The following is a 144,179-nucleotide window of genomic DNA, read 5'->3' as shown; positions in this document are numbered from 1 at the left end:
GTAATCAGTGTTGGGATATTTGTCTGACGATGAAGAATTTTCTAAAAAGTGAAAAGACAAATACCTGTGAGCTATCTTTAACAAAGCAATCAGTAATTTCTATCCCACTTAAGATGTACCCTATCATTTCCATAGAAGAAGCAGAACTTACCAGGGCAATCTCCGGATCCACAATTCTCATCACTACCTGTGCTTGCAGCAAAGCATAAGCCAACTGTGGGTTTTGAAGCAACATATTTCGTGCTTCCTGGGGACTATTCTGGACACAGAGCTGAGAAGACAAGTGAATAATATAATAATCAGGCTCAATACTTAGAACTTGATAATGATTTAGAGCCATTCCCACACAAGAAATGTTACAATCAAAAGATATACTAAGGGGTTGAGTGTGGTAATGCATGCTTTTAATCCTAGCTATTTGGGAGATAGAGAAGACTGCGATATGAGGCCATTCTGAGGGAAAAAGATGAGCAAACTCCACATCAAAAACAAGATGGGCTGGGTACAATGGCTTACACCTGTAACCCTAGCTACTCAGAAGGATGAGATCTGAGGATTGTGGTTCAAACCAACCCAGGCACTAAAGATGGTAAGACTCTTATTTCCAACTAACCACTAGAAACCATAAGTGTCACTGCAGGTCAAGGGGTAGGGACAGCATCTAGGCCTAGAGTCTAAGCCCCACAACTGGGGGGGGGGGGAACAAGATGGGCACCATGGTGCATATCTGTAACTCAGCTACTTGAGAGAGAGAAGTAGGGAGATTGTAGTCTGAGACTGGACTAGAAAAGGGGAAGACTATCTGAAAATGAAACTAAAAGCAAATGGACCTTGGGGACATGGCTCAAATAGCAAAGTGCTTACGTAGGAAGCATGAGGCTCTGAGTTCAATCCCCAGTATTGCCTAAACCAACCCAAAACAAAAAATGAACAAAAAACCCAGGATATTTAAATTATCACTGGTTTTTTTTGAGGGAGGGCAGTCCTAGGGCTTGAATTTAGGGCCTAGGCACTGTCCTTGGGCTTTCTCAAGGCTTGAGCTTTACTACTTGAGCCACTGCACCACCTCCAGCCTTTTCTATGTATGTGGTACTGAGGGATTGAACCTGGGTCTTCGTGCATGCTAGAAAAGCACTCTTCCACTAGGCCACACTCCTGACTCACATCACTGAATTTTATGAGGCACAAAAACTCTTGGCCATGGCAGACCATAGGTGGAAGAGATATTTAAAATACCATAATACTGCCACTTAGGAAAAAAAACACAGTTTAATACCTATATCTATGATGGTTACAAAAACCTAGCCAGAAACTAACCCCTCTAGACATCATCCTGACAATTAAAAAAAAACTAGCCAGAATGTTTGGGCAGGAGTCTGTATACAAAAACATAAAGCTATGCATACAAAAGGTAAAATGTAATGTGTAGTTATAGAACATCGAATATGCAATAAGTGGAATCTACAAACATAATTTCTATTAGAGTTCAGAGTACTTGCATTAGCACATGAATTAATTCCTTGAAATTCTGACATGAATTGTTTTATTCATAACCTAATGACTCCTCCCACCTTCATCTGTTTCATCAGCTCAAACATCTGTTCTGGTGGAAGACTGGCAACTGCTTTACTAATGGACTCAGGGGCATCCTCAGGATTGATGGTCTCTCCATATGGTGACTCAATGACAGGGGCACCAGTGCCAAGGCCTGATCAGGAAGAAAGTACAAGAAAGTCAGCAAGGCAAAATAAAAAGCTTAATCTTTTTTTTTTTGCCAGTTGTGGGCTTGAGCTCAGGGCCTGAGCACTGTCCTTGGACTTTCTCAAGGCTAGAGCTCTACCACTTGCGCCTCAGCACCACTTCCGGTTTTTTTCTATGTATGTGGTACCGAGTAATCGAACCTAGGTCTTCGTGCATGCTAGGCAAGCACTCTACCACTAGGCCAAACTCCCAACCAAAGCTAAGTCTTTTAAAGTATTTTATCTCTGAGGTGACTAGAAGAACCTACAGAAAACTTTAAATATGTTACAACTGAGATCTTAAGTGATCTGAGAGTCTCTTGTTTCTATGAAGGTAACGCTTGTCACATAGATGGACAGTCATTGTAGAAAAAAATATTTAAATAGGCTTAGGCATTAATTTCAAGAGGACATTCACAGCTCTATTGTCTCAAAAAAGTTATTAAAAACACCTCTTAAAGGGAAAGAGGAAAAAAATGGAGAGGCAAAGGGTGAACAAATGCAACAGTGTTACTACATACTATGTTGAAAATGAACTATACAACTTGTAGGGTGGGGCTAGGAGGGAAAAACTGGGAGAGAAAAGGGGTGATATTGTCCAAAAAGGAATGTGCTCTTCCTAATAGCAAAAAGAAAACAAAAACAAAAACCTTATGTAGCCAAGTGCTGTTAATTCATTTCTATAATCTTAGCTACTCACAGAAGTTAAGATCTGAGAATTATGGTTCAAAAGTCAGCCCAAATCACTACTACACTGTTGGTGGGAATGCAAACTCGTTCAACCACTATGGAAAGCAGTATGGCAGTGCCTCAAAAGACTAAACATAGAGCTCCCCTATGACCCAGCAATTCCACTACTTGGCATTTACCCAATCATCCAGAAACAAAGACATACTAAATCCACCAGCACAACAATGTTCATTGCAGCACTATGTACCATAGCAAAGATATGGAACCAACCCAGAGGCCCCTCAGTTGATGAGTGGATCCACAAGATGTGGTATTTGTACACAATGGAATTCTATGCTGCTGTCAAAAAACAACATCGACTCATTTGTTAGGAAATGGAAAGACTTAGAAAAATCATATTAAGTGAAGTAAGCCAGACTCAGAGGAACTTAGGCTCAATGGTTTCCCTCATTCGTCATAATCAGTAGAAACCTTGGGCTCTTCTAGCAGAGATCTGCAATAGAGCAAAACCTTGATACATAAGGCCATATAGTATGAAGCTAATTGAAAGGACCTCCAGGATATTGAAACAAAAGCCATATAATGAATGATTGTTGTCCTTAATGTACTATGTTATCTCTCATCTCCTTTGCTGTCCCTTGGTTATCTCATATTGTTACAATATCTCACTTTGTTATCTGATATATTGGATATACTTGTATTTGGTTATTTGAAATTGGATAGGGAAGGGGGGAAAACCAAGATAGGGGGGTGGGGGGGAGGGTAATGGGGACCAAGACATGTGAAAGGGTATCAATGTATGTGAATTAATGCACCTTCTATCTGGCAAATATCATGTAACCCTTTTATTAATTACAATAAAAATATTAAAAAGAAAACAAAAAACCCCAAAAGTCAGCCCAAGCAGGAAAGTCTGTGATCTCCAATTAAACAAATAAAAAACATGGAAATAGAGCTGTGACTCAAGTGGTAGAGTGCTATCCTTGAGCAAAAACTAGAGCACCTAGGCTCTGAGTTCAAGCCCCAGAACAAGCAGAAAATAGAAACAAAAACAAAAAGCAACAAAAAAGTACCCTTATGTAGTACCTAGCTAGTCAGGAGCTGAGATCTGAGAATTGAGGTTCAAAGCCAGAGTAGGCAGGAAATTCTGAGACTTTTATCTATAATTGCCCAACTAAACGCTCCAGCAATGGAACTATTGCTTTAAGGAGTTGAAAAAGCCCAGGGACAGCACCCACACCTTAAGTTCATGTCCTAGGCCTAAAACAGAAATAAAACCTCACTCTTACCAGTTATAGATCTGACATACTCACACAAGTGAGTAATGACAGTACTACTAAGAACTTGGTGGACTTCAATTCATATTCAAGTACAAAACAACTCATTAGTAATATGTGAATTTTTTTCTTTTTGCTAATCCTGGGGCTTGAACTCAGTACTTGGACACTATCCTTGAGTACTTTTGCTCAGGGCTAGGACTTTGCCATTTGAGTCATAGTACCATTTCTGGCTTTTTGTGTGTATGTGGCATCAAGGAATTGAACCCAGGGCTTCCTGCATGCTAGGCAAACATTCTTCCACTAGGATAAGTTCCTGGCTAACGTGAATTTTTAATGTTAGTTTCATTTTGCTTCTCAAATATATACATATCCCTAACACAGGCAAGTAAGAAGATGTAGGGTTAACTATGTGAGCCTATTTGGTTTCGTGCACGTGTGTGTGTGTGTGTGTGTGTGTGTGTGTGTGTGTATATGAACCAGTCCTCGCTTTGAACTGAAATCTTTAAATTTCAGCCTCAAGGTTATAGGCATGACCCACTGGTGCCAAGACATCTGAGCCTATTTTAAAACACAGTTTGAACTCTCATTGTAACATTTTTTCTGAGCTATAATGCATAAAACCTTGATTTATACTCACTCTTCAGTTCTTCTTTGTTCTTCTCACTGGCAGCATTGTCCACTCGAAGTGCTCTCCCACTAAATTCACGTCCATTGAGGTTCCGCATGGCACTAAGTGCTGTCTCTTGATCTTGGTATTCACAAAAGCCATAACCTTTTGGTTTCCCGGTCTCTCTATCATATACCAATCTGGAGAGCAAAATCTAGTATGAGGCACAAATGGTAAACATACCAGGCTTCATATAATACTGTGATTTAATATGTTGTACCGTTAAGATTAAAATCCTTTTAACTATGACTGACTCACTGTAGTTTAAAAACATTGTTAACTGAAAAAAAATCAGGTAAAAATGGATGTGATATGAGGTGTGAATTATTACAACTTCTAACACAGATGTGTACAAAGTTATCAGAAAAATAAAATCTGCTATTATGAAGGGCCAAACTCGTAATTTTTAAGAATGTCCCACCATGAAGTAAATGATCTCACCTGAAACTAACAACAGGTCCAACCTCAGAAAAGATGTCCTTCAGTTGTTCCTCTGTAGCTTCGTAAGGAATGTTTCCAACTAAGGAAGACATAACATATTAAAGCTTTGTTTGTAATGAAGATCTCTAGTGAGAAAGTACAGAAGATTACCTACTATATTATGAAAATATATCTGGCTCAAAACAGTGTTTTCTAAAAACCATTCCTTTATGTTTCGTTAGACCCCTTAACAAGGAAAATGAACCAGCAAATATTTTTTAAAATGCAAATACTGTGAAACAATTGTTTGATGGATCAAATACTAGACTTGTTGCAGTACATTGAGTTTGGTAAAAAATATTATATTTTTAACTTGGATTACAATAATATTTAAGTACTGATGTTTACTTGGAGGGAGTCTGTAAATTTGATCAGTGGCTACCGAAATTGCAATTAAAAATCAGGTTATGTCCATACTTTCATAAATACACACACTTGCAAAATAAATATGGGGGGTGTTTGGAAATTATTCTCCACTGTTTTATTATATCTCTGTTAAAACGTGTTTTAGAATCATCATACTTTAAAAAAATGTACTCTTAATCATTTCGATTCTCTTTACATTATGCAGTAAAAATGACTCAGAATCATTTCAATTCTCTTTCAATCTTGTAATCTCCTCCATTCATTTAGTTACAATCCACTATAAGGATGTCAGGTGGCTACTACCACTGTGGATGAACAAACACGTTAAAAAGCCAAGAATATATGTTCTTAAGAAGGAAGTATACACAGGTATTTACAAAACGGCATCTGCATTTGGTTGGGGGCAGGGAGAGACTGAATAATCATTACTGTGGCCAAGCGGCTTTCTAAAAAAAAAAAAAAAAAATTCCAAACAACAACGACGACAGCAACACCAAAACTCCTGACGATACAGAGGGGCTAACTCCCGCAATGACACTGTGGAAAATCTGTATGATTTCTGAGGAAAAGGATCATCTCCTTTTTTCGGCCCACAAAACTACGGGATCTGCCTCCCCACAGGACAGGCAGGGATGGCCGGCATAATCGACTCATCATGGCTTTCGTGGCAAGATCAGGGGCTGAGGGAGAAAGTGCAGAGGGGCGTTCCTTGCCGCTCTTGGCCTCTTTTGGTCCCTCAGAGGGACAGAAATTTCACCGAATTTCTCTCACCAAAAACAGAACGAAGAGAACGATCCACCGCAGGGTCTCTCACAGTCAAACCCGCCATCGCTCCCTTCAATCAAGTTCCGGTGTGCCTAAGCACACTTCGCTATAGCATGCGCACGCCGATCAGACCACGCTGTAACCCGGAAGCTCGTGGGTAAAGTGCACGCAGGACCCCTTCCCCCACTCCACACGCTGACGTCATTTTGTAGGCGCCAGCGGCGCTCACTTTATTCGTAAGAGGACTGGACCTTCTGGGCGGGACGGTGACCGGAGAATAGCTTAGTCGGCTCACGATCTGGGCGAGACTATGATACTGTGAAGGTCTCTAGCCTACGTGATTACTTAATATTCTTTTTCTTTTAGGACGTCGCAAGTGCTTGTGAGTCATACTGGTTTACCTTGGTAACGGGGTAGTCATTTGCTAACAACCTTGGCATTTTCATTATGGCTCCGCCCTATTAGAGGAGAGAAATGTTTGAACCCGCCCCACTAGTGTTCATCTTATTTTGCTAAATGTGTGGGTATACCGATATTGAAATTGAGTGGACGCAGACTTGAGGATGACCATCGCTCCCTATTCGAACACGCAAAGTAGACTCAATTGATCATTGTATAGTCTGAGAGTTTTAGGGCATTGCCTTGGGCAACCGAGGGCTCCGAAACCTAGAAAACATCACTGAAAGACAATGCCTCTCTTGTATTCCCGTTGTGTTCAAAAAGAGGAAAGATGTGATGGAAATACATTTAATACAAGCACAGGTTTATTAGGAAAATTAAAAAAAAAGAAAAACCGCAATGGGGAAGCCTCCCTTGACACCTCTTGATTTATTCCTCGCTTACAGTCTGAGATATAGTGGATCCGAAAGAATGCTAGTGAGCTAGGTTTGAATGTAACTTTGTAACAAATGATGGGAAACTATATCACTCCCGGAGGTAGGGAGGGAGCCGAATCCGGAGATCTGCTCAAGGTCCTAACTGGGAGTACATTTTGGCCTAGTTCCTACCCGCTGAATTTATCTGGTCTGCCAGAGTGGGTAAGGTGGGAGTGTTAGTGAATCTAGGCACTGTTCTAGGACTCAAGATAAGGACATTTAAACCTCACAGTTCCCAGCTACAGGGTCAGGCTTACCGAACGAATTGTCACCGTGCTGGAGTTGTAAAAAATCCAGAGTGGGCCACTGACAATATTATTAGGGAAGAGGTAAAAAAAGAATTAAAGTCCAACCTGGAATGTCACACCTGTAATCCAGTTATGAAAGAAACAGAAATTACAAGGATTGATATGTGATGCCATCCCAGACAAAAAGAGAGGTCCCCATGTCAGTTATATGATTCTACTATGGTAGTTCACACTTGTGATCCCAGTTATATGGAAAGCCATAGGATAAGCAAAAAAGACAAGACTTTGCGTGAAAAATAAAGCAGAAAGCACTGGTAGTGTTGCTCAAATGGTACAATGGGAGCACAAAGCCGAGTTCAACCCATCATGTCACTCAAAAAGCTGAGTCCAGCAGGGCTCTGGTAACTCATGCCTGTAACACTAGCTTCTCAGGAGGCTTAGATCAGAAGATTGCAGTTCAAAGTCAGCAAATGAAAGTCTGTGAGACTATTATCTCCAGTGAACCACCAGAAAAACTGAAGTGACACTGTGGCTCAAATAGTACAACACTGGCCTTGTGCTGAAGAGCTCAAGCACAGCACCCAGGCCCAGAGTTCAAGCCCCATGACCGATCCCCCCCCCCAAAAAAAAGGCTGAGTGCTATTGAGGAACATAATGCTGAGGAGAGGAAATCAGATGGTAAAATACGAATAGAATTTAAAGAATAGACTTAAAACAATTAATTGCATACTGTATACTGTATTAAGAGATTATATGTAAGTCCATGCTTGAAATGGGAGAAATAGAAAGGAAAATGCTAGTTTATATAATGGAATATGTCATTTTAAAAAATATTTCTGTTAAAGAGAAACTGTTTCTTAAGAATACTTCTTCACCTCTTTGAGAGTCTTAATATCCATATAACCTAGATAACATCTTGTATGATAGAGCCATCACAAATGAGACTTACACAGGTGTAAGAGGCACAGTTTCAGAGTTTTCGTGTGACTTATTTCAGAGTAGTGTATCTTTGCTAAATGTGTGTAAAGCCAAGTACATTCCTTACATAGTGTTCTTCAAACTTAGATGAACCAAAGATTCACCTGCCAAAGATAAGAGTGGAGATTCCTGGAGCTCTACCCCAAGTCTCTGGGAGAAGATTCTGAGCAAATCTGTCTGTCTGTCTCTGTCCGTCTGTTTATTGCCAGTCCTGGGGCTTCAACTCAGGGACTGATTACTCTCCTTGGGCTTTCTCAAAGCCAGCACTCTGCCACTTTAGCCACTGCAACACTTCTGGCTTTTTCTATGTATGTGGTGCCAGAAAATCAAACCTAGGTATTCGTGCATTCTAAGCAAGCACTCTACCACTTGGCCAAACTCATGGCCCTGGACAAATTTGTTTTTAAACAATTACCCTTGGTGATTTTTAGGGTCAAACAATTTAGGTAGCAATATAGTTACTGAGGTAGCTTTATGGCAACATTTAGGACAGTAGTATACACTCTCACTCTCTCTCTCTCTCTCTCTCTCTCTCTCTCTCTCTCTCTCTCTCTCTCTCTCTCTCTCTCTCTCTCTCTCTCTCTCTCTCTTGATTATGGCGTTTAAATTCTCCAGACTATCACTCTACCACTTTGAGCCACAACCCCACTTCTGGTTTTCTGGTGGCTAAAGATAAGACTCTCGCATAATTTCATGCCTGGCTCTCTTTGAATGGTGATCCTCAGATTTCAGCCCCCTGAGTAGGTAGGATTACAGATGTGAGTCCTTTCTCAAAGTTTTTTTTTTTTTTTTTTTGCAAGTCCTGGGCTTGAGCTCGGGGCCTGAGCACTGTCCTTGGACTTTTCTCAAGGCTAGAGCTCTACCACTTGAGCCTCAGGACCACTTCCTGCTTTTTTCTATGTATGTGGTACCAAGGAATCGAACCCGGGTCTTCGTGCATGCTAGGCAAACACTTTAACCACTAGGCAAAACTCCCAGCCCCTTTCTCAAAGTTTTTAATCCAGATCTTTCTCTTGTGAGAGAGAATGTTTGGAAATATACAGGAGTGTTTTGGTTGTTGCAATGATTAGGGGAACACTATTTGTGGGTGGAGAGAGTAGAGCCAGATATGACAAGTAGATTGTCATACCTAGGGAAATTCTACTCAATGAAACCCTCACCAAATCAAATACCAATAATGTCTTTTTCTTTGAGAAACACTGTTAATATTAACCACATCTGGAGCTGAATGCCATGTTGTATGGCCAACTTTACCTGAATAACTTATACTTAAGCCTTCCCATTGCTGTATAGTTGATCTCAATAAAAGCTATGTGTATTTTCTATCTATTGTGCTAGTTTTCAATTGCTTTGAAACATATGTCCACAAACTTAGTCACTTGCAGCAGTGTTCATTTATGATCTCACAGTTCTGTAGTTCAGAAGTTTGGGTGAGCATGACTAGATTCTCTGCTTATTTTTTCTTTTCTTTTTCTCTTTAAGGTGTTTTTATTTAAATTTGTTATTAATAATCAATTAGTACAATACAAGAACAGAAAATTCAAACAAGGCCATAGCAATTCAACAGAGAATAAAATCCATCCCCCCCTTTTTTTAAGTTACTATCACCATGAGTATAACTAGGTTTTTTTTTTCCATCTAAGAAACAAACAGCAGGATTCTGCTTACTTTTCCACAAGGGTGAAATTAGAGTGTTGGGCTTTTATCTGTGTTCTGGGGGTAGGGAGAATCAGCATCTAAAGCTTATTTTGTTGTTGGCAGAATTTGGTTCTTAGAAGGCATACAGTTGGGGTTCTTGTTTCTTTGCTGACTGTTATCTTGAGGGCTATTAAGTTTAGCTCCTAAAGATGTCTCTCCCATATGATAGAGCCAGCATTGACACATTGAGGCCTTATGCTTTGAATTTCTGATTTCCTCTTCTGTGACTAACTGGGGAGTAATCTGTCTGCATTAAAAGGCCTCTTGAAGGCTTCTTACATGTAATCTAGGTCTATATAGATAAATTTCCCTATGAAGGTCAATTATGTTATGTAAACCAACCAAATCATGAGAATAAAGTTCTTCATAATCATATGAGGTCCTGAAAATTGCACAATAAAATACAAAAGGGAGTCGGGGATTAGCCATGTTAGACTTCTGTCTGTCATAGTCATTTTATTAATACATATGTTTAAAAATGTTTGTATTGGGCCGGGAGTTTGGCCTCGTGGTTAAAGTGCTTGCCTAGCATGCATGAAGACCCAGGTTCGATTCCTCGGTACCACATACATAGAAAAAGCAGGAAGTGGTGCTGAGGCTCAAGTGGTAGAGCTCTAGCCTTGAGAAAGTCCAAGGACAGTGCTCAGGCCCTGAGCTCAAGCCCAGGACTGGCAAAAAAAAAATGTTTGTATTTACATTGTTAGATCCCACAAGAAGCATCTGAAGCAGGATGCCAATTTAGATTGCTCTGATTCCAGAGATTGTTAAACTTCCATTTCTACTATTGAAAAAATATGAATGGCTCAGCATATTTTATTATAATTTTAAGAAGCATATAGAACATATAATATTTTAATTGTGAGTTAGTGGCTCATAGTAATGAGACATCAAGAAAAGGTTGAAGCATTTCTTTGCTACTGAAATGGTGTAAATAAGTTATTTTAATTTTTAGTATTGCCAATATTACTTGTAATGCCAATATTGTTTTATTGATTGAAGCTAAAAGTTTTTCAGCTAGCTACTACCATAAAGTTCTATAGCCATACTTGTTAAACTTGGTTTGAATTGGCACTTGTTCTGAATCTTTTTTGCTCACACTTGTAAGATGCTGGCTGTTTTCCATTAAAAAATGGGCCAAAGACTTAAAGAGAGGCTTCTCTGAAGAAGAAACAAAAATGGCGTATAGACACATGAAGAAATGCTCAACATCTCTGGTCATAAAAGAAATGCAAATCAAAACAACTCTAAGATTCCACCTCATTCCAGTTAGAATGGCCAGGATCAGGAAAACGAATAATAACAGATGCTGGAGGGGATGTGGCCAGGAGGGATCACTACTACACTGTTGGTGGGAGTGCAAACTCGTTCAACCACTATGGAAAGCAGTGTGGCAGTGCCTCAAAAGGCTAAACATAGAACTCCCCTATGACCCAGCAATTCCACTACTTGGCATTTACCTAACCATCCAGAAACAAGGGCATACTAAATCCACTAGCACAACAATGTTCATTGCAGCACTATTCACCATAGCAAAGATATGGAACCAACCTAGATGTCCCTCAGTTGATGAGTGGATCAACAAGTTGTGGTATTTTTACACAATGGAATTCTGTGCTGCTGTCAGAAAGAATGACATTGCCCCATTTGATAGGTATTGGAAAGACTTAGAAAAAGTCATATTAAGTGAAGTAAGCCAGACTCAAAGGAATTTAGGCTCAATGGTCTCCCTCATTCGTCATATTCAGTAGAAACCTTGGGCTCTACTAGCAGAGATCTGCAATAGAGCAAAATCTTGATACATAAGGCCATATAGTAGGACGCTAAATGAAAGGATCTCTAGGATATTGAAACATAAGCCATATAATGAATGATTGTTGTCCTTAATGTACTATGTTGTCTCTCATCTCCTTTGCTGTCCCTTGGTTATCTCATATTGTTATAGTATCTCACTTTGTTATCTGATATATTGCATTTATTTGTATTTGGTTATTTGAAATTTTATAGGGAAGAGGGAAAACCAAGACCGGTGGGGGGTTGGGGGGGAGGGTAATGGGTACCAAGACACGTGAAAGGGTATCAATGTATGTGAATTAATGCACCTTCTATTTGGCAAATATCATGTAACCCTTTTATTAATTACAATAAAAATTTTAAAAAAAGATGCTGGCTGTTTATGACTAGGTATTTTTCAGAAGGTAACTATTTATTTTACCAGACATAGTCTGTATTGTTCTACTGTTCTATAATTTCATGCATGCAACTTGGCCTGCAGTTATTGTAGTTGCCAAACTTGTTTTGCCCCACTTACACCTGTAGCCCCCTCCCCCACCCAGGAGGCAGCTCCTACTGTAACATCTTTTCCATTCCTGTTCGCGATTCGAGTGGTGTTATTTTACACCAATTCTCAAACTCCATAACACTACCACTGAGCATCTGTAGAATAATGTACTACATTACATCGGTTCTGTCACGTCATCAACCCCCCAAAAATTTGAAAAAATATCACTAAAGAATGGATAGCATAATTAGAATTAGTTTTTCTTTCCCCTCCCTTCCTTCCTCCCTTCCTTCCTCTCTCCCTCCCTTCCTCGCTCCCTCCCTCCCTTCCTTCCTTCCTTCCTTTCTCCTTCCCTCCCTCTCTTTTTGTGTGTATGCTGATCCTGGGGTATGAACTCTGAGCTACTTTTACTCTTTTTATCCACAGCTCAATTTCTGGCTTTCTGGTAGTTATTTGGAACTAAAAGTCTCACAGACTTTCCTGCTGAGACTGGTTCTGAACCATATTCCTCAGAACTCAGTCTTCTGAGTACTAGTAGTAAATATGTGAGCCACTGGTGCCCAGCTGTTTTTTTTTTTTACTTGTTTTGGCCAGTCCTGGACTTGGGCTCCGAGCCTGAGCACTATACTTGGGTTTTCTCAAGGTTAGAGCTCTACCACTTGAACCACAGCACCGTTTCTGGCTTTTTCTATGTATGTGGTACCGAGGAATCAAACCCCGATCTTTGTGCATGCTAGGCAAGCACTCTACCACTAGGCCAAACTCCCGGCCCTATTTTTCATTTTTTAAAACACTAATCATAACCATTGAAAATTTCAGGTGAAGAGCTAAACACCTTAGTCTGGAAAGCATTGATCTTTAGGATAATCTTCCAATATAATCAGGGCACAGGTTCAAACCATGTGTCATGTGTCAAGGAGACATTTGATTTCTTGGCTGTGTCTTAGAAGTCATCCAGATAAAAGGCCCATTCAGACCCAGTCCTGTCTCCACGGGGTTGCAGGCAACACCCGTGTGGGGGGAACGCATTCTTCAGCTTCCCTCCCAGACCTTCATGCCCCATATGCAAAGCTTTCCTGAGGCTACGTTATCTGCATTTCTCTGATGCAGAGTCTTCATTGTGTTCAAAGAATAGCCTCTCTAACCACTAGGCTTTTAATCCCTTGTTCGAGAGAATTCTCCACCCGGCAAGTCACCAGGATGGCTACAAGAATTTACTTAGGGGTAACTACCTTACTTCAGTAGTTTTTATAGTTTGGGTTCTGATACTTAAGTTTCCAATTGTTTTTCATAATTGGTGATATGGGTAAAGTTTTATTCTTCTGCTGATACCCAATTTTTTCAGAACTGATTATTGAAAGGATTTTCCCTTTCTTCAATGTGGGGACTTTGTTAAGGATTAGTTGCCAGTAAATGCATAGATTTGTTTTTAGGCTATTCTGATCATTGGTCTGCATTCCCCCCCTCCCCCCCCCTCCTTCTCCCCTCCCCCTTCTCCTCCCTCTCCCTTCCTCCTCCTCCTCCTCCTCCTCCTCCTCCTCCTCCTCCTCCTCCTCCTCCTCCTCTCTCCTCCTCCTTCTTCTTCTATCATGGGGCTTGAACTCTGGGCCTGGGTGCTGTCCCTGAGCTCTTCAGCTCAAAGCTACCACCCTACCCCTGGGTCTGGTCATTGCCCCTGAGCTCTTCAGTTCAAGGCCACCACCCTATCCCTTGAGCCACAGCACCACTTCTGGCTTTCTAGTTGTTAATTGGAGATAAGAATCTCATGTGCTTTAATGCCCAGGCTGGCTCTGAACCTCAATCCTCAGATCTCAGCCTCCTGAGTAGCTAGGATTACAGGTGTGAGCCACTGCGCCCTGCTTGCTCTGCATTTCTGATATTGTGTTGTGATTACTACAGCTCTGTAGTACATTTTTAAATCAATGTACAATCTCATATTTTTATTTTTTGCTCAAATGCACTTTGACAATTCTTTATCTAGTTTTCTGAAGAATGCACCAGTATTTTGATAGGGATTGCATTTCACCTGTAGGCAATTTGGGACAGAATGAACATTTAACATTATTGATTCTTTAGTCCATGAATACAGGATGTTTTCCCACTTTTGTCCCCTACAATTTCCTTCATCAATGTTTTATATTTTCTGTTGCACAAATCTTTGGTTAAATTTATTCCTAGGAATTTCATTTTTCATGTAATTATTTAAATGTCCTGTATGCTTTCTTCATATTTTTTTTGGCCAGTCCTGGTCTTGAGCTCAGGGTCTGAGCACTGTCCTTGGACTTTCTCAAGGCTAGAGCTCTACCACTTGAGCCACAGCACCACTTACAGCTTTTTCCTATATATGTGGTACCAGGAATCCCTGGGTCTTCGTGTATGCTAGGCAAGCACTGTTACCACTAGGCCAAACTCCCAGCCTCTGGATTTGTTTTCTATTTCTCCAAAAATGTCATTGGGATTTAATAGTTGTTAGAAAAATGTGTTTGGTACTATTATCATCTTAAAAGTTTTAAGTTCTCCTGGGCCAGGAGTTTGGCTAGTGGTAAAGTGCTTGCCTAGCATGCACAAAGACCTGGGTTCAATTCCTTGATACCACATACATAGAAAAAAGCCAGAAGTGGTGCTGTGGCTCAAGTGGTAGAGCTCTAGCCTTGAGAAAGCCCAAGGACAGTCCTCAGGCCCAGAATATAAGCCCCAGACTTGGCAAAAAACAAAAAAATTATGTACTGTCCTTGGGCTTTTTCCTCAAAGCTAGCACTCTGCCACTCGAGCCACAGTACCACTTCTGGCTTTTTCTCTGTATGTGGTACTGAAAAATCAAACCTGGGTCTTTGTGCATGTTAGGCAAGCACTCTACACTAGGTCCAGCCCCTTTCAGATATATATATATATATATATATATATATATATATATATATTCTCTCTCTCTCTCTCTCTCTCTCTCTCTCTCTCTCCCTCCCTCCCTCCCTCTCTCTCTCTCTCTCTCTCTCTCTCTCTCTCTCTCTCTCTCTCTCTCTTCTCTCTCTCTCTCTCTCTCTCTCTCTCTCTCTCTCTCTCTCTCTCTCTCTCTCTCTCTCTCTCTCTCTCTCTCTCTCTCTCCTGGGAATTGAACTTAGCCTTGTATTTGTGAGGCAGATGTTATGCCACCAGACAATTTTCTTTTCAGATTGTTTATTGTTGGTATAGAAACAAAACTCAAAACTCAGTTTATGTACTTTCAGTCCTTAATTCATTTATTACTGGTAATGGTTTTACTGAGTAGATGTTTTGTGTGTGGAGTATATAAGGTCACACGTATCTATATATGGAGATTATGCTGCCTTTTATTTTCCAATTCAAATGTCTTATGCATATCTTTCTTCCTTAATTGGGTGGAAAAAAAAAACTTCCCTTGTGGTATTGAATACTGTTTATCTAAAAATGTCCAAATTTCTTCCTTATTTCTGAAGTACAGTTATCCCAGGGATAGAATTTTTGATATTGTTAAATTCCTTTAGATGTATTATCTTACACCTCTGGTCTCCAAGATTTCTGCTGAAAAATCCATGGATAATCTTGTTGAGAATCCCTTATATGGGTGTTGTTACTTTATTTTACTTTGCTGCTTTTGTTGCAAGGTGAGAATTCATAGAATATACAGAAGTTACTCTTTTCCAGTTTGAATCCTGGAGTGTTTATTAAAAGGCCAGTGACCAGATGTTGGACTGGCGTCTCAAGGACCAGCAGTCAGAAAACACTCAGTACAGTCAGGAAACAGGCCAGAGGTGACAGAAACAAGAGCTACAATATCAGTAAACCAATTCAACTGAATTGAGCTGAATTAGGCTGCTATGCTGCTGGGAGAACAGTCAGGACACGAACATGGAAACACATGGCAGTGACATCCTGGTGCCTAAACTGGTTCAGAAGGGGGCAGGGTCATGGGAGGCTCCCAGTCCTCGGTAGTGTACTGACAGGCCTAGTAACCTACCAGCCAAGTGCTTATCCCTGTCCCCAAGTATGCAGGCACAACTCATCACCTGATTGGGGGGCTTCACCTTCCCCCACCAGGAGGACAAGAGTCAGACCCCAAATCTCCATTTGTAAGGCTTTTTTTTGTTACAAGCAGAGCCCTTCCAGCTCTACCTTGCATTTAATGAATAGCCTCTTTTTACCACTAGGCTTTCCCAGCACGGAGTGGAGAATCCCCTCCCCTCTGGCAGAAAGGCCAGAATGGCTGAGAAGCCCCCAGGCCTCCAGCACCTGGGCAGATCCTGGCATGGCTGTGACTCAGTTTCCTTACTTAGCCTAAGCTACCTTATTTCACTTTTTATCAGATGTCTTTGGGATTCCATAGTCTTGCTATATATCTCTTCAGGTTTATCTTACTTGGGGGGGGGGGGTCATCAAGTTTCTTTTACTATAAATCCATGTCTTTTCTCAAATTTCAGAAGTTTTTCAGCTATTATTTATTTAAATAATCCATCTGTCCTCTTTTTTTTTGTCTTTGTACCTTCTGGGTCTTTCCTCATGTGTCTATCAGTCAGCTTTATCTACTTTTCTTAATTTATTTTTATTTCACAGGCACAATAATTTCAAAGTACAAGTCTCAAACTTCAATAATCTATTTTCTTCCTATTTGACCAATGATCTATTTTATTCCTGTTAAACCTTGCAGTGAAATTTTAATATATTTATTGTATTTTTAGCTCCAGAATGTATTAGATTTATTTTTATAATTGGATTTTGTTAATATTCTATTGTATTAATTTCCTGATTTTCCTTCAGTTCCGTGGAGTTTCCTTTTTGAGCATACTAAAAACATTTGAATCTTTGCCTAGCACTTCTGATGTCTGTTTCTTCAATGACAGTTCTTTTTGTCCCTTTGAATGGGGCATAGTTTCCCACTTCTTGGCATGACTAGTAATGTTATGAACAGATTTCGGGGTCCCCAAAGACCACCAAGGAGCCGAATCCGATGTAAGCTCGAGCCTGGTCTCTCGCGCACACGGCTGCAACCAGTGACGTTGAGAGCCCGGAGACTAGGGTTACTGCATTTTTTTTTCTTTTGCCAGTCGTGGGCTTTAGCTGAGCACTGTCCTTGGACTTTCTCAAGGTTAGAACTCTACCACTTGAGCCTCAGCACCATTTCTGGCTTTTTTCTATGTATGTGGTACCGAGAAATCGAACCCGAGTCTTCATGCATGCTAGGCAAGCACGCTACCACTATGCCAAACTCCCAGCCCCGTGTTACTGCATTTTTATACACTTATTTGAGGTAGGCAGGGACTTCGGTGATTGTTACATACTGTGGGAAATTCATAAAACAACTCTTAACACTTAAGTGGAGAAGAACTTCAAAAGGGGCTGATATGCCTGACAAACATCTTACTGATTTGTTAGCGCCACCTGGGGTGTCCCAGGAAGCTATATGCTTAACTGCAGGGGTCTGCCCTAAGCAAACACCATCTGTGACGCTCTCCTGTCTTAGATAAACACACCTTTTGTCTATCTTCCGGACACTCTGCTTGTTTAGAGTTAGTTCAGAGTGACCTTCTGCCGGGGCTTCATTAAAAATAACTTTTTACTGAAGTTCATCAAACTTCAAAATTAATTTTAGGCCTCACAGTAATTTTTTTATTTTTTTTGATATTTTCTAATGTAATTAATAAAAGGGTTACATGATATTTGCCAGATAGAAGGTGCATTAATTCACATACATTGATACCCTTTCACATGTCTTGGTACCCATTACCCTCCCCCACCCCCCTCACAGTAATTTTTAAAATGTTGGAAGTTTCCAAAAATAGATTCTCTTCAACCTTTATAGATTGGAATGAACTGCCTGTGCAAGATGGTAAACTAGGAAATGCTGGCTCTCCTTTCTCCCCATGGAATGAACTCTAGGTTAATGAAACAAGAGATATATCTCTGTGATTGCTGTTCTTAATGTACTATGTGAAGTTATTTCTTTTCTTTTCTCTCTTTTTTCCCCTTATGGTTAATCTTGTGTGGTTACTGAATCTGACTTTGTTACCTGGTATATTGTATATCTGTTTGTTTATTTAAACTAGAGAATGGAAGGGGGGTGAGAAACAAGATGACTGGGAGGGGCGCGGAGGGGGAGAGAAAGTTGGACAAAAGCATGAGAAGGGGTTTCAAGGTTCCAGAAGTAATGTACCTGACAATTAGTAAATTAGACTTGTTAAATAATTTTATAGGAATTCTAGATAACAGCTACCAAGAAAATACCTAATGAAGAAAAAGTTACATTCCCACTTGTCAGATAATATGGGGACTGCCCAAACCATGCAGACCTCCCTGTGAAGGTCTGCCTATTGTCCGAGGTGATCTATATAATCTGTAGGGATTGAGAGGACTTTGCTACCTTATATGGTCATGGCCTGATCACTTCAGGTGACCTACAGGGCCTGTAAGGTTTAAGGGGATCTTGCTGCCTTACATGACCATAGCTCAGCCTCAGGGGAAGGGGGTTGGTAGCTAGTTATCTACTGCCTCTATTTTATGGACCTAATGTTGCCTAGGGGAGGAACATGCTGAGCTAAGAGAGAGGGGACCACCAGGCCTGAACCATCACCATCAAAGCTAATAGCATATTTTATTCCCTCCTAGCCCACCTAGGGGAAAGAGGGACCTAGCTCTAAAACTCCCACCCTGGAAACTTAGATCAGAGTAGGCATTATCCGCAACATTCTAACCTGTCCTGAGGCTGCCTTAGACATTGACTTCTGCTTTCCCTATATCTGTACTTGAATGGGAAAAAAAATGTAGTAGCTCAGATTCAGCCTAAGAAAAATCAAGCACTGCTCATGAACACTACATCACAAACTTAGTAAGGGAAGAGACTGGAGGTACATTTAAAGTCCCTGTAGAAAGCAAGCCTGAGACTAAAAAATTAAAATATTTCAAAGTAGTTAAATAGTCAAGGTGACTGAAGAAAAACACGTATACAAACTAGCAAAATGTGTACTCAGAAAAAGCTTAAGTACACCTTATTTAAGGCTGCTCACTTTGAGACCATATTTTAAAGTAGGGTGTCATATTTCTGTAAAGACCAGTTGTTTTATTTTTCCATTTCTAGTTCACGCTGGTAATGCCTTTGTTAATGCCTGTGGGGATTGGCCTGCTATGACTAATCTGAACAAAATTTATAGATTGAGAAGCATAGTGGTAACAAACATGCGTTGAGACTACAGGGAAGGTGAGTGCAAGGAAAATATATCTTTTGGCCACTCAGAAGTGACCTTCCCTATTTACTATGAGACTTTCAGAACAACAAAACTAAAACAATGTTAACTATTGCTTGCCTTCAATATCTTGCTATACAAAGTACTATTCTTATATTGAAGGTTTTTATTTAGACAATGTGACTGATATAAGGTGAAAAGTAAATTGTATGTGGATAGGTGAAAGGGGATTAAATAAACAATGTCTGGACTCATTATAAGAAAGAGAATAAACTTGTTGAAGTAAAACTGGATATTTAGATTTCTTTTCTTTTCTTTTCTTTTTTTTTTGCCAGTCCTGAGCCTTAAACTCAGGGCCTGAGCACTGTCCTTGAGCTTTCTCAAGGCTAGTGCTCTACCACTTGAGCCTCAGCACCACTTCCAGCTTTTTTCTGTTTATTGTACTGAGGAATTGAACCTGGGTCTTTGTGCATGCTAGGCAAGCACTCTACCACTAGGCCAAACTCCCGGCCCCTAGATTTCTTAATACTGTTTGAAGATGTGGCCACAGGGCAATAAAAACTGGAAAAACTCCTCCAGTCACCTCACAATCTCCTTCCATCCATAACATGTTCACCAGTAATGTCTTGGATCATTACTAGGCTGCAGCTTGGAGTGACTCCCAACTTGAGCATCTTCACACTCAACCAGAGCTTGGTATCCAGATTCTAGGTTACTTAATTGCACTTGTGCAGCCTAAGGCACTTTGCCCAGATTACCATGGGCAAGTCAACATGGCACAGCAACTGGAGTTCCATGGCATCTATCAGGGGATGAATGGTTCCATGAATGGTCATTGGCTGAAGTTGAACAGTCAGGGTATCATTGTCAAGAATAGCACTGTAGCTAGGCACTTGTCGCTCATGCGTGTAATCCTAGTTATTTAGGAGCCTGAGATCTGAGGACCACATTTCAGAGCTACCCTGGGCAGAAAAGACCATGAGATCGTTATCTCCAATAAGCCTCTTAAAAATTGGAAGTAGAGCTGTGGTTTAGAGTGGTAGAGCTCTAGCCTTGAGCAAAAATGTTCAAGGACAATGCCCAGGTCCTGAGTTCAAGCCCCAGGACTGACAACAACAAAAAAGAATAACAATACCATAGTCTATACATTTTGCTCTATGGCATATTTCCAAGTATACAGTGGGGTTTGAATGCTGTCTCACAACAAAAATTGTGCTTCGACATACCTTCCACCCAGAAGGGAGAAAACACCCTTATTTGGATATGTCCTTTTTGGAGGACATGTTGAGTGGGTGTTATTTTCAGAGTAGGAACTATTATAAGTAAAGGTGACTCTTATATTACACAGAAAAAGAAGAGTAGCAAGACTGCTAGACAATAATTAGGTTAGGGAATTAAGGAAAGGATCTGGCTCTATGCAGCTCTGGCCATATAAACTGTGCAAAAGAATGGCCATTACCGATGAGTGCAGTGGTTTACACCTTAATTCCTACCCACTCAGGATGCAGAAACTAGGGGGTCATAGATTCAGGCCAGCTTGGGGGAGTGATCAACATAATTTTTTTCTTTCTCACTCTAAACTAGATAATGGTGCTAGACCTTATTCTTTTTTTTTTCTTTTCTTTTTATCGTATTGTTTTTTTATTTTATTTTTTGTGGGTCATGGGGTTTGAACTCTGCCTGGGTGCTGTCCCTGATCTCTTCAGCTCAAGGCTACCGCCCTACCCTTAAGCCAAGCCCCACTTCCCATTTTCTAGAGGTTAATTGGAGAGAAGATTCTCAGGTCCTTTTGTGCCCGAACTGGCTTTGAACCTTGATCCTCAGATCTCAGCCTCCTAAGTAGCTAGAATTACAGGCATGAGCCACCGTGCCTGGCTTTTATTGTATTTTATTGTCAGGGTGATGTTAGAAGAGTTACAGTTACTTTTATCAGGTAGTAGGTTCATTACTTCTTGAACATTGATACCCCTTCCCATGTTTTTTTCTCTCACTTTAACTCTCCTGACCTCCTCCCAATCTTGTTTTCCCCATCTCCTTTCCTATTTCAAATAAACAACAAAAAATATACAATTTACCAGGTACCAAAGTCAGAGATACAGTGACAACATAAGATAAAACATAAAGGGAAAAAATAGAAAAGAAAAATCTTCACATAGTACATTAAGAACAACAATCACAAAGATAAATTTCTTGTTTAAGTTCAAGTCCCACACCAAAACAACAATAAAAAAAATGACTGCACCAACTAAGTGCTGATGGCTCATGGCTATAATCCTAGCTACTTATTTAAGGATCATGGTTCAAAACCAGCTGGGCAGGAAAAGTCTGCAAGACTCTATTAACCACCAAAAAGTTGAAAGTAGAGCTATGGTTCATATGGTAGAGCATTAGTCTTGAGAACAACAGCACAGGGACAGCACTCAGGCCCTGAGTTCAAGCCTAAGGACTGGAAAAGCAACAACAACAACAACAGTGTGAACAAGAAAACAAACAGTGCAACAGAGAAATCTTGCTTTTAGGCATATAATCAAGAAAATGGAAAACATATATACATGCCTAATCTTGTATATCAATGCTCGTAGTAGTACTCACAACAGACTAAAAGTGAAAATAACCTAAATGTCCATCAATTGATGTAAAAAAATGATACAAAGGTATTCTGTGGTTAAAATTAGTGATGTGAGGATAAATTATATCACATGGATGAAACTCAATAATATGTTTTATAAAATAGTCATAAGAAGTTATTCAGTCTGTTTCCATGTATATGAAATATCTATAAGAGGCAATACACAAAGATAAGGAGTAGATTTATTAGTTTGAATTATCTAGTCCTCCTAGGAGTGGAAAAGGGGGTATAGTTGGTAAGAGAAAAACTGTCAGTTGGTATAGATTTTTTTTTGGTTAGGGTGATGAATGTATTCTAAAATTAGTTTAGAGCTGATTGTGCAATTTGGATAATATGCTGACTCATTATTATATTTTGGGGGGGTTATGGGGCTTGACCTCTGGGCCTGGGAGGTGCCCCTGAGCTCTTCAGTTCAAGGCTACCAGCCTACCCCTCAAGCCTCAGCCCCACTTCCCGTTTTCTAGTGGAGATAAGAGTCTCATGTTCTTTAGTACCTGGGCTGGCTTTGAAATGTGATGCTCAGATTTCAGCCTCCTTCATTCTGTTCATATATTACAAGGTTCAATTTTTATCAGATATGAATTATCTCTCTTATATCTCAATAAACTATATTCATTAATGAGAAGTATAGGACAAGATGGCTCCATGGATGAATTAAAAATAATTTAAGGGGCTTGGAGTTTGGCCTAGTGGTAGAGTGCATGCAGAGCATGCACAAAGATCGGTGTATCATATACATAGAAAGAGCCGGAAGTAGTGCTGTGGCTTAGTTGTAGAATTTGAGCTTTGAGAAAGTCCAAGGAGAGTGCCCAGTTTCTGAGTTCAAGCCCCATGACTGGCAACAAAAATAACTTAAATAGTTATCAATTTTTACACTCCTCCTAAACATAGAAGAGCGTGGGCCAATACCATCTTTATGTTTATGAGACCATCATTACACTTATACCAAAAAGGAGCCAAGTATATCAAGAAAATAAACTTACAGACTAACATTATTTCCAAATATAAATTTAAAAATCCTTAGTAAGCTAATAGTTCCATTATTTTCAAAGCTTTCTGGGACTTTTTATAAAACCGTTTTATTGAAATTACATTGGAATATCGAATTGCCAAGTTTTCTTCATTATGAGATGATATCAACTATTTTCCTTAGAGTGAAAATATAATGGGTTATAATAATTGGTTTTAAACAATGGAACCAAATTTACATATTTAGAAAAACCTGATTCTTTCATGGTTTAATATACACCTGGGTTCAATTTGTAATATATTTGTTTGCCAGTCCAGGAGCTTGAACTCAGGGCCTGAACACTTTCCTTAGCTTTCTCAAAGACAGGGTTCTACCAGTTGGGCCACAGCACCACTTCCAGCTTTTTCTTTTCTTTTTTTTTTGCCAGTCCTGGGCTTGAGCTCAGGGCCTGAACACTGTCCTTGGACTTTCTCAAGGCTAGAGCTCTACCACTTGAGCCTCAGCACCATTTCCGGCTTTTTTCTATGTATGTGGTACCAAGGAATTGAACCCGGGTCTTCATGCATGCTAGGCAAGCACGCTACCACTAGGCCAAACTCCTGGCCCACTTCCAGCTTTTTCTATGTATGTAATATGTAATATTATTATGTAATTAATATGTAATTTGTAATATGATGTTGAATATTGTTGTATCCAGTTACATGAGACTAATATATCTTTCTTTTTGTCTATGAAACATAACCATAAAGGTAGTGTTATTTGGCCATAAAATAGTGAACTGATGACACTTAAAATATTATGATAATGAACAAAGACAGTGAAAAGACAATGTACATATCTATTGATATGCAATGTCTTAAATAGAGATGTATATAGAAATGGAAGATATATTCGAGATTATTTTGGGATTTGGAGGATGGTGGTAACAAGGGGTGATATCTAAATGTTACAGGATTTTTTTTGGGGGGTGATGAGGATGTTTCTTAAATTGACTTTAGTGTTAGTTGTGTGTGTGAGTGCGTATGCGTGTACATGTATTTCATTGAATTGTAAACTTTAGTAGGAATTATACGGTAATTGAGTCATTATTCTATAAATCTTAAAAAAGAATAACTTGAATTTTCTGGTGGGACATTGGCAAGATGGCAGAATACAAACCCCCAGACTCCCCCATCATCACCCATGGTGACACTGATTTATTACATAGGTCCATAGTCTTGTAAGAAATCCAGAAATTGGCTAAGGGAGACCCAATTCCTGGAACAACAGGAACAATTAGGATCAAACTCCTAATTCTCTATTTCTTGGTAAGGAAGAAAAATGGGCAATGAAACATAATCCAAATTCTTTTTTTAGGGGAGGTGCTGCCTTGAGACTCTCTTGCCTAAAGCTAGTGCTGTTGAGAATGGGGTATCAAATTAGAGGATACTTAAAACAGAATAATGTACAAAAGAATATGCAGTACCACAGATAAAGCCTAGGCGGAGCTCCAGTACCGCATACCAGACTATCAAAGCTGTTGCAGTACTACAGATGGACACTAGGCGGATATTATGATAGGAGACCAGCAAATCTCTTCAATTAGGAGATTACATGAATACTAGGAAAAATGGATCACTACAGAAAGCCTGAAAGAATCTTCAGTCAGAGGAAACAGAAACGTTTAGCCTGCATGAAGAAACTGTAAAGAGTAACAAAGGTAGTTGATTTTTGAATGCTGAAGTCCCAGCAAAAGATAACAAAGCATATAAAGATAATATGATCTGTGAAAAGAACAGGTAAGATATCTGGAAACTTACCCCTCAAAAAGTAACATACAGTGGGCTGGGAGTCTGGCCTAGTGGTAGAGTGCTTGCTTAGCATACACAAAGGTCTGAGTCCGATTTCTCAGTATCACATACACAGGAAAGGCTAGAAGTGGTGCTGTGGCTCAAGTGGTAGAGTTCTAGCCTTGATAAAAGTCCAAGGACAGTGCTCAGGCCCTGAGTTCAAGTCCCAGCACTGGTAAAAAAAAAGTAACATACAGTTAGGCACTAGTGGGTCTCAGCTACTCAGAAGGCTGAGATATGAGGGTTCTGGTTCCTGCCAGCCTGTGATGGAAAGACCATGAGACTCTTATTTCCAGCCGAAAACTGGAAGTGGAGCTGTGGCTCAAAGTAGCAGAGAACAAAGAAAGAAGGACACATAGGAGTTACTAGATAGGGAAATCAAAATGAGAATTCAAAACGACTATCGTAGAGTAAGCAAAATGAACTCCAGGATATGGAAACAAGAGGTTTATTTTTGTGATTGTTTTTCTTAATGTACGATGTGAAGCTATTTCTTTTTTCTTCTTTTCCCCTTAAGGTTTATCTCATGTTGTTACTGTATCTGACTTTGGTATCTGGTATATTGCATATATGTTTATTTGTGTATTTGAAAATTGGAAGGTAAGGGAAAAACAAGATGAGTAGGAGGAAATAGGAGGAGGGAAAGTTGGAGAAAAGGATGGGGAAAGGTAACAATGTTCAAGAATGTACCCATTACTGATGAATGTAACTGCAACCCCTCTGTACTTAACCCCATCAATAAAAAAATGACTATCATAGCAATTTTTTTTTGCCAGTCCTGGGGATTGATCTCAGGGCCTGAGCACTATCCTTGGGTTTTCTCAAGGCTACAGCTTTACCACTTGAGCCAGAGCACCACTTCTGGCATTTTTTCTATGTATGTAGTACCGAGGAATCGAACCCAGGTCTCCATTTGGCCTATTGGTAGGGTGCCTGCCTAGCATGCACAAAGACCTGGGTTCAGTTCCTTGGTACCACACACATAGAAAAAAAGCCAGAAGTTGTATTGTAGCTCAAGTGGTAGAGTTCTAGCCTTGAGAAAACCCAAGAACAAAGCTCAGGCCCTGAGCCCAAGCCCAGGACTGGCAAAAAAATATCAGGGGAGTTATACACACAAAAAATGTGAATAAGAGAGATGAAAACTAGGAAGTAGAACAAAAAGGTTTTGTCCTTTGAGTAGAAGGGTATGAGAAATGTTGGTTTCCTAATTTTTGCAATGTTAACCTTGAATTTTAGCACCATTGTTGAAAACAGTAGTTTCAGATGTGTGGGTTTACTTTTACACTGTATTGTTTTTCATTGGTCTAGTTGTCTCTCTTCATTCAGATGATACTCTGTTTTCATTACTTCTGCTTCATACTATGTTCTGAAATCAGATAACACAATACCTCTTACTTCTTTCTTTTTTTATTTTTATTTTTTACTTAGAATTGAATTTGGCTATCTGGGTTTATGGTGGTTATATATAATTTTGTTTTTTAGAATTACTTTTTTCAGTTCTGTGAAGAATACCATTGGTGCATAGGAATTGCCTTTGGTCTACAATTTGCTTTGAGTAGTATGGACAATGATTCTTATAATCTATGGATATCGTTACAGTTTTTTATGACCTCTTTAATTTCTTTCTAGTTTATAATGTTTATTGTTGTGATCTCTCATTTCTTTGGTTAAATTTCTTCATAGGAATGTTATTAATTTTTTATTTGTATTTCAGATTTGTGTTAGCAGATAGCATTACTACTAATTCTTTCTTTCGTTGGTCGTGGGACTTGAATTCTGTCCCCAAGCTCTTCAGCTCAAGGCTACAGCCCTCCCCCTTGAGCCACAGTGCCACTTCCGGTTTTGTAGTTGTGAATTGGAGATAAGAGTCTCACAGACTTTAGTGCCTGTGATGGCCTTGCACCCTTATTCTCAGATTTCAGCCTCCTGAGTAGCTAAGATTACAGGCATGAGCCACTGCGTCCGGCTTGCTACTAATTTTTTACATTGATTGTGTATCATATAGCTTTGCGATTCTAATTTCTTAGTTCTTTATAATTTCTTGGTGGAACTTTTAGAGTTTTCAAATAAAGGATGATATCAAACTATTAAAGTGACAGTTTGAATCGCCTTTCAGTTTGAGTAGACTTTATTTTTCTTGCCTAGTGGTTCTGGTTGGGATTTCCAGCAGTATGTTGAATAAAAATGGGGAAACTGAGAAAGAAGGTATCCTTAGCTATTTTTTCTTTCTTTCTTTCTTTCTTTCTTTCTTTCTTTCTTTCTTTCTTTCTTTCTTTCTTTCTTTCTTTTTTGTGGGTCATGGGGATGAACTCTGGATGCAGTCCCTGGGCTCTTTAGCTCAAGGCTAGGTTTCTACCACTTGATCCACAGCACTGCTTCCATTTTTCTGGTGTTTAATTGGAGGTAAGAGTCTCATGAACTTTCATGCACAGGCTGGCTTTGAACTGTGATCCTCAGATCTTAGCCTCCTGAGTAGTTAGGATCTACATGTGAGCCAACTGTTTCTAGAACTTGGAAAAACTTTCATCTCTCCCATTCAAAATAATGTTCATTATCAGCCTATTATTAATGTCTCTTGTTATCTTGAGGTAAATTACTTTTTTTTTTGCCAGTCCTGGGCTTAAGCTCAGGGCCTGAGCACTGTCCTTGGATTTTTCTCAAGGCTAGAACTCTACCACTTGAGCCTCAGCACCACTTCCGGCTTTTTCTAAGTATGTGGTACCGAGGAATCGAACCTGGGTCTTCATGCATGCTAGGCAAGCACTCTACCACTAGGCCAAACTCCCAGCCCCTAGTTCAATTTTTAAAAGTTTGCTGAGATTTCTCCAAGCATGGTGATTCAGACCTGTAATTTTAGCTATCTGGGAGGCTGAGATTGAAAGTATTGTGGTTCAAGGGGGGCTTTAGCAAAAAGTTTACAAGATCTTCCATCTTATGAATAAAACCAAATACAAGCAAAACAAAACAAAACAAAAAAAGTGGGCACAGTGGTGCATATAGTAAATATGAATAGAAAGGATGGTGGTCTTAGCTAAACTGGGGTAAAAAAATGAGACCCTATGTTTGAAAAACAATGAACACACAATGGGCTAGAGACGTGGCTAGAAATCATGGCCTAGGAAACACAAGGCCCTTAGTTCAAACCCTAGTATTGTCTACAAAAATTATTGGAATATCTTTTGTAATATATAATATGACCTATCCTGGAAAACTGTGTAGTACTGGTGATAAAAATATGTTTTCAGCATTTATTGGATGTAAGTGTTAAATTCTCCAACTCTTAGGTGAGACTTCATGCTTTCTATTAGGTATGTTAGTACTTGCTTTTAATATTTGGGTCCTTTGATAATGGGTGCATTTGTATTTAGAGTTTTGGTTTCCACATTTATCATTACTTAAAAACCTTTTATGTATCTATTTACTGTTTTTAAGTTAAAGTCTGTTTTCTCTACTATTAGCATGGCAACTCTAGCTTTCTTTCGATTTTCATTTACATGGACTATCTTTCTGTTTTTTTTTTTTTTTTTTGCCAGTCCCGGGCTTGAGCTCACGGCCTGAGCACTGTTCTTGGTCTTTCTCAAGGCTAGAGCTCTACCACTTGAGCCTCAGCACCACTTCCGGCTTTTTTCTATGTATGTGGTACCAAGGAATCGAACCCGGGTCTTCGTGCGTGCTAGGCAAACACTTTAACCACTAGGCCAAACTCCCGGCCCACATGGACTATCTTTCATTCATTCATTTTTTTGTCTGTCTGTGTCCTTAGAAATAAAGCAACAAAAATTTACTCAACATTTTAAAGTTTTTTTGTCAGTCATGGGGACTGAACTCAGGGCCTGAGCCCTGTACTTGGGCTCTACCACTGGAGTCACAGAACCTCTTCTGGCTTTTCTATGTTATGTGGTACCGAGTGCATGCTAGGCAAGCACCCTGTCACTAGGCCAAACTCCTGGCCCCAACATTTTAAGTTTTGAGATTAAAATATTTTGATCTATTTATATTCATGGTAATTGTTGATAAGTAAGGTCTTCAGAAAATACATAATTTATTTTCTACTTTTGTTGTAGATTCCTTTTTTCTTTCTTCCTGTCATATGGTCTTTTTTTAGTGTAGCATGGTTTAGTTGCTTATTATTTGGCTTGCCTGTTATAGATAATTATTTGAAGCTTAAAAATAACTTTAATCATAACAAAGTAAGAAGTGACAGAGTCCGGTGACTCGGTCTGTAATCCTAGCTACTCAGAGGGCTGAGATCTGAGGATTACAGTTCAAAGCCAGTCTGGGCGTTAAAGTCAGTGAGATTCTTATCTGCAATTAACCACCAGAAATCCAGAAGTGGCACTGTGGCTCAAAGTGGTAGAGCACTAGACTTGGGCTGAAGAGCTCAGGGACAGCGTCCAGCCTAGAGTTCAAGCCACACAACCAACAAAAAAAGAAAACAAGTAATGTACCCATTACCGGATGAATGTAACTGTAACCCCTCTATATAGCACCACAACAATAAAATATAATTTTAATGAAAAGAGGCTGGGAGCATGGCCTAGTAGTAGAGAGCTTGGCCAGGACTGACAAGAAAAACAAAGTGACAACCACATAATCTGATCATGCCTATAAGGACAAACGAAAAGCAAGAAAAAATATACTTGCAAGAAAACTCTCCAGTTGGGCGCTGGTGGTTCACACCTGTTACCCAAGCGACTCAGGAAGATGAGATCTGAGGATTGTGGTTCAAAGCCAGCCCAGGCACTAAAATCCATGAGACTCTTCTCTCCAATTAATCACCAAAAAGCCAGAAGTGGCACTGTGGCTCAATTGGTAGAGGAGTAGCCTTGAGCTAAAGTACACAAGGACAGCACCTAGACTCAGAGTTCAAGCCCCATGACTGACAAAATAAAGAAAGGAAGAAAGGAAGGAAGGAGGAAGGAAGCTCTCCAGTTGCAGTCAAGTCCTCTCCACATTTTGAGGTTTTTTTTGTTTGTTTTGTTTTGTTTTGTTTTTGCCAGTTTGAATCTTGGAGTCTTTATTAAAAGACTGTATAGCAGACTCACGTCTCAAAGGCTAGCATCCAGAAAACACACTCAATACAGTCAGGAAACAAGCTAGAGATGACAGAAACAACAGCTACAATACCAATATTCCAGTTCATTTCCAATGGATTACTGAATTGGGATGTCTGAGTAATGAGAAAAAAGCCACAAGACAGGACACAGGACCTGAACGTGGTGACATGTGGCAATGGTGTTCACATTTTGAATTTTTGATACTTCCTTAACCTTTTAATGTTGTCTACCACTTAAATGCTTGTCATAATTTGTTACTTTTAGTTTCTCATTTAGTCTTCATTCTAAAGATTTGAATAGTTTATGAACTATGATTACAGAATTAGAGTGTTCTGAATTTGTTTGCATACTTACTCTAAATAGTTATGCTTTATAGTTCTGTATGTTCTTTTGCTCATTAGTTTCTTTCAGTTTGAAGAACTTCCTTTACCATTTCTTGTAGAACAGGTCTGGTGTAGACATATACTCTTAGCTTTTGTTTGTCTAGCAAAGTCTATCCCTCTTCCATTTCAAAGGATGACATTGCTGGGTACAGTATTGTCAGCTGACTATTTTATTTCCTTTAGTACTGTGAAAATCTCATGCTACTCTCCTATAAAGTTTCTTTTGAAATTTGGCTGTCAGGAAAATTGGGACATCCCTATGTGTCATTTTTAAATTTATCGGCTTGAGATGCTTCCCCTAGCCTGTGAGAAATTTACTGTCTGAGTAGTCATGATGGGTGAATTACATTTGATTGGTGGCCCTGTAACTGGATATTTATGGTTTTCTCCAGGTTTGAAAATTTTCTGTTATTTCTTTGTATAATCTTTCTATTCTTTTGGCATTATTTAGTCCTTCTTGCTACTTAATAACTAGAATATTTCTTCCTTTAATTCCCTACCCTTTGAGCCACAGAGTCTCTTCTGGTTTTCTAGTGGTTAATTGGAGAGAAGAGTCTCACGGACTTTAGTGCTTGGGCTGGCCTTGAACTGTGATCCTCAGATCTCAGCCTCTAGTGTATCTAGGATCACAGGCATGAGCCACCACACCCAGCTGCTCCTTTAACATTTTCCCTTTTTTTGCCAGTCCTGGGGTTTTAACTCGGGGCATGGGCACTGTCCTTGGACATTCCTAAAGCCTAGTGCTCTACCACTTGAGCCACAGCACAACTTCTGACTTTTCCTGTATCTGTGGTACTGAGAAATTGAACCCAGGTCTTTGTACATGCTAGGCAAACACTACCACTAGGCTATGCTCCCGGCACTGCCAAAGTTCTTTTTAAAATTTCTTTTTTTTTCTTTTGCCAATCCTGGAGTTTGAACTCAGGGCCTGGACACTGTCCTTGAGCAATTTTGCTCAAGACTAGTGGTCTGCCATTTGAGCCACAGCACCCCTTCCAGCTTTTTCTTTTCTGTGTATGTGGTAGTAAGGAATTAAGCCCAGGACTTCATGCATGCTAGGCAAGTACTCTACCACTAGGCCACGCTCTTGGCCCTTATATTTCTATTCTACTTTATGTTGTTTTTATCTTTTGTCCATCATGGGGCTTGAACTTGTCCTGGGCCTTGTCCCTGAGCTCTTCAGCTCAAGGCTACTGCCCTACCCCTTGATACACAGTGCCACTTCCAGTTTTCTGGTGGTTAATTAGAGATAAAGAGTCTGCAAACCTCAGATCTCAGCCTCCTATGTAGCTAGGATTACAGGTGTGAGCCACCATGCCCAGGTTAATAAATTGATTTTTAAAACTGTTTTCATTGCCAGGTACTGGTGCTCACACCTGTAATCCTAGCTACTCAGGAGACTGAGATCTGAGCATCAGGGTTCAAAGCCAGCCTGGGCATGAAAGTCCTTGAGACTCTTCAATTTGCCACCAGAATGCTAGAAGTAGTGCTGTGGCTCAAAGTAGTAGAGCCTTGAGCTGAAGAGCTCAGGGACAGTGCCCAGGCTCATAGTTCAAGCACCACGACTGACAAAAAACCTGTTTTCATTGTTTTAAGTTTTTGTTTTAGTGTATTAACATGTATCAGTGTTTTCTTCAAGTTTTCTCAAAATACCTCTGTTAAATTTTGAGCATCCTCTCATGCTGATTATTGCCTGGTCAGTTTCTGGAATCATACTTTGAGTACAAAAACCATAATTTCTTGAAAACTCACGGTACTTGTATACGAGTGACATCATGAACCTGGAAGGATGAGGTATGCATTCCAGACTTCCTAATTTGGTTTGTTTGTGCTTGTCTTTATTTTTCCTTTCCTTTTTTTTTGCCAGTCCCGGGGCTTGAACTTAGGGCCTGGGCATTTTCCTTGGGCTTTCTCAAGGCTAGCACTCTACCACTTGAGCCACAACACCAGTTCCATCTTTTTCTGTGTATGTGGTATTCAGGAATTGAACCCAGGGCTTCATGCATGCTAAGCAAGCTCTCTACTACTAGGCCATGCTCCCAGCGTCTTTTCTTTAAAATTGTATTTTATTGTTGTGGTGCTGTATAGAGGGGTTACAGTTACATTTATCAGATAGTGGGTTCATTACTTGCTTTCTTTTTTTGTTGGTTGTGGAGCTTGAACTCTGTGCCTGGGCATTGTCTCTGAGCTCTTCAGCCCAAGCCTATTGCTCTACCACTTTGAGCCACTGTGTCACTTCTGGTTTTCTGGTAGTTAATTGCAGATAAGAATCTCACTGACTTTAGTGCCCAGACTGGCTTTGAACTGTGATCCTCAGATCTCAGCCTTCTGAGTAGTTAGGATTACAGGCATGAGCCACCAGTGCCCGGCTGTATATTATTTCTTGAATATTGATACCCCTTTCCATATTTTTCTCTCTCTTTTCCTTCCCTCTAATCATCTTGATTTTCCCCTTTTCTTCCCATTTCAAATAAACAAAAAAGTATATATAATATTCCAGGTAACAATGTCAGATACAGTAACAACATGAGATAAGCCATAAGGGGAAAAAGAGAAAAGAAATAACTTCATATAATACATTAAGAAAAACAATCACAAGATAAACCTCTTTTTTCCATATCCTGGAGTTCATTTTGCTTAGCCTCATCCTCTATTGCCATATGTACATAGCTTTTGAGCTATTGTGATACCTGGTAGGAGAATCCTAGAATTAAAAATCCAAGTATGTTTTTTAAATGAGGGAAACCATTGAGCCTATGTTTCTTTGGGTCTGGCTTACTTCACTTAATATGATTTTTCCAAGTCTTTCTAATTCCTTACAAATGAGGGGATGTCATTCTTTCTGATGGCATTGTGCTCATCTTTCATGAAATTCTAAGGATACCTCTTATTATCTCTGACCTTGTAGTTACTTCCATTTTTGGTACTAAAATGAGGATTTGCCAATTCATGGTTGGGATGTTGTTACCGTTTTAGTACTAGAGGGCAATTCAGGCTGCTTTAGTTTCAAATTCTGTGGTACTGTTCAAAAAGAAATAGAATATGTAGAGATAATAATCAACCCCACAAGCCTCTCCTTAAAGGCAAGATAAGCCTGTATGCCTCATCCACAGTTACTGGCCTATGGTGAGACAGTTGATTCTACCTGCCTCTGGGCAGAGCCAACATAGACAGACCATCTCTGGGTCATCTCTGATGACCACACCTGTGGCTAGCAAAGCCAGTAACAACTTCAGCCCAGAGTTCACCAAAACCAGCTGACACTGAGTTAGGTCCAAGGCCCAAAATTTTATAGGCTGACTACTATTGAGGTAGAAATATGGCCCAAAGACTACTATAATTATAGGTAATGCTAGCTGGAATAAATTCCAGTAGACTGGAGCCACATGTCTTCCCTGGAACTGTACTCCAGTGAGATAGCAAAGTTAATATGACATCTTGAACTGTCTTTCTACTTTGCAGCACTTAGGTCACATGAGGAGTCTACATTAAAAGGGCCCCTTAGTCACAGTATTAAATATCAGCTCATCATAAAGCTATATCCATGTACTTTACATTCAAAGTGCTATCAACTGCTTTATTTTAGGGTATTCCAATTGGCATTTATAGGTGGAGATAGGCAATCCCCTTTCTTGTAGTAAACAGCCCTTAGAGTGGCTTTCATCCAGTCTAACCTAGCTTTTTCATCAGGAATGTGTTTCTGTTCCTGTAAAACATACTGATACTTGTGATGGTTACACAGTAATCTATGGGTCCTATATCTGCCTAAACATGCTTTCTACTAAATAGCTTAAACTTAAAGATACATTATAAAATCAGTTACTTGCAGACTATATCTCAGTAAAGGCTCCTCAGGGAGCTGATGAAAGTGATAAGAGCTCTTTATAGCATGTAATGTAGTTTTAATAGTCCCTGGTTTACCCTTCTTCTGGATTATCTTCTTGGTGACCAAACATTCTAGAGATATTTTCTGTTAACCTATCCTAATTTTTCTTTCATGAATAGCATTTAGGCTAATGGACTAAGCTTAAAGTTCAAAATCTCAGCCTAACCTACATTTAAGGTGTGATTCAAGATCCTTTTTTTCATTTTCTTCCTTTATTTTTTGTGACACACTCACTCACTCACTCTTTGTAGTCCAGGCTATTCTTCAACTCTCTCTAGGGAGAGAGTACTTGAATATGTGATTCTCCTTATTGATGGGGTTATGGGTATACAGCAGCACTCTGTCACTTTTATTTCAAAAATTATAAGTCACAGTAATTTGTTCAGCATGCTTCTTATTATTTTGTATTTTCTTGCTTAGCCAATGAGCCAGCTTTTTAGTAGTTGAGTCTGCCAGTTTCTCAGAATTCCATTGGTGACTTGTAGTTTTTGTATGTCAATACAGAACAGCAGCAGTTTTGTACTATGAGTGAGTAAGTAGCCAAACAAGGCTCAGTGGTTTCTCATCCTGTACCTTTTCCTTCCCAAGCTACATATTTCCATGAGCCAGAACCATTCTAGTCAGTCCTACTTCACTGTCACCAAAGAAGCTGAAAAAACCAAACTCAGTCTCAGTTAGTTCTATATGTACTAAATAACATGATTCTGACACCAGCTATGAAAGGGATGGGGGTGTTCAATATCCACTAAAAAAGCAATGTAGCAGCTACAGATAGTATTTGGGTGTCCTCTAATCCAATTTAGTTCTGATACCATCTACCATAGATTCCCATAGTTTGTGGTTTCTGTGGCAGTACTCCCTTTAAATGCCAGTTTCAAATCTCAGGTCATTTTGACTATGCTTTTGAGTGATCAGCTATAAATCAGAGTTCCCTCAAACCTGTCCTTGTGCTCTGCTCAGTGTTAGAGTGCTTGCCTAGCATATGCAAGACATGAGAGAAGGGAGGTGGAGCTGCTGTGTCCCTCTGTGTACAACTTACCAGGAATCTCCACACATTTCCCTATTCATTATGTGCTTAATGACATAGAATATGGTAGTAGATTCATGGGAATATACATTTCTCCAAACTCATTTAATGGTATACATTGAATATATATACATTCTTGGATGTCATCCTTCCTCAATAAAGTGAAGTTTTTTAAACATAAAAGGAATCAGTTAAGCTAGGCGCTGGTGGCTTATGGCTGTAATCCTTGCTACTCAGGTGGCTGAGATCTGAGGATCTCAGAAATGGTAGGAACTCGGGTAATGGGAGGAGAAGGTGGGGTCAGGGTGTTTCTTTCCCTCTCTCATGGTGGGGCAGTAGCTTCCTTGCTGTACAATGGAAGCTCCCTCTAGGTAACTACTCACCCACAGCTCTCACACTCTCTGGATACTGAAGGTTCTTATTTCTTCTCTTGACTACATGGTAGTGTGGATGGTAATGGTTTACCACTCAAGTCTCACTTCTTTATGTAACCATGACCGTTCTTGCAAAGAATGTGTTCACAAACTTGTTTCTGTTGAACCATTTGGAGTGGAATATTTTCTTGCCAAGCACCTTCCAGTTAAGTTTGTTCATATCTTCATCCTTTGCTGTATCTCCATGGGTTTTAAAGAACAGCAATGTTGTAAGTGGAAACTTCCTCACTTGAGTATTTTGCTGTGTCTTTCTGGACCATTCTATAGAATACTTAGGAGATAAAGAAAAACATGACTCATTTAGGAAGGTTATCTTGTTTGAAAAGTACTTCAAGAATGTGTATAAATAATACATGGCTATGACAGAACATTTAGGAAATGACAAAGAAGAAAATTAGAAATCTTTAGTAATCCCACCCAATAGCAATATATACTATTTTTTGCCATTCCTGGGGCTTGAGCATTTTCCTTGTGCTTTCTCAAGGCTAGAGCACTATTACTTGAGCCACAGCACCACTTCTGGCTTTTTCTGTGTATATGGTACCAAGGAATTGAACCCGGGTCTTCGTGCATGCTAGACAAGCACTCTACCACTAGGCCAAACTCCCAGCCCAGCAATATATACTATTTAACATTTTGATGAATATTCTTTTGTAATTGCACCTGTCTATGTTGTACAGTTCTTTACAAACTCAAATTCCTGAGGCAGTGCCAGCTTCAAATCTTGGGCCTTGGGAGTGTCCATTAACTGCCTTTATCTGTGAGAGTAGACAAAGCAGGAGCAAGTGAAGAAATGAAATATAGGAGAAGAGGAAGTAGATCTTGGTTTGTCACATAGTCCAGCCCCTTTCTGAACTGTCATAACTGATGCCCTGGTTGGGCCCCACCTACACAGAATCCTGCTGTGCTGGGTTGGGCTTGTGTGCTCTCTGGGAGGGGCTGCCTTTTCCAGTTCTCACATACAGAGGAATTTATGCCAGAAGAATGGGTAAATAATCTATAGCTGCACAGCTGGCTGCCCAGCACAAAGCTCCTTTGGAATACATGAAAACCTCTAGAGCCTAAGGCAGCCCAGAGAGAGAAGTTAAGTGCCAATTAATTCTCTAGGAGCCCTGAAAAGGTTAATCTCAAATTGACTTCAGAACACAAATGTGTTTCCACAGGGAAGAATCTAATCTTATCATGGGTAATAACTTCAGTCTTTGGAACTGGAGCTTATTTGGTAGATGCCAAGGTTATTTTGTTTTCCTTCAGAATCCTAAAAGGAAAAAAAATCCCTCACATTTGATGCCAGTATATCTCAAAAGAAGTGGCATTATTATGCATATGTAGGACATCTTGTCCCCCGTACTTGCCTTTTCTTCTCCTTCCAATGTTATGCTGATCCAAATAATCAGTCATTTTGTCATCCACTTAATACATTAGGTTGGTATGACAGACCCCAGAGAGAGGGAAGCTGGAGGGTTGTCTGGGACTAGCTGATTTGGTGCATGTGTACTGTTCCAAGGGTAAGGGCTGGGCACATCCCATCTGAATACTTGCCTCACATTTCAGAGGAACTAAACCATAGACTTCATATCAGTTTCGTCTCCTGGACAGTTAATAATGAAATCTATAATCTAGCTTTCTTGCTTGTCCTTTCTTTCCTTATGATCCTTTATGTCCCTAGTTTCACTTTAGAAAGATCCTATTCAGGTCGGGGTGTTTGGCCTAGTAGTAGAATGCTTGCCTAGCATGCACAAAGACCTGAATTTGATTCCTTGGTACCACATACACAGACAGAAGCTGGAAGTGGTGCTGTGGCTCAAGTAGTAGAATGCTAGTCTTGAGAAAGCCCAAAGATAGTGCTCGGGCCCTGAGTTCAAGACCCAGGACTGGCAAAAAAAATCTAAAATGATCATATTTATGAGTCTTTTTTTTAAAACCCCAATGAAAGAGATATCAATGTCAACTTGTATCATAAGCTAATCATGAGTCTTTTGAACTCTACACTCTTAAGAGATTCATTTGTACTTTAATTCTGCTAGTCAAATACGTTCATCTCAGGAATCTTGTTACACCTTTTTCAGAACAAGCTGAGGTGTGATAGATATCAGAACATTCTCTTTGCAAAAGACTCTCAATAAATTTGTTTGTTCAAAATGAGTGCTAGGACTCAACAAATTTGCTGAAGCTTCCTAATAGCCAACTGGACATCTAATTGCAGTTTATTTTTTGTCAAGCTTCAGTTTCAGCTATCTTTGGCCACTCAGTAAGAACTGCCTCAGGACGGTCGGGTAGGATTGCAGGAAGAATCATAAATAGTATTTGAGGAGAAGGAAGCTGGGTTAAATACACATGAAAAGATCTGCAGATAGTCCCTCCTCATAAATCTAAAATGAGAGATTTTGAGCCACATTATTAAAAAAAGGAATGGTAACAGTGAGGTTGGTGGAGAATATAACCATAAGATCTTTCAAGATGAAGCTTGTGATATTAAAGTAGTTAGAAGCAGAGTGGAAGAAATACTAACAATGCAAGTTATATTTTGAAATGGCCAGACTATATTTTATAGCATTAGCAAAATAATTGTTTACATTAGGGTAACTATTGATGATTAAGTAATTGAGGCACTATGAATCATGCATACTCTATTGCAGTGACGACATTTCTATGAAGCATTATATTCAGTATTAGAACAGTCTTTGATGGTGTTCTTAATCACAGTAGAAAATGTGAACTGATCATGTTTTCCTCTGATTTGGGTCCATGGTATTAGTCACTCTTTGTAAAGGAAAGGTTAATAGTGTTATAAGAGGCTACAGAAGAAGGACCCTGGGAGTTTGGCCTAGTGATAGAGTGCATGCTTAGTATGCACAAGGACCTGGGTTTGATTCCTCAGTGCCATATACATAGAAAAAGCCAGAAGTGGTGCTTTGGCTCAAGTGGTAGGGCTCTAGCCTTGAGAAAACCCAAAACCCAAGGACAATGCTCAGGCCTTGAGCTCAAACACAGGACTGGCAAAAAAGAAAAAAAAAGGATTCTGGTGATTGTTTTATGGATAATTCAGATTATGTCCCACTGAAGAATAGAGGTGAGAGAGTATTGAGCAGAATTGTAAGCAATTTTGGAAAGAGAGAAAAAGTACTGAGTTTTAGGAAGCATGGGACTATGGAGGATGGATGGGGTGGAGCTGAGCCTGAAGAGCAACTGTGAAGCTGCATATTAGACAGTGTTTGTCAGGTGCTGGTGGCTCACACCTATAATCCTAGCTACTCAGGAGGCGAGATTTGAAGATTGGGGTTCAAAGCCAACTCATGTAGTTAAGTATGTGGAAACTCTTATCTCATATTATCCACCAACAAGCAAGGCGTGGAACTGTGGCTTAAGTGGTAGAATGCTAATCTTCTGCAAAAATACTCAGGCCCAAGCCCTTAGTTACAGCCTCAGAACAAGAACAAAAGAAACAAAAAGAGAAAATAAAAGAAAAAAAAGGAAGGAAGGTCTATATATAGGAACTACCACATATATTATACTTCATGATTAGAGTACACAAACCATATCATTTTGTGTATGAAAGACCAAGAATACCTTCATCAATAAGATGATTATATAGATGATTTCATGTCTTTTGATTCCCAGACCAGGCACTATCTAATTGGATTAGAATATCCCCAAATGGAAATACGTCAAAGGAAGATGGGACCTATTAATGTGCAAACAATCAAACAAAGGGTCAGTTAGATACAGAGTGGATAATAACCTGCCCTTTACATATTTTATTATTCATGTAATTTTTTGCTATACTGGGAATTACACTCAGGGCTTCACATATGTTAGACATTCTACCACTTATCCAGCCACTGAAAATGCTTAAAGTATTGGAAGTTACTTTCTGTTTTAAGACATACATTTTGATATGCTTTGAATACTATATCATCCTAGCAGGTTATAATAGACACTGAATTAAAGACCTTATTTTGTCCCTTAGTATTAATCGATTCCTAACATTTTCAAGCCACTTTTTCCTCATCTATATAGTGAAAATGATATGTCCAGTTTGTGTTAATAAGTTAATTCATGTGAAGCACTTTATAAAATGCTTGACATTCCCTTTCCTTTTCCAACAGTATAGCACTTTGTGCAGTGTGCTTAGCTTGAGAGAAAAGCAGTGGCTCTAAAGAGTTTTCTAAACTTAAAATATTTGGATTGCCTTAAAAATGACCTATCTCTTCGTGAAGTTTTTCCAAATATAGGATTTAGCATACATTCAAATGTGCTTTGCTCATCCAGAAAGACCAGGCAAAAGCCTAGTCCACAGGAACTTTATCTTCATGATTCTTTTTTTCCTCCTTTTCATTATCTTAGACTCCAGAAGTCAGGACTGAATTTCACAGGCAGCTCAGTCATTTAACATAAGAAAAAGAAGTCTCAAAAGTACATAGAGGATTCAGCGTTTGCTTTCCCTAAGCAAGTTTTTTTTTTTCCAGTCTTGGCGCACGAACTCAGGGCTTGGGCACTGTTTGTGAGCTTCTTTTGCTCAAGGCTAGCACTCTACCACTTGAGCCAGAGAGCCACTTCCAGCTTTTTCTGTGTATGTGGTATCGAGGAATCGAACCCAGGGCTTTGTGCATGCTAGGCAAGCAATCTACCACTAGGCTATACTCCCAGTCTCAAGAAAGAGTTGTTCAACATAATTGCTATGAATGTTTTGGGCTGGGCAAGTTTTTGTTTGCTTTTGCTGTGAGGGGCTATTCATTACTGCACCCTCTAGTATCACCCTTGCCTCTACCCAGTATATTCTTGGCCTCTCCCCACTATATTGTAGTAGTGTTTTGCCTTGAGTGTGAAAATCAAACATATTTCTAGACATTGCCAAATATCCCCTGGGTAAGGGGACAGTGTTGTCCCAGACTGAGAACCAATGAGAACTATTTTGTTAACAGACACTTTGTAGGGGTAGACAAAATTGAATCTTTTGGAATGATTAGAAATCCAAAGGGCAAGGTGAGTGGTGAGGAAAAGAGTAGAAGTAGAAAGACAATTATAGGCCTAATGGATACAGAGATTAATAAGATGTAAGTCTTGCTTGGAAGTTCATACCTCAGTTGAGAAGAAAAGGTAATGAAAATAATAATGGAATGATTGAGATGTCAAAAATGAAGGGTACTCTCAGATACTAGGAGCCCAGAAGAGTTCCACCAAGATTTTCCACAGGAAATCACATCTGACCTGAAGAATGAAGAATAATTAGCATAGAAAAGATAGAGTATGAAAGATCTGTGAGAAAATTTGGTGTTTAAAGGGAAATTGGATTGGCTGGAGTCCAAATAGCTAAGATTGGAAAATGGTAGAAGAAAGTCAGATGATAGGAAGTACATCCCCAAAACTCCTCTAAGTAATGTCACACTCAACTTTGAGAGCTACCGGGAGCCATAGAGTTTTTTTTTTGTGTGTGTGATATAGTTTGCATTTAGTAAAGGTTATTTTTGCAGCAGTGTGGAGAGATCAAAGTATTGTGACCAATGAGAACATTACTTTCGTAGTGTAGGTAAGAGATGATGAGAGCAAAAGGATCTGAAGGCTAGTAGGCATATAGACAGTTTTTGGCTTATTCTAAGATGATAGTGCTATTTCCTGGGATGGAAAACAGAAGAGGTTTGGAAGCAAGATGAAGGTTAAGTGAGGAAAATAATTGCTGATGATTGAAAAATGGAGACATTTTTAGACTTGCATCCTCTACTTAGCTGGGGACCAAACCTTCACCATATGAGTTTTATGGAGTGATACTTTACATTATACATGTGATCTAGAAAACCATGATAAAATTTAGAGAAAGGATAGATGATTGAGAGCCAAAGGAGAAATGGTAAGTTTAGAAATGGATGAAACCAGGCCAGGAGTTTGGCCTACTGGCAGAGTGCTTGCCTAGCATGCATGAAGACCCGGGTTCCATTCCTTGGTACTCATACACAGAAAAAGCCAGAAGTGGTACTATGGCTCAAACGATAGAGCAGTAGCCTTGAGGAAAGCCCAAGGAGAGTGCTCATGCCCTGAGTTTGTGTCCCAGGATTGCAAAAAAAAAAGGGGGGGGGGTGAAACCATCCAAAGAGAACATGTGTTACGAAAACAAAGACAGCCAAAGATATTCCCATAGCTTACTTTTTCACTGCTGTCACTTTCTCCACAGGCTTTCTTTAATTAACTGCAATGGTTTGGATATGATTTTACTATGTCTTTCAAGGATTCATAGGTTGGAATCTTGGTCTTCAGTGTGATGATGTTAAAAGATAAAAGAACCTTTAAGAATGGGGTGTAGTGGGAAAACATTAGGTTCTAGGGGCATTTCTCCTGGAAGGGATTGTAGCAGTTCTCTTTGGATTTTGACTTAGATCTTCTGTGACAATTTCTATAAAAAGAAAAGGCCTGGCCCCTCCCCTCATTCTGGTTTCCTGTCTTACTATATATTCTTTCTCTCTGCGTATGCTCTTACCACTGTAATGCTATCTACCACAAGGCCTTCACCAGAGCTGAGTAAATTGTATCATGCACCATGAGTCTGTTGCATTGTGAAGTAAATGATACTTTTTCTTTATAAAGTACCCAGACTCTGAACCTGGTGCTGGAGATTCATGCCTGTAATCCTAGCTACTCAGGAGGCTGAGATCTGAGGATTGCAGTTCAAAGCCAGCCCAGAAACAAAAAGCACCTGAGACTCTTATCTCCAATTAATCACCAGAAAACCGGAATTGGCACTGTGGCTCAAGGGGTAGAGCAGTAGCTTTGAGCTGAAGAGCTCAGGGACAATGCCCAGGCCAAGACCAGAATTCAAGCCCCACAACAAACAACAACAGCAATAACAACAACAAAATCCAACAACAAAAGTATCCACACTCTGATACTTTATGTCAGTGGAAAAAGAGACCTACACATTAGGATATATACCACATTATACTTACCTACACATTAGCATATATACCACATAATGCTTATCAATCTGTTCTTTTACCATGAGTTTTTTTTGGGGGCGGGGGAAATATCCCTATGCCTATCATTTTATGTAACTTCAGTTTTTAATACTTTTAGTACTAAACTTTTGGTAACTGCAAGATATTTACAATAGTTTAATTCACAAGCATTAAAAGATTCCAGCAGTCAAAGTCAAATTTTGATCTTATTTGCAATCAAAATTTCTTCTCTAGCCACCAGCCTCTGATGCAGCTTGCCTAGAGATTCCAGAAAATAAAGTGATTTGACTTGTTGTTTCATTGCTTGGTCTTTACCTCCTCCTTTAGTTGTTTTACTGCTGTGATTCTAAAAAACATTGAAGGTAGGGTCAGGGGAGCCTTAAATGAGTGATGTATGTGTTAACTAGCTTTTTTAGTGTTGGTCCTGGAGCTGAACTCAAGGTCCAGGTGATGTCCCTGAGCTTTTTTTCCCTTCAAGCCACTTGATCCACAGCTGCACTTCCAGCTTTTTGGCAGATCAGTAGGATGTAAGAATCTCATGAAATTTTTTGCTCAGGATGGTTTTGAACCTTGATCCTCAGATCTCAACATACTGAGTAGATAGGATTACAGACATAAGCCATTAGATTTTCACTACTATGACATAAGACAATGCCCAGGCCCTGAGTTCAAGAAAAAAATTAGAGTTGCCAGATACACTGAGAAGAAAACATGGTTCACTGAAAGTCTTCTATCTCTCTCTTTGCTTGCCATTATGAATACCTTCAATTAGTCTTCTGCTTCAGACTTCTTTAAATAAAAATAAAAGTTTCTTTTTTCTCCAAATATCAGAGGCTACATTCAAGATTTTCTGTGAATATCTTTTTTTTGGGTGAGATTTTGGGCTTGAACTCTGGGCTTGGGTTCTGTCCCTGTGCTTCTTATGCTCAAGGCCAGTGTTCTACCACTTGAGCCACAATGCCACTTTTGGCTTTTTCTGAGTAGTTTATTGGTTATGAGTCTCATGAACTTTCTACTCCCTGATTGATTTTGAACTGTGACACTCAGATCTCAGCCTCCTGAGTAGCTGGGATTACAGTTATGATCCACCTGTGCCTGGCTTCCTGCGACTACTTCTTGCTTCAGTAGTAACTCTGATGGACCAGAATATTTCTATAACGCAGCAACTTTCCATTCTTGGAATAAGATGCCTGTGTCCTCCCTTTGAAAAGTTTAATTGAGAACTTCATTCCTTGGCTTAAACAGGAGAATCAGAGTTGCTTTCTACTCCCATGAATTACCTTCAAAAATCCTCTTTGTCCTTTCAATTAATCTCTAGAATTATCTTAGGCTGGAGGTGAGTGGTGGGGATTAATAATTGAAATACTAGTTTGGCTACTTCTTAGCAAGTCTTATGGGAATCTCTCTAGCATCTCTCTTGAGAATGTAGAATTGCTCTTAGAGTTCATGTCCTCAGACTTAAGGTTTCAGCCAAAGCTTGGGGGAAAACCAGTAAAAGTTCCTTTGACCATCCTTTTATATACGTAGGTAGCAATACCCATACAAATGTATATAAAATATATAGAAACATGACACCTTTATTATATGTTAACTTATTTCTGAAGAGTACTATAGAGAGCTAGTTAAGAATATAAACTCTAGGGGCTGGGAGTTCAGCTTAGTGGTAGAATGCTTTCCTAGCATGCACAAAGACCCAGGTAAAATTCCTTGGTACCACATATATAGAAAAAGCTGGAAGTGATGCTATGGCTCAAGTTGGACAGTGCTAGCCTTGAGAAAGTCCAAGGACAGTTCTCAGGCCTTGAGTTCAAGCCTAGGACTGGCAAAAAAAGAATATACACTCTAGAACACGGACTAGTTAAGAATATGGGGCCGGGAGTTTGGCCTAGTGGTAGGGTAGAGTGCTTGCCTAGCATGCACAAAGGCCCGGGTTTGATTCCTCAGTACCACATACATAGAAAAAAGCCACAAGTTGTGCTGAGGCTCAAGTGGTAGCGCTCTAGCCTTGAGAAAGTTCAAGGACAGTGCTCAAGCCCTGAGCTCAAGCCCACGACTGGCAAAAAAAAAAAGAATATGAAGTTTTTGGTGCCAGGAGTTTGACCTAGTGGTAAGAGTGCTTTCCTAGCATGCAAAAAGACCTGGGTGCCACATACATAGAAACGGCTGGAAGTGGTGCTGTGGCTCAAGTGGTAGAGCGATGGCCTTGAGGAAAGCCCAAGGACTGTGTTCACGCCTTGAGTTCAAGCCCCAGGCCTGGCAAAAAAAACAAACAAAAAAAACAAGACCATGAGGTTTATTGTTTGACTTCAAATCTAGAATTAAACATTTGGCTTTTTTCCAGTCCTGGGCTTGAGCTCAGTGTCTGAACACTGTCCTTGGGCTTTCTCAAGGCTAGCGCTATACCACTTGAGCCACACACTACTTCTGGCTTTTTCTACATATGTGGTACTGAGGAATAGAACTCTTAGCCTCTTGAATAAGTAGGATTAAAGTGAGGCACTGGCCCTTGGAATATGAATTAGTATATTAGAAAACTATTTAGGATAAAATAACTAGTAAATGTGTATGCTATTACTACTATTGTTTTTTCCTTTAGAAAGTAAATTCCATGTACATAGGAGTTTTTATGTTTACTGCTGCATTTGTAGTTCTGAAAAAAATCATACAATAGTAGTAGTAGTAGTAGTAAACGTCAGTGTCCTAGACTTCTGAGTAAACTAATATGACATTAAAGCCATCAGTATTAATGTAACCAAAAAAGTGGAACTTGGGAAGACTGAATGATAGGCAGCTTAGTGCTGATACCTTGCTTCTTTAATCCTAGTCATTCAGCAGTCAAAGATTCAGAGGATTGTAGTCTAAGGCCATCCCAGGCAGAAAAAATTAAGACTCTAATTCCAAAGTAAGCAGCTGAAAGGAGGGCTGGAAGCATTGATCAAGTGGAGAGTACCAGCTTTGCAAGTATGAAGTTCAAACTCTAGAACCAACCCCATCCCCCATCAAAAGAAAGAAGCAATGAATAGTAAGCAGGGAGACAGGTAAAGTGGGAGGCTTTGATGTATCAGAAACACCATGGAGAAACATTAGAGGAAGAAACTAATAAGATAAAAAGTGTAGTGAGAGCCAGGATCTTGGTCTAGTGGTAGAGTGCATGCCTAGCATGCATGAAGCCCTGGGTTTGATTCCTTGGTACTACCTACAAAGAAAAAGCCAGAAGTGGTGCTGTGGCTCAAGTGGTAGAGCACTTGAGAAAGCCCAAGGAAAGTGCCCAGGCACTGAGTTCAAGCCCTAGGACTGGCAAGAAAAGATGAGGGCATAGAGAAAAGGGTCAAAAGAAAATAAACTAAAAGATTAACAATTACATTTTGTCTCAAGGAATTTCATCTTTTGCTTTTGCTACCCTGCTAAGTAAAGTTTATCTTTCCCCAGACGTGTTTTTAGTAAAATAAATGGCTAGTCAGTATAAATCTTTCAAAATATGATTTAAGAGTTTTTAGCTTTGCATCGCCAACCTCCAAAGAGCAAACTCATCTTATACTTATTTATTGTTGGCCAGAACCACAGAGAGCTCATTCTTAATACAATTCAGTATGTTTTTCCATTACCCCAATTCTCTTCTTGAATTAAACAACAGTACCTTCTGTTTATGCCTATATCCACGACACTTGGAAGAATGCTTTTCTGTCTTCCTTGCATCCTTCTTCCAAACTAAACACCCAGGTGCTCGTGGCTCACATCTTTAATCCAGCGACTCAGGAGGTTGGGATCTGAGGATCACAGTTTAAACTCAACCCAGGCAGGCACTTAAGTCTGTGAGACTCTGATCGCTAATTAAGCATCAAAAAGCTGAAATGCAGCTGTGGCTCTAGTAGTAGAGGACTAGCCTCAAGCCAGAAAGAAAGAAGGAAAGAAGAAAGAAAGAAAGAAAGAAAGAAAGAAAGAAAGAAAGAAAGAAAGAAAGGAAGGAAGGAAGGAAGGGTGGCTTAGTGGTAGAGTGTTCATGAAGCCCTGGGTTCAATTACTCAGTACCACATAAGTACTACTCAAGTACTAGAGTAGTAGCCTTGATCAAGAGAAGCTCAGGGACAGTGACCAGGCCCTGAGTTCAAACCCCAGGACTGGCAAAAAAGAAAGAAGAAAGAAAGAAAGAAAGAAAGAAAAGGAGGAAAGAAAGAAGAAATAAAACTCAGGAACAGGGCCCAGTTCCTGAGTTTGAGCCCCTAGCCCACATCCTTCAAAAAAGTATAGGTAGGCTTGGAGTTTAACCTAGTGGTAGAGTGCCTGCCTCTCATTCATGATCGAGGTTCAACTCCTCGGTACTATATACATACAAAAAGCCAGAAGTGGTGTTGTGGCTCTAGCCTTGAGAAAGCCCGAGGACAGTGCTCAGGCCATAAGTTCAAGCCCCGTGACTGGCAAAAAAAGTGAGGTAAACTACATACAGAACTTTTATAATTTGGTGATAAAAAGACAACCCAAGAAAAAGAGACAAAAGAGCACAACTGACACTTCTTCAAAGAAGATACACTAATGGCTAATAGGCTCATGAAGAGATGTCATATATATATATATATATATATATATATATATATATATATATATATATATATATTGCCAGTCCTGGGCTTGGGCTCAGGGCCTGAGCACTGTCCCTGGATTTTCTCGAGGCTAGGGCTCTACCACTTGAGCCACAGCACCACTTTTGGCTTTTTGCTATGTATGTGGTACCAAGGAATGGAACCCAAGTCTTTGTGCATGCTAGGCAAGCACTCTAACACTAGGCCGAACTCCTGGCCCCATATTTTTTTTTCAGCCATGGGACTTGAACTCTGGGTCTGGGCATTGTCCTTGAGCTCTTCAGCTCAAGGCTACCTCTGTACCTCTTGAGCCACAGTGCCACTTCCAAGAGTTGTCTTATATTATTAATTAGTTATTAGGAAAATGTAAACGAAACCACAATTTTTCACCACTTCCCACTAACTGGGATATCTATAATCAAAAGCCTGATGATAATAGGCATTACTGAGGATACAGAGAAAATGTAACCTTCATAGAGTGATCTCTGTATCCTCAGCCCCCCTCTTTATAAACTAAGAACTCTCTGAGGAAAAGTGTTGCTGAAATCTGTGTCTGGCATCATGATCTCTGTACATAGCTGATGCTCTGAATGAACTGTCTTCTCTGAATGAACTGTCTTCTTTTCAACATTTGTTTTTCTGTCTTCCCATGGCATCTACTAAAAGGCTTTGTAGGTAGAGGGTACTGAGTACATTTTGACGTACTCAGCTGGGAACATTTGGCACTATATCGGGAAACATTTCTGTGGTTAAAACTGGGAAAATGCTACTGGCCTTTTGCGGATAGATGCCAGAGATGCGATTCAACATTCTACCCTGACAGCTGCCCCCCCCACATCCATAAAGAAATATACTGTCCAAAAATGGCAACAATATTGTTAAGAAACGCAGGTATTGACTGAATCTACATCTAAGAAGAAATGTCAAGAAAGTATTGCTTAATGGAGCTGGCTGTCTAGGTAGAATTATATAATCACAATTATGGCTGTATAGATGGCAATCATAGCCAAATGAATGAAGGGATCAGTTAGGGAGAGAATATATTCATTCTCATTCTAATAATGTCTGATTTGCCCAGGTCAGACAATAGAAGAGGACCCTATAAATGAGAGATTAAAGGGGTAGGAGGAAAAGGAAGAATCTAATATGATAGATGCCACAGGAAGTGTTGCAAGAAGGAAATGGTTAATAGTGTTAAATGTAGGGAGAGGTAAAGAAGAGTAAAGACTGACAATGCTTAACAAATTAATTAATTAATTGGAATTTATTTACCAAGAAGTCCTTGGTTGGGTATCTTGGTAACTTATTTCATTGGAAAAGGAAGCCAGATAGCTGAGGATTGAGGATTGAATGAGAAATTTCAAGCATAACTGCAAGGTATATTTTCAATAACAAAATGATCTGTAAAGAAACTTCATGTGGAGGCAGGATACAGCCAGAAAGATATGATATACATGTATATACATAATATATAATGTTAGAAAGTTGAGCATGTTTAATTGGTGATGACATACAAGAAATTTGAGTGTGTTTAATGGCTCATAAGAAGGAAGGAGGGAGAGAGAAGAAAGAGAAGGCCCATAATTAGTGGGTAGATAAAAGCAAATATTTTAAAGTGTATTGATATATGGTTTCTAAAAGGGTTTAAAAAATAAATACTAAAATATGAGGGATTATGATTACATAAGTCAGGGAAAGAATATATTTTCTTTTTGATAATGTCATCTTTTCTCTCACTGTCTAAAAGGTTTTTAAATGAATACTCCTATTAGCAACCGTGGTGTTTGGTGGTCAGTTTTAAAAAAAATCATTAAATGTTAATTTTTAAAAACCCACTGGTACTGAATGGCATTACTGTGTTAATTTGCTGTTTGGTTTTCAGTGAGTTGAATCTTTTAATTAGTTGTGTCTCTGAACTTATGTCCTTTGCCTATAATGCTTTAATTTTATACAGACGTTTTAATTTGCCATACGAAGTCAAAAGTCACAGTGAGAATGATACATATCTTCTCCTAACACAGTAGTGATCCTTTCATTTTGTTAGAAGATTTTTGGCAATTTGACAGCTTTTGGCTTAGCTGAACAGAAGAGGTGGGTGACTTTACAGAGCAAGTGAGTGAGCACTGTTGGAAGTAACTGAGGAAGGTGGGGTGGGGATGGGGGTGGGAGGGGGCAGCGGGGAGGTGGTACCTGTAGTCTTGAGGCCCCCAAGCTTCCTCTCACTGAGGAAGATATTCTTCCAATGCCTGAAGGTATGGGCTGTCAGAAATTTCCTTTATGTTTAGCAGCCCCCTACCAGGGATCCCAGAGTGGTGCACGTCCCCTTTAAGAGCCCAGCTCCTCCCTGCTCCAGAGAAAGTTGCAGCTTTTCCGCCTCTCTAAGGTGAAAAGGGCTGGCCGGCCAGGCGGGTTGCGGTCTTTCCAAAGCCGGAGACCCTCCCTCGAATCCAGCATCAGGACTTCTAGTCTGCTCCCGCTACCTGTTGCTGGTGACAGGTAGGTCCTCAATCAACTGTCGTCCCCTCACTGTCAAGGTGGGACATTTTTATTTGGGTTCTCGGCCCCTTTTAGCAGCTGACTCGCTCCCAACCCTATCGTAGGGATCCGCAGGGGTCCCCGTCTACCTGTCCTTGCCTCAGCCTGTTTATCCGTCTTGCTGACGTGTTCGATCTGCCTAGGTCACCTCTCCAGACTGCACCCCTGCACCCCTAACGCTTCGACCCTCCTCTGCGTGGGGCCGTCGTTCTTTGCCACTTTGCGTTGATCTCCAGCTTCTTCTGACCACTTCCCTCAATTTCCCTTAGCAAGCACTGGCCGGTTGTCCCTCCAGTCATAGCTGTCATTCCTGTCTCGGAATGTCCCGAGTTTTCCCGCCAGCCGGAGCCCCTCTTCGCGCTGGGTCAGGGGGCGGGGATGGGGCCCAGGTCCCCCGCAGACACGTCCACTCACCTTTTCATGGGTTCCTCTCCCAGCGTGGAACCTTCGCGTGGGGTTTCTATCTGGTATTGCTCCAAGCAGAAACCTTGACTCTACAGACATTAGCTTCCCTGCTTTCCTTGGCCTCGGCCGATTAGCCACAGGTAGAAGGAAAAAAGCTGCAGGTCCCTTGTATCCCTCACTCTTGTCTTTCTGCTTGGGACCGGGGACACAGCTGGGTGTGGTGGAACTGAACTACTTTATCCTGTTGCCCTCCAAGAAGGCTGTGGGGATTTGCTTTCAGAAAGGCAGTCCATAGAGCCCTTACAAGAATCCTCTGTGATGATTTGTAAAGTGACAGAAAAATGCATTCAGGCTAGAAGCCTGTAACATTGGATAAGAAGGGGCTACAGTGCTTAAAAACTTGGTTACACATTTGGGTGGCTTCAAAAACATTGATGTTTCCTATCAGCCCACATTTCCCCCTACTTCCCCCCCCCACCGCCCTGCCCCCGCCCTAGTTCTTTCCTGCTTCAGGATCACAAGATTTAGCATTCCACAATTCTGCTTTTAGCAGGGTTGACCCTAGACTCTGTAAACATTTGTGGTAGAAATTAGTCTTCAGTATATCGGGTGGATTTTCTATTTTTAACTGGTTGCTTTTCTGCTTTTTTCAGCTTCCCATCCCCCATCATTCCTAAATCCATAACCATGAAAGGTTTAGGATTTACCCACAATAGGAAGTTTAATGTAGTTAGAGACTTGTGAGACTGATGAAGTGTTCTTGTGACTATGTGTATCTGTGTGTGTACCTGCACAAACACTTGTACAAATCCTTAGTAGGAAAAGTTCATCAATTTGGCTTGTGAGGCCTTTCTTTGGGTAGCAGATGAACATTTCTGGTAATACAATTTCAGGTACTTTACTATAGATCAGATTGGGAAATGGAATTTGGAAGCCTGTTCTGGGATAATTGACCTATCAGTTTATGTAGCCTTCTGGTCAATATTTGGAGCATTTCCCCTCACAGGCTACTGCTAATAATGCTTGTTAGAAATAATTGAGCCTGGCATGGTGATAAGTTACTTACATAATTATCTCACACAGTACTCAAGAAAACTCTGCACAGTAGGTGCTGCAATTGTGACCATGTTATGATGAAAAGGACATCGTGAGATGTTCAAGTGCCTTGTTCCAAATCCCACTTTGATGGGAACCAGAACGTCTCTTCCTAGCCTGTCATACCACGTCCATTGTCTTGGATGCAGGAATATTAATAGCTCATGGGTAAGGACTAAGGGATTAAAAAAAAACCCTTCCCTTCTAACATGAAGCACAAATTTTGGCTTTTAATTCCACTTTAGGTACCCTTTGAAGATTTTGGCTGGCTTACTTCTATAATGTTCTACCAGTTAATTTCCAATGTAAGCAAATTACCACTTTCTCACAGTAAGAACACATCCCTGAGTAAAAGCCTTTGGACTGTCAGCTCACTGGTAATTGTCTTGAAGTTAGGAGATAGTATCCATGGATTTTACAGAAGTATGCCTAGATTCCAGGGATGTGCACCCTACTCAACTTCTTTACCTCATGACTAAGGAAGAAAAGAGGGTATAACGAGTGACAAGAATTTCCTCATAGCTGGACTGTAGAACCTGAAGATGAGGGGTGTGTATGTTTTTATTATTTTTTTTTATCATGGGATAGATGGGGTACCTTATACCCAGATAATCAGAGAGAAAATATGCTGCCCAAACCCAGACCTGGAACTTGGCTTCAATTGTTTCCCTTTTCCTTCTGGGAAACTTGCCACTCACTTCCCTTCCCCAACAATTAGTATTTTTGGTGGGAAGCATACTAGGGATTTGAACTCCGGACCTCCTGCTTGCTAGATTTGGCATGATACTGGTGAGTCATGTCTCCTGACCTATTTTCACTATTTTAGGATAGTCTTCCTTCCCACCAGCCATGTACCTGGACTGCCATGCACCTACTTTAGGCTTCCCATCATCTCTAGGATCACAGGTACAAACCACTGTGCCCAGATTTCTTTCCATGCAGGTGGGATCCCATAAAATTTTCTTCCTGGAGCTAGCCTGATGCCATGAAACTTCTAGTCTCACCCTCCCATGAAGCTTGAGTTGACTGTCACAAGCAATACATCACAGCTATGGCTTCAGGAGGGATCTTGTCAATTCTCCTGTTGTACTGCCTGTGACCTCAGTCCTCATATGCTCCATTTCCCAAGTAGCTAGAATACAGGTATGTGCCACTGGACTAGCTCCACTACCATTATTCTTTTTTTAAATCTGTGTTTGTCCCAGTTCCAGGGCTTGAATCCAGGACGTGTTTGGTTTCATTTGACATTTGAGCTTATGGCTGGTACTCTACCACTTGAGCCACAATTCCACTTTTGGCTTTTTATGGTTAATTGGAGAAAAGAATCCCTTGGATTTTTCCACTAGCTTTCCACTGGCTTTGATCTTCAGTCCTCGGATCTTAACCTACTGAATTGCAAGGTTTACAGATGTGAGCCACTGTTGCTCAGCTTCCTACCATTACTTCTTATTCATCTCTCAAAATTTAGCTCTAATGTCACTTCTTTACTTCATGCAGAATTACTACCCTGGGTCTTAGAGCACTTTGTGTACATCTCAATAAAGCTGTTAACACCATTCTTAGTTATCTTTCCACCTGGAAGGTTATAACCTGTCTAAAGGCAATGGCTGGATCTTGGATTCCTTCCTCTTTAATGTAAGACATTAACATATATTTGTGTTAGGAATTTGTGGCATCATACTTTCTTTTTTTTTAGTTTATTCATTTATTTTTGCCATTCCTGGGCTTGAGCTCAGGGCCTGAGCACTGCCCTTGGACTTTCTCAAGGCTAGCACTCTACCACTTGAGCCTCAGCCCTGTGACATCATAATTTCAAGGGAGTAAAGCATCAATCACCCTGAGATACTTGATGTCCTATAGTTCAGTTTACTTATAAATATTTTACATACATATATATATATGTTATTGCAAAGCATTCTCTGATCACCATCTTTAAACTTGTTAACTTGCCATCTAGTCCCTGAAATTTTTTTTGCTAGTCCTGGGATTTGAGCTCAGGGCTTGAGCACTATCTTTGGGCTTTCTCAAGGCTAGCACTCTACCACTCGAGCCACACTACCACTTCTGCATTTTTCTAAGTGTGTGGTACTGAGGAATCAAATCCTGGTCTTCATGCATGGTAGCACTTTACCACTAGTCCAAACTCATGGCTCCCTGAACATTCTTTATGTGCCTTTTTTTTTACCTTGTTTCATTTTTTTCTAGCTTATTGTTTGTGTCCCTCTCTCCCAGAACATAATCCATATGCATAGAGACTGCTGTCTGCTGTACTCAGTGACTGGTCCCAGGAACCAGAGCAGTGTCTGGTACCTCACAAGTGCTTGTTAAATGAATTAATAATCATTCTAGGAATTGGCACCTTTTTTGTACTCTCCTGGGCCCAAAACTAAGCCTATCTAGTCTGTCACCTTATAGGTGTAAGGTTGCCCCAGGCCCTGTTCTCACCTGCCTTTCCTTCTGCTGAGTTTTGCATTGGGATTGCATGGCTGATGACAACTTTGACCTAATTGGACCCCTCTCTCTCTCTCTCTCTCTCTCTCTCTCTCTCTCTCTCTCTCTCTCTCTCTCTCTCTCTCTCTCTCTCTCTCTCTCTCTCTCTGTCTCTGTTGGTCTGTCTGTCTCTCTCATACAGTTATCTGCATTGAACCTTCTAAATTTTAAAAATGAAAATATAAAGAGACTCTACCTTTTGACACAGTTACTTAGGGAGGCTGCAAGTGGTATGGGAAGCTGTAGATAATCAAATATGGAGAAACCTTTTGTAAGAGGTTGGAGAACTAGCTCAAAAGAATAGAAAATGCCACAAATTAGGCATCAAGTCACTGTTAGTCTTTGAGCTATGAGGAGGTTATTTCAAGTTTAAGCTTTATAGAAAGCCATAGCTGAGTGCTATGTGGGAATAGTACTTGACTGGTTTTATACCATGATTATACACAGTGAGGAAACCACTACAAGTCAAAGTAAAACAATATTATTGTGTATAAATGTTTTTGAAATGTTCAGAAAGAGAGAAAGGGGCTAAGATTCCCTTAAAGAGAGTCTTGGAAGGAGTCGGCCCTGGAAAAATTGATAAACATGATTTTTACTGTTTAATATATGGCAAGTTCTTATTTTAATTAATTACTTAATTATTCTTACACCCTTGAGTTTTTAGTTAATATGTATTTGTAATATGATCAAATTTCTTTCTGATATTTCCGTATCTGCACATTGTACACTGTAAACAAATTCACCCCTCCATTATATTCCTATTCATCCATGTATTTTCCACCTTTTTATAAACACCCTTCAATCTTCTTTGAAACTCAAGTTTTTTTCCAAAAATATGCCCAGACTTTTCTAAATTTATTTCTCCAAACATTGAATATAATAGTGATCTAGAGCTGAACATATGTACTTTCCTCTATCCAAAACCTTTCTAGAGGTTTTTATCCAATTAACATCAATGCAGACATACTGATCACTCTCAAATTGATGTCTGACCAAAACCTTTCATCTAAGCTGCAGCCTCATATGTTTAGTAACCTTTATGACACCTTTGCTTTTGTAACAAATAGATATCTTCCAACATAGTATGACTGCAATAGGATTTCTGATTACCTTTTCATTCTTAACACCTTCTTCGCTTCCAAAATCTATTTGATTTCTTGAACCAAGAGTTTAGGATCACCATTGATTTGTTTCTTTTTCTATTCCCCTTTTACCACATTCAATTCTTAAGGAAATCCCAATGACATGACTTTCAAGCTATATCATGTATTCAGTCACTTATCTCAATCTCCTTTGTCTTCCATTGTAAAGCTGCATTAAGCATCCTTGAACCATGCTCAAGGAGACACACACACACACACACACACACACACACACACACACACACAAGGGGTGGGGTGAGGGATAGTTTTCTAGTAAGAGAATTGTCGACCAGTGAGATTTTGATCAAAGAGTAAATAGTTTCAGTGGGATTGAAGAATTAATGTTGTAATGATCCATTGTACTACATGGTGACCACAGTTAATAATATACACTGTAAAATTGTTAAGACTGGCACTTGAACTCAGGACCTGAGCACTGTCCTTGGGCTTTCTCAAGGCTAGGGCTCTACCACTTGAGCCACTTCTGGTTTTCTGGTGGTTGGGAGGACAAAAAGTGGGATAAATGAGGGAGGGGTAACACTTAAAAATACTCAATACCTGACTTATGTACATGTAACCCCTTTGTACATCACCTTTACAATAAAAATTTTAAAAAAAAGAAATAAAAAATGGGCCTATGGACTAATTGGAATGACAAAAATATTCAAGTGCTTATATAAATAATTATGGTGGTTCTTCCAAAAATTAAAATTAAAAATACTTGTATGATTCTGCTATGCCACTCTAGTATATAACCAGAAATATATGCATACCTGTGCTTACAGCAAGACCATTCACCATAGCTGGGTGTCTCTCAGTGAATGGATAAAGAAAATGTGGAATATATACCATAAAAAAGAAGAAAATTGTATCATTTGTAGCAAAATGGAAAGAACTGGAGATCATCCTGTTAAGCAAATATGTCAGACTCAGAAAGACAAGTGTTGTGTATTTTCTTTCATATAATCAAGGCTTCTAAAAAGAAATGTAGCCCTGTGTAGTGGCTCAGGTCTGTTATTCTAGCTACACAGGAGGCTGAGATCTGAGGATCATGGTTCAAAGCCAGCTTTGGCTCTAAATTCCGTGAGACTCTTATCTACAATTAACCACCAGAAAACTGGAATTGGCACTGTGGCTCAAGGGTAGGGCAGTAGTCCTGAGCTGAAGAGCTCAGGGACAATACCCAGGCCCAGAGTTCAAGTCCCACAACTGACAAAAAAAAGAAAGAAATGTATAAAAGTAGAGCAAGACTGTTTGGGAAGAGGAAGGGGACTAGTGGAAGTTGAGAGGGAGAATAAGACAATGCAATGGGAAGTAATATGACCAAAATACATTATAAACATACACACATATGTATGAAATTGGTACTCATTAAAATGAAACAAAAATAACTCAGAACATTTAAGAGAAAGTGGAAGAGACAAGACCACAGTGACCTCCAAGAGGATTTACATTTTTACACTTGAGAGTACTACTGCTGACACTGCTTTTCTTATTTCCTTTGCTCTCCTGGTGTCATATATATGCCAGGCAATCACTATGTACCACTAAGCTATACTGCAGATCAGAATAATGTTTTTTTATTTTTGCCAATCTAATAGTTGAAAAGTATTGAATTACTTTAACTTGGCATTTCTCTGCCTACTCCTAAGGTGAACATCTTTTCGTGTATGTTAACTATTTGCAATTTTCCTGAGACTTATTTCATATCCTTTATACATTTTGTTTTCTTTTATATTATTTAATTTGCCTATAAGAATGCTATATTTATGTGAGACATCTACCAATTATATGGTATATAGTACAAATTATTTTTCTCTAGGTCTGGTCTGTCATATGTCATAATTTGTTCATGATGTTTAACCCTCTTGTAATCAGATAAAATACACTATAAAACATTTTTTAAAACATGTTCATTAGATTTGGCAATTAGGAGGTCAATGACGACATCCGTGTAGAGGAGAGAAGACAGATCATAGAGGGTTGGAGAGTGAGGATTAAAAGGTCTGAGAAAGTATATGGCATACATATATTTGGAAGGGGGCAGGGAGCATGGGGACACTAATAAGCTTTTAATTTTATTTTCTTTTTAAATATAGGAGATGAGTCCATTTATGTATAAATGGCATAGAGATTTATGATAAACATTCCCTGAGAAGCTGGTTGGATTGCATGTGAGGGATGAAGGGGAGAAAAGACTACCCAAGAGAAAGGGTGGTAGCATCCACATTGAGAGGGATAGGGGAAGACTGCTGAAGCTTTTGGAGAAGGAGAGAACTGTGGAGAGGATTTTGAGGGTGGCCTTCCCAGATGAAAGTGGTGTAGGGCTGGAATGGTATTTGAGAAGGATTAAAAACAGTTCTGTGTGATATGTATATCAAAGAAATATCTGTGAGTGCATACAATTTTTGTTTAAACATCTCTCCATAAAACTGTGAAAAGCAAACCAAAAGTCTTAGTAGTGTGTTTGTCTGTGCCCCAAGTCAGTGAATGCTGTAGTCATTCTCTCTAGCAACGCTATCATCCCAGGTGTAGAAACAGTTTGAGGATTTGTATAGATGGTGTGACATAAATATGAGTAGGCAGGAGATTGGAAAGTATTGGCCATGGAAGAGTTGAAATGATGGATCACTATGACTTTCATATCTCTGACTATCTAAACCTACCTTGAACTTGAGCTATTTTTAAGGCATGGAAATTTATCAAGTGTATCTACACTGTTTCTTATTCACAGCTTTGCCAATTCTGTCATCAGAATTGCTTTCGTATGAGTGTCTTTTAAGCTATTGATAGCAACTTATGAGAAAGCATGTATTGGTGTGGATTACAATGTTTCAACTAAGGCCCTAAAATATTCCTAGACTCTATACCAGGTCTCTCCATGAATGCACTTAAGAGAATAAGATAGACACTTTCTTTTATGTCCATGGGGCTCATTTCAGCAGAGGAGACATGCTAAATAATTTATTATATAGTTAAGAGCAATTGTGGTCCATTCTGTAAAGTTTGGTTTTTGAAAAATCAAATTGTCACATCACTTTTTGTTTTTCATTACTTTATTGTCTTTTTAAGATTTTTATTTTTTATTGTAGGATAATGTATAGAAGGATTACAGTTACATTTGTCAAGTAGTAGGTGCATTACTTCTCACACATTGAGACCCCTTCTCATGTTTTTGTCCCCATTTCCCTCCCCTCACCCCCTCCCATTTTGTTTTCCCACTTTCCCTTTCCTATTTCAAATAAAAAAATAAACGTTACCAATGTACATTTGCCTGAGCTAGGGGTGTGGCTCAAGTGGTAGATCACATGCCTAGCTAGTGTGAGGCCCAGAGAACTACCATACAAAACAGAATCATGTTTATTCATTCCATCTATTGGATACTTACCTTTGTAGTAGATATTTCCTATTTGAAACAACTGCTCATCTTTCTGTAATCCTTTATCTGTGGGAGTATAAGGTGGACAGCTATTTTGGTGGGTTGAGAAATAATTGGGGAGATGAGGAATGAGAGACAGTGAATGTTAGTACTTCTTTAGAGAAATCTGGCCCTCAACATCAGAGCATAATATCAGGGGATGAGTTTTTATTTTTCATTTAGGACAGACTTTTCTAGGTTTAAAGGGATGGAAAGAAGGGATAATTGATAGAAGAAAGTTTTTATAGCGTACAGTCATTATGCCAGATAGGAGAGAATCCAGAATGAGGTGGAATATTATTGTGAGTGCTTATAGATGAAAATAAATTTCTAGATTTGGTAGTAGGAATATGAAGTCTGAATTATTTCTTCATAATCCCAGCCTCATAGAGCAGGAGCTGAGATAATACGAGGACCAGTTTGCAATGATTATTGTGGAGAATAAGAGACAAGCTAAGATCAGGGAAACATAGCTGTGGTGCCAGGCAATATAGAGTTGAACATAGTGACCAAGAATTCATGTGGATAATAATCTACCAGAATGATTATTTTCTTAGCTAGATCCCAGGAGTCCCCAGGTGAGCACAAAACAGCACAATAGAGCACAGTAAGGTTATTTTTTTTAAGTCAAGCAATTGTAATGAAATGATGGGCTAATAAGGATATTGACAGGAGTGTAGTTGAAATGATAGAATCTAAACTGTCTAGGGAAGGAAATGGAGGTAGGAAGGACTTGGCAAGGTGGAGGTAGATGGTACATGGAACAGAGCCTTGTACAAGTTCTATGAATAGGTCAGGCCCTGGGAGAGATCACGGAGTCAAGTGACCCGAAGGATAAGGGGTTAAAATCAGAAGTACTGAATTAATGATGTCAAAGGTGAAGAAATTCTGGATGATAAGCTTTTGGGTGTAGCTGAATGATACATGGTATACATGATGCCAGCTCACTCATTCAATAAATATTTATTGTGTGCATATTATGAACCAAGCAGCACTCTAGGCACTGAAAATTACAGAGATAAACAAACCAAAGTTCTCCCTCCTTTCCCGCAAAACCCCACACCATCACTATTTTACATACATCTTACCATCTAGGGAGAAGGTAATTCATCTTTAAAATATTTATTTTATTTTACTGTTTGGCTTTTGTGCCCATCCTGAGACTTAAACTCAGGGTCTGGCCTCTGTCTTTCAACAAATATTTTGCTAAAGGCTAGTACTCTACCACTTGAGGGATAATTGGAGGTAAGATTCTCAAACTCTCCAGCCTGGGCTGGCTTTGAATCACAATCCTTAGAACTCAGCATTCTGAGTAGCTAGGTTTACAAGAATGAGCCACTAGTGCCCAGCTTAAATTATTTTAGATATTACTGACTTTATAAAAGGATATTGCTATATGGAAACCTGAATGTGTAATTATATTTAGAACTAATAATACCTAGCTCAATGGCAGGGGGCGGGTGGTTTATGTCTGTAATACTAGCTACTCAGGGACTGGGATCTGAGGATCATGGTTCAAAGCCAGCCCATGAAGGAAGGTATATATTATCTTTATCTCCCATTAAACACCAAAAAGCTGAAAGTGGAGCTGTGGCTCAATTGGTAGAGTAGTAACCTTGAGCACAATAACTCAGACCATTCCTTGAATTCAAGCCCCAGAATCAGCACACAAAAATAATACCTAGATCAAATATTTACAAAGGTGGAACTAAGAAAACACAGCTAGTCATTTCAAGTGTCTTATTTTGTCTTAATGTCTAATAACTGAATTATGAAAATTTATGCTTTTTCCCCGTAGAGAATTTAACAGGAACCTTTATGTTTATGTCAGTTTGAAGATATTCTAATGTATTTTGAGCATCTTAGTGTTTTTAATATTTATTTATTTATTTAATTTTTTTTTTGCCAGTCCTGGGCTTAAGCTCAGGGCCTGAGCACTGTCCTTGGACTTTCTCAAGGCTAGAACTCTACCACTTGAGCCTCAGCACCACTTCCGGCTTTTTTCTATGTATGTGGTACCGAGGAATCGAACCCAGGTCTTTATGCATGCTAGGCAAGCACTTTAACCACTAGGCCAAACTCCGGCCCATATATTTATATTTTATTTTTAAGTGTTACATCATTGCTTCTAGCTGTAGACTAAATGTTGGCAGTGTATGCACCAATCTCGCACTGGGGATTTGAAGTAATGTGTTAAGTAATTATGGTTGAACAGCTTAGGAGAGAATGAAAGCTTGCATTAAGTTAATACATGACATTTCTTCTACTTTTTTCTCTAATTTACATGTACCTTTTGCTTTACATAAACACATACACATACTTAATATTTCACTTGTAAGCAATTAGTATTTATTTCGTGTCTTGAAAGTCTTTACACTTTAATTTTATCTGTCATATACACAGCTCAATTTAAGTTCAAATGCAGGTTGTTTAATAATTACATTTAAGGTTTGTATGGACATGGCTAGATCACAGCATCCCTAAAATTAAAAAGAAACCAAATACATGAAATCACAGTTATGTGTGAATATGGACTCGATTAGTCATGAGCCATCCTGATTCCTCATTTAAGAGGACTGTGTGGGTGATGTGGCTTACAAAAGCTATCAGATGCAACTTAGAGTTCAGTTAGAAATTTCTCCTACCCTCTGTGACCCTGGAAGAGAAGTGGATCTTTGCTGTGGGGGGTCTTGTCTTATCAAAGCTTGTTGACCAAGAATTCCATGGCTTCTATTTGGTGATGACATTTACACTTTAATAAAAATGTTGTGCATATAAATGACTTGTATTACACAACACTCATTTCTTTACAGAGCTAGAAATTGAACCCAGGGTCTTGTATATGATAGGTAAGTGGTCTACCACGGAACAACAAGCTCATTCTTTTAGCTGGAGGCTTTTTTATACTGCTGAAGGTCAACCCCAGGACCTTGTGTATTTTAGTTGGATGTTATATTTACTGTGCTACATCTCCAGCCCTATTTTTTTTCTTTTTGAGACAAAGTCTCATTGTATATCCAAGTCAGGCTTTGAACTCACTATTTTCTTGCCTCTGCTTCCTTAATACTGGGATTACAGGCATGTGCCACCTCACTTGATTATTTAGGAATTTAAGAATTTATAAATACTTGGGTTCTTATGAAAAAGAGACTTAAGTATTAGAAAAAGGTGAACTGATCATTTCCAACCCCTTCCTCCAATCTATGAGGCTCTTGTGGAGGCTGCCTGGGCTCATGTGTGAGAGAGGAATCTAATAGTGAACATTTTAAAGCTGGAAATGTAAGCCCGGCATGGTGTCTCATACCTGTAATCCTAGCTACTCAGGAGGCTGAGATCTGAGAATGGCGGTTCAAAGCCAGCCTAGGCATTAAATTCTGTGAGACCCTTATCACTGTTTAACCACTAGAAAACTGCAAGTGGCTCTGTGGCTCAAGGGGTAGGGTGGTAGCCTTGAGCTGAAGAGCTCAGGAACAGCACCCAAGCCCAGTGTTCAAGGTCCATAACTGACAAAAATAGCTGGAAATATAGACTATTTCCTCTCCTCTCTCCTCCCCTTCCCCTCCCCTCTTTTTTCTTCCCTTTCTGTTTTCTTCCCCTCCCCCTCTTTCCCCTTTCCTTCTCCTCCCATTCCTCTTCCCTTCCCCTCCCTTTTGCCTTCCACTTCCCTTCCCTTCCCTTCCCTTGTGTCTTTTCCCCCTGTTCATCTCCTGTTTTTTTTTCTCTTTCTCCTCGTTACCTCCCAACATTTCTTCTTTTTTTTCCTTTCTTCTTTCCTCCCTCCTTCCCTCCCTCCCTCCCTCCCTCCCTCCATCCCGCTATTGCTTACTTTCATTACTGATGTTTGAATTCAGTGCTTGGTTCTTGCTAGGTAGATGCTCTTCTGACAAGAGCCTCACCTCCAACCCTGTTTTTTTGCTGATTGTTTTTCAGATAGCATCTCATTTCCTACTGTGGCACTGCCTAGCATGTGTGCTACCACATCTAGCTCTTTGTTGAGAAGGAGACTCATGACACTATTCTTCCAAGCTCAGTCTCTCAAGTAGTTGGGATTACAGTGTTTGATGGGAATTTTCCTTAATATAGAGTTTTCCTGTTGTCAGGTCCGGCATTTGGATTCATGGTCTCATTTTTATGATATTTTATACTTCCAACATTGGTGTTACCTAGAGGTTTAAGATGCAGGGAATTACTGAGCAGTAGGAAAAAGTACATAATACAATCATGAAAATAAGAGAACATTTTCATATATCCAAAACAACCACATTATAGATCCAGATATCCATCTTCCCTTTAGGACTTTAGAGGAGTATATGTTTTTTTGAAGTGGGAATTTCCTCAAACCATTTACAATGGAATAAGTAGATGTAGTTCTGAAATTATATCTGGCAGAAGTTTTCTCATGTGATTGTAATTAATTTTTGTTTGTTTGGTATTATTTGGCAGTACTTCTGGTGCCATTAGGGTTTTAATTCAGGGGCTTTCACTGGGTAGGCAGATGCTCTACCACTTGCGCCACACCCTCGGGCCCCTGCATATGAGTCCAAGAACTAAGGAACCAGTATTTTAGTAACTTTTGTCCATCTACTGCCATCATTGTCCTGCTAACCTTTAGAAGAGATGTCCTGGATAAAGAGAATGAGGCCTTTTCAGTAGGAGAGAATGGAGCCTTTTCAGAGAAGAGGCCACTGGAATGAGAAACATTGATTTCTTAGTAGCTAAGGACCTAAAAAAGAAACACTTCTAGGCTAGATGCTAGTGGTGGCTCAAACCTGTAATCCTAGCTACTCAGGGCAGTGAAATGAAGGATCATAATTTGAAGCCTGATCAAGCAGAAAGGTCCATGAGACTCGTATATCCAATTAACTGGCAAAAAGTGTTAGGTGAAGTTATGGCTCAACTAAAAGAGTACTAACTTTGCATGAAAAAGCTAAGAAAGAATACAAGACCCTGCGTTCAAGTCCCCCCCCCCCAAAAAAAGCCCTGATAAACAATTTCTCAGAGAAATAAAAGGTGCATTGAAATTAGATCTAAAACACAATCATATGTAAAACACAAAGTTTGGCCGAAAATGAAAGAAAACAAATACATGCTGGGTGCCATGCTGGATCCCGGTGGCTGAAGCCTATAATCCTAGCTACTCAGGAGGCTGAGATCTGAGGATCATGGTTCAAAGCCAGCCTGGACACTAAAGTCAATGAGACTCTTATCTCCAATTAACCACTAGAAAACCAGAAGTGGGGCTGTGGCTCAAGGGGTAAGGTGGTAGCCTTGAGTTAAAGAGCTTAGGGACAGTACCCAGGCCCAGAGTTCAAGTCCAATGACTGACAAAAAAATATGAAAGAAAACAAATACAGAGTCATATGATTATATAAATGATCAAAAATGAATAAAGCACAGTACTGTATATGAGGGCATGGGTTCCCAATATGTAACCCCTTGGAATATCACCACCATTGTCACCATTATCCTATTTAGTTACTAAACATCTTAAAAATTCAAGCTAAGTGCATGTAAACCCCACTTTTCTAGAGTCTGTTTTGAGAATGATTTTTGGAGTGTGCTAAAACATTAGTGCAAAACTTAAATCAGGCCAGGTGCTGGTGGCTCACACCTGTAAATCCTAGTTACTTGGGAGGCTGAGATCTGAGGATCTTAGTTCCAAGGCAGCCCAGGCAAGAAAGCGAATTTCCAATTAACCACCCAAAAGCTGCAAGCAGAGCTATGGCTCAAGTGAAAGAGGACTAGCCTTGAACAAAAAAGCTTAGGGACAGTGCCCAGACAGTAAGTTGAAGCCCCAGGTCTGGGGCGCACACAAAAACAAATATAAATCAGAATCTTGCATGATTATTGGCTAGTTGTAAATTTCTCAATGTTACAGGAAAAATCCAACATTGCTCTCATAATTGTTTTGTTGATTTTAACGAATTGAATAGAGCCAGTGAGGGCAGCCTGGGCCATGTTATGTGGGTCATGGATGTGCTTTGTGGATGGGCTGGCTGGTAGAGGTCTGGACCTCACTGGATCACTGGGAAGCTTTGCTTGCCATTTGGTTTTCAAGCCTACATTTGGATTCTCTTTGTCTCCATGTCTGATTTTCTGTTTTTTTTTAAATCCTATTTTTAAAAAAATGTGTGCTATTTTGTAATGTTTTATGTATCTTTGTAAGTCACTTTAAATCCTGTCTGGAACAGTGGATAAATAAATATCGTTTAAACTGATCATATCTAATTACTAACATGTGTTTAATATTTATGCCTGTCAGCCTACCTCCATGCAGAGAGGTAAAGTGACTTTCCATCTGGGCAGAGAATACTGATTAGATTTCTCAGATTTCATAGAAAGATGTCAAAACAGCCATATGCTCACATATTTTCCAAAGCATATGGTTAATACTGATTAACACTAAATGGTTACCTGTATTGGGTACTCACTCTAGGCACTATGCTATGCCTTTTAGATGTGATGTATCTTTAAACCTCACAGGTAAGAATTCTTATGATTGCTATTTTTACAAACTGAGTCTCAAACAGGTTAAGTGACATGTCCAAAGTTCATACAGCTAAAATATAAGGAAGCTCCAATTTGCACCCAGGTAGCCTGTCCCCAGAACAGTACTTTAAAGCACTAACCTATGCTTTACTGCCCCTTAATTAGAAATCTAGTATATCAGAACTCCAGGTCCTAGGAGAAGAGTTTGTTCCTGTGTTATAGAACATAGAACATTCACAGGTCCTGCAGATTTTACTGCAGTGCTCTGTTTTTGTTTTTGTTTTTGCCAGTCCTGGGCTTGGGCCTGAGCACTGTCCCTGGATTTTCTCAAGGCTAGGGCTCTACCACTTGAGCCACATCACCCCTTCTGGCTTTTTTCTATGTATGTGGTACCGAGGAATCAAACCCGGGTCTTGTGCATGCTAGGCAAGCACTCTACCACTAGGCCAAAGTCCTGGCCCCAGTGCTCTGTTTTCTGTACGCCCATTTCCCTCTCTAACTGATGACCTCTACCCTTGGCTCTTGTCACTTTTTTCTTCATTTATGCTACGCATTTCTCAAGTCCATATTCTGCAGAACTGTCAGAGAACTCTAACAAGTCTTTGCCCTACCTGAAACTCTTTGGGGGTATTATTGTCAAAAGGTTTCTGGGCATCACATATCACAATCCCTTAACTTACCATGCTTTCTGTGTCTTCCCTTTCTGTTTACCACCCAGTATTACTGCAATGCTTGCTTGTACCACATTGCTTTATGCCTGCATGTTTTTATAAATGCTGCATACACTTCTGGAAAGTCTCCTGTAAAAAAACCATTTCACATTAATTTATATTCAGCTCATGAGCTCTTGATGGATATTTCCCAGACTGCATTAGGTCCCTCACTTAGGTAGTCTCATAATATTCCATGCATGTATACCTTTTATTTTATTGATTATCTTTTCAAATTATCTCCTCTGTAGATTAGTTTGTATTATCTTTTTGGGAGAGGGTGGTGGTCCTGGGGCTTGAAGTCAGGGCCTGAGAACTCTCCCTGAGCTTTGTTGCTCAAAGTTAGCACTTCACCAGCACTTTACCACAGTGCCACTTCTGAGTGTTTTTATGCTTAAATTGAGATAAGAGGAAGTGGCACTGTGGCTCAATTTGTAGAGCATTAGCTTTGAGCTGAAGAGCTCAGGGACAGCAACCAGGCCCAGAGTTCAAGCCCTATGACAGAAAAAAAAATTAAGATAAGAGTCTCATGGACTTTCTTACCCAGACTGGCTTCCAACTGTGACCCTCAGATCTCAGACTCCTGAGTAGCTGGATTACAGGCCTGACTCATAGCCTCTGGCTTTAAAAAATCTTTAGGTAGTTTTACAAAGGAATTGCCGTTTCCTAAAGCACTTTGTGAATACAAGGCATCTTGATCAATGTTATCCCTTTCAACGTTCTCACCAATATCTTCCCTACTCACCCCTTCCTTCATTCTTATTAATTATTTTGCCAGTCCTGGGGCTTGAATTCAGGGCCTGGGCACTGTCCTTGGGCTTTCTCAAGGCTAGAGCTCTACCACTTGAGTCACAGCACCACTTGGAGCCTTTTCTATGTTTGTGGTACCAAGGAATCAAACCCAGGGCTCCGTGCATGCTAGGCAAGCACTCTGCCACTGGGCCAATCTACATAAAGTTTGAACATAAGGAATTTGATTGTAACTATTCTAGAGACTTTGTTCTTTTGAAATGTTATATTGGCTATGTTTGAGGACTTGAACCCGGGTCTTTGTGTATGCTGGGTAAGCTCTCTACCACTAGGCCTAGTTCCCAACCCCACTCTTCTTAATTTTGCAGGATATGCATTATAGGTATGATCCACTGATAATTACTATTCATAAACACATACATCTGAAAATTAAAGAAGTGCATTGTTGGATATTCATATTATAGTTTCAGGCATCAACTGTACTATTCCATCATTTCTGCTATTCCATCATTTCTGCTCTGCAAACATTGTACTTTCCATTTTTAACAAATTGTTTAAAACTCACTGGAAACCTGAATTTGGAAGAATTATGAGGTAAAGCACATATTTTAGAAAATAAAATCATATAAATTATATGTATTTGAAATATTTTAAATATATTTTGTATTTTTTAACTTAAAAAGTCTTGAAGAATCTTCTGAGCAACTAATGAACTGTTTAACAAACTGAATATGAAGGAGCAGAGACATATGTGGGGTGGTGGTGGAAGGAGGAAGGGTGAACAAATGCAGTCATTATATAAAAGTCGAACTATGTGACTTTAGGGTAAGGATGGGGGAAATGGGTGTGGCATTGATCAAGATGCATTGTACTCATAATCTCACATGGAATTGAAATCTCTTTGTATAAACTATTTAAAAATAAAATAAGGTTTAAAAAATCAAATTATCATCAACATAAAAAAACCCTTGACTATATTTTGTGTTAATTTCAAGTCTTCTAGAGCCTTATACATGTATTCTAGAGTTTTTTTGTGGGTTGTGGTGCTTTGAACTCTGAATCTGAATGATATCCCTCAGCTCTTCAACTCAAGGCTATTGTTCTACCATGTTGAACAACGGTGCCACTTCAATTTTCTGGTGGTTACTTGGAGATAAGAGTCGCATGGAATTTCATACTAGGGCTGGCTTTGAACAGTGATCCTCAGATCTCAACCTCCTGAATAGCTGGGATTACAGGCATGAACCACCAGAGCCCAGCTGTATTCTAGAATTGTAATGTTTACTTTTAGTTATTTTTTTTGCCTAGGACAGAACCTGGGAACTGTCTGTTAGCTTTTGTGCTCAAAGACAGTGCTCTACCACTTGAACCACAGTTCCAGTTCTGGCTTTTTGTTGCATGGTGAGAGATAAATGTCTGGAATTTCTTGCCTAGGCTGGCCTACAACTCAACCTTGGAAATTCCAGCTTCCTGAATTGAGCTAAATACATTGTAAATATCCAATCTCTAGTGTTCAGTTATAGCACACATAAAATGGAGTAACACACTTCCAGAAATTTCTTTGTTCCTATCTTTTCTTTCTGACTCTATATTATTGTCACTGCCCAATCACCAATCTGTTTTTGCCATTAGAGATTAATTTGCATTTTCCAGACTTTACTTAAATGAAATCATGCTCTTTTTTTGTCTAACTTCGTTCAATCAGCATGATTATGTTGAGATTCATCATTCATTTATAATGCTGAATATTTCTTATCTATGCAAAAGAAATCATGTAGAAGATGTTTATTTATCCATTTACCTTTTAACGGACATAGGTATTAGTTCTAGGTTTTGGCAATTATGAATAATGCTGTTGTTAACATTTACATACAAATACCTTTACTGACATGTACATTTAGCCATTTAGATTTCCTTAGGAAGATATATCAGAGTGGACAGAAAGCTTAAATGGGACATGAATGTTTAAGTTTTAAAGGATTAAGTAAGCTATTTCCTACCATGCTTCTTCCAGTTTCCATTCTGTATCTTTACCATGTTGCTACAGTGCATGAGCATTCCAGTTATTTCAAATTCTTGCTAATATTTTACATTTTAACTATTTTAACCTGGTTTCAGTTTGCATTTTTTAGTGATTAATGATCTTGGATAGATTTTAATAGTCTCATTTTCTATTTATGTATTTTCTTCAGTTTGTTCATATCATTTATTCATTTCAAAATTTAGGATTTTTCATGCCAAGCCTGGGATTTGAACTCAAGTCCTGGGCACTGTCCTTGGCTGTTTGCTCAAGTCTAGTACTCTATCACTTGAGGCACAGATTGAATTGCATAATTTTTGGGTTTAATTGGAGGTAAGAGTCTTATGGACTTTTATGCATGGGCTGTTTTCAAACTCTCAGCCTTCTGAGTAGATAGGATCCAAGTTTGATACACCAGTACCTAGCTGTTAGAGTTCTTATGAGGTTCTGTTTGCAAGCTATTTCTTCTTTAGTTTATCATTCCTTCTTTTTATTTATCATTACCTTTAAGATTAACAAAGTTTTAAAGGTATTATAATTCTTTAAGTATTTCTGATTTTCAGTGATTTAACAATGTTGTGCTATATGATGTAGTTTTGTTTCTTGTGTTCAGAGTTTGTTGAACTTGTTGGATCTGTAGCATTTATCAAATAAAGTCATTATTTCTTCCAATATTTTTTTCAGTGTCTCCAATTCCTTTGATGACTCTAATTACTTTTAGCAGCTTGAAGTTGTACCATAGCTCATAAATCTCAACTCTTTTTATAGTCTTGTTTCTTTCTGTGCTTTGGTTTGGATAACTTCTGTTATTTTACACATTCATTAATCTTTTCAACTACAATGTTTAGTATGTTGCTAGTGCCTAGTATATTTTTCATCTTAGACATGTTTTTATCTTTAGGTTTGAATTGAGAATTTTATTTTGTATCTTTGCCACTGCTGGGGCTTGAACTCAGGGCCTGGGCACTGTCCTTGAGCTTTCTCAAGGCTAGTGCTCTACCACTTGAGCCACAGCACCACTTCTGGCTTTTTCTTTGTAGGCAGTACCAAGGAATCAAACCCAGGGCTCTGTGCATGCTAGGCAAGCACTCTGCCACTGGGCCAATCTACATAAAGTTTGAACATATGGAATTTGATTGTAACTACTCTAGAGACTTTGTTCTTTTGAAATGTTATATTGGTTGATGATTTTCTCTTTGTTTTTTTAAAATATATTTTTATTGTAATTAATAAAAGGGTTACATGATATTTGCCAGATAGAAGGTGCATTAATTCACTTACATTGATACCCTTTCATATGTCTTGGTACCCATTACCCTCCCCCACCCCCCATCCCCCCCACCCCCATCTTGGTTTTCCCCCCTTCCCTATCAAATTTCAAATAACCAAATACAGATAAATTCAATGTATCAGATAACAAAGTGAGATACTGTAACAATGATTTTCTCTTTGTTATTGATTATATTTTCCTGTATTTGGAGCATGGTTGTTAACTTTTAGTGGGTAACAGACATTGTGAATTTTAACTGTTAGATGCTGTACAATTTTTTATTACTCTGAATATTGTTGAAGTGTGTCCTGGGATGTATTTTGGAGACACATGATCTTTTGGGGTTTTTCTGTTTGGATTTGGTAGGCTGGACCAGAGCACTACACAGTCTAGATTTAATTTTTTCCCATAACTGAACTAAGATTCTTAGTACTCATGTCAGTGTCAGTGCCCTAGCAAATTATGAGGTTTACTACTTTGGCTGGTGGGAATAAGCTCTATTCCTGGTCCCATGTGAGTGGTAGTCACCATACTTTTGAATTCTCTCAGATGTTTTTTTCTAATCCTCATTCTGGAAAAGGTTCCAAACTGATATTTCATGCTGATTAGTCCTTTTCTGAATACTTACTAGAGAAATTATGTAGGTCTCCTTAGATGTCTGTCTCTATATGCAGTTACATCACGAATTTCAGTAAGCTATCTGTGGATTTTTCATTATAACACCATGGCCTAAAAACTCAAGGCTAATCTTATCTTTTCCTTACATTTCCTTTTCACCATCCTGGCATTTGTGTCTTGAAAGCCACTGTTCATATATCATGTGAATTTGCTGCTATTGTGTTGGTAGGATAGAAATTCTTTTTTGTTGTTGATATTAGTCATGCCTCCGGTCCTGGGTGCTGAGCTCTTTTGCTCAAAGCTAATGCTCTGCTCTACCACTTCGAGCCAGAGTGCCAATTCTGGTTTTCTGGTAGTTGATTGGAGATAAGAATTATATGCCTGGGCAGGCTTTGAACTGTGATTCTCCAATCTCCTGAGATCCTCAGCTAGGATTATAGGTGTGAGCTACCAGTACCTGGTAAGAAATTCATTTTTTGTTACTGAATCTTGGGCAAAATCAGATGTTCTCTGACATTTTAACTACTCAGTTATCTTGAACAATTATAATTTGTAGCCCAATTCTAATTTTTGTGCTTCACTCAAGTAGCCACTATTACAATTCCTTGTTTAGCAGAACTAAATCAGTTCTAAGTAACAGTGTTTACATGTATTCAGAATCTGATAGAATCTAGCAGTGTAAATTATACCACTAATTAGTTTCTGTGTAAAACATTATCATTTCTTTAACAAGAATAGTTTATGTCAGGACTTCTTAGATAAACAAACATCCTTTGAAAGACCCTAGTGCAATATTTCATGCTCACTGTTATCTAAATTTGATCCATTTTTATTATTCTAAGTATAAACAACAAAATAATTTTATCATATCATTTTGGTGGGACATGATTTATAATCCATTAGAATATATACATGAAACCATCCTATAATTTCTTACTTGTGTGTTTAGAGGAGTAATTGAATAACATTATTGTTTTCTGGGCCATTGCCCAAGGCAATCTTAGCAGAACTAAGATTTGCAGCCAACTCTACATTATGCCACTATGTTCATTATTCCAACTCTACTTTATACCACTATGTTCATTATTCCATACTTCCTTTTTCATTTTCAAAACTGATCTTTATAATTAGAGGAAACTATTTCTTTCCCTTCTTGGAAATTATGTTAGTATTAATGTTGGATCTGGCTGTATCTGAAGTCCACTAAAAGATCCTTTAGCTCTGTGGTTTAACATAGGTGTTGCTTTCTCAATTGTGACATGAAGAAATACTCTTATGTGATGATTATGTAATGCATTTAAGGTTTAGAGAAATCACTGGGTACTGGTGGCTCATATCTGTATTCCTAGTTATTCAGGAGGCTAAGATCTGAGGATCACATTTAAAAGCCAGCCTGGGCAGGCAAGTCTGTGAGCCTGTTAGCTCCAATAAATCATCAGAAACATGCAAGTGGACATGTAGCTCACAATGGTAACACACTTGCCTTGAGCAAATAAAGCTCTGGGACAGTATACAGGCCCTTATTTGAAGTCCTATGACCAACAGAAGGAAGGAAGGAAGGATGGAAGGAAGGAAAAAAAGAAGGAAGGAAGGAAGGATGGAAGGAAGGAAAAAAGGAAGGAAAGACAGGCATTAACATTGTTTCAGTTGAATATCATCTTACTGATTTTTTCTTTTATTTTTTGGTGGGTCATGGGGCTTGAACTTGGCCTGGGCACTGTCCCTGAGCTCTTCAGCTTAAGGTTACCGCCCTACCCTTGGCCTGAGTGTTGTCCCTGAGCTCTTCTGCTCTCAGGGTTACTGCCCTACTCATTTTTTTTCTTTTTTTCTTTTTTCTTTTTTTGCCAGTCCTGGGCTTGATCTCAGGGCCTGAGCACTGTCCTTGGACTTTCTCAAGGCTAGAGCTCTACCACTTGAACCTTAGCACCACTTCCTGGTTTTCTATGTATTTGGTACCAAGGAATTGAACCCGGGTCTTCATGCATTCTTGGCAAGCACTCTACCACTAGTCCAAACTCCCGGCCCACCGCCCTACTCTTGAGCCAAGCCCCCCTCATATTTTTTCTAGAGGTTAATTGGAGATACTAGTCTCAGGTCCTTTTGTGCCTGGGCTGGCTTTGAACCTTGATCCTCAGAACTCAGCCTCCTGAGTAGCTAGGATAACAGACATGAGTCACCGTGCCCAGCTTTATCTTACTGATTTTCTTATTGTAACAATGCATCTATTATTTTTTCTGAGTTCAGTTTTTTGAAATATGACTTCCATCATAAAAAGATCACTTGCTAGGTGCCAGTGGCTCATATCTGCAATCCTATCTACTTGGGACACTGAAACCTGAGCATTGTGGCTTGAGGCCAACATGGGCAGGAAAATCTGGGTAGTACATTTATCTCCAATTAAATGCAGAAAAAGCGGGAAGTGGCACTATGGTTCAAGTGCTAGAGTGATAGCTTTCAGTAAAAGGAGCTCAGGAACTGCAACAGGCCTAGTGTTTAAGCACAAGGCACACCTACACACACACCAACACACACACTAACACACACACACACACACACACACACACAGATGTCACTTAATTTGTTGCATGGAAAAACTATTTTCATTCCATATTTTCCTTTTTGAATTTCTGTTGAACATTCTATTTCATGGTTTGGGTGCAGCAGTGGTGGTAGTGAGACAAAGGCAGATTTGTTTGATAAGATGTTGTGGATGTATTTTGTTCTTTTTGACATTATCTTTGACCTGAAGTTTATGTTTTAGTAAATATAATAATAGTGTTCAATGAACATGTGTGAAAATGGAACCAACTAACTTGATGTATAGGGTTAGGACAGATGGGGAGAAAACAATGGCACTGAACTCATAAACTAGCATGGTAAATTGAAACTCCTTTATATAACTTCTTAATGATAATATTTTTAAAAAATAGAAGTAGTAAAGCAAAGTTCTGTTTCTCCAACTCGAATTTCTAATTGTCCCTTTCCAGAACCTTCTTCCTTTGCACTCCCTCACCCCCACCACCACAGGAATTAAGATTGTGCTTTGTGACATATTAGCTTCTCTCTGGCCTAGAATTGGCTGACTGACATAATCATGATTAAGGGCATTGTCCACCCTGTCATGAAGAGCATATATTTGAGCCTCCTGAGGCCTCAAGGTCAGACTGCTCCAGGAAATGACAAGAAAGGATAGTAGGAGCTTTGCTAATGTGGAACAAAGCCACTGATGCTGATGCTCCCAAGAAGGTACTTCACTTCCAAGAGTAGAATGAGCAAATGCAGGCAAAACAACAGGAAGTCTCTACCTCTATAGTGTCTAAAGGAAAGGAGAGGTGACCCACCCAAGATCCTCCTTGATCCTATTGACTCTTATTCCCAAGCCTCTCCCATGTCTTCCACAGGTACAAAATGTTCCCAGACCTCACTGCTTCCTGTGAGTTTCCTGTTCCCATCTCTCCTGCACCTTCTTCTTTCCAACAAACACCCTTCCAAGAACTCCTTTTTGTTCTTCCAGATCCAAAAAGTTAAGAATGAAGGGTCTTAGGTGTGGAGGATGACAGGGCAGAGAGCAGGAAAAGTGGAATTAAAAGAGTGCAAGCAGATCAGCTGGTCTACCCACTCCCAAGAAAGGGACAAGACCATCACCATCCTGCATTCATCTCCCTAATAAGCTACTGTGTAAACACGTATCAGTGAAGGGCTGGAAGAACAAGAGAAGTACTCTATTTGTAGTGTCCAACTTGACAGCCAGTAATGTGAGAGCCAGGCCAGGGACTAGGCTGAGGACCATCTTTGAGGTCTCTAGAGCCCTGATCCCTGGAAGGTGGTCTGCCATGTCTCAGCATATGTTATTCTAATAGGGACAGGATGTTGGAAATAAAAATGCATGCAGATGATGTGATGTGTGTTTCTGTGTGCTCTGTGATGGTGGGAAAGGAGAGAAAAGGAAAGGGGAAAGGGAGGTGCATGGGATGAGTGGGACATGATTCTTCTGGGGGTGACTGTCCAAACAACAAGTGCACAGTGAACCAGACATGGAGAAGTAGAATCCATGGAGGATGAGAAGGAAGACGAATTTCTCCCTTAACATCTTTCCCCATAGGAGAAGGAAAGAAAGTTCCTTGGGGTGTGTGTGTGTGTGTGTGTTTGTGTGTGTGTGTGTGTTTGTGTGTATGTGTGTGTGTGTGTGTGTGTAGTGAGATCCAGGTGAGCAGAGCTGTTAGAGGTGCAGTGGTAGTGTTCTTCCCCCAAAAGAGAGAAAATCTGATTAAAATATAGTATATGGGTGTGAAATACAATGGTGAAACCATTTTAACGAGTTAAGAGTTAAACCATGTCCTGACTAGGATATGGGTACTAGTACACTAGGGAAAGATGAACAAAAGGGATAAAGAGGGTTGATTTTAACGTGAATAGTATGTACGTGTGTGAAAATGGAACAGTGAAACCTGGTGAGATTGGTTTGGATAGACATAAGAAGAGGAAGGTAGAGGGATAGTGACAGAGGGGGTGATCTTGACCAAGCACAGAGTCTGCATATATACACATGTCACAGTGAGCAGTGAATGTATTGTGTATGGTGGCAGCATGTGGGTGTTGAGTATGTGAGGGGAGATACGGGGTGTATGGTGTTAGTATCTTTCCATGAACGAACACACAAAGTAATCTCCCCAGTGTGCCTGTCTCATAGTACTGTTTGTTTCTTCCAACCTAGTGAGGTAAGCAAGTAAAGATACTCAGGAAGACCCAGGATGTTTTGGGGGAGAGAGGAAGGGTGAAGGTCAGGGGACAGAGAGGAAAGGTGGACAAATACAGTCATAATATTCAGCCAGGTAACTTGAGGTTAATGGATGGGGTTGGGACAGGTGAGAAGGGTGACAATGATCAAGACACATTGTATTCAAAAACTGACGTGGTGAAATGAAACCTCATTGTACACTACTTAAAGACAATAAAAGAACTTAAAAAGAAGCTTCTTTGAAGCTTTCAGAAATAATTTAAAATGATTATTGTTTTCATATTTTGTTTCCTTGGAGTTAAAGATTAGTCTGTGTCAAAATTCATTTTTAAAAATAATTGGTTGAGGGCCGGGAGTTTGGCCTAGTGGTTAAAGTGCTTGCCTAGCATGCATGAAGACCCGGGTTCGATTCCTCGGTACCACATACATAGAAAAAAGTCAGAAGTGGTGCTGAGGCTCAAGTGGTAGAGCTCTAGCCTTGAGAAAGTCCAAGGACAGGGCTCAGGCCCTGAGTTCAAGCCCACGACTGGCAAAAAAAAAATAATTGGTTGAGTCCTGTACATGGTCAGTGCTTATGGTAAATATTGTATGTGTGCTGGCCATGTGTACATGATTCTCATTTATACATGAGAACAGTAATTATTAGTTATTCTTGGTGTGTTCATAATTATATGACTTAATATGTAAAGTTTTGTTTAGCATAGGAGAAGTTCTCAGTAAGTAGTACTGCTGTGCTGACAATGTCATTGATGATCATTAACGTTGACAGCATATGCAAACTTATATATCAGACATTTGACATGCTAGACCAGATTCATAAGAGACTATTGAAAAAGTTTCATTTTTATGGAGAGGATATATATATATATATATATATATATATTAAAATGAAGGGGATGAAAACTACTTTTTTTTTTGTTAGTCCTAGGCCTTGAACTTAGGGCCTGAGCACTATCCTTGGTCTTTGTCAAGGCTAGAGCTCCACCACTTGAGCCATTTCTTCCAGCTTTTCCTATGTATGTGGCACTGAGGAATCGAATCTGGGTCTTTGTGCATGGTAGGCGAGTACTCTACCATTAGGGCAAACTCTCAGCCCAACTTCTCAGTGCTAACTTCTAAAGACTAAGAGAGACTGTGAAAGAGGCGTACCCTCTTGTAGATAAATAATGACCAAAGAATAGATAAGGCAAGAAAATTTTGGAAACAGAATATTGAGATTTTCTGTGTTGTTTATCATTTCCTATTACCCTGGAGGCAGTAAAAAAATAAATTAAAGGGAGCTTGTCTACTTTCAAGGGGAATCAAAGAAGGTAAATAGAATCACTAGTTCTTTTATTTTCTCAGTTTGTCTGCCTTGTGTTCTTTACTAAATCTGTATCTTTCAGATTGTTGTTTCCTGCAGTCTAGCCATGTGTCCAGCAATTTCCAGGACCTAATTACTCAGCTATCTTTTATGCAGCATGCACATAATATGGTTAGCATAAAACTTCCTGTCGTGTTTCAAATGTGTTTCTTTACTTTTGTCTCCTCAGCTATTAGAACTATCACTGTCCAGTCAGTTATGGAGCCCTTGAAATGGGAGCTGAGCTGAGGGCCAGTGGCTCACACCTGTAATCCATACTACTCAGGAGGCTGAGATCTGAGAAGAGAGTTTCAAAGCCAGGCTGGGCATGAAAGTCCATGAGAATTTTTTTTGGCCAGTCCTGGGCTTGAGCTCAGGGCCTGAGCACTGTCCTTGGACTTTCTCAAGGCTAGAGTTCTACCACTTGAGCCTCAGCACCATTTCTGGCTTTTTTCTATGTATGTGGTACCGAGAAATCAAACCCGGGTCTTCGTGCATGCTAGGCAAGCACTCTACCACTAGGCCAAACTCCCAGCCTGTCCATGAGACTTTTATCTCTAATTAACAACAGACAAAACCAGAAGTGGCACTGTTGTTCTAGTAGAGGGCTAACGTTGAGCAAAATGAATCTCAGGGACAGAGCCCAGGCTCAAAATTCAAGCCCCATGGATGGCAAAAAATAAATAAGTAAATAAATAAATAAGAAAAAAGAAAAGAGAAGAAAACAAAAAAGGAAAAGAAAGAAAAAAATGTGAGCTGGGCATCTTTGACTTCAACTTGTTTTCTCCCTTCAGTCACTTCATTCTCTTCAGACCTATTATATCTTTCTTCTTTTTTTTTAGGGGTTAATGACTCCTTTACTATTGAATTATACTGTAAAGTCTACATCTACGATTAGTCAGGAAAAATGTTTTGCATTTACATCAAGAACACATTTACTCTAATGAAATAAAACAGATACCGACAAAAGACCAAGAACATGTTTTAAAAAAGTGTCTACATGTTTTACCTGGTCCTACTTTGCTATTTTGTACCATACTCTTCCTATTAGAGAACTGACTTTACATACATGTTAAGTCTGATGATTTATTTCCTCACATTTTTAAAGATTAAATGGAGTTTTCTTCTTTTTTAAATTGTATTTTATTGTCAGGATAATGTACACAGGGGTTACAGTTACACAAGTCAGGTAATGGATACATTACTTCTCAAACCTTGATAGTCTTTCTCATGTTTTTGTCCTCTTTTCCCTCCATACTTCTTTCTTCTTGTTGCCTAACATAGACCATTATCATCTGAGCTGGTTCTGTATTTGTACTCCAGCATTATGATTGATCCTTTACAACCTTGTGAAGTAAGTCATTTTACATATGGGAAACAGTAGGGATACAGAAATAAAATAACTTGTCCAATTGACTAGAAGCACAGTTAGTAAACCTAAGCTGTCTTTTTGCCTGAACACAGCAATGATTTTCCTACTTCTCTTAATTTTTTTCTTTTTTTTCAAATGTAAAGAGTAAATATATAAAAAGAAACCAGAAAAAAGAAATCAGAATTATATAAAATGAGAAATAGTTTATTGTTGCTCTGGGTCTTTGTATGCACACATATATTTAGACAATTGCTTCATAAGAGAAATTATTCTGGCCAGGTGCGATGGCCCACACCTGTAATCCTAGCTACTCAGGAGGCTAAGATCTGAGGATCAAGGTTCAAAGCCAGCCCAGGTGCAAAAGGACCTGAGACTCTTATATCCAAGTAAGTTGTAGAAAAAATGGGAAGTGGGGCTTGGCTCAAGGGCACAGTGGTAGCCTTGAGCTGAAGAGCTCAGGAACAATGCCCAGGCCCAGGGGTAGGGTGGTAGCCTTGAGCTGAAAAGCTCAGGGACAGCACCCTGGCTGAGCTCAAGCCCCATGACCCCCCAAAAAATTTGTATTGTAGGCAAGTACTTTTTGTGATTCATATATGTGTTTTCATGTCAGTATGTACAGATCTACAACATTTTACATGGTGAAATCATATTCCATTATGTAGTATATTATTTTGCTTACTAATTGCTTTTGTTCTGTGGCTTGGTGCAGTAACTCATATCTGTAATCCTAGCTACTTGAGAAGCAGATATAGGAGGGTCAATGTTTGAGTACTGGGACAAAAAAGTCAGTGAGACATAACTATGGGCAGATCCAATCTGAAGAACAATGAAATAAAAAAGGGTTGGTGGCATGGCTCACGTGTTCAAAAAAGATCAATTTTGTTTTTACAAATACTATTGCAGTAACATTCTTGAAATCTACACCTTTGTATATCATTTTTTGCCAGTCCTGGGGTTTAGGCTCATTGCCTTGACTCTTAAGTTTCTTTTGCTCAAGTCTAACACACTTGAGCCACAGTGCCACTTACAGCTTTTTTCTGAGTAGTATAGTGGAGATAAGAGTCTGAGAGATTTTTCTGCCCAGACTGGCTTCCATCTACAATCCTCAAATCTCACCCTCCTGAGTAACTAGGATTACAGGCATAAGACATCAGCACCCAGATGCCTGTATATTTTCACGAATATTTTTAGACAGATTCCTAGAAGTAGTGGAATATGTTTATTTTAGAATGTAATGTGCACTATCAAATTCCCCTCCTATTTTTCCTTATACCAGTCTTTCATGTTGTAGACTGATCTTTAAAGTATGAATTTGATCATTTAATTTTCCAACATTAAAAAGTGTTTGTTCAAACTCAATTATCTATGTAACCACAACTTTCTATTTGCAAGAGTCTTTACCTTATGTACCTGGCCCCATGTTATCTTTCATACTATTTTCCCTCACCAACAAATATGTACTTGATTCAATAAGGCAAAATAAGGACTTGTGTAAAGTCCTCCCACGCATGCAGATCTCTGTCTACCTCTCTGTATGTGAGGTAGAAATAGTCCTTTCTTCCCAAGCTTCCCACAGTATTTCATTTACAATCCCCCTGGTGGCACTTAGTATGCTCCACCATGTTCATATGTGTCTGTTTCTGGTGACGGTCTGCAATTTTCTGAAGCACAGGAAGTGTGTCCTACTCATCTTTGATCCCTAGTACTTGCACAATACTTGATCACGGTTCTCAATAAATGCTGATGAAATTGGGACAGCTATTCCTGAGGTATAGCACTGGTTCAACAAGACCTTTGGGAGATACAGTAGCTCCTGTAAGTTTTTGAAGCATAGTGAAAAGCTGACTGAATGCCAGGAACATGGGAGTTGGTCAGGAATGGAGAAATGAGCTGAAACTGGCAGTTCTCATTTGCTTTTCCCCTCTGCCACAGAAACTAACTGCTTGGTTATTTGGGTTAATAGAACTGGGACTTGACAACATTTAAAGTAATAAAAGAAGAATGATTGAAGACCTACGTAGTGGAGGGGGAATTTGACTCAGTTCTTCTATGCTCTTTGCAGACTAAAATGCTTATCTCAAGCAATTCAACCCTTTCATGGAGTCATGAAGAATTTCTTGAAAAATCAAAGCTTCTTTATTTTTCAGGGTACAGTTAAGGAATGGTAAATTGATTAGATAGTTTTGCTTTGTTTCTTTATCCTGAATCAAGAGAAACAGTAAAAGGAGGCCAATAGGCTCAAAGGATTCTGAGCCTATTTTAGAGTAAATTATCTGTGTGACATTGTTCATTCTGTCATTTCAGGTAACTTGTAGCTGTCCTTATCTGGTGGCTTTGAAGAAGAATAGCAAAGAGTAGAATCCATCATGTCGGAGATATTAGACCTCTCTTTTCTGTCTGAGGTGGAAAGGGATTTGATTCTCAACGTTCTGCAGCGAGATGAAGAGCTCAGGAAAGCAGATGAGAAAAGGATTAGGTAAGAGTCCCAGAAAAAGTAGGCACCCCCAGCCTTTGACCACATTATTAAGAACTTTCCTTATGCCTGTCTTCTGATTTTCAGAAGCACTTGTGTATATGATATTCACTATTCCTCATTGGTAAGTTGGACTTGAGTTTGTTGCTTTCACAGAACCAAATAGTCTTCCTGTCCTTGCGTCTCAACTCTTTCCCCATCCAACTTGTGCAGATCTTGAATCCACTTGTGCTTCTCTATTGGTCTTGGCAGGCGACTGAAGAATGAACTACTGGAGATTAAAAGGAAAGGGGCTAAGCGAGGCAGTCAACATTACAGTGATCGGACTTGTGCCCGGTGCCAGGAGGGCTTGGGCCGTTTGACTCCCAAGACCAACACTTGCTGGGGTTGTAATCACCTGGTGTGTCGGGAATGCCGCATCCAGGAAAGCAATGGTTCTTGGAGGTGCAAGGTGTGCTCTAAGGAAATGTGAGTGTCACCTGTGGCTTAGTAGAAACGAGATGAAGCCTTGATTGCATTTCCTTAGTCTTTTGGGGGATTTTTGGTTGAATGACAAGAGCCATGTTTAATCTTGCTCTAATCATCTTTTATTTCTTCCCAGAGAGCTGAAGAAAGCAACTGGAGACTGGTTTTATGACCAGAAGGTGAATCGTTTTGCTTACCGCACAGGAAGTGAGATAATCAGGATGTCCCTGCGCCGCAAGCCTACAGGTACTGGGCCTGTTCTGTGTGGAAGGGGTTCCCTGCAGAACTTTACCTCAATGATACACCTGTCCGTGGGGGATCCTAGTGGATTCTAACTGCTGGAATCTGAAGTTCATCCACTCAGTTTGGGGGAATCAAAAAGATTATTTCCTTCCTTTCTGAAAGTGTGGTGTATTTGAGGGAGAGATGGTGTGAAAGCTGCTTTCCCTTTCCTGCCATGGTTTTGTATTTGTCTTAAAGTGAATAAAAGAGAGACAGTGGGACAGTCACTCCTTCATCAGACCCAAATGGGAGATGTTTGGCCAGGAAGAAAGATCATTCAGGAGCAACAGAAGGAGCCCAGGTGAGAACCAAGTAGTCATTTTTAAACATCCTTACAACCCCTTTTAATTGTTTTATGATCCCCCCCCTCATTTTTATGTTAGTTATGGGGCTTGAACTCAGGGCCTGGGTGCTGTCGCTGAGCTTCTTTGTGCTCAAGGTTAGCACTCTACCACTTTGAGCTACAGCCCCACTTCTGATTTTGGAGTGAAAAATTACATAGAAGAGTCTTATGGAGAATTTTCTTCTCTGGCTGGCTTCAAATCAAGATCTTCAGATCTCAGCTTGCTGAGTATCTAGAATTACAGGCATAAGCCACCAGCGCCTGGCAATTTTTTTTCACATTTGTTTTAAAAATAACAGATGTTCACTACAGGGAAATTTAGAAAGTAGAAGAAACAGTAAAGAAGGAAACATGTAAATCAATCCCAATTCTACCAACCATATTCATTCTACCACCCAGCAATTTGGTGCATTTGCTTTGTTCTTCTTAAGAATAATAGGAAAACAAATAAAAACAATACATACTGATTAGGGAAAAAATAACCAGTATAGGACACAAGAAAGCAGCATATCATCCAAATCTCTACTCTTGCAGTTTTCATATTAGATAAGAATCATTTTATTTACCTATAATATATAATATATAATATAATAGATAGACAGAAGACAACTTTACAATATTGGATTAAAACATAATTGAAATTTTCTGTTTAATTTTACTTAAAGGTAACAAAATAGAACACTAACTAAAATAGATGGGAAGAATTGCTAATCTTCAGAGAAATGTCACTTTATTGTAAAGGATTTTAGTCATCACCATTCCTCTAAACTTAAAAAAACATATTATGAACATCACTGTGCAGGTAGTCACTTTTTAAGTCTTTTTGTAACAGCATTATTGAAATATAATTCAAATACTGTACAATTCAGACACTTATGATGTGCAATGTAATGGCTTTAGCATATGCATAGAGTTGTGACAATCAACTAAACTGGTTTTAGAACATCTTTATCACCTTAAAAAGAAAACCTGTACCCTTTAGTTTTGTCTGCTATATCACACTGTCTATTCCTCATCCCTAAGTAATTGCTCATCTACTTAACCAACTCTTATTTGTCTACTCTGGATATTTCATATAAGTAGAATATATAATATGTGGTCCTTGGTGGCTGAATTCATTCATTAGACACATGCTTTTTTATTTATTAAAGAAAGGTATAGCCGGTTGTGGTGGTTCATGCCTGTAATCCTAGCTACTCAGGAGGCTGAGATCTGAGGATCATGTTTCAAAGCCAGCCCAGGCACTAAAGACCAGGAGACTCTTATCTGCAATTAACTTCTACAAAACTGAAAGTGGCGCTGAGGCTCAAGGGATAGGGCAGTAGCCTTGAGTTGAAGAGCTCAGGGACAGCACCCAGACCCAGAGTCTGAGCCCCACAGCTGACAAAAAAGGTGTATTCATGTTATAGTATGTCCAGAAAACTTTTTTAAAGTTTATTATTATTGTAAAGATGATGTACAGAGTGGTTGGTTACATGAATCAGGTAATGACTGCATTTCTTTTTGCTTGAAAATGTCACCCCTTCACTTCCTTTTCATTCTTAAATAACATTCTATTATATGTGTGTGAAATATTTTGACCATTCATCTATTTATGAACATTTGGATTATTTCCACAATTTTATTATTAAGAGTAATGCTAACATATGCACTTGTTATGAGATTGATATATATATATATATATATATTTCTCTTAGATGATCACCAAGGGGTAGTTATTGGTTAGTTTTTATATTAAGTCTTATCAGTAGACTCGCTATGAAAGTAGAGGAAATTAGCTTTCTTTCCCTTTCTTGCATATCTTATCTCTTATTCCCATATTTTTTTACTCAAATTGTTTAATTCATCAGGATTTGCTACATTAACTTTGTGTTATATAACAATAAATCATCAGCTTTCAAAAAGTATTTTTAGTTGTAGTTTCATATTAAATGGATTATATACTCACAACCAGGATTTGTACCATAACTTCTTTGTTTCTGAATTCTCTACATTCATTATTTTCCTTTTTAAAAAGATTTTCATTAGCTTACATTATTTGTATGAGAGGGGTTTGCCTTGTGATAATTCCATAAATGCATATAGTATATTGTGATCAAACTTACCCAATCACTCTCTATATCCCTCCTTCTAAAGCAATATTAATATGTTTCAGTGTTCTATTTTCATATTATGAAAATCCATTTCATTCTCATTTACCCCCTCCGTTTGCCTACTTTGTGCTTGATGATGTCTGTCCTCACAGTAAAACCTATTTTTATTTCATTTTCGTTTACTTCCAGTCATTTTATTTTTTAGCTATGTGTTAATTGCACCAAGGACTTTCACAATGGTATTTCAGACATGCATGCATTATATGTTAGCCACAATAATCCTATTGTTTTATCTGTTACTACCCCATACCTTTATTGATTAACAGCTTTTAATTACTGAGATTCCTTATGCTGTCTTTATACATAGTTACATTTATTCATGTTATTCAGCATTTATCCTTTTCTTTCCCCGTCTCTTCTCTTATTCCCTTAACTAGTCCATAGTTATATTACTTTGTATGTATGCCTGCATGTGCACACATATACATGCATGTATTTCTGTGTGTAGGTCTATAATTGGATTTGCTTGGAAAATTCTTTTTCTTTTTTGAAATTTAGTAATTTAACAAGAATATAACTCAGTGATGATCATTATATGTCTTTTTTCCTGATATGTAGTATAATCTTCAGGTATAATCTTCATTGTTTGAAAAATTTTCTGTAACTATCTCTGAATTTTTTATCTTTTATTAATTAATTTTTACCACTTCAGGGATGAATTATTTCATTACCCTCTATCTGTTCTTTATTACTATATAATACAAAAGAAAAAGAGAAAGCTGAAAATAGTTATTCATGATTTAGCTCAACTTGTTCCTCCGTGTTATTAGTTTGTGTGTTTGTTTTTTTAAGTCTTTTTTTGCCAGTCCGGGGTCTTGAACTCAGGACCTGAGCACTGTTCTTGGGCTTTGTCAAAACTAGAGCTTTACCACTTGAGCCACAGCAGCACTTCTGGGTTTTTCTATGTATGTGGTACTGAAGAATTGAACTCAGGTCTTCAGGGATGCTAGGCAAGTACTCTACCACTAGGCCAAACTGCTGGCCACTGTGTGTGATTTTTTTTTCCCCTCAACCAAAGAAAAAAAATTTATCACATTTCATATGATTGTTAAAAAACACTATAGATACTATAGAGTTGGTTGTTGTTGCATATTTCTATAATCCCTGATACTCAGAAGGCCATAAATTTGATATCAGCCTTGGCAACATACTGAAACTCTGTCTAAAAAGACCAAACAATATCGATTTCTATCTATAATGAAATCCTCTAGTATCCTCACTGCCTTTGCCTTTACTACTGTTTCATTGTATTTTGAAGCCAGACTGGGCAGAAAAGCTCACAACATTCCATCTCTAAAATAACACGAGAGTTCAAACTCTGATCCTGGCAATAAATAAATAACACATCAGTACTTGTCTGGGGCCAGGGATAAAGTGGAAGGAGAAATTACAAAGGGATATGAGGAAACTTTTAGGAGTGACATATACACTTCTTAAGTAAATTTCTTAAGTACACTTTGTTGTATACATATGACAGAACTCATCAACTTGTACACATACACATATGCAGCTTACTCATGTTCATTATAATATCTGTTATAAAACTACTAGCACAAGAGTCTACTTAACTTTTGTTAACATGTGTATGGTGTTCTGTTGTATGTATGTACTGTGATTTTATCCACATAGCCTTAGGTGGCTGAGTCATCTGTTCCAGGTGATGAGGCCCCTTTTCCCCTTGTGGATAAGGATAAAAATGGCTTTTATTTGCTGAACCTGATTAACACATCTGATATCATCAGTTAGAATGTAATTTCTGAAACCTACTGCTTCTGGCTGTCTATGACCTCTTGTCTCATTGGACCAAGAAGATTGTTATTTATTCTAAACATCCAGTGATCATAAATGATCTTTTCCATAAAATGGAGCTTTAGAGATAATTGGATTCAACCTCATTATTTTTACAGCAAAGAAAGCAGGATAAGTGATTTACCTAAGATCATACAGACAGAGCCCAGGACTCCTATCTCTTCATTTATTTTTTACTGCACAGATGTCAAATAATTGCTGTTTTTGCCTCAGGCTTGTTTGTATCAGCTCTGGATTTGTACATGTTACTCTTTAGGAAAAAAAAACATACAAACAAAAGGCAGTCTCTGTGGCCCACTGTTGAGCGAACTCTGTAGAGGAATGATTCTATTGGAGTTCATGTTTTTCTTGGGAACAAAGAGGGGAAAAGAATGATTTTAAAGTTAACAATAAAATCAAGTCCCTTACTGTGTCTTATGCTATAAATTAAAATGTGTTTCTCAAGGAATGGCCATCATTTAACCTCTAAGATTTTACCCCTGGCTGTTTGTTTTCACAGAACTATCTTAAAGATCATGTGAGTGTGGAAGCGATAACATTTTATCCTTTTATTTCTTTGTTTGATATGTCAGGTACCACTTAAGGTACTGGTATATACTCATGGACATGAAAAGGTCTTTTGCTTTTAAATACTAGATTGGGAGTAGAGAACTGGGAAAACAATCCAAGAAATACACAGTATAGCAGAACATGGTGACATATGCAGTGGCATATGTCAGTAGTCTTCAGTAGACTGAAGGGCTAGGAAGTACTGGGAAGGTGAATACATACACTGTTATCTCTTCCTCCTCCTTCTCCTCCTCCTCCTCCTACTCCTCCTCCTACTCCTCCTCCTCCTCCTTCTTCTTCTTCTTGTCATGAGACTTGTAATCTGGGCCTGAGCACTGACCCTGAGGTCCCTGAGCTCTTCAGTTCAAGGCTACAGCCCTAGCACTTGAGCCACAGCCCCACTTCCTGTTTTCTAGTGATTAATTTGGAGATAAGAGTTTCACCATCTTTAATACCTGGGATGGCTTTGAACCACAATCCTCAGATCTCAGCCTCCCGAGGATTACAAGTGTAAGCCACTGTGCCAGGCCACTGTTTTCTTTAGAATAGTGAGGGCAAGTCCTAAGAAGGTGACATTTGAGTAAAGATATGAGGCAAATGAAGGAGCAACCCTGGTGAGTATTTGGAGAAAAACATTGCAGGCAAAAACAATAGCAAGGATACAGAGCTGAAAGTGAATTTGTGTTTGACACATTTGAGTAATCTGGAACTGAATGGGATGACAGGATGATGGAGGTGAGGACAGCGATGTAAGACACTGTTGACGTTTGAAAGGCTCAGTTTCTATTCTGAGTAAAAAGGATGGCAAAGAATGAGTAACACAATTTTCTTTTTTTTGAGGAAAAATTCACAACAAATATAAGCCATTATTGAACAATTGAAAGTGTTCAAATCTGTGATTGCTAGTTCTTTCAGAATGTTATGCTACTATCACCACTCTCAAATTTCAGAACATTTGCATCACTCAAAAAAGAAATCTTTTAACCACTAAGCAACTGCTCCTTATTTCCCTCAGTACTGAATAGGATATCCATCTCTATGGATTTGCCTATTTGTGTATAGTGGAGTCATACAAAATGTGGTCATTTTTTGTGTGAAGAAGACAGAATGGAGGTGAGAGATCAGTTGAATGTGGCATTCTAGGAGACAGTGAACTTACTCAAAGAATAATTTTTCCCTTTCCTATTTTTCTTAATATTTTTGAAACAAAGAACTCAGGAAAAATATTTTTTCTTTTAGAGACAATAATTGATATTTTTAATGCCTAAGGTCATTGTTCACTAAGTTGCTTGATCTGAAAAAAGTTCTCATTTTCTCAATATTTTCTTTAAAACATATCACTTATTTTTGGGGCCAACCTAAGCCTTACTGGGAGACTCTATTCATGAATTATTTAATAAATTTGAATACTTACTCTTTGCTTGCCTATCTTCTAGGCAGTGGGAACACAACAATGAATAAGAGATGTGGCTATTGACTGACCTCAAAGAACTTGTCTAATAGATAAGAAGCATGTTGTTTAAATGATGAACAAAGTAAATAATTTCTTTAAAGTTATAAATAATTGCATATGGATGAATGCTACCACAAAATCATTGTACTTTGTGGATATGATTATTAATCCACTTTGAGATGTGGTGAGAGATAATTTAGGGAAATTACTTGTAAGGATAGGTTTCTAAGGGCTGGGAACATCTTTCTACTGGTAAAGCACTCATCTAGTAAGTGTAAGAGGACCTGAGTTCAAATCCTATTACCACCCCAATAAAGGGCTGACTTCAAGAAATAGATGTATTCAGGTGAGGAAAAATGACCATTGTGAAAAAGAAATATCTCAGGCTAAGAAAGAAAAGAGTGTTTGGGCGTATTTGAGGAACCCAAAGGGCTTCAGTTTTCTCAAAAGTAAGCTGTGAAGAGGAGTAGAGGATGAAAGACAAGGTTGAGTAAGTACGTTGTACTAAGGAGGCAAAACTTCCAACAGAATTGGGGACCACTGAAGGAATTTTAACAGGTTGCCAGGGGCTAGATTGGCCAGGGATCCAAGTAAAGGCAAGGGAGCTCACTTTGTCTAAAATGATGGATCTTGGTTTTTATTCTAGTGTGCCATTTGAAGTACCAAAGCTGAAAAGTGGCAAGAGTGCACTGGAGGCTGAAAGTGAGAGTCTGGATAGCTACACAGCTGACTCAGACAGCACCTCCAGGTGGGATTCCCCCCACATTTCTCACCTTTGCTCAATCTTAAGTTTCATTTTTTTTTTTGGTGGGGTTTGAACTCTGGGCCTGGGCACAATCCCTGAGCTCTTCAGCTCAAGGCTAGTGCTATACCACTTGAGCCACAGCACCACTTTTGGTTTTCTGGTGGTTAATTGGCCTCATGGACTTTTGAGCCCCGGCTGGATTGGAACCACGATCCTCAGATCTCAGACTCCTGAGTATCTAGGATTACAGGCATGATACATCAGTGCCCTTCTTCCTTTTTTTTGGTTTTCTTTAGCATCAGTATGCAGGTCTCATATGCCCTGAGTATTCTTCATATGTAATTCCCAGGATATTGAAGTCATTTCTCTGACCTCACTAAAGTCTCTTAATAATGTAGTACCAGTTGGCTCTGGTCACAGATCCTGGAGTGTATTAAAGTACTCGGGCAGCTGCACTCTGGAGGATTTTTCCTTTGCTGCTGTCTCTTAGAATTGAGGGTGTGAGTATTTGTATTATTGTGAAGTGGCTTGACTGATGTTTTGCATTCCCAAACCTTAAGCCACATATGAAATTAACTTCTAGATATGATTATTGTCATGATCCCCAAGCTAGGGATATTCCTTCTTTGCTAGAGGTATTAGTTCTAGATAGAAGATAGAGGGGAGGATATGACTTATTTCTGAACCTACCTCTAGGAGAGACTCTCTGGATAGATCTGGACTTTTCCCAGAATGGAAAAAGATGTCTGCCCCCAAAACTCAAATAGAAAAGGTAAAGCTCTAGTTACTGGTATTTTCCCTCTCCTCCCCCATCTCCTCTCCCCTCCCTTTCCCTCTCGTGTCTTCTCCTTCCCTCTCCTTTTCCCCCCTCCATTTAACGCCTCACTTTTTTCTTCTCCTGCCCTCTCCTCCATTCTCCCATCTTCCCCCCCTTTCCTGCCCTCTTTTCTATCCTTTCTTTCCTTTGAATTGCAGAAAGAAATAAAATCACTAAATCTGTTGAGCAAACTTCGCTTCTGATTCACTTGGAAGCATTTTGGGTGAAATGTGAGGGAAAATAAGTTTGCATACTATTTCCAGATGTTTAATCTTTTCTTAAAGTTTGTCGTAGTTGGATGAAAATCTGAGTCTTGTTCTGCTTAGTGCTATATTTCCTATACACTTTTCCCACTTACTGAACTTTTTCTATTTTCTGCCCTGATACCTTCCTAGGAAGTTCAACCAGGGAGTCAAAATGCAGTATCTGTTGATGAAAGTGAAATGATATTCAAGAAGAACACTAGAAAAATCCTCAGGACTTCAGGTAGCCAGTTTCTTTTCATGGTCTTTTGGGACTGAAATTCTGCATACCTTTGGCGAGTTCTCGGTGTGGAATAGAGTGGGTGCCATTTGACTAGAGTTTTTTGGTTTCCCACTCAGAATACACTAAATCTGTGATTGATCTTCGCCCTGAAGATACAGGGCATGAAAGTGGCTCGTTGGGAGACAGAAGCAGATCTGTCCCAGGCCTCAGTGTGGATATGGTAAGAGCTCTTGCATTTTACTTGGTCATGACAACTTTTTAAAATAAGAGTTAGGGGTTTAGAACCTTATATATTCTTTTTCCTATACATCTTTTTTTTCTTTTGGTGCTGGGTTTGGGGCCTGGGGCTTAGACTTAGTGCCTGAGCACGGTCCCTGAACTTTTGTACTCAAGGTTAGTGCTGTACTACTTTGAGCCATAGCTTTTTTGTGATTAATTGGAGATAAGAGTCTTATGGACTTTCCTGCCCAAGTTGGTTTTGAACCATGATCCTCAAATCTCATCTTCCTGAATACCTAGAATTATAGTGTAAGTCACAGGTGCTTGGCTTAGAACCTGATATTTTCAGTCAATCTAATGCTTTAGGAGAAAGAATATGACTCTTGATCCCTCCAAATTCTATAGTAAATATAGTTCCTGGTTTTCTTAAAGGGAAGGAATCTTTTATCATCTCTTATCTTGAACACATCGTTGCATATGTGATTGGCAATTCAAATAATCACTTATTTTGATTAAAATATAAAGAGACAGCTGGGCTAAGACAAAGGAAAAGCCAAGTGGAAAAGAGTTATAGTGGCCAGAAGTTTGGTTTAGTAGTAGAGTGCTTGCCTAGCATGCACGAAGACCAGGGTTTGATACCTCAGTACCATATACATAGAAAAGCCAGAAGTGGTGCTGTAGCTCAAGTGATAGAACACTAGCCTTGAAGAAAGTCCAAGGACAGTGCTCAGGCCCTGAGTTCAGTCTCCAGGACTGGTAAAAAAATACATTTTGGATCAGGGATCTGGCCTTGTGGTAAAGTGCTCTAGCCTTGATAAAGCCCAAGACAGTGCCCAGGTCCTGAATTCAAGCCCTAGGACTGGAAAAAATAGTTATAGCTCCCATGAAAAATATTCCTTTGATGTCAGGCACGGTGGCTCACGCCTGTAATCATAGCTACTCAGGAGGCTGAGATCTGAGGATCAAGATTCAAGCCAGCCCAGGCACAAAAGAATCTGAAATTCTTATCTCCAGTTAACCTCTAGAAACTGGGAACTGGGGCTTGGCTCAAGGGTTGGGCGGTAACCTTGAGCTGAAGAGCTCTGGGACAGCGCCCAGGCCCAGTTCAAGCCCCATGACCCCAACCCCCAAAATATTACTTTGTTCTTTTGAGATATGAGAAAGATGGTTACAATAGTTTTGGGAATCTAGAAATTGTAGCAAATAGAAAAACAAGGATATATACATACATTTTTACATGAATACTCAGAGCTGAGCAACAATTGTGGTGCTTAATAAAGGAGTGTGGAGCATGTAACCTGAGATCTCTTGGTATAGTACAAGACAAATATGTATACTTCTCAAATGCTTTTCATTGCTTGCTTGTGATCAGTCTAGCTGTGTGACTTTGTATGGATCATAAATGATGTCGTATATAAAAAATGTTCTCTATCTTTGCAAAAATGAGTCCTTTAAAATTGTTTTCATATCTTATTAACTCTGAATCTATCCATATTATTATAGGAAGAAGAAGAAGAGGAAGAAGAGGAAGACATTGATCACCTGGTGAAATTGCACCGCCAGAAATTAGCCAGAAGCAGCATGCAAAGTGGCTCCTCCATGGTAAGTTGTATTAGTTCTGTGCTTGTAAGACACATTGGGCATGGAAAGAAAGTCTGCCTTGCTGAAGCAGACTTAAGACCTGAGGAAATCATTCCAGTAACTGTTTCCAGATAAGGGGAGTACATTTCTTTCATCATGCCCTTGATCTAGACCCCAGGTAATTACTATACTTCTATATTACTTTCTGAGTATCTCTCCTGGAGATTTGTACATTAGTTAATTAGGTCTGGGACATTCATCATCACACCTTTGTCACACACTTTTTTTTTTGAAAAAGTTTTCCAGATCATGAAGTGAGAGTGATCAGATTTTTGACATTATAGCCCACTCCATACTCTCACATTACAGGGAAGAGGGGGTGAAAAGAAGGGATCTCACTAGGTTAACTGACATCAAGATATGATTAAACTTCAATGATACCAGTAACTATCAGGAAGTTAAAGAGTATTTAAGAATCAAAGAATAGGGCTGGGAGTTTGGTCTAGTGGTAGAGTGCTTGCCTAGCATGCACGAAGACCGGGGTTCAATTCCTTGGTACCACATACATAGAAAAAAGCCGGAAGTGGTGCTGAGGCTCAAGTGGTAGAGCGCTAGCCTTGAGAAAGCCCAAGGACAGTGCTCAGGCCCTGAGCCCAAGCCCAAGACCGGCAAAAAAACAAACAAAACAAAAACAAAAACAAAAACAAAAACAAAAAAAAGAATCAAAGAATAGCTGGGTGCCAGTGGCTCACTCCTGCAATCCTAGCTACTCCTGGGACTGAGGTTTGAGGACCACAGTTCAAAGCCAGCCCAGGCATGAAAGTATGTGAGACCCTTATCTCCAATTAACTACCAGAAAACTGGAAGTGGCACTGTGGCTCAAATGGTAGAGTACCTGCCTTGAGCTGAAGAGCTCAGAGACTGTGCCCAGTTCAAGCCCCATGACTGACAAAAAAAAAGAATCAAGAAATAGTGCTATCATAAATATAAAAATTGATGTTTAGGGGCAACACAGTTGAAAATTACAGGTGAATAGAGTTTCATACTCATGCCCATAAAGAGAATGGTAAATTCACACACCTGTTCACTGTCAGAGAGGAAGGTGGCTTTTCACTTCTAGTGGTGTCTTTCCTACCTTCCTTCCCCAATTGTAGCTGATCTCTTTTCTTTATGTGTCAGATAATTAAGGCATTGTATTTTAATGAACAGCTAACTAATTCTCATCCCTGTTTCAACACATACTTCATGTGGACATAACTCTAACTTATTCTACTCTTTGCACAACTTCTGACAAAATGATAATTAATAATGATAACATGTGTAAAAGGAAAGGAAGAGGTAAGTTAAGAGCCTAAGTGAGCTATGAGTTGATTTACTAACCTAAACAACTGTTAACGTTCTTCAAGATCTGTCTTATCCCCCTAGTAAAGGACTTCTGGAAGTATTGTCTCCTTGCAAGAGCTTCTGAAAATTTTGATCAGTAACTCTGATTTTTGTCCCAATGGAAGAGGTGAGCAATGCGGATGATAGAATGCAACATTCCTCAGATATTTGTGGGTATCTTATCTTCAGAGTACCATTGGCAGCATGATGAGCATCTACAGTGAAGCTGGTGATTTCGGGAATATCTCTGTGACAGGCAAGATTGCCTTTTCCCTGAAGTTTGAGCAGCCAACACAAACTCTGGTGATCCATGTGAAGGAGTGTCACCAGCTAGCCTATGCTGATGAAGCTAAGAAACGTTCTAACCCGTGAGTGTTTCTGAGATCTGACTGATGCTCTAGGACAAAACAGCAGGCCTGGGGAACTGTATGAGTACCCTCAAAACAAGCTTATCACTTCCTGGGGTACAGGGATGTATGATGTGAAAAACAAGGACACAAATTTAGTCAGTGTTCTCTTTGGATTCTAGGTATGTGAAGACTTATCTTCTCCCTGACAAGTCCCGACAAGGTAAAAGGAAAACTAGCATCAAACGGGATACCATTAATCCACTGTATGATGAGATCTTTAGGGTAGGTGTCTTATACTCTAAGCTGCGAATATGTTTCTGTAGTATGGTTGGTTAATATGGTTTCCATTGAGCCATGTCTGAGTGTCAGAATTTACTCTGAGATCCTGTCTGTATCCTGAATTTGTCCAAGAAGAGAGAATAAGGTAATTTGGCTTTCTTGGACTGTTGTGGTATTGGAGATTCACAAAGCCACATATATAAAAAAATCATTTGTGATAAACAGTCTCTTTGACAATTATTCATGGACATTCCAAGGACCTGTCATCCACTCAAGAACAATTAATCAATTTTCAGGTTTGGACTGTGGTAGTTTTTTAGTAAAATGTGATAAGTAAGCTGAAGCTTTAAGTGACAAAATTCAAAGTATTTAGAAACTAAACAAACTTAATGTTCAGTGATATGAGCTTTTTATATGAGTGTTTTGGTCAAATATTTTTGGAAAAATTGCTCTATAATGATCATTGTGGATATCTCCTTTCCTTTCACAGTATGAGGTTCCTGAATCTCTCCTGGCCCAGAAGACCTTGCAGTTTTCAGTTTGGCATCATGGTCGTTTTGGAAGAAACACTTTCCTTGGTGAGGCAGAGGTCCAGATGGATTCCTGGAAGACTGAAAAGAAACTGGATCATTGCCTCCCTTTACATGGAAAGGTAGTCTGCTTTAACAGTCTCTTTTACAGCTTGGATCAGTGTAGAATTATCTGGTCTGAGTAGTAGCTTTGAATGTAATGTTAGGTAGAGTTCTAGCTCACCCTGCTGGCATTTCTGAATTTGGCAGCAACTTCAGAAGCTTTGGTGTGTCAAATGTGTAAGCTATATAAAGTATTACATCATGATGGATCAAGCTTTGCCTCCTAATCTTCTGCAATCTGAACATATCCTCTTGGTATCCTTTTTTCCAAGATCACTCTGGCTACAGAAGTAGGAAGCAAAGCAATTCCCAGAGTTCCAATGACTGCATTCTTGTTATTTACCAAAGCCAGGGAAATTTTTAATTTGGAGATGGTACCTCATGTGAAAGGATAACAATGTGGCCTAATTGTGGCTGGCATCTGATTGGAAACCTGAAATGTAATCTTGGTTATATCACTTACCAACTAGATGAGTCACCTGACTTATAAAGTAGGGAATTAGAGCCTACTGCATGTTAGACAAGTTCTTTACCATGGAACCCTAGCCCTACCCTTACTTTTGGTCCTATTACTTTTGGTCCTATAACTGTCAGAGACATTCATAATGATTGAGTTGTGGAGTCCAGGGAAATCTATATCTAATAATCTTATAGTTGTTGTCTTCTAAACATGTGAGAACATTGAATTTGTCATTTTAAATACTAATAACATCAGGAAAGGAATTAGTACCAAACATGGTGTTAGAAATTTAACATTTGTTTTATACTCAGGACCATTACCATTACTATTGTTACTATTATCATTTTAGGTCTAAGCATTTGGCATGAAAATCATTCAGTGCCTTACAGTTCATATAATTACATTAAAAATGTCCCTGCAGACCACTATGAACTTCTGCCAGCAAAAATATCTTATATAGGTCATAAAAACTACATTAAAATGGAGATATTTGCTGTATGAAAATACTTGGAGCCAGGATGAAAATGCACTACGGGAATACCAGTTTCTGGCCTCCACTTTTTGAAAGTGCACTACAGTTGATAATCTAGAGATGAATACATTTTGAAGCTATTTTAAAAATAATAAAAATAATTTTCATATTCTTAGTACATAATTAATATTTCTCATGTTGTGAGAATCATAGTATAAAGAAGAGTAACATACAAAGAGAGCAAAGAGGGAATAATTCTCTTCCCAGAGCCAAAGATGATTCACTCGCTGCTCCTCCCCAACATTCATTCACATACATTTATTCAGTAAATATTTGTGGAGTACCTACTCTATACTAGGTTCTTTGCTAATGTGAATGAAAATAGGCTTGAGGCAGAAGCCAGTGGCTCATACCTATAATCCTCAACTACTCAGGAGGTTCATATCTGAGGATTACAGTTCAAAGCCACCCAGGACAGGAAAATCTGTGTGACTCTCCTCCAATTAACCAGAAATGGAGCTGTGGGCTCAAATGGTAGAGTGCTAGGCTTGATCACAAAAGCTCAGGGGCAGTATCCAGAGTTCAAGACCCATGATGGCCCCAAAAAAGCTTGATTCCTTTTGTCCAGGAATTAAGATTTTAGTGTTAGGCACATAAGATAACTAGAAGTAATATAAACAAAGGACTAAGGAACATATATGTCCAGTAGTAAAGTATGTGCTTCACATGTGTGAGAGGCTCCAGATTTGATCCCCAGCACTGAAAAAATAATAGAAATCACAGCATATTCAAATCGATGTAACAATATCATCTAGCTCTTAACTCCTTAAAAATCCTCTTTAACATAGAATATATTTGGTTTTTTTTTTTTTGGCCAGTCCTGGGCTTGAGCTCAGGGCCTGAGCACTGTCCTTGGACTTTCTCAAGGCTAGAGCTCTACCACTTGAGCCTCAGCACCACTTCCGGCTTTTTTCTATGTATGTGGTACCGAGGAATCGAACCTGGGTCTTCATGCATGCTAGGCAAGCACTTTAACCACTAGGCCAAACTCCCAGCCCCATAGAATATATTTGAATTTCATAAACAAAACCCTATAAGCCAGTCTTTAGTGGATCATGCTTATAATTCAGAAAACTGAGATCTGGAGCATCATGGTTCAAAGCCAGCCTGAGCAGAAAATTCTACTGGACTCAGTCTCTATTCTTTTTCCTATTCTGCTCTCCTCTCTAAAGAAAACAAACATTAGATTTCTTTATGAGTTTCCAGGATTTTATTTACAGTGTAATATGTTTGTTAAAAATAGGGACTCCAGAATCAGTTCATCTGAATTTGAATCCTGGCTCTGTTTATTAGTAGCTGTGTAATCTTGGGAAAGTTACTTACCTTAATTAGTAGCTGTATGATCTTAGGAAAGTTACTTAACCTTTCTGTTCGTCTAACCCATTGTTTGTAATATAGAAATAATTATACATTTTTCATAAGACTACCTTGAGTGTTAAAATGATATATGTAAATATTTATAATAGTTCGTGGCACAGAGTAAGTACTATGTAAGTGATAATGCTAAAAATCACTATTTACTTAAGATATTTGCATATGAATATTTTACTAAAAGTGAATTTTTCTACATCTTGATTGTTGACTTAACATTAGCACCTGGATATCTTTCTATTTGAAAATGTACAGTTTAACCATATTCTTCTTTTAGGATTAAATATGAAACCACAGATTAATTTTTTATTCAGCAGTTGTAAAATAAACTTGTAGGTGTATAATTAAGTACATCTTTAATTTAACCAATCTAAAATTTACAATGATTCTTAGAAACAATTGGCACATAGTCAAGATAGGTAGTTGTAGCCAGAACCATCCCAACAGTTCTTGTGTTAATGTGTCACATTGTATGTAGAATGCCCCCTTCCCGGTGCTATCAAAGAGAAAGCTGAATGGCTTCTCTGCCGCCTTGGCTCTCCCCTTTCTTTACTTATACTTGAGCTATCAAAGGAAGTTGTCACCTTGAAATCCCATATTCTTTCATATGTTAGCGTGTCATTTGCCACAACAAGACATTAGAACCAGTAGTTGTACCCTTTTAAAGTTGACTGGTATTTCCATTATTTCCACTAACCATGCTGATAGTATGGTGTCAATCCTTTGCACATTTCTTTCTTTCCTTCTTTCCTTTTTTTCTTTCTTTGGTCTGTTGTGGGACTTGAACTGTAGGCCTCGGTGCTGTCCCTGAGCTCTTTAGCTCAAGGCTACCGCCCTACCCCTTGAGCCACAGTGCCACCTCCGGTTTTCTAGTGATTAATTGTAGATGAGTCTCATGGACTTTAGTACCCAGGCTGGCTTTGCACCATGATACTTAGATCTCAGCCTTCTGAGTAGCTAGGATTACAGGCATGAACCACCTTGCCTGGTTCCTTTGTGTGAATTTCTATGGCAACCTTACTGGCAGTCCTTTGGGAATATTTTGAATTTAGTAACTGTATCTTCAAAGTGACATAATACTGGGAATTGTTGAAGAAGCTACTGGTTCTTCTGTATCTCCTCCTGAAGAAGCTATGTCACCCATAGGAGAAGGACATTTTTGTTCCATGGAACCATGAAGCTGTTCTGGAGAACTCCCTACAGTGCTTGAAGGCCTGGCTTGACTTGTGCTTCTTTGTGTTTCAGATCAGTGCTGAGTCTCCGACTGGCTTGCCATCACACAAAGGCGAGTTGGTGGTCTCACTAAAATACATCCCAGCCTCCAAACTCCCCACTGGAGGCAACCGGAAAAAAAGTGAGTTTTCTTTGGGTCCTGAATTTATCTCTCATTCATCTGCATAGGATATGATTGTGCTGTTGGAGAGAATAGAATGGGATATCCTCATAAAAAGAGTTGTTTTTTTTCATTTTTAAAATATTTTATTAACATTGATTTTTGCATCATATTTCAAATGTCATATTTAACAAACAAGTATTCAAGAAGGTAATCTATATATACAATCACCGGCATATAAGTTTTAGAACATAATTAAAATTAAGCTGAGGGTTTGTATGTCATAGGTACATATTAATCTATGTAATAAAACATTATGTCTATAGAGTATATAGCCCATCATAGATTTTTATGTCTATGTAGTTATGTTTATATCTTCAAGACAATGTCCATATCATTGGATACATAAATATTGAGTCATCGTCCTTGTACTTTTTGGATCTAATATCCACATATTAGGGATACCACACAGCTTTTGTTCCTTTGGTCTTGACTTATCTCACTCAACATGATTCGCTCTAGCTTCATCCACTTCCTAGAGAATGCCATTATTTTATCTTGTCTGTTGGCTATGTAGAATTCCATTGTGCATACATACATACATACATATATATATATATATGTATATACCACATTTTTTGTATCCATTCATCTAGAGTAGGGCATCTGGGTTGTTTTTATTGCTTGGCTATTGTGAATAGTCCAGAGATGAACATGGCTGAGCAAGTGTCCTTATCATATCCTGGGTTATGATGCTCAGGATAGATGCCCAGGAGTGCTATGACAGGATCATAGGGAAGGTCTATTTTCAGTTTTTAAGAAACTTCCGAACTACCTTCTAGAGTGGCTGAACTAATTTACATTCCCACCAACAGTGCAGTAGGGGTTCTTCTTTCTCCACAATCCCTGCTAGCATTTGTCATTGTCTGAGTTCACAATATTGGCCATTCTAATTGGGGTAAGGTAGTATCTTAGGGTTGTTTTTATTTGCATTTCCTTTATGACCATGGATGATGAGCATTTTCTCATATGCTTTTCTGCCATTTTAACCTCTTCTTTTGATAAGTCTCTCTTTAGTTCCCTTGCCCATTTAGTGATTGGTTTGTTGTGTTGGGGGGGGGGGATTATTATTTTCTTTTTTTTTTTTGCCAGTCCTGGGCTTGAGCTCAAGGCCTGAGCGCTGTCCTTGGACTTTCTCAAGGCTAGAGCTCTACCACTTGAGTCTCAGCACCACTTCCAGCTTTTTTTTTTGTATGTATGTGGTACCAAGGAATCGAACCTGGGTCGTCATGCATGCTAGGCAAGCACTTTAACCACTAGGCCAAACTCCCAGCCCTATTATTTTCTTGAGTTCCCTGTAGATACTGGATATTAAGCATTTGTCTGATGTATTATTGATAAATATCTTTTCCCAGTTGGTTGGCTATCTTTCTACTTTAGTAGCTATGTTTTTATCTGTGCAGAAACTTTTTATTTTTAGGTAGTTCCATTTGTTTTTTTTTATTTATTTATTTTTTTCTTTTTTTGTTTTTTGGCCAGTCCTGGGCCTTGAACTCAGGGCCTTGGCACTATCCTTGGGCTTTTTCAAGGCTAGAGCTCTACCACTTGAGCCACAGAACCATTCCTGGCTTTTTGCTATGTATGTGGTACGCAGGAATCGAACCCGGGTCTTCGTGCATGCTAGGCAAGCACTCTACCACTCGGTCAAACTCCCGGCCCAGGTAGTTCCATTTGTTGAGTCTCTCTCCAATCTAAATTTTTTTTATTGTAATTAGTAAAAGGGTTACATGATATTTGCCAGATAGAAGGTGCATTAATTCACATACATTGATACCCTTTCACATGTCTTGGTACCCGTTTCCCTCCCCCCCCACACCCCCCACCCATCTTGGTTTTCCCCCCTTCCCTATCAAATTTCAAATATCCAAATACAAATAAATTCAATATATCAGATAACAAAGTGAGATACTATACCAATATGAGATAACCAAGGGACAGCAAAGGAGATGAGAGACAACATAGTACATTAAGGACAACAATCATTCATTATATGGCTTTTGTTTCACTTTCCTGGAGGTCCTTTCAATTAGCTTCACATTATATGTCCTTATGTATCAAGATTTTGCTCTATTGCAAATCTCTGCTAGTAGAGCCCAAGGTTTCTACTGATTATGACGAATGAGGGAAACCATTGAGCCTAAGTTCCTTTGAGTCTGGCTTACTTCACTTAATATGATTTGTTCTAAGTCTTTCCATTTCCTAACAAATGGGGCGAGATCATTCTTTCTGACAGCAGCATAGAATTCCATTGTGTACAAATACCACAACTTGTTGATCCACTCATCAACTGAGGGACATCTAGGTTGGTTCTATATCTTTGCTATGGTGAATAGTGCTGCAATGAACATTGTTGTGCTAGTGGGTTTAGTATGTCCTTGTTTCTGGATGGTTGGGTAAATGTCAAGTAGTGGAATTGCTGGGTCATAGGGGAGTTCTATGTTTAGCCTTTTGAGGCACTGCCACACTGCTTTCCATAGTGGTTGGACGAGTTTGTACTCCCACCAACAGTGTAGTAGCGATCCCTCCTGGCCACATCCCCTCCAGCATCTGTTGTCATTCGTTTTCCTGATCCTGGCCATTCTAGCTGGAGTGAGGTGGAATCTTAGAGTTGTTTTGATTTGCATTTCTTTTATGACCAGAGATGTTGAGCATTTCTTCATGTGTCTATAGGCCATTGTTGTTTCTTCTTCAGAGAAGACTCTCTTTAAGTCTTTGGCCCATTTTTTAATGGGATGGTTGTTACTTTGGAGGTTAGTTTTGGAGTGATTCAATTTTTTGAGTTGTTGATATATTTTAGATATGAGGCCTTTGTCTGTTGTTTGGTTGGTGAAGATCTTCTCCCACTCTGTAGGCTTCCTGATTAGTTTACTAGCTATGTCCTTTGCCATACAAAAGCTCTGCAGTTTAATGCAGTCCCACTTATCCAGCCTTTCTCTGATTTGTTGTGATTCTTGGTCCTTATTAAGAAAGTTTCGACCTGTGCCAAGGAGGCCTAGTGTATCTCCTATTCCTTCCTGTAGAGTTTTCAGTGTGTCAGCTTTTACCTCCAGGTCTTTGATCCATTTGCAGTTAATTCTAGTGCAAGGTGACAAAGAAGGATCCAGCTTTAGTTTTCTGCAGGTGGTTAACCAGTTCTGCCAGCACAACTTGTTGAAGAGGCTGTCTTTCTTCCATTCTATTTTTTTGGCTCCCTTGTCAAAGATTAGGTGGCTATAGGTCTGTGGTTTAATATCTGGGTCCTCAGTTCTATTCCATTGGTCTTCAGGCCTGTTCCTGTGCCAGTACCAAGCTGTTTTGAGAATTATAGCTCTGTAATAGAGTCTAAAGTTTGGAATTGAAATTCCTCCAGCGCTGTTCTTTCTGCTAAGAAGTATTTTTGCTATACGGGGTCTTTTATTATTCCATATGAAATTTTGGATTGCCTCTTCTATTTCTTTAAAGAATGACATTGGGATGTTGATGGCTATTGCATTGAATTTGTAGATAGCTCTTGGCAAGATTGTCATTTTCACAATGTTGATTCTTCCAATCCAGGAGCATGGGAGGTTTTTCCATTTCCTTAGTTCTGCTTTAATTTCCTTTTTTAGGGTTTTAAAGTTTTCATCAAAAAGGTCCTTTACATTCTTAGTTAAGCTAATTCCTAGGTACTTTATTTTCTTTGAGGCTATTGTGAAAGGAATTTCTTTCCTGATTATTGCCTCGTTCCTCTCACTGTTGGCATAAAGGAAGGCAGTTGATTTTTGAGGGTTGATTTTATAGCCTGCTACTCTTCCAAAGCTTTGGATCAGCTCAAGGAGCTTGGGAGTAGAGTCTATAGGATTCTTTAAATACAGAATCATGTCATCTGCAAAGAGGGATAGTTTTATTTCCTCTTTCCCTACTTGGATCCCCTTTATGCTTGCTTCTTGCCTTATTGCACTGGCTAGGAATTCTAGTACTATGTTAAAGAGGAGTGGAGAGAGTGGGCATCCTTGTCTCGTTCCTGTCCAATCTAATTTTTTTTTCTGTATTTCTTTTTCCATCAGAGTGGGATACCTTGGAATTGGCATTATTTTGTAACAATTATTTTAAGTTATTATACCTACTTAATTTTGGTTCTTGATTGAGCTGTAGCAAGCTCCTAAAAAGATAAGAAAAAAGAACAGAAACTTTAGGACTGAGGTGGGTTGTTGGAAAGAGTGATAAAGTACGAGGGATGAGAAGTTGAAGAGGGCTGAGGAGGAGTAATTCAATATGTCAAGTACTTTGTTAATGACTATAGGTATATGGATGAATAACACTTACTTGCCCTCTGTTGGGAAGATTAGTTCAGCAAGAAAGATAGCCATACACTCAAGGGTCCTAAATATAAGGGTAGTGAGTTCTTCCTGATTACTTTAGGGAGAGATTTGAAGAGAAAGTAATGTTGAAACTGGTTCTTCAGACTTTACCAGGAAGAAAAGAATGTAGGATAAGGACTGGAGTTGGGATTGGAGTTGAGTGTGAAGCCCAACTGAGAAAAAGGTTTTGAATATAAGAAGTTTAATTTGATTCAATAGTCAATGGGAAACCAAAGTTCTTAATATATTACAAAATGAGAATAGTTTTACAAAATATCACATAAGGTCTGTATTTTACCATCTATTTAAGTATTGGATTTTTTTGAAATTGTATGCTCTCTACTAACTCTGTAAATTTTCATACAAACATTGTTTTATGAGTTATATGCAAAGTAGTTAAAGTAGAAGCAAAGACTGAATGATAGGGAACAGCAACATGTTAAAAGATAAAGAGAGGAAGAATTTCATCAGTGTGGTTGGGGATAATCAGAGAGAAAAATGCCAGGAAAGAACTTCAAGAAGAAGGCTGGGGCCCAGAGCATGACCTAGTGATAGAGTACTTGCCTACTTTACATGAAGCCCTGGGTTTGATTTCTTGGTACCATATACTCAGAAAAAGCCGGAAATGGTGCTATGGTTCAAGTTGTAGAGTGCTGACCTTGAGAAAGACCAAGGACAGTGCCCAGGTCCAAAGTTTAAGCCCCATGACTGAGGATCAAAAGAAGGCTGAGATTTTCAGCTATATGGAAGAACAACATGAGGTTAAGGGCATATGAGAACTGAGAAAACATAGTGCACTGGCACTGGCATTTGTTTGCACTGTATTTTCAGTAGGTTAGTAGAGGCAGAATCCATGTTCCAGTAGGAACTAGGTTGAGTGAATGGGCAGACATGGGGAACTCTTAAGTGTGACTTTTCTAGGGTAATTAATGTTAAAAGGAAAGGGAGACATAGAGAATAGTTTGAAGAATAGATAATATTGAAGGGATGTTTCCTTTTAAACTGATTTTTCAAAAAAGGTAAATAGCTAAGATATGAAATCAACCCAGATGCTGCTCAGTAAATGAATGAATCAAGAAAATGTGATACACACACACACACATATACACACACACACATAATAGAATTACATGGTTCCATCAGAAAGAATGACATAAGGAAATGGAAAGACATGGAAAAAACATATTAAGTGAAGTAAGCCAGACCGAGAGAAGTATACGCTCCATGATTTCCCTCATTTGTAATAACTAGTACACACCTAGGATAATCTTAGCAGAGGATTACAATAGCCCAATACCTATGTACATATGACCATGTAAAATGATGTTATTCGAGATGATCTCCACAACATTGGAAATGAGAAGTTTTATTTTTGTTGTTGTTGTTGCTGATTCTTTTTCTGTTTTTTTTCCAGAGTACTGTTTGCAGTTATTTCTTTTGTCTTTTTTTTTCTCCTCTAATTTATATCCCATGGACACTGATTTCAATACCCTATGTCTTGTATATAAGTTTAATTGGGGAAGGGACGGGGAATCACAGAAAGGGTGGGGCAAAGGGTGAACCAAGCACAACAGTGATCCTCATGAGACAATGTAATGTTATAACTGGGGGAGGGGCGCTGGGGGAAGGAAAGCAGGAGAAAATTAGGGAGGGGGTAACACTGTTCGAAAAGAAATATACTCATTACTTTACTTATGTAATTGTAGCTACTCTGTACATCACCTTGACACTAAAATTTTCAACTAAAGGCAAAATTAGCCTATATTTAAAAAAGGGCAAAAAGTCAGCATAGAGGTAATAAAAATCGTATATGGTATTCAAATTGTTGCTGCTGATTGATATGAGGATGGGATCAGGAACTCAAATTGCAGGTAACTTCATTTCTCTAAACTTGTGTCTTCATCTGTAAAATGATGACAGTGATAGTGTTTACCTCATAGGATTGTTTAGAGGATGCTTAAGGCAGTGTGGTACCTAGCCAGTTTTTAATAGTCATTTAATGCTATTGAGATTATCAACTGTGTACTGCTGGGCCTTGTGCTAAGAATTGAGGTTACAAGTCAGGCATGGTTTCACTGTCACAGAGCTTGTTACTTTCTCTCTCTGTCTCTCTCTCTCTCTCTGTATGTATGTATGTATGTATGTATGTATGTATGTATGTATGTATGTATGTATATATAAAATCTCGAGAGATATCGGAAAGTGTGAGGCTCCCTTGCTATGGCTGACATCCCTTACAGGTAAAGGTGGAGAAGGAGGAGAACTGCAGGTGTGGATCAAAGAAGCCAAGAATCTGACAGCTGCCAAATCAGGAGGGACTTCAGACAGCTTTGTGAAGGGGTGAGTCCCTGGCCCAGCTCCAAACTAACCAGCTACAGAGTTGACAGAAGAACCTAATTTAACCTTATTCTAGGGATTCTACCCTTGTGTGCCCTACCACCTTTAACAACCCTTTGTTCTTGAAATTAGGTAATGGAAAAACCTCTAGCACCACTTTTACACTGGTCTGATCTCAGGTTCGACTAGGTTTTGGTATTAATTTCAACAAAAGGAGGATGATCGACAGGTTCTGAGACTTTTCTCTTATTCAAGTTCTTCATTAATCCTAGGTCTCAGTATGTGACTTTGGACTATATTTGGTGACTCGGGGCTTTATTCTTTATAATTATGAAGCACAGCTAGCTTTCTCAGATTATAGATGTGTCACTGACTTAAGCTCCCTATCAATTCATGTTTGGTTAAGCCAAGAAATAGTCCTTTTAGTCTTATTTGTCTTTTGTATGAGAAATCTGTTCCAATATTTAGAATTCATTTTTGGTGGAGCATAGAGAACAGGCTCACTAATAATAGATTCATATTTTTGTTTAGCTTAAAGGAAGTGAATCTAATAGTTTAGTGGGAAGTCTTACTCAGCAGATTCACATGGGGTGTTTGCGCCAGATCTGGGCATTGACTCACCTTCCTGGGCTAGCTCCTGTGGTAGGAGAAAGAGGAATTTAGGCAGATATTGTCAGCTTTGAGTAAGTTGATTGCTTGCTTCCTTCCCTATTCCAGATACCTCCTTCCCATGAGGAACAAGGCCAGTAAGCGTAAGACTCCTGTGATGAAGAAGACTCTAAATCCTCACTACAATCATACATTCGTCTACAATGCTGTGAGGCTGGAAGATCTACAGCACATGTGCCTCGAACTGACTGTGTGGGACCGGGAGCCCTTGGCCAGCAATGACTTCCTTGGAGGCGTCAGGCTGGGTGTTGGCACTGGTGAGTCTCTCCTCATCCTCCATTGTTGTAAAACCTCCATCTTATTTCACTCGCAGTACCTCCTGTCCATCACATACAAAGATCCTCTACAACAGACATTGGCTCCTTTCCTTTCACTTAGCAGTCAACAAATATTTACTGAGTGTCTGAGATGGGCTGGGCCCAGGGAAGACTGAACAGATACCCTGCTTTGTGAAACTGATAACCACGAACTCTGTCATTCTACAGAAAAACTAAAAACATGCTAATATATCTGTACCAATATTTTTTTCATCCTTTATCTTGTTATATGAATGGTTCTAGCTTGTAAAGGCCAGCGTCGCTCAAGGTGTTTCAGATCTCCCTCTCCATTTCTCAGTGGTCCTACTGCTATAGTCTTTATTTCACCCATAAGATCAGTTTTAATTTTCTCTTTTTTATTGTAATTAATAGAAGGGTTACAGTTATATTTACCAGATACAGGTGCATTACTTCACAAACATTTATACTCTTTCTCATGTTTTTGTCCCCATTTCCCTTTCTCCACCCCTTCCCTCCTCTTGTTTTTCCCCCTTCCCTTTCCTATTTCAAATAAACAAACATACATACAATATACCAGAAGATCAGTTTTATTCTATCTACTTACTGACATGTGTACAAATATGCTTGGTATCTCTAATCTTCTTAAACAAAATCTTCTGCTGGCTATAAGTCCCCTGCTGTAATTTGTAAGAATGGTCTCTACTTTCTTCTTACCTCTTTTCTATTCATCTTACATCTCCTTTAGTACCAAGTCCACTGTGATCTGACTTTTATCTCATATACTACTGACCAAATGCTCATGCCAAACTGTTCTTATCTCACAAGACTTCTCAGCATAACCAGGGAGTGGTAGCTCACATCTGTAATCCTAGACACTCAGGAGGCTGAGATATGAGGATCACAATTAAAAGCCAGCCCAGGCACCAAAGTCTATGAGAGTCTTACCTTCAATTAACTACCAGAAAACCAGATGTGGCACTGTGACTCAAAGTTACCATGCTACGCTTGAGATGAAATGCTCAGGGAGCATGCCCAGGCCCAGAGTTCAAGCCCCACAACCAACCAAAAAAAAAGAATCCTCTATTTTATGTGGCAGAATGCTTCATTTCCTTCAGATACTTAGCTTCCATCCATACTATACTCTGATTTCCTTTTAACTCACTGTTCACAGATTTCCACTGTTCTCTGTGGATTCCTTGTCCTGTATTCAAATTCTAAATGTTGATGCTTCCCAGGACTCAGTCTTAGATTCTCTTCTTTTCTCTTTCCTGTACAGTCTCCAGTCTCTAGAATTCCATGGCCTTAAATACTACATATTCACCAATAACTAACATAAAACATCTAGAGTGATTTTTAATACTTGTAAGCTAGTTCTCTGCTTAAAACCCAGCAATGACTACCTGTCCTATTTAGAAAACAATCTAAAGTTCTTACCAAGCGTACAGACTCTCATATAATTTAGACTGTTCCTTTTCGATCCCTCTGGGTCACTGTCCTGCTTGTTCGTGATGCTCCAATCATAACTTCAGTGCTGCTCTCTAAGTAGACTATGCCCATCCACACTCTAGAATCTATACAATGATTATTATCTGTCCGGAAATGCTGGATCCTTCCTCTCCTTTAGTGTGTCGCTCAAAATCTCCGTGTCAGAGATTCCCTCAAACAATTCCATCTATAGTGGGTCACTTTTCCAGGCCCTCCAAATCACCCTCTTTATTTTGTAATGTTTATCTTACTGTGTGAAATTCTATGGACGTTTGCTCATTTTTGTATTTCCTATTTAAATGTAAGCTGCTTAAGGGCTTTGTTCACCACTTGTATCTCCAAAGCCTAGAAGAGTACTTGGCATATAGTAGATAGTACATTTTTTGTTGGATGAATGACTGAATGTATTGCAGGGTATAAGCTATTTTAATGTTTAATACTGTGGTTTGAACTCAGTGCCTCACACTTGCTGTACTGATATCATAACACTTGAGATACACCTCCAGAGCTGCTTTTCATTGGTTACTTTGTAGATGGAGTCTAGCAAACTTTTCTACCTTGGCTGGCCTCAAAGCAAGATCTAGCCTCCAATCTCAACCTTCCTAAAGTAGCTAGGATCGCACGCATAAACCACAGGTGCCCAGTTTAAAAAAAATTCCAAGTCTGGAGACAGGAATTTGGCCTAGTGGTAGAGTGCTTGCCTACCATGCACGAAGACCTGGGTTTGATTCCTCAGTACCACATACATAGAAAAACCAGAAGCAGTGCTGTGGCTCCAGTAGTCGAGCTCTAGCCTTGAGAATGTCAACTGACAGTGCCCCAGGACTGACAAAAAACATTAAGTTGCCAATAGTGGAAGGATAGTAATCCTTCCTCTGGCATGAGAAGTCAGATAGCAGCACTTTAGAGAAATGACTGTGTAGTGACTGTGTGTTACTTGCACTCACTTTTTATCTCCTGAAGTCTCCTGATAGTCTCAGAGCACCAGATGTCTGTAGGACTAACAAACAGCACTTCCTTAGCCCATCTTACTGGTAGTCTTTTATGGGGCCTTGCCCTTGCTGTAACCCATTTTCTAGGATGGGCTGAGGAATGGGGCCCCTATTCAGCCTCCTCTGTTGTTTTTCTTCAGGGATCAGTAATGGGGAAGTGGTGGAGTGGATGGACTCGACTGGGGAAGAAGTGAGCCTGTGGCAGAAGATGCGACAGTACCCAGGGTCTTGGGCAGAAGGGACTCTGCAGCTCCGTTCCTCGATGGCCAAGCAGAAGTTGGGTTCATGAGTCCCTCTCATCCTCTGCAGGTTCAGCCCTAGCCAGGGCAAGTCAGAGGAAGTGAGGAAACCATGAGCAAAGATTTTTAATTTAATATGTGTAGTGCATATGTATATGTGTGCGTGTATGTGTACAAATGTGTATTCCTGCAAATCTCACTTTACTAGGTAGAGTGGTGGACACTTGTTCCCCCTTTGAAAGTAGATTGAAGAATAAAGGCCTCTTCAAAATATTTTTATGTGTATTTAACCTACTCTACGTTCAGAATTTGTTCTCTTCTGTGTCTTTAGGAGCTTTAATCAACTTTGAAAAAAAACTTTAAAAATTCTTCTTTTTTTCCCTTGCTATCCTTGTTCTTACTTCTCGAGGAACTTTAGTACTGGCTTGCAGTTCAAGGGGTGCCTGATCTGGGGCCAAGGCTCTGGGAAGCAGGTTTGTGTTGCAAAAAGTAGGGGGGGTATAGGACAGAGATAAGCAGGTACTGTCCTTTAGCTCCAGTTTACAGTTTTAGCTCATCTGATACCTTGATATATTTTTGGTGTTTTCTTTTCATTTTTTATAGCAGTTTCCACTTTGCTTAAGTATAATCATTTTCTTTGAAATGCTAAGAAAATCCCCAGCTTCTACAAGTACCTGATAGCTACTAGACCTTTGGGAGATCCTTATAATGGAGTCCCTTTAGAAAAGCTCTCTAGTTAGAGGATGGCTTTCAGACTGAATCATGAATGTGCCCAGTGAGATCTTCTACTCATCCTAGAGGACTTAAATGATGGAAGCTAGAGTATCTCACAGCTCATCCTGAATTCTGTGCAATTTAAATGTATATAGCACTTATTGGAGAGAGAACTCCTTATTTCAGTATTGAAAGACATGACACACTTCACTCTCATGTAGCACATCCTTCTCTGTGTCAGGATGTGGAGCCTCACAGAATATGGCTACATACCTATCTTAGTGTCAGTCAGAAGAGCCCCAGTGTCCCCCTAAACTAGAAACTATTATTGCTCCAGGAGAATGGGAGCAGATTCTCCCAGCTAGTCTGACATCCTACCTGATTATGGTTTCAGTTCCCCATTTTCTGTTTCCTGACCCTGACCTACATGCAAACTGAGAATGGTGTTTTATGTTCAAGCTTTTCAGGAAGATTTCTGGGGTGCCAACCTTCATTTCCATGCTACTCTCTCTTCCAAATGAATCATTTTATCCTTACAAGGGTATCTATACAGAGTGGTGTGTAAAAGGAGTCTATCTCAGAGAAGAAATTCTTTTCAATAGGGCCAGCTGCTAGCTGACTTATCTATAAGCCTGCTGGACTAAGGGCAGCTAGTATGGCTTCTACTAGATGTGTGGACTGAATGGATGAATGTTCTTAAAAGAGTTATTTACTTGTACTGTACTGGGAAATATCACCTGAAATCCTGGGTTGTAAGTTGTTTTGTTTTCTACCCCCTGACATATATGTGCGCTTCAATAAAGCTTTCTCATTTGTGAAATATATGTTTTTGTAAGTTACTTTTTTTCTCTAATGTCCTGACTTGACATGTCAGGACATGTGCTGCTTGTCTCAAAGAAGAAGAACCAGAGTGATAAATGCCCTTACCAAACCATCTTGTGCTGACTTGAAGACAATTTGTGTTGAACCCATATTGCTGCTGACTCCCAGGCTGAGCTCAGATCCCTTGTCATGCTTGTCTGGTATCAATTGGCACTGCTGTTTCCTTCCCAAGCACTAAGAGAAGCTAGTCTTTAGCTTTGTTGATTCTCTCCCACCCCCCCCCCCTTATGGGAGGGGACAGAGAGATATTGGCGCTGGAGGCAAGGAAGCCATTGCATACTATAAGTCCTTTCTGGATGCTTCTGTTGCTAACAGAGGGAGAATTTTCTCTCCACTTGTACTATTAATTTTGAGAGCTGAATAACACAGATTCGAATGAACCCATCTTTTAAATAAGGCTCTGGATGGAGTTTTATATATAGCCCAAGTTATTCTTGACCCCTTGTGCACAAGGACATTAATACATACATATATATAATGCTTTCTATGTGCAAAGTTTTATATATTACTTCCTTAAACTCTCCAACCATATTATGCAGTAAGAAATCTTCCCTTCTTACACAAGCCCACTGCCCTGTGACAGATTTGGGATTTGAATCAGGCTCTGTGTCAGTTGGACCACACTGACACTCCCATCTACATGGACACGCCTATTATGGGCAAAAAGACAAAAGAAAGGATGATTTTCCCCTTCTAAAATACCTTAGAAAAATGGCTTTATTTTTACACAGTAGGACAATCAGAATGCTTTGGCATTATCTAGCCAACTTAGTTGTACAGAATGTGTTTGTATATGTAGAAAGGGGAAGGCTGCTGAAGGAAAAGAGGAGAAGGCTCATATAATGAGTGACTGTTGTCCTTAATGTACTATGTTATCTTTCATCTCTTTTGCCATCCCTTGGTTATCTCATATTGTTACAATATTTCACCTTGTTATTTGATATATTTTATATGTGCTTAATTGGTTATTTGAAATTGGATAGGGAAGGGGGGAAATCAAGATAAGTGAGGGGAGGGTGAGAGGGAAATGGGGACCATGTCATGAGAAAGGGTATCAATGTTTGTGAAGTTATACACCTTCTATTTGGTGAATATAATGTAACCCTTCTATTAATCACAATAAAAATTATAAAAAAGGAGAAGGCTAAAAAGTGGAGGATGGAAGGAATGGAGGAGAATCATGTTAACCATATTGGTGGGTTTGATGTGGGTTTGACTTTGCCCCTGCTTTCCTTGCTTTAGGAATTAGGGCTTTTCTTTTCTTTCATTGGTGTCAGTACTAGAGCTTGAGCTAAAGGCCTTAACACCTGTCTTGACTTTTCTGCACATGGCTAATGCTCTACCACTTGAGCTGTGCCTCTAGTTCTAGCTTTTTGCTGTTTAATTGGAGAAAATAGTTTTATGTATTTTCCATAGCTGGCTTCGAGCTGTGAATCTCAAATCTCAGCCTCCTGAGTAGCTAAGAGTATATGCAGAAGCCACTGGAGCTGACTAGTAATTAGGATTTCTTGGAGTCATAATGTACAAACTAAACTTTCTCTTTTTTTTGCCAGTCCTGGGCTTGAGCTCAGGACCTGAGCAATGTCCTTGGACTTTCTCAAGGCTAGAGATCTACCACTTGAGCCTCAGCACCACTTCCAGCTTTTTTCTATGTATGTGGTACCAAGGAATTGAACCCGGGTCTTCATGCATGCTAGGCAAGCACTTTAACCACTCGGCCAAACTCCCGGCCCCAAACTAAACTTTCTTAAGTAAAACATAAAAAAGCAAAATTGACTTCTCTTGATTACTATGAATCAAAAGTTCCTCTGTTTTTTTAAGCTGGAGGAATCAATTCTGGGTGGGAACTTTGGTCAGGAAGTAGTGGCCCATCTGTGTTATCTTTTAGGCTTTTGGCATGTCCTGGCTTGCCACTTGAAGTGTTAGTGAGATAGACAAGGAAGGACATTTGCCTTTCCCCATAGGCAATGTTCATCATTGGAACCATAGATTGTGTTGGACCAGAAATTTCCCACATGAACCCTCTGTAATTTGCCTTCTGCACACAAATTGCCTTTAGTCTTTAAAAGCTTCTGTATTTCCCTGGAGGGGACTTGAAGAAGGGAGTCTTTCCCTCTAAGTTTGATCATTTCTTTCAGGTCTCATTCTACCCTGAAACCATATACTTTTCAGTTCATATCTTAAAACTGAGATTTTCAATAAACTTTCAGTGAAAATAGCTTCTCTCTGTCTCACTGCTAACCCCATGTGTTCTGTGTTTATTATTTATCCCCCATCACTCTGGGTTGAGAGCCTTTTACTTCCTGTTTCCTTTTGAGTCTGATTCTTATATCTCAGTAGGATTACAGAAGATAGACCCCCTTTCAAGGTGAGTTTAGAGCCTTTGGCTATCTTTAAATGGGAAGCAGAAAAATGAGACAGCAAAATGTTGAAGGCCTTTTACTCTGAAGCCTGACTGTAAAAGTGAGTTAATAATAGTAATTTACCTTAAGAGTTTCTTCTGAAGACTTCAGAGACAGATCTAGAGTGTTTACGAAGGCCTCTGACACCTAGTAAGCATTCAAGCATTATTAGCACTCATCCTGTTTTCTGACCCCTCTAGTTTTCCACTGGTGATCCCTTGGAAAAATCTGAAGTCTTAACTCTAGATTTGGTCACTCCAAACGTAGGTTCTCTGTAACCAGGGAGGAGCACTTTTCTTTGAAATACTGACACTACTGAGTGGGACTGAAATTAAGAACAAGAATCTGGAACTGGAGGTAGAGTTCAACGGTAGTGCTTAGCATGTACAAGGACCTACATTTCATTTTTAACAAAAAAGGAAGGAACTAGAGAAAAAAGCAGACAGGACAAAAAAAGAAAAGAAAGGAGGTAGGAAGAAAAGAAGGAAGGAAGGAAGATGGGAGGAAAGGAAAGAGAAATGGTTAGGGGGAGGGAGGACAAAAGAGGAAGGGGTTCTGTGTATCTCTCCTTTCTAAAGGCCCCACCTCAAATTTACTTTCACATTTTCACACTTGCTTCTGAACACTTGTGTTTTTACTGCTGTAGTTCCCACTCTTTCTATGCTCGCTCATCTCTTAAAGAGGCTATCCTAGGAAGTCAGTATATGACCAAGTCTGTTTTCTTTTCCTGTTATCTCAAGTGGTACTCCAGCTCTCAGGCTACAGGGTTCCTCTAATGAGCAGACAGCACTATCGACCTTTTGCTCTGGAGACTGGAGGACACAGTAGGCAGTATTTGCCCATGAGCTGGCTGGAGGGGCCAAGAGAAACGGTTCTTTTTTTATTAGATTGTTTTCTTTCAAACTCCCTTCTGTTGCAATATATTTCTAACTCTTGAATACAGGAGTGGTTTATATTTTTAGCCCAATGCCTCCAAAGGGGAAATGTCAAGCAAGTTCAAGGATGTTTTGTAGATCTCTGCCACACCTTCTGGGCCTCTGATATAATTAACCTAAAGGAAAAGTCCACTTATACTTGGTTAAGTTGTCCTGACTGTCTATTGGGATGGTGCTGCCCTCTGCTGTCCCCTTGAAGTAGGGAACCATTTCAAAAAACAGCCACTAAATGAATGTATTTAGGATTTAGGAGTAGAGCACTGGGCAGAGGACCAGGTTATGACAGGAAGACCTCTACCTCCAATCTGATGCTCAGGGCCTGTCTTTAGTCCATACCTAGCTTCTGATGCTCCTCTAGTGCTTCCTGAAGCAGAGACTTATTTAGGGAAACCATTACACAGCTCTTAAATAGTATCACAAATGTCCCCGGATTGGCAAACTTCAACCATCCCAGAATCCTGTCCTTAGAGTAGTGATAAACCATTTCCTCCTTTTATTAAGCTAACATGGGTAGATTCAGCTAACATGGGTAGGGGTAATGTCCTCAACCATGTCCTAGCTCAAGCTCACTCGCATACATCCCTTTGTTCCTTGCGCTGGGTCAACTCCTGATTGCTTAGCAAGTAGTCATCGATGAATGTGAAGATTTCTTCCGGGGTGACAGGTTCCATGTAGCGTTCCCGATCAATACCTTGCTTGTCAATCAAAACCATGTTGAAGTAGGAGCGAGTGAGGCGCTGAAATTGCCTAGAAAGATCAGAGCAGGAAGGCATGAGACCTTATCTGGACATTAATTCCACAGGGCTCTATTACCCTCTGACCTTCCCCAGCGCCACTTACGGAGTCCTTTCCTGGCCCTTCCCATGTCCTTATCCTCTCCAGTATTTGTTTTTTTTGTTGTTGTTGTTATTGTTTTGTTTATTTTCTGTTCAAACTAGTCTTGCCAACTTCTGTGTGCAAAGGCTTTCTTTCCTCATTCTAGCTGGAGCAACTAGTTTTTACCAGGCTGTGCTTCGGTCATTTGCACCTTTGAACTGACTCTGGGGAGTATCCCTCAAAGGCACTAGGACCTGTATCCACATCAAACATGACAGCTCTGTGGCTGATAAATACCACCTGGTTAATTCTTCAATGTAGCCACAAGTCTTCTTCCTACGAATGTTTCTAGTCTCTAACCGGGCCTCAATCCTTCCATTCCTACTAAGACTGACCTTCAGGCAGATATATTGTTTCTACAATAGAAGGCATGGATGGCGTACCTGGCCATGAGTATACATGGAAGTATTTAAAGTCCAGTAATGGATAATAAAAAGGTTAATGTCTACCAACTGTTACTTGTAACCTTCTTTCTCCAAGGTGAGATATATAGGATTCAGATTTCAGTGCCTGAAGTTGTATTTTGCTCCTTGGGGAACTGAAGGTAACAAGATAAAACCATGAGGAAAGAGAATCTGAGATTTACGGGGTCAGCTGGTTTGGTCTCAGCCTTAGCTATACTTCAAAGGCATCACAAGTGTTTGAGGTGGAGCCTGGTAATCTGTATTTCAAACCTCCATTTTCTTCTCATCCACAACTAGGATTAAGAATCACTCTCTGGGCCGGGAGTTTGGCCTAGTGGTTAAAGTGCTTGCCTAGCATGCATGAAGACCCGGGTTCGATTCCTTGGTACCACATATATAGAAAAAGCCAGAAGTGGTGCTGAGGCTCAAGTGGTAGAGTTCTAGCCTTGAGAAAGTCCAAGGACAGTGCTCAGGCCCTGAGCTCAAGCCCAGGACCGGCAAAAAAAAAAAAGAATCACTCTCTGGTTCTACCTAATTAAATCCTAATACCTCAAGAAATGCCCCTGCCCCCCCACCCCAAGAGTGATCTCTTGTCAATTCTGCCAATGACCCCTGATCATCAGAGTCCTGCTTATGGCACCTGCCCTTCCCTGTCCTGCAGTTTCCCACTTGGACCTGAGCTCCTCGATGATGCTGGCTGACAACTGTTGCTCACGGATACGTCCCACTTCCTGAGGTGGCTGTCCCACCAGCTCGATGAGGGTCACATGCCGCAGGTCCAGTCCACAGATCGATTGCTGGGACAAGGAGAGAATATTTATTTATTTTTTATTGTAATTAGTAAAAGGGTTACATGATATTTGCCAGATAGAAGGTGCATTAATTCACATACATTGATACCCTTTCACATGTCTTGGTACCCATTACCCTCCCCCCCACACCCCCCACCCGTTTTCCCCTCTTCCCTATCAACTAAGGAGAGAATATTTAATAGACTAGCCCTTTGCAATCAATTCTAAAGCTACTTGACTCTGTTCTTGGGACCACATGAGGCAGTATAGGAAGAGGGGCTTCTGCAATCTTCCCACAATCCCAGGATTAATTCTGCACTTGCTTTGGAGCCTATATAAACTTTGCCCTATGTCATTCCTGAAGCAATTGCCCTAAGTGCTTCCTTCCTTCTACTGAAGTATATAAAAACAGCTACACCATGTGAAGAAGAAAAATTTGGGCTGGGAGTGTGGGGAGTGTGGCCTAGTGTTAGAGTGCTTGTCTAGCATGCACAAAGCCCTGAGTTTGAGTCTCAGTACCATATACACAGAAAAATCCGGAAGCAGTGTTGTGGCTCAAGTGATACAGCACTAGCTTTGAGCAAAAGTGCTCAAGGACATTGCCCAAGCCCTGAATTCAAGCCCTAGGACTGGCAAAAAAAAACAAAACTAAAGATGAGTTAGGGGGTGGGAGCATGGCCTTGTGGTAGAGTGATTGCTTAGCATGCATGAAACCCTGGGTTCAATTCCTTAGTACTACATGCACAGTAAAAGGAATAAGTGGTTCTGTGGCTCAAATGGTAGAGCATTAACCTTTAGGAAAGCCCAGGGACAGTATTCAGGCCCTTAGTTCAAGCCCCAGGATTGGCAAAAAATGAACAGAAATTTAATTCCAGTTTTGTAGAAAAATAATCATTACACAAATCTGCATAGGTTTTAAAATGCATGTTTTTTTTTCCAGTCCTGGGCTTGAGCTCAGGGTGTGGGCACTGTCCTTGGACTTTCTCAAGGCTAGAGCTCTACCACTTGAGCCTCTGCACCACTTCTGGCTTTTTTCTCTGTATATGGTACTGAGGAATTGAACCTAGGCAAGCACTCTATCACTAGGCCAAATTCCCGGCCCCTAAATTGCATAAATTTTTAATAGATGGTTATTGTGATATAATGATGATGGTTATTGTTCCTTGTCTATTGAAACATAGCCAATACTTTGTAGAAAGAATCTAATTTTTGTAACAACTCTCTCAAGGTTATACTGTTATTCTTATTCTGTAGGAAAGAAAGCAACACAATTATGCAATTGGAAGTGAGGCTATATTTCCAGGGCCTCCTCTCAATCTCTAGGCTTCCTTCAAACTGTACCAGGGCATCATGCTGGTGATTCATGCCTGAAATCTTAGCTACTCAGTAGGCTGGTATCTAAGGATCACACTTTGAAGCCATCCTGGACAGAAAGTCCATGAGACATTATCTCCAATTAAACACCAAAAAACAAGTAGTGGAGCTGTGGCTCAAATAGTATAGTGCTAGCCTTGAGCAAAAACAAACAAAATCCCACAGCCTCTCTTTTTTTTTTGCCAGTCCTGAGCTTGGGCTCAGGGCCTGAGCTTTGTCCTTGGGTTTTCTCAAAGCTAGAGCTCTCCCACTTGAGCCTCAGCATCACTTCTGACTTTTTTTTTTCTATGTATGTGGTACTGAGGAATCGAACCTGGGTCTTCGTGCATGCTAGGCAAGCACTCTACCACTAGGCCAACAGCCTCTCTTTTTACCACTTGTTTCCTTGAGCTGGGCAACATGCTCTGTGACCCTCCTTTCCTTAAGTCTTTGTCCGGCCTTGTCTTGCAGGGCATCTTATTATCCATTTACCAGAGTGAGATTTATTTATCATTTGTTTAAACATTTTTGTGACATCGTCTTCCTGTGTAACCTGTGTTATTCTCAAACTTGAGATCTTTCTACCTCAGCTTCCAAGTGCTAGAATTCCTAGCATGTTCCACCAAGTTTGGCTAGGTCAAGGCTTAAAGGGCATTAAATAAGGAGGTGATACTGTTCAAAAAATGTACTCATTACCTGACTTATGAACTGTATCCCCTCTGTATATCACCTTTACAATAAAATTTAAATTAAAAAAGAGGCATTAAGCCAGGTGCTAGTGGCTCATGCCTATAATCCTAGCTACTCAGAGCAGGCTGAGAGCTGAGGATCATGGTTAAAAGCCAGCTTGGGCACTAAAGTCTGTGAGACTCTTATATCCAATTAAACACCAGAAAACAGAAGTGGTGCTGTGGCACAAGGGGTATGGCAGTAGCCTTCAGCTGAAGAACTCAAGGACAGTGCCCAGAGTTCAAGCCCCACAACTGACAAAAAAGAGAGGCAGCATCCTATTTGGTTTAATTTTATCCTTTTCTCCAGTTCTGATACTCAGAGTCAGACTCTTGTACTTGTCTATGCTTCTGGTTCAACTAAGCTGTTTAGTTTGCTTTTTCTTTTACTTTGTTTTTCATTCCTAAAGGAACAAGACAGTTTTTGATCCCAGACCACTGAACTCTGTTTTGGTAACTTGTGTGATTCAACCTTTAACCATCACAACCCACCTACTCCCTGGCCAAGTAGCTTTCTCTTAATGTTGTGGGTATCCAGCCCCTGGCAGCTGCTTAGAGCTCTTCCTTTTAGTTCTGTCAGCACATCCTGATTGTTTTCATCAATCTAGTCTTCTCTTTTCATCAGTGCGCATGCTTATATTTATTCTGTCATACTCTTCTCTCCCTCCTTCACCAGTAGTTTGGGCTAGATATTTTTAATATCTTAAAAATCATCATACAACTTTCTCATTTTACTTGGTTATCAGTAACTTCTACTACTGGTAGTAGTTAGCAAAGGCCCAGGAATCATCCTGCCTGAGTTCAGTTCTAGCTCTGCTCTACTATTTATTAGCTAGTGACCTTGGGCAAAACAATCCATTTATGCCTTAGTTTCCTTGCTTAGGAAGAGGGGATTGTAAAGAGTATCTTTCTCATAGGGTGGCTGTGAGAATTAGATGAACATATACAATGCATCTAGATCAGTACTAGTACTTGTACAGCATTTATTTGTAGAAGAGTGTATTAATTCTATTCTTCCTTGAAAATGCAAAGGTAGCTAATTTCTAGCATTTATATATAAGCACAACTGCCTTACGAGTCTCTCCAGAGGGCCAGCTCCCCATTCAGTCCTGTGCAAGTCTACTATTCCAACAGCCTTATTGACTTTCACTAAACAAACAAATAGCAGTTTTGAACAATGTGCTAAATATGTTTATGGCAAAACCGATCAAATACTACTCACTCCTGTTACCTCAAACAAACAGGGTTTGAATAGCAGAGAGAGCAACCATTTCATTTGGGAAGACTCGGAGCTAAACCTTCATAAGGGGAGTGAAGCTCACCTGCAACATAGAAATCTGCATTTTATAATATCGGTTTGAAGCATCAGGAGCTGAGATAATGAGGAGTCGCTGTTTCTCATAGAACTGATCCAGAAGGCCAGCAGCCGAATTGACATTGACATTGATCTTCATAGCTATGGTAGAAACAGATGGCCAGTCAGAGTATGCCTGTCTCCTTTACCCTACTAGGATAACCTAACATCTTGCATTGTAATCTTCTAGGTTAACCCTTCCAATTGTTTATCCCTTTCTGGGGTGGTTGGATGTGGTTCTTGAAAGAAACTTAGAGATATTTAAGACCTTGTTCTGGGAGTAGGAGTGTTTTCTGGGAGGAATGTTGACTCTTAAAATAGATTCTTTCTTAGGGTCCCCATTCCCATATCATGCACATTGCTATTAGGCACCTGTGTCATGAGGAGGATAATCCAAAGTATGTTTGATCAACATGGCTACCATCCCCATTCCCTGGTTTCACTCACGAGTACAGATAGGTGGTGATCCTGACCACTGGCGACTGGACTGGCACACACGAGAAGGGGTCCCTTGCCGCTCATAACCACCATCACAGTAGTATTCACACGTGGCCCCATAGTTGTTTCCTGCTGAGGTGCAGGTGAGGTAGCCATGCTGTGGTGGTTTTAGAATGGGGCAGCGTCTCACTGTCAGGGAGGAGCTCAAGTTAGGGTTTACAGTATCTCTTATCAGCAGGAGAATGCTAAATAGGTGCACATTTTGGGCTTTCTAGAACAGGAGTCTTGGGGTGATCAGCGTGAACACCTTCTCTGTTTTTCTTTCTTCCTTTTTCTTTTTTTTGGTCGGTTGTGGGACTTGAACTCTGGGCCTGGGTGCTGTCCCTGAGCTCTTCACCTCAAGGCTACCGCTCTAACACTTTGATCCACAATGCCACATCCAGTTTTCTGGTAGTTGATGTGTCAGGATGGCCGAATGATCTAAGGCACCAGACTCAAGCTCTGACTTCCCAGTTTTCTGGTGGTTAATTGGAGATAAGAGTCGCACAGGCTTTCATGTCTGGATTGGCTTTGAACCTTGATCCTCAGACACCAACTTCCTGTATAGCTAGGATAATAAGTATGAGACACCAGCTCTTATCCTTTTTCTATTTTTCTGATGGCTAATGACAAACATTTTTCCTCTCCTAAGAAATTAAATTTGAATTGCAGATAGAGGTTCATAAAATCTGGAAACACGAGTGAACAATCATATACATCATTAAAAGACTATAAATCCTTAAAAGAAAATATTGTCATTTCTTTTTTCAGAATTTATGGACTCCCTGTGTAATGACTGCCACCTTATAAACTTATTTTACATTGCTGGGAATTTGGCCTAGTGGTAGAGTGCTTGCCTAGCAAGCATGAAGACCCGGGTTCAATTCCTCGGTGCCACATACGTCAAAAAGCTGGAAGTGGTTCTGTGACTCAAATGGTAGAGCACTAGCTTTGAGGAAAAAACCCAAGGACAGTGATCAGGCTCTGAGTTCAAGCCTAGACTGGCAAAAAATATTTTATGCTTATATAGGATTTTACTATGAAGCTCAGTGTGGCTCAAAACTTACAATACAACCCAGGCTGACTTTGAACTTATGATCCTCCTGCTCCAGACTCCCAGGTGCTAGGATACAGGCATGAATGCATCACTACCCCTAGCCAGAATTACTTTTTGTGTGTGGTATTGGCATTTAAACTCATATTCTTAAATTTGGTACAGGCACTCTACCACTCTCCAGTCCTTTACTGCTCTTGATATTTTTGAGATAAGGTCTCACTTTTTGCCTGGGCATCTCTGGACCATGACTCACCTATTTCCCATCATAGATAGGAATGATAGGCAATAAAACACAATGGTCAGTTTTTTCCACTGAGATGGAGTTTCATAAATCTTTCCCCATGGGATGACCTGGAAAAATGATCCTCTCAATCTCAGACTCAAACATAACTGGGATTACAGGCATGGCATGAGCTACCAGCACCCAGTCAGAATCATTTTTCATATTTTAAATGAGTAATAGGAGTCTTAAATATACATAATCAGAAGAATGAAGCAAATCTTGACATAGTCTTAGAGTAGAATGATATGCTGGCATTAAAATTTTTCTGAAGAGGAGCTGGGAACGTGACCTAGTGGAAGAGTGCTTGCCTAGCATGCATTAAGCCCTGGGTTTGATTCCTCGATACCAAATACACAAAAAAAGACAGAAGTGGTGCTATGGCTCAACTGGTAGGGCTAGGGCCTGAGAAAGCTCAAGGACAGTACTCAGGCCCTGAGAGCAAGTCTCAGGACTGGCAAAAAAGAAAAAGAAATTTTTTTCTGAAGAATTTTCAAAGGATATGCACAAATTACTTAAATTTTAATTAAAGGTGAATATAGTTGATGTATGGTTGAATATACTGTATAATCTCAACTATTTATTTGTGGTAGTACCAGGATTTTAGGTCAGGGCCTCATGCTTGCTGGACATGCTCTCTGACACTTAAATCACTTTTGGCTTAGTTATTTTTGTCTGTTGTGGGATTTGAAGTCAGGGCCTGGGCCCTGTCCCTGAGCCTCTTTGTGATCAGGCAAGAGTGCTACCACTTGAGCCCTGTGCCACTTTCAGTTTGTGAGTGGATAATTGGCGATAGGAGTCTCACGAGGACTTCTGCCCGGTCTGACTTCGAACTTTGATCCTCAGATCTCAGCCTCTTGAGTAGCTAGAATTACTGGCATAACTCACTGGTGGCCAGATTGCCTAGTTACATTTTAGGTAGTGTCTTGTGATTTTTTTTTTCCTAGAGTAGACCTTAGACTTCAATTCTCATATATATGCTTTCGACCTACCTAGATTTACAGCCATATGCTATTATACATAAAAATAATTTTAATGGACATGTGCTCTAAGAACCATTAAATTTAACATCACCAACATCAGTAGCATTAGCAATATGTTTTTAAGTATGCATAGAGAAAAGACTGGAAGGAAAACATTGAAAGGTTAAGAGTAATTGCATCTAGAAAATGGGGTACTTAATCTTTTCTCTTAAATATATTTATTTTTCAAATGACTAGCAATATACATGAGTTATTTTTATAATAAGAAAAGCAAAACAAAAGGATGTGACATAAGGCAAAGGGGAAGAAGGCAGCCAGCACCTTCCATTTTAGCCCGGGGGGAATGGTTGAGAACAAAGACTAATTAGATTTGAACATTTAAAGGCCCAGAAGAAATAGATAGAGTCTCTTTGTCAATGTATCTAATGTCAGGAGACTAAGAAAGCCTCATTGGCAAGCCAGGGCTTCTGTGACATATGCATGAACATGCTCTACAGACTTCCTAAATGAGCCTGTTTCATGAACTTCTTTTTCCATCTCACAATATAAAGGAGGTATGTGTTTGTACATGTTTCACTTATAGAGAGGACAGGGTTTTGGTGAGCTTCTAGAAGGTGAGGATAGAGAGGAAAAATGAACAATGAGAAAAATGAAGAATTCTTTCTGACCTTGTACTTTCACAATGAATTTGCAGCTGGCTCGATTGTAGGCACGGTCGTAGGCGGTATAACGAATTACATGATCTCCTTCAGGAAAATGAGAACCAGGCTCAGGGCCTCGCAGGGTCACCCTGAATGAGAGAAGAGTGAAATCTCTACTGAGGAAAAAGACTCTTACAACTGAGGTCTGAGGCACTTTGTCCCTGTAGCCCTGGACAGTGCACTTTCAGTGTGGGCTGCCTAAGAGACAAGGAAGGAGGTAGTGGGGCCGAGAGGCATGTGCCACTCAAACTTACCTGGTGATGGTACCATCTGCTGAATCTTTCACTAAGGGTGGGTCCCAGTACACTCGAGCAGTCAGTTTCTCTGGCTCTGCCATCTTCTCACGTGAGTGGGGACAACGAATCTTGGGAGGATCTATGTCTTTAAAAATGAAAAATCAGGGTGCCGGGAGTTTGGCCTAGTGGTAGAGTGCTTGCCTAGCATGCACAAAGACCTGGGTTCGATTCCTTGGTACCCCACATACATAGCAAAAAGCTGGAAGTGGTGCTGAGGCTCAAGTGGTAGAGCTCTAGCCTTGAGAAAGTCCAAGGACAGTGCTCAAGCCCTGAGCTCAAGCCCAGGACTGGCAAAAAATAAATAAATAAATAAAAATGAAAAATCAACTGTTGATTTGGGGGTCCCCATGTTCTTTTAGAGGGAATTCACTGAAGAAATAACACAAAACACTGGATAGTTAAATTGAGAGTTTCAAAGAAACCTGGGAGTATTTCCTGGGAAATACTTATTGAGACCTCACTGCCATCCCCTTAGAAATTAAGAAAGTTTTCTGCAATTAATATGCCACATCTTTCGTAGACATCATGTTGGGGTAACTCTGTGCAACAGGACAACTGGAAGCAAGCAGCATTTACCTACACATACAGGCTCGCCTCCACTCCATCGTCCATCTTCCATACAGATTCGACTGCGGTCACCTTCCAGGTGGTAGCCACTGGAACAGCTGTAGTCACAGCGGGAGTCAAGAAGCACCCCATTTGTGCAAGTGTAGGTGCCGCTAGTGATGAATGGCAGCGCATAGCATCTCATCTCTGCGAGAGAATCAAGTGGCAAGCTCAGTGGCCCTGTGATAGTAGCTGGACATCTAGCACAGGAAGAACCGTATCAGAGAGTTGAAAGTACAGAAATTCAACTGCAACTGCCCATATATTTTTGTACCTAACTGTCTTTCCATCTTTTATTCTTTTTATTTTCATATTCTGAAGTGGGGGGGGGGAAGGGGAGGTCTCAGAAAAGTGAATTTCTTGTCCAAGTACATAAACATCAGACCTCAGTTTGCATGCTAACTCTATCTCGATTTGTTTGATAGCTTGAAGAAGTTGTTTCCTCTTTCAGTGTTTCAGTGCTTTTGTGGATACCTCTTAAGGTTGTTGTGCCTCAGCAATTAGCCTCTCCCTCCCTCCCTCCCCCCTCCCTCACTCCTTCCAACTCTCTCTCTCTCTGTATCTCTCTCTGTCTCTCTCTCTGTCTCTGTCTCTGTGTCTCTCTCTCTCTCTCCCTCCCCCCCTCTCACTTCTCTTCTCACTCCCCCTCTTTCTCCAGCTTCCCCCTCCCTCCCTCCTTTCCTCCCTACCTTCCCCTCCCTCTCTTGGACAAATTAAAACTGAACTATGTACCACATACATAGACAAAAGCTGGAAATGGTGCTGAGGCTCAAGTGGTAGAGCTCTAGCCTTGAGAAAGTCCAAGGACAGTGCTCAGGCCCTGAGCTCAAGCCCAGGACTGGCAAAAATAAAAAATAAAAAAATAAAACTGAACTCAGTGCTTGGGCACTGTCCCTGAGCAGTTTTGCTCTACTACCTGAGTCACAACTCCACTTCTGTCTTTTAGGCGATTAATTGAAGATAAAACCTTTGGACTGCCACCCTCAGATCTCAGCCTCCTGAGAGTAGCTAGAATCACAGGCATTAGCCACCAGCTTCCAGCTCATTTTCTTCTCTTGCTCCTCAGATGCTATCTAAACTCGAGCATATTCAAAACTGAGTATTACCTTAGAGCTTGCACAGACATTTCTTGGGTGAGGTCACTTACATGCCAGAGGAGGCTGGCTATCTGTTCATGTGACAGTACGTGTCAGGCTAATCCTTGGAGAGCCAGATAGTATTTGACAAAGGAGCAATCTGGGTACTTTAGAAAACAAATATGCCAGTGACTGCCACCATAAATTATTTGTGACTCATACTTGCCAAAGTCTTGTTTGAGATAGTTGATAGAAATAGGCCATATTTTTTAGGCCATCTAGGCTCTAATTATACATAAAGTTCAAGTGTTGGAGTTTTGATAAAGACTCTCTATGAGCTTTGTTCATTTAATTTCTTGGCTAACTAGAATCAAAGCTTATTGCCTTTGTGTTTTTCAGTACCTGTTATGGAAGACCTATGCAAAAATTAATACCTTGAAATCAGAACCAAGAAAAAAGATTTGTCTCTTCAAAGGACTCTATTAGCTTATGCCTGTAATCCTGGCCACTCAGGAGGCAAAGATCTGAGAATTACAATTTGAGGCTAGGAGAGGCAGAAATGTCCGTGAGTCTTATCTCCAATTAACTACCCCCAAACCAGAAGTGGAAGTATGGTTCTCAGGGACAGCTCAGGGCTGTCCCTGTGGGGTTCTGTGGCTAATGCCTGTAATCCTAGCTATTCAGGAGGATGAGATCTGAGGGTCAAGGTTCAAAGCCAGCCTGGGTACAAAAGGACCTGAGACTCTTACCTCCAATTAACCTCTAGAAAAATGGGAAGTGGGTTTTGGGTCAAGGGTAGGGTGGTAGCCTTGAGCTGAAGAGCTCAGGGACAGCACCCAGGCCGAATTTAAGCCTCATGACCCACAAAACAAACAAACAAACAAACAAACTAATTAATTAATTTGGAATTATAACACTTTGCAAGTGTTGTAAATTCTAAAACAACATAATGATAGTCACCCAGAGCATTGTGGTAACTTCTATCTTTCTATCAGGCTTCTTTTTTCCATAGCATCTTCTCCTTTCCCTGTGAGTGAGTGGTACTCCTGTATCAAGTATGTATTAAGGTGACATTTATGTTCACACATGTGGGTTCCTATACTGTTAGTCTATAAGCAGTGTATGTTGATAAGTAAGTTTCAGAAGGGACTAGTACAGAACTTTGTACAGAGGCATGCTCTATAAACAGCATTTGGACATGACCAATGGGTAGACAAAGTTCAGCTGTTAAGAGGAGGTAGGCTTCACAGCTTGAATAACAAGTTGGGAACTGAAAGCTATACATGTTTTGGGGGGTGTGTGTGTGTGTGTGTGTGTGTGTGTGTGTGTGTGTGTGTATTATCCTGCCCCTATTTTAGCCTCAGGAATCCTTCTTTTTTACTTTTGTAAGAAAATGAAGACTACCAGATGTTTCATAAGATTCAGTGGCAAGACCTATTAAAGCTGAAGCCAGTTTAGCACCTGACCACAATTGGGAAAGAATCTTAGATTATATATCCTTGGGAGCTCCAGAAAAAGCTGTGGCCTACATCAGGCCCCAGAGCCAAGATTTAGCCTCCCACATGCATTTCTGGTTTTCCTGGGTCTGAGGGTTTGTTGCTACTTAAATTACTATATCCCTTGGACAATAACCACAGTAAGAGAAAATAAATTAGAAGGTTAGGATGAGGAAAATCTCTGTTGGAGGCCTATGGAAAATTCCCAATTTTACTTGAAAGAAGGATTTGTATGACTTCACTTATATACCCTCAGTGACTGTCTGTCTTCTCTCTTCCCCATACATCAGCATATGCACATGTACAACTCACGCCTACAGTAGGCAGTTCCAGACCAACGACGGCTTGGCAGGCATTGCACTGATCTCTGACCAATCAACCGAAAGCCTCTGTCACAGGAAATTTCACACCGTGTGCCCAGGCTGCTTTGGTAATTTCTTCCCCTTGGTGAGTAGCATGTAGCTTCTCCATCCTGGATATTTAATGTGTAACACCATCTGGGGACTGCAGCAAGAGAAAACAAAAGTAAGTGAAGAGTATAGAAAATAGAGTGGTGTTGGTGAAAAGGCAGGCACAAACCAATAGAACAGAATACATAACCCAGAAATAGACTCACAAATAAGCCAAAATGGTTTTTTACAAGTATGCAAAAATAATTCAATGGAGGAAGACAGCCCTTCAAACAAATGGTGCAATTGGACTTTCATATGCAGAGAAGAAGAAAAGAAGAAGGAGAAGGAGGAAGGAAATAGGGGAATGGGGTGAGGAAGGTTAAAGAAGAAGAGGACAACATGGAGTGGTGGGGGAAGGAGGTAGAGAAACACAATCTGCCTTATACCGTATACCAAAAATATCTCAGATGTTAGAATCAACTAAGTATGTAGAATAACAAAAGAACACTCAAAACTCAACAGTAAAAAAAGCAAAAAACTGTTATAAGTTAGAAAAAAGATATGAACAGGCATATTACCAAAGAGGATACACTGTTGGTAAATAAGCATAAGAAAAGGTGTTTAGGCTGGAAATGTGGCTCAGTGGTAGAGTGCTTGCATAGCATGCATGAAGCTCAGGGTTCCATTCCTCAGTGCCATATAAAGAGAAAAAGCTAGAAGTTGTGCTGTGGCACAAGAGGGAGAGTGCTAGTCTTGAGTAAAAGAAGCTCAGGGACAGTACCTAGGCCCTGAGTTCTAGCCCTAGGACTGGCAAAAGAAAAAGATCAGGAACAGCACTCAGGCCCTGAGTTCAAGCCTCAGGCCTGATGTTTACATCATTGAATTATTAAGGAAATGCAAATTATAACTACAGTGAAATACCATTAACATACCCATTAGAATGACTTTTTTCTTTTTAAAATTATTTTTTCATTTATGTGGTACTGAGGAATCCAATCCAGGGCTTCTTGCGCTCTAAGAAAGCACTCAACAGAAAAAGTGGCATATTCATGTCACCCCAATTATGGCGAGTAGCATAAATAGGAGGACTTACAGTTCAAAGCAACTTGGGTGAAAACCAAGACCTTATCTCAAAAACAACTAGAACTAAAAGGGCTGTAGATGTGGTTCAAGCAGTAGAGCATTTGTCTTATAAACACAAAACCCTTGAGTTCAAAACACATACTGCCAAAAAAAAGGATTTCACTTATATGATACACACTACACACACACACACACACACACACACACACACACACACACACAATAAATTTATAGGAACACATATATGCAAAATGTAGGGACAGAGTACAGTTTAGTGATTGCCACATATCAGGGGTAGATGTAGGAAGTAACCTCAAAAGGGCAGCACAGGGCCAGGTATTGAGGTGATATAACAACCGCTTTGCATTGTGGTGATAGTTCTCTCATTTGTGAAACTCACAGAATGGTATACTAAAAAGTAACTTTTGTCTGTGTAAATTTAAAACATTAAAAAACGTATTAAAATATAAACTAGTGTTAGGTGCCACAGGCTTGTGCATGTAATCCTAACTACTCTGGAAATTGAGGTCTGGAGGACCATGGTTCAAAGCCCAAAGTTCACTAGACTCTATCTCCAAAATAATCAGCAAAAAGCAGAGCTGTGTGCATGACTCAAGCGGTAAAAAGCCAAGTGAACATGCAAGCTGAGCAAACACAAGGTCTTGAGTTCAAATCCTAGTACTGCCAAAAACGTAGAGAGAAATGAAATGCAATATCAATGAAGACTCCTTCAGAATGAAAGTCTAACAAAGTTCAGTATTGGGCAAAAAAGAAAGAAAAATGAATAAAATAAGGCTGTTAAATCATAAAGCTCTGGTAAAGATGCCTCAATTATGATACAAAATAAATCATCTTTCATCTGGATCAGACCTTATAGAAAGACATATAAACAAATGGAGGTCCACCTTCCCTAGGATGTTCACAGGTATGACATACATCTGTTTGCTTAGGGTTGGGAAGTCTAAAATGCCATGAGAGCTGATTTGAATCCCACATTTAGTAACAAAAAAGAGGGACTTTTAACACGACGTCATGGTATCACCAGCTAAAGGTTAGAGCCTTTGCTTGGGTACAGCTAGAAAATGAAAACAGATGACAGTGAGAAAATGATTTTTCAACCAGGGGATTCCAGTGTTCGTTTTACATCTGTGGCACTGACAGGGGCAACATCTGGAGACACCATCTCTATGTTATAGAGTCTCTTAGGCACTACAGCTGCAAGGGCTATGTATGAAAAAGGCACTGCACACATCATCAATACCTAACATGGGAAGGGTTGAGACGTCAACAATCACTTCAGTTCTGTTTTATTTCTTCTCATATTCTATCAAGGAAAATATCCATCAAATTGAAACTGAATGGGGAAAGAAGTTACAATGGTAAAGGGACATATAAAGCTAGGGAAAATGCTGAGGCATTAAAAGAGGATCAAATACTGTCAACAAATTCAAACTTGATGGCCCAGGGAAATCCTGGGATAAGGACAGAGAAGTGATGATTCCTAGCTGCTCTCAAGAATGAGGAATGAGAGTTGGGGCTTGGCCCCTGCTACTTTCATCATTGCTCCTTGGCCCACAAGTTCACCAGCTCCACCCTGTAGCAAGAAAACGCAAGGCCGGAGGGCCATGACTCAGCAGAAGGAGAAGCAGCTTCTGCAGCAGGTGGCACTGGGACTGGTGGCCCTGGATTTCCTGCCCTATGTGCTACTGTGGGCTCTGTAGCAGCAGCCTGACTGGGATTGGGGGCTCGGCTGGTTCCTGTGGCCAGTCAGTTGGTCTCACAGTGTTTGAGGAGGCAAACCGAGTTTTTTTAAGAAGAACCTGGACTTAGCCCCCGGAGCTGTGAAAGAAAATTTCCCAGGCATCTGCACACTCCTGGACCTAGGGAGCTGTTGTCATTTGATGATGTAGCTGTGAATTTCAGCTGGGAGGAGTGGCAGAATCTGGACAATACTCAGAGGACCCTGTACAGAGATGTAATGCTGGAGACCTACAGCAACCTAGTGTCATTAGGGCCCTGTGTTCCCAAACCTGTATTGATTGTCAAGCTAGAGCAAGGTGCAGCACCATGGATAGGAAAGTGTTCTGACAAGAATATCACAGCCATGCTTCCAGAATCTTGTGTTCCTGATCAGCAGCAAGAAAGAACAAAAGGATCTCTGGCACCGCAGACACTCAATCCAGCAACCTTGCTGCCTGATCCAGACCTGGAGGCCCTGTTGCACGACTGCTAAAAGATACTGGCACAAGTCCATGGGACAAGAGAGGACTTGACTGACCAGCCACTACCAGATGCTGACTTTGTATGGTTCACAGATGGGAGTAGCTTTATCTCCCAAGGACGCAGTCCTTACAGGCCTTACAAGTTGATTTGTGGACATGTTCATCGTCTGGTTTCCAGTATCCTGGCACTGAAATGTACCTGCACTGTGATACTCAGCACTCCAACCACTGTAAAAGTAGTAAAAAAAAAAAAAGACCTACTGGATTCATCACTCCTGTGGAGACAGCGTATAAAGACTTTGGACTTTCAGATTCCCAGAAAAACGGACTTTAACATTATTTGGTCCCAAAAAGGATGTTTGTGTGTCACCCTATGTCACTTTTGAGCAAACCATGCTGGAGTAATAAAAAATTAAAATAAAATAGTCTGGCAACTGTCAAGAGGAGACTAGTAAAACAACAACAACAACAACAACAACAACAACAACAACAACAACAAAAAGACAGGGGTCCTGAGGATAATATAAAAGGCTGTACAACTGGTCCCCCTGGACAACTTCTCTAATCTCAGCCATTATTGGCCCACTGGTAATTATTGTAATATATTGTTAATTGCCCCTTATGTAATTAATGCGATGTTATCCTTCGTAAAAAAAGAGGGTTGGAGTTATCAAACTGATAACCCTACACACCTCTTATAACCCCATTTATACTGAGGTAAATAGTCAAAGATTTGACTAGACTAAAAAAAAAAGGGGGGGGGGAATGAGGAGCATAGAAAATATCTATATATTTCCTATAAACCTATGTTAGCCATTTGTATTTTTATACTTGTATTCATTTGGATAGTTATACTTGTATTTCCTTAACTTGCCTTTCTGCTTCTGTATATCTGCTTGCTAAAACTCTGAGAAATGCAACTGCTGTCCTTGTGGCTAATCTACAACCACCCATTTGTCCTTGGTTCCCAGACTGAGCTACACTGTAGTAAGGAGTATACACATTCCAAGCCGAGACGTAGATATAGTAGCCATCTGGTACCTGCAAGATTGGACCTGCGAGGGCCCGCAAACTAGGGCAGATGTCAACCAATCACAAGCCTGTCACCATGGAGATCCCCCTAGACTCATATCTGGCCTAAAACCATCCTCCTAAAATGACAGCCAGCTAGACTGACCAATGATTAGCCACGACCCCTTTCCTGCTTTGTATTGCACCAATCATTTAGTGGAATTATAGTATAAAATTCCCGCGTGGCGTATTGATTTGTTGCTATTACTTGCTGGGGCCTTCCCCCTACCAAAAAATGTATAAAAGGGGCTGTAATCTTGTGCTCGGGGCCTCTGGTCTGCACTCGACTATCAGTGCGCAGAGACCCGTGCTCGAGCTCGTCAATAAACGACTCATTGCAATTTGAAGAATGAGGAATGAGTAGGGCTACTAGACCAGTAGAACAGGAGGAAGGTAGGTAGATTAGCTTTTCACGTCAGTGATGAGGATGAGATGAAGTAGGACAAGATAGATAACAATACAGTTGGAGATTGATAACTACCTGAACAACTGTACCCAAAGAATGCCAATAAAAACCTGAACAAGTGATATGGTTAAACACAGCATGAAGAAAATGTCTGCTAGGAAACAGGATAATACTGAGTCCTGAGTCTTTTCAGTTACACCATCTTGTAGAACACTCTTGACCATACTATGAGGTAAGCGGGTGCTTATCCTTATTTTTCAGATAAAGAAGTATTTGTTCAAGTCCTTGCACAGGTAGGGACAAATTTGGGATCGGAACCAATGTTTTTTCTGCTCTATAATTCATGTTCTTTCTAAGCACAAAATATGCCACTACTATTTCAAAATAAATATTGGCCTTTTAAAATAGGTCAATAAATCCACATGGATAAAACTCCCTATATTATATAAAGTTACATAGTGACTACTTGGAAAGTTGAGATAAGGAGGCTCAAGGCCAGCTCAAGCATATATATGATACTCTTTTTCAACCAGTAGTTTGGACAGTGGCATGCACTTATTATTCTATTCATGTGGGAGTCTAAGATTGTGAGGAACATAGTTCTATACCAGCCTGGGCTCAAAAGTCCATGAATTTCCATCTTTAATGCAAGAAATTAAATGTGGTATCACATACCTGTCATGTCAGCTACTATGGCAAATGAAAAATAGGAGGATTATGGTCAAGCTGTATATACTGGATTCTATCTCAAATATAAGTGTAAAACAGACTTGGAATGTGGCTCCACTCTAGAGAACTTCCCTATTGAGTAGGAAATCCAGAATTTAAACCATAGTATTATACCAGAGAAAAGCTACATGTCAAAATGTTTTCTCCCAGTTCTACTCCTATTCCCACCCTCGCTTAGTTCCTCCCCAAAGAACCAATAAGAATATTTTCTTTATGGTATAATACAAACTTTTGACATCTTAAACACACAGACTAATATACAATGCCTACTGTTGTTTAATTATTTTTGTGGTTCTGGGACCTTGCTCATGCTAGGTGATTGCTCTGTAATTGAGCTAAAGACCCACCAATTAAAAAAACAAATGGTGTATTTTAGAGACCTTTCCATATCATAATATAGCTAGCATAGCTAGCTTATGATGTATTTTAAAAGGAATAACATTAAAAAGTACTTAGTACAGTAACTAGCACAAGGTAGGTGTTTTCCAGGGTCAAAACACTGGAAGCATTCTCTTTTTAGTGGGTAGAAAGAAAAAGTTCTGAAAGTGAGGTCAAAGGTCCATAGGCAGTGACTACCTGTGCAGGGTAAAAGTAAGTTATAAGGTGAAGAGCTACCAGAACAATGAGTGATTGCCTCAGAGAAGCATTTCTGACTCTAATAGAAAGCACAAAATTAACAAAATGATAGCAAACCACAGAGGCAGTTTTCTTTCAGATAAAAGGTGTCTTACTTGTTACCACTATTTATCATTTCAAAAACAGTTTCAATTTTAATGAAAGAGGTGAGATGGGCATGGCTTTGGAGTCATACCGACTTGAATTTAAATTCCTGCTCTGTCACCTTTAAGCTCTGTGACTCTGAATTTAACATCCCTGTACTTACTTTCCTGACCTGTAAAATGAAAGATAATAATGGCTGTGGTAAGAATCAAATGCAATTGTATGTGGCAAATGTCTAGTTCTATGAATGCTAGTCTCTATATCAGTGTCTGGGTTTGAGCCACTGTCTCATCCATTGTCAAGCAACAACATGCTGTTCTGCGTGTGGCTGAGACACAATTGCTATTTAGAGACACTATCTCCAAATTACAGAAGTTTTTAAACACAACAGATGGAATGTTGATGGATCTGAGCTCACCAAGGCCTTGCCACGGGGGCTGTGATCTCAGGTTACACTTTTCTTCTTGACCACTCCTTCAACTCCATATCATTGACAACCTCCTTCAGTTTGTTTAAGACAATCTTTTTTTTTTTTACTTTTTTTATTGTAATTAGTAAAAGGGTTACATGATATTTGCCAGATAGAAGGTGCATTAATTCACATACATTGAGACCCTTTCACATGTCTTGGTACCCGTTTCCCTCCCCCCCCCACACCCCCCACCCGTCTTGGTTTTCCCCCCTTCCCTATCAAATTTCAAATATCCAAATACAAATAAATTCAATATATCAGATAACAAAGTGAGATACTATACCAATATGAGATAACCAAGGGACAGCAAAGGAGATGAGAGACAACATAGTACATTAAGGACAACAATCATTCATTATATGGCTTTTGTTTAAGACAATCTTAAACACACCTGTAAGACACTAACTTTCAAGGCTAAAGGCTTCTGTGTAACTTGTAATTTTCTTTTCTTTCTTTTTTGCTCAAGGCTAGTGCTCTACCACTTGAGCTAGAGCACCACTTCCAGCATTTTCTGTGTATGAGGTGTTGAAGAATCAGAGCCTCATGCTTCATGCATGCTAGGCAAGCACTCTACCATTAGGCCACACTTCCAGTCTCAGTAACTTATATTTTTCTAAAGAGCTTTATACTATTTAAAAAAATCAGTGAGTCAGGTTGATGTTACTAATAGCACTGTTATATATCCTTCAAAAGTATCTTCTGGAGCTGGAGGTTCAGTGGTAAAGTACTTGCTTAGCATGTCTAAGGCCCTGGGTTCAATCTTCAGCAGCGCAAAAACAGTGCCTTCTACATTTGCTGTTTTTTTTTTTTTTTTTTTTATTAATGACTCTTGTTTACAGTGTTCTATAGTCTGGCTTCTCTGTTCAGGATGCCAAGAGACATCATCTAGTTTTTCTTTTGATAATTTTTAAAATTTTAGTAATAGCCAGCAAACTCCACTTATGTTTATATAACATGACACATAGTCAATCTTAGCTTTTGTATCAGAAGTATGCATTTAGGCTATAATCACATATTGAACACCTAGTTTTTAAATGGCTTTGCAAGAGTGGCATATATGGATCTTATTTTACCAAACACACAATCATTTTGTTGAGAGCAATACATGACAGACCAAAGAGGCAACTCTCAACGAACATTGATTTCAGATGCACATAGTAGAATGGATGAGTGAGGGACAGCTTTAAGTGGGCTAAAGCATTTTGGGAACAGTGTCGACTACCCTGGCTGAAACATACATTTCATGTGTAGAGAGGGAAGCTAGAATGATGATAGATTTTGATTTAAAATATTTGGGGCCAGTAGTGGCTTAGTGGAAGGTCCTTGCCTAGCATGCATGAAGACCTGGGTTCAATTCCTTGGTACCCATATACACAGAAAAAGCTGTAAGTGGTGCTGTGGCTCAAGTGGTAGAGCGCTAGCCTTGAGAAAGTTCAAGGACACTGCTCAGGTCCTGGGTTCAAGCCTCAGGCCTAGCAAAAATAAATAAAATGCTTGTAGTAGCCTGGCACTAGTGGCTCATACCTATAATCCGAGCTACTCAAGAGGCTGAGATCTGAGGATCACAGTTCAAAGCCAGCCTGTGCAGGAAAGCCTGCGAGACTCTTATCTCAAACCAACCACCAGAAAACCAGAAGTGGCAGTTGGGCTCAAAGTGGTAGAACATCAGCCTTGAACAAAAAGAGCTCAGGTATTGTGTCCAGGCTCTGAGTCCAAGCCCCATGAGTGACCTAAAAATATAACTAAACTAAAATAAAGTATTTGCACTAGGTTTTGGGAATGGAGCAATATGTGTCAGACAATCAAGTTAGTAGACAACTACCATTATATGTGGATGAGACAATCATTTTAATACTATGGATTAATAAAGAAATGACAGACCTTGGTGAATGATGAGTGGGATATGATGAGTAAAAGGGGTGAGGGCTATTTGAAGTGACACTGAAATATTCTGAGATGTAACTAAGAGAATAACAATATCATTGTTAGAAAAAGAAATTCACCTGGCAGAACATTTCTCAAACAAGATGAAAAAATTTGTTTTAGACATATCCAAATGAAATGGTTTAGGAGCAGTTAGAAATGTTGCTTGGGAGCTGAAAAAGTCAAGTGTGCCCAGAGTCACCCCGCTCTCAGCCCTTTCTCTATTGTCCCCAACCAGACAGCCATTCTCCTTTCTTGGCTTCAACTATAATAATAATAGTGCAATGTCATAGAGCCCAAGGAAGAAGTGTTAAGAAGAAAGAAGTATGCTTACTGTTGTTGGAGTGAGGACACACTGGGAGAAAACTTTGGTCTTCGAAGAGATGTGGGTTCAGCTTAGAGATTTGTGGGTAAGTGGGAAAAAGACTGCAGAGAGGTTAAGATATAATGGGCCCTGGGCCAGAGGCAGTGGGTATAGAGGCCTGGCAGTGAGAAGGTAAGGAGATGGCAGCTAGAAAGGAGCATAGGAAAATCCAGATCTTTGATCAAGCACATCTCTGTGGAAATTATTTTCTCAAAGGTCGCCATTTACTTCTTTCTTATCACATAAGATGGCTGTCTGCTTTCTCTGTAACATGATATGTTTGCAAAATTTGAAAAAAAATCAATCTCTTATCTTTTCCACTTTCCTATATTCTTTTATTCAATGGCTTTTTTGATATGATAGACACTACCCTAATCTCCTTGCATGTGTCTGGCCACTAAGTTGCTTTCCCCTACTGACTTCTATTTTCTTACTCATATCTGAAGATATCTTCTAAGGCTTTGATGTTCGCCTTCTAGTTTCTCAGACAGCCCATCCGTGTAAGCTGCAACTCACAGATCTCTGTCTTTTCTCTTTCAACTGCCTATGGGCTCTTTACAAAACCAATTCTCTTTTTTAACCTTGTCTTTCTTGGAGAGTTTTAAAATCCCTTCAGGTATTCAGACTGGATGTTTTCAGACATCAGTGTCCTAGCTTCATAGTACATCAAATCTGTCTTGTCATCTCCTTCTTTGAAACATCTATGGCGTACTTCCTTTTTTATCAGCACTGGGGATCATGCCAGGCAAAGCACTCTACCACTGTGCAATACCTCCAACCCCCCTTGGGGTACATCCTAACTCTTCACTTCTTTGCCACTACCCTCAAATATATCTGGAAAACACTGCTTTAACTTGCTCCTGGAGAGTTCTTCTGCCTCAGGTTCTACTCTAACCCATATTTTCTGAACAGAATAACCAGGTTAGTGCACATTTCGTGTTACATTCCTCTGCACAAATACTTGATGGCTACTTTTAGCTCTAAGCACAACAGCTAAACTCTTTTGCATGGCTTGGATAAACATAGAAAATACAGAATCTGAAATGGAAGGGATATGAGGCATCACTTGGTCTAACATTCCACTCATTGCAGAAATTGTTACTCAGCATTCTTCCGGCTTCTTCTTAGAAAGGTTCCTGGATCATGGAGCTTTTCCTAAGTTCATTTCTTTTTTTTCCAGTCCTGGAGCTTGAACTCAGGGCCTGAGCACTGTCCTTGGGCTTTCTCAAGGCTAGAGATCTACGACTTGAGCCACAGCATCACTTCCAGCTTTTTCTATGTATATGGTACCGAGGAATTGAACCTGGGTCTTCATGCATGCTAGGCAGGCACTCTACCACTAGGCCAAACTCCTGGCTCCTAAACTGATTTCTTTATATGCAACTTTGTTCTTTACAACTTCTTCTATATCCCATCATCTCCTGCAGGAAGGCTGGTTTCTTCTTAGTTCTTCCTTTCTGTCTTAGAATAATTTTTATTTTATTGCTGATCCAGGGACTTGAACTTAAGGCTTGGGAATTGTTCCTGAAGATTTTGTACACAAGGCTAGCACTCTACCACTTGAGCCATGGTTCTAGTTTCTGGATTTTGGTGGTTAATTGGAGATAAGTGTCTCATGGACTTCCCTGCCTGGACTGGCTTCAAACCACAATCCTCTGATCTCAGCCTCCTGAGTAGCTAGGATCATAAACATGAGTCATAGGCACTCAGCTTTCTTGGGCATCTTCTCCGACAAATACTCTTTCCTTTCCTTTCCAGCTGTCAAAATCCCACTCATTATCCAAAGCCTAATTTCATCTTTCATGAACTTTTCCCTGACTTCTTTGTTTTAATCCTTATTGTATTCAGTGCTACCATACTATTTCACACTTCATTGCCACACATGTGCTATATTTTTTTTCTGGTATTGGGGATTGATCTCATATCCTTGAGCTTGATAGGAGAGTGCTCTACCATTTAAGCCATACACCCAATCTTTTTGTTTTTAGTCTGCTTCAGGGTAGGGTCTTGGCTTTTGTTCAGGCCATCCTTGGACTGTCATCCTTCCGTCTTCATCTCCAAAGTAGAGCAGCTTGAATTATAGGCACATATCACAGAACCTGACCCTAACATGCTATTTTCATCCTCCTTTTAACCCTGACTGTAAGTCTATGGTTTGTGTCAATCATAGACCTACCTTACATAGGATTAGGCAATACTTAAATACTAAAAAGAAATGAAAAACCATCAGGCTAGGGAGGTGAAATCACATAGTAGTAACTACAGATATTATTGCCAATCTGTTAAGTGTAGTGATACATACCTATAATCTCAGTACCAGGGTGACTGCTGCAGGACAGTTGTGATGGTTAGCCTTTGTCTTATTTTAAAATATCATCAAGTGGTAGAGAACTAGCCTTGGGAACAAAGAGGCTCAGGAACTGTGCCAGGCCCTGAGTTCAAGCCCCATGTCCAACAAAAAATAATGAACTATCCAGGCTGGGAATGTGGCTTAGTGGTAGAGTGCTTGTGGTCCTGGGTTTGATTCCTTGGCACCATATAAGCAAAAAATAAATAAAATAGGAAAAATATATCAGAGCCAAAATATAAAATTAAAATGAAATATCAGAGCTCTTGATTACCTGCACTGTAGTTTTGGTATGTATGAACCAAAGCCTGGGTGAAGATGCTTTAGGAATGAACACAGGTCTTAGGCTAGAAAATAGCCTTCATGAGCCTGAGAACCAGTGAGGATTACCTCGGTAGTCCAGCGCAGGGGCCTGCGGGACCTCTTCTGCATATACTTCATTGTTGCTTTCATCTGGATAGTAGCCAGAACCTAGAATGAAGATTACATAAAAGTGATATATCATATATTGGTTTCTTACTCAAGTGATTTCAGCCCTACCACTTTGTCTTCTCCTGCAGCTGTGGTACTCTGTGCCTAGGGAACCAAGTGAGTTGTAAAGTCATAGAACTACAATGGGTGACCCTTACTCAGAATATTAAGTGCATAGAGGGTGAGTTCATGTTTGGGATGGGGCTCACTGATGACTCTAGAATAATTCTTGTAAAAGAAAAATTGAATTTCTTCTTGATCATCCATCAATCCTGTCAATCTGTGTTATAGTCCATCCACTTACATGACCCAATCCACGAGTTTTAGTGAGTGAGACACTAATGATCAAATTCTGAGGATGAACTGTCATTCCTGGTAGGAGGGAATAAATAGAGTCTAAGTTCTTCTAGCAATAGGCCTGCTGAAACTCCTTAGAGGGAAACAATAACTCAAACACCCATTACCTACAGGGCATGTGCAATTTTGGCACAAGATTGTTGTTACTGGCTGGGAGTGTTGAGGAAAGAGAAGAAGAAGACTTAAAAGGGAATGGAAACAGTCTCTTGAGCGCTTTGTCCTGGTGAAAAGAGGTTAGTCTTTAAAAAAAATTTCCCCAATGCTGAGAAGCAAAGTCCAAGCTTTACATATGTTTAGTCAAGTGCTCTGCCATTGAGCTGCATCCTCCGGCCAAGGTCGAGCCCTTTTATAAATTTCCTGTCTAAAGGACAGGAGGAACTTTAGCAGGGATCTCTGCTGCTGAGCTAGAGAACATTCCTATTTAGCTCCATTCACTTAAGTGGCCAATCCCCGGCAAGACTGTGGCTGTGTGAGAGACTAAACAGTATGTTCCACCAGACAGCAGGAAATCAGTCATGAATACGAATTAATTGGAAAACAACTTGGTCTTTTCCGGAGCAGTTTCTGGAAGCCCTTCTGAAGCTTTAATGCACCCACAGTAGTAGGGCAGCCTACAGTGCTGGAGTCTGAAGATAATTCTCCACTTGCAGGAAAGGGTGTGATTCCAGGATAAGGCTGGGTTTTCATGCTGGAGCCCTTTAGCCTGCATAAACACTGAGACCACAAGCTAGTGGCCTTTTATTTGGGTAGAGGCACAGCCCCCCACACACTAAAAGGTGGAGCAAAGGCTTAGATGATGAACCTCCTCCACTCCCCATGGACCCAGGCTGGGGGTGTGTGTGGGGGTGGTTGGGAAACCAGTCCAACTTGGTGAACAAGGGAATGAATCAAATTGAAAGTTTGCCTTATGAAATCATGTTCTTGTTGGTTTACCCTCATTCCAAACGAAAGAGTTCATTTCTTTTCATCTTTACTGTTTTCCCCATTTCAGTCCTTCTGACTTCCCTTTATTTCTCCATAGGCTCCTTGCTCTTTCTTTTTCCACATGAGAGGAATTCTTGCCAGCTGTTTCATTTTAGTGTTAGTCTTAAAGCCTTACAGCTCTTGTAAACAGGAGGCCATATGTGTGTAATTCCCTAAAGTATGAGGACTCCCCAGGCTTGTTACAGTGTTAGCTTGTGAGGAAATGCTCAGCAGGGAGCAAACAGCTGTTTACCAGAAAAGAAAACAGGAGTATCAGAAGCCTAGGGCTGGGTAACAAGAACAACAACAGTAATGACATGTAGTGCCACCATCACTCAGCTCCTCCTCTGTGTGAAGCATATGTTATCTCATTATGTCAGCAGAACATCTCAACTGGGTAGATAATGTTAATGCTCTCCAATGTACAGATGCAAAAGCAGCCCAGAGGAATGAAAGGAGTTGCCCAAGATCTCCTAACTAGTAAGTAACAGAGATGACATTTCAACCCAGGTCTAACTGTCTTAGGTACCAACCTGACACTACCCTAAAATAGTGGTACAGGTTCCTTTTTATAATATCTGACAGAAATAAAATAATAAAATCTTTCTCACAATTCCACCTTTTTTTACTTTTTGTATGTATAGGAAGGCCACCAAACATTTTATATCTTTCCAGAATGACAGAGAATGTGGGAAAACTGAGGGGAAAGACTTAATCAGATAACTATAGATTCCACCAAGGCATGGAGTTGTTAAATCTGTGCTAAGTTTCCTTTTGGTCAGTGCTACCTTAGCACTATAAGCCTTTCCATTTTTCCTCTTTGCTTGCCTACCAGTACTTTATGCATATGTTGGGATACTGAGGTGGAATATAAGAATGAAGCTAGAGGGGTGACTTGCTATCTCATTCTTTTTTATTGTGTCTCTTAGGCTACATAGAAGAGGAGGGCAGGGGAATTGAATGTTTCTTTGCATCAATTAGTGTGCTACAGGATTCTTCCAACTTACCTAGCAAGTTAGACCTTGTAAGCACTGCCCTGCATGAAGGGTATGTCTGGAAACGTAATTGCTGTCTGAAGACTATTTTAAGATTGACATTTATGCTGGGTTTATGATAACCAATACAGGCTGACTTCCTTCCTGGAGTGTACAGATATGTCAGTGTGCATTTTAACCCCCTCTTTGCTTCACTAATATTCCTAACCTTTCACACACCATGCTGATTATTCCACACCCTTTTCCTGATTATATCTGAGTCCACAGTTGGCTGCTTTCCTTGTGTCATTCCCACATGAGCACAAAGTCATAGAATTGAACAAAAAAGTCCTGGTGCATAGAGAATGGTCAATAAATATGTATTAAATGAATGAGTGAGCACCAGGGACTGAGCTAGATGTGGAGAGGAAAATCGTAAGATCTTTCAGTCTTTCTCATCATGTAGCCTCCTAAGGAAAACAAAAAAGGCCATCAGCGATCCTTCAGCCTTGACTCCTTGTGATTCATGTGAAAGTAGGGAGTACAAGTTTCCAGACAGCCCTTTCGGGACCTGAAATAAATCTTAAGTTTTTTTTTTTTGTTAAAACTGCCTTGAATACAGAACTCCAACAGCTTAATATTCGTCCTAGGAGAGGTAAAGACCTTTGCATGCAATGAGGTCTCATACAGGTGTTCAAAATTGGGTTTTGAGACATCTGATCTCTACTTCCTTAGTCTTGTGGTATTTGCCTGGATTTTGGTCTTCTGTGATTGATCTAAAGCTGAGGGGTGGTTAGGGAGGACAGCTGCATAATTATCTCCTGGAGACTTAGGGCTCTTTTAACCCCAAACAGTGTGTACTTTGCCAAGGGCTTGGTTGGAATTTCTTAATTTCAATGTCAGCTCTTGTGCTTTACCCCCTACAAAGCCAGGTTAAGCCAAAGAGGGGAAGAAGTTTGCATATTTGTTTGAAAGCTTGATGCAGCTGTTCCAGACAAACAGAGCTATTGCCAAAAGCTTCCACTAGGAGCTAAAGGCAAGTGGAAAATTTTAGCTGCAAAAATTGTGGCTGTGATGGGAGCAGTTTGTTATTTACTCATCTCTGGATATTTTCCTAACCCCATTGGTTGGGCCTGTCTCATTTCCCCCTCCTCTAGACCCTGTGAATGCAGACACTGAAGACCACAGAATATTCTTAGCACTTGGAATGCCAGTGGCACTCCATCAAAAACTTCTGTATGCCAGCTCTTTATGTTATCCTCTCCTCATCCCACCCCTCCCCTTTCCCTCTCCTCACTGAGTCCATTCTTGTCAACTCCCTATGTCTCCAGGGGTGAAGGTTAAAATGTTCAAGAATCCAGAAAGCTTCTTTCTGAAATAAAGAACAAGCCAGCAGAAACCCCGGGAATTTCTGATTATGAGAATATGGTCTGTATTACCATTAACTGCATTGGCATAAAGGGGCTATACAAGCCTCATAAACAATGTCTGGGAGAGAAGAAAAAGGAGGGAATGAGGAGAGGGGAGGAGTAAGAAAGGTTGCCTGTCTCCTTTATTTTTTCCAAACGAGATATGTAGTCTGAATCCTATTTTTGTGATTTTAATGAAAGTATTTGATTCATAAAAGAATTAATATTAATAAGGATATGACATAAAACATTCTTAGAAAATGGTTTTCAGGAAGCTTAATAGCTTTTCTTCACATCGAAAATAAGGATATCCTAATGTAGTCTTACCATTTCCTCCCTGGAAGTTGAGAGTCAACAAGTCCTTAAACTTACCTGCATACCATGTTGGTGTCACTGCTGGAGTTAGGAAGAACAGCAGAGAGAGGACTCCTCTTGGAGTAGCCATCCTAGAGGGAGAATTAGGAAGATACAAATAGAGATATGTGGCCAGAAGTATCAGGTAAAGGAAAGTGATTTGCATAAATTATCCATCTATGAACTTCCAAAAGTAAGAGGAAGCAGAAATATAAGATCTGTGAGAAAGAAGAAAAAATAGTGAATGAATGCTTGTGGTATCATCTCCCTCACACAAAGATGTCCCACTTTATAGTATAACAAGATTGTTATCCTAAATAATTCATCCTCAAATGACTGGTGGTATCACATATAAATGTTTCATGGTCCAAGTTACAGGGAAGTACACTGAAGTAGACAGACTAGGAAAAGGCTAGTAGAAAGTCACATAGAATCTTACAGTCCAAAGACTGTCAGTTAATGGGCTTGGCCATTCAGGTCATATTTCCTAACCACTAATCTGGGAAAACATTAGCATAGATAGTCTAGACCTTAAATTAAAAAATTTGGACATAAATCCATTTCTATTTCCTAACTGAAAAAATCCTTATTTCTTTGAGCATCTCTTTCTTAATCTATAAAATGGAAATAAGAGTATCTACTTGAGCTGGGTATTGGTGGCTCATGCCTGTAATTCTAGCTACTAAAGAGGCAGAGCTCTGAGGATCACGGTTCAAGGCTAGCATTGGCACTAAAATCTGTGAGACTCATCTCCAATTACCCACCAGAAAACTGGAAACAGTGCTGCGGCTCAAGAGGTAGAGTAATAGCCTTGAGCTGAAGAGCTCAGGGACAGTGCCCAAGCCCAGAGTTCAAGTCCCATGACCAACAAAAAAAAAGTATTTACTTTGTCGAATATAATTTTCCTAGCATTGAAGGAAGCAGTCAATATGTACTGACTTTGTACTGGGCAGGAGGGAAAGTTTACCTTGCCTAGTCTCCCAGGCAGTAACTATACCTTGGCTTTTTCCTAGCTTTGGGGTTTGAGATTTAGTGGTTGGTAGTAGCTTTTGGTTTCCAAGTCCAACCTACCTTTCTAAGCCAGAGGGAAGACAGAGAGGATCCACAAAAGTGAAGAGAGGATGAGCAGGCTCCAATTACCTTCTCATTTCCCATCTTGCCCTCACTGCAATGGGATGAGAGCTTTTTGTGGCTCCCAGTTGGTAAGTACTTCATAAATGGCAGTGCTAAGGTTTGCTGCCTATTGGTATAAATGGGCCACTGGACCTTAGAACAAACACTGTTTCATCTACATGCTTTCAATGAAATGCCATGCTCAGATGAGGAGTCAGTGTCAAAATAGGAGAAAAAAAAGGATGGAAGATTATGGCCACAGTCACTGAAGGGGTATCAGAAATATAAGAAGGGCAAACATTATTTTGTCAAATAATCACTACTTGGTTTTAGATAATTGTTTTTAACTTAGAGTGGCTATTAAATAGGAAAGAGAAAATTTCTTTGTAAGCTACGAAAGATCAGTAAAGTGAAAAGATGTGGAAACAATGCTAGAAAGAATAGAAAATCTGACAAGCGTAGAAGGAAAGTGAAAGATTAAAGTAGAAAGAAGAAACAGAAAAAAAGAGGTGAAGGAAGGAATCAGGAAATTAATAGCTAGATGTTTATCATTGACACTTCTCTACATCCAATCTTAAACCAGTTGCTTTGTTCTGAAGAAATGATTGTCCTTTACCAGACTCTGTAGCCTGAATCTGTGGCCTCTTACCTGCTCACCTCCCCTTCCCCAACAGTCCCCAGTCTTATACTGAAAATTTGACTCAGAGATGTGGGCCAAGAAGGTATTGGGAACATGTGTCTGCAGCCAGGTCCATAAATGAAAGCAGCATGCTCCAATTTCATAAAACAGCATCTTCCTTTCCTTTCCCCCCAGCCCCCAGCTATGCTGTCCAAGTCCTGGGTCTCTTTACCCCTCCATAACTGTGAAATGAAGGTCATGTGGTGTGAGGGGTTAATTGCAGTTCTTACCTGTTGTATTGTTTGTGTGTGTATGCTCTTTTTCGCTCTCCTTTTTCTCCTTGCTGTCTGCTCCTCTCATCAGTCAGGGAGGAAAAAGCCTTCTACTTTAACATTCCTAGAACGAGTGGCTCCTGGTCTGTCCCGGCCTCCGGGATTCTGGGATTCTTTTAACACTGCCCAGATGTCAGGACATTCACATCTGCCAAAAGTTGCCTTAAAGCTATATTATCCTCAAAGCTATTGCTGTTCTGCCCTGAGAGAAGGGCCTTGGGAGAGGAGGAGGAGATCAAGTAGGAAGATTAGAGGAGCTCTGTCTGTCTGCTGCAGAAGAGGGAAAGTGTGAACGAACGGAACTGGCCTTGAGCCTGTGAGTATAGTGATGACTAAGAGAGGCTGTCTAAAGGGCTTCCAGAGATGTGTCTTGCTGAACACTACTCGTTATGAGTCAGCATGACATCAGGATTGAATGAAAAGGAATCTGCCAAACTCCAATGAGAGGGAAAGAGGAGATCTGATGGACATTCCCTGGAGATTTATCTTCTTTTTCATTAGTTCCAAGTTGCTTACAAATCTAAAAGCTATAGGATTAGGTACACTTTGACAAACTCCCATGAGTGAGATAACTTCTGTAGACAGATTGTGTGGTTTACAAAAAAAATGCCATGTACTTTTGCATAAGTGTGTGTATGTGTGTGTGTGTGCATGTGTGTGCTGACCTTTCATGTATCAGGCAAGTGTTCACCACTTAACTATTCCCCAACATTCCCATGCACTTCTTGTCAGAAGAATTCAGACTGATTCCCATACTAAGAATGGAGGGAAAGTATGTCTATAGAGAATTGTTCGAGGCTATTTAAGTGAATGTAAATGATATACACATGGCAAGCCATAACTACTATTCAACTATTTTCCAGTGGTTTCTGATGGATGGTGATATTTCAATCTACTAAGCAAAATCTGAGGTTTGGACTCAACTGGGAGAAGATTCAGAGACCCTTTTTTCATTTGGCTAGCAAAAAT

At 39.7% G+C, this 144,179-nt stretch overlaps 3 protein-coding genes across 5 annotated transcripts in view; 1 reads left to right on the top strand and 2 right to left on the bottom strand.

The window, feature by feature from the left end:
* Window positions 1-6,148, bottom strand: part of Cstf2 (cleavage stimulation factor subunit 2) — a 33,441-nt gene extending 27,293 nt beyond the window's left edge. The window contains exons 1-6 of one of the 3 annotated variants that reach the window (XM_090326693.1): window positions 5,994-6,148; window positions 4,818-4,896; window positions 4,347-4,516; window positions 1,572-1,708; window positions 152-271; window positions 1-41 (exon numbers count right to left, since the gene is read on the bottom strand). The exon at window positions 1-41 is cut by the window's left edge and continues 97 nt beyond it. In XM_090326693.1, the coding sequence (XP_090182819.1) occupies window positions 1-41; window positions 152-271; window positions 1,572-1,708; window positions 4,347-4,516; window positions 4,818-4,896; window positions 5,994-6,051 (605 nt within the window). In that variant the 5' untranslated portion in view covers window positions 6,052-6,148. The remainder of the gene's footprint in view (window positions 42-151; window positions 272-1,571; window positions 1,709-4,346; window positions 4,517-4,817; window positions 4,897-5,993) is intronic. The other 2 variants (XM_090326694.1, XM_090326695.1) reach the window with 2 other exon arrangements.
* A 43,254-nt stretch (window positions 6,149-49,402) lies between these two features.
* On the top strand, window positions 49,403-108,978 carry Sytl4 (synaptotagmin like 4). Its single transcript, XM_090326858.1, has 17 exons — window positions 49,403-49,486; window positions 79,689-79,860; window positions 80,110-80,325; window positions 80,459-80,568; window positions 80,803-80,905; window positions 87,558-87,659; window positions 88,353-88,428; window positions 88,869-88,959; window positions 89,076-89,179; window positions 90,682-90,780; window positions 92,332-92,510; window positions 92,672-92,774; window positions 93,262-93,423; window positions 97,012-97,120; window positions 103,719-103,818; window positions 104,533-104,741; window positions 107,380-108,978. Exons 2-17 carry the CDS (start codon window positions 79,751-79,753, stop codon window positions 107,526-107,528), a joined length of 2,022 nt encoding a protein of 673 aa, XP_090182984.1. The 5' UTR covers window positions 49,403-49,486; window positions 79,689-79,750; the 3' UTR covers window positions 107,529-108,978.
* A 625-nt stretch (window positions 108,979-109,603) lies between these two features.
* Srpx2 (sushi repeat containing protein X-linked 2) lies at window positions 109,604-141,237 on the bottom strand. The gene is made up of 10 exons (XM_090326040.1): window positions 141,165-141,237; window positions 137,009-137,089; window positions 125,202-125,393; window positions 122,288-122,464; window positions 121,670-121,796; window positions 121,383-121,504; window positions 118,365-118,544; window positions 117,886-118,019; window positions 114,367-114,488; window positions 109,604-113,158 (listed from the first exon to the last, which is right to left on the bottom strand). The coding sequence occupies exons 1-10, from the start codon at window positions 141,235-141,237 to the stop codon at window positions 112,978-112,980; spliced, it is 1,389 nt and encodes a 462-aa protein (XP_090182166.1). The 3' UTR covers window positions 109,604-112,977.
* Window positions 141,238-144,179: the final 2,942 nt, after the last annotated feature.

The sequence above is a fragment of the Megascapheus bottae genome, chromosome X (assembly GCF_031878675.1).
Source record: "Megascapheus bottae isolate mThoBot1 chromosome X, mThoBot2.hap1, whole genome shotgun sequence".
Classification (NCBI taxonomy): domain Eukaryota; kingdom Metazoa; phylum Chordata; class Mammalia; order Rodentia; family Geomyidae; genus Megascapheus; species Megascapheus bottae.
This window is presented reverse-complemented; position numbering and strand designations above follow the sequence as displayed.

Bases quoted from the DNA above. Each gene is read 5' to 3' on its own strand.
- Srpx2 (XM_090326040.1), bottom strand. From the start codon at position 141,237: ATGGCTACTCCAAGAGGAGTCCTCTCTCTGCTGTTCTTCCTAACTCCA. The intron at 118,545-121,382 runs GTCAGAAAGAAT...CCTCCCTGACAG, and splicing joins ATTCATTGTGAAAGTACAAG to TGAGACGCTGCCCCATTCTA. The intron at 113,159-114,366 runs GTCCAAGTGGGA...TGATCTTTCTAG, and splicing joins AGCATCATCGAGGAGCTCAG to GCAATTTCAGCGCCTCACTC.
- Sytl4 (XM_090326858.1), top strand. From the start codon at position 79,751: ATGTCGGAGATATTAGACCTCTCTTTTCTGTCTGAGGTGGAAAGGGAT. The intron at 80,569-80,802 runs GTACTGGGCCTG...TTTGTCTTAAAG, and splicing joins CCTGCGCCGCAAGCCTACAG to TGAATAAAAGAGAGACAGTG. The intron at 87,660-88,352 runs GTGGGATTCCCC...ACCTACCTCTAG, and splicing joins GACTCAGACAGCACCTCCAG to GAGAGACTCTCTGGATAGAT.